We start from the raw sequence: 133547 nt of genomic DNA, 5'->3' as shown, positions 1-133547 counted from the left end.
AAATGGCTTCGTTGTGTGGACGGGTGCAGGGTTAAATCGATCTAATGCTGCTAAATTTGATCTAAACACGTAGTGTAGACCAGGGCTAAGTATTATTGATGATCAACGGATCACTTAAAGTTTCAAATTGGCTTCGTGGCCTATTAAAATATTTTGTCACACATCTGATATTCAAAGTGAAATGAGAAGTCATCCTGTTTCCCACTCAATCCTTGGCCTTTCTCCTCCTGTGAGCAATGTTACCACTTACAAAAACCCACTACCCCAAACAGTAACGTGTATGCTTGTTCAATAGGAAATAGACTAAAACCAAAAAAATCACTTTGTAGTCATCAGAATATCTACATTTAGGTGCCATTACTCTGGGCTGAATTTGAACTTCCTATTTGCAGATGAAATGTTTTAAAACTCCAGTAATGAATATTTAGACCACAACCAATTTTTTGTAGCTAGGACATACAGAGGATTTAGATCATTAATTTATTCCCTGTATTTATGGTGAAAATGGTTACAATTACTTAGTTGTCTGAGTAGAATCAGTTTTTCTTTCCAAAGGAAATTTTAAGAATTAAATCATTATCCTTCCTTGCCTTCAAAATCAATGTTGGTCATCTTAAATGTTACCGTTTTGGTCACCAGGTTTAAAGTGCTGCTTTTTCAAATGTCCTCCATTTCTGGCAGTTTGTATTAGGTTTACTGGGCTTATTGATTATTGACTTCACTGCAGATTTATCTGAGCTAAGAGTGGTGTCCCAGCAACACAAAGGAGCTCTGGACACTGACAGAGAAACTCAGATGGGGAACCTTGCTGATTTTGATGAGTGTATGTATTAGTGTAGTATATTTTGATGTGTATGTTGTAGACACTAATAAGGGCTTGTCTGTCTTCACTACTGGGGAGATTGATGCTGCTGCAATCAATGCAGTGGGTGTCGATTTAATGGGTCTAGTGAAGACCTGCTAAATCGATGGCAGCGTGCGCTCCGGTCAACCCCGCTACTCCAGCTCCCCAAGAAGAGTAAGGGAAGTCGACTGGAGAGTGTCTTCCGTCGACGCAGTGACGACACCGGGGTAAGTCGACCGACCTAAGCTACATCGACTCCAGCTACGTTATTCACGTAGTTGGAGTAGCGTAACTTAGGTCGAGTTACCCCGATAGTGAAGACAAGCCTTACAGATGTGTTCATCCCGCCATGATACTATTTACACGGTATCCAGTTGCGTCCAATATGCCACTAAAGGGTCATTCAGATATTCATGATTTTGAAATTGTTTTCAGCTTTAAAAGTAGAGCAGGCAGTTGAGCAAGATAGAGCGGAAAAATAGAGAAAGAATCACTGTTGAAGAATAAATTATAACCTCTATAAATATCCCTTGTTAATAGATTTTTATAAAAGAATTTTAATAGCTATCTAGCTGGCCAGTGCAGTAGGTGGATAGACTGATTGACTTTACAAACTCATCTGTAACAGAAGTTTAAATTCATGACTCTATCCAAATTTAATCTACAAAACCATCTTTAATGCTGTCTTCCAAAATGGAGGGCAGTGCTACCTGTCTGACACTAAGGAGCAACCCCCAAAGAAACTGGTATGAATGCATCAAAAAGAAGGAACAATTCTGGTCAGGGGGAAAAATTAGGTGTAAATTTACCTGGGGTGACTATAATCCACAGAGTGAGGGAAGAAGCTTTTATAATGATGGACAAAGATCTGGACTCTGTCCATTAATCATCTTAATTCCTTTGTGTATTTAAAATATTCAGCCATTGAGAGAATGCTTCTGTTTTGTGTGTACTCGGTTTCATTCATGCAGTTCTATTTACATTTATTTATATTAATGTGGTGTATTTATGCCATGTTTGTCTGTCTGATTGTTCTTCCTCCACCAATACTTTTGGTTTTATATTACATCCAACATACCTTTTTTTCCCCCTGTGTTAAATAGTAAATAAATGTAATCCTGTTTATCAGCTTTCAATTTAGCCTGTTGTTTACCTCTTCATTATTGGCTGAGTGGGCCAGACCTTCCTGAACCTGCCTCCTACCTATCATTTTTGTTAATTGTGATTAGATACAGTCCCTTAATCCAAGATAGGCATTGTTCAGGACCTGAGATTTATAGCATCACAGTCCTCTAACACCAAATAAAAATGTAGACTCTCTTTAAGAGGGAAAATTCTATTCAGCTATGCCTCTGCAGCTGCTAAGCTATACGGATCCCTCTAGCCTTGCTGTTATACACAATAGGGAAGCTGTGTCTGAAACTCTGTCTTACTCAATAGAGAGATGATGGTGTTCAAGGTGATTGCATTGGTGTCAGGAACCAGGGCCTGCGGCGGACCCAGTTAGGGTGACCAGATGTCCCGATTTTATAGGGACAGTCCCGATTTTGGGGTCTTTTTCTTATATAGGCTCCTATTACCCCCACCCCCTGTCCCAATTTTTCACATTTGCTGTCTGGTCACCCTCGGCCCAGTCTCTGGGCAACCTTCAACCACAGCTAGCCTGTAGTTGGCCGCCTGATTGGCGATACCACCTGATAGTTTGGAAGGGTCAGCACAACAGCTTTTAAGCCCAGCAGCAGCAGAAGTTCAGTGGCTGTGCAAGGCATTAGCACACGACTTTGATAGCTCCTGCATCGACTTGGACCTAGCCCTGTTCCTGCCTGGTTCTGGCCCATGGCCCCAGTTCCTGACCTCTGACTTCAGCTCTGGTCCGTGGCTCTGGCATCTGGTCTCTCAGTGTAATTCTGAGCCTGGGCTTCTGATCCCTGGCTTTTGGTGCCTGCTCTAACCACTAGGCCTGAGTGCCCACATCCTGGTCCCTGAGGACTGGTCCCTAACCATTTTTATTATGTCATTCCCACCTATCATTCAGTGTGAAGAGTAGTGGGGTGTGAACCCTCTCTGAAGGACTGTATGTTTTTTGTTAAGCTAATAGCCTGCTATTGTTGATCATACACTGCAGGTGAAATGGGCCATGCAAACAGGCGCACCTAACAGTTAAAGGAAAGCAGCAGTAATGAACAGTTGTTATAATAATTTAGATAAATATGCATGTGTGAAAGTAGAATGAATTATATTGAAATTATAATTCATTAAAGCAATGCTACTTGAAGGGTTTGTTGAAATACAGTTGTCAGGAAGAGAAACATTAAGGAGTGTGAGACAATGGGTCCTCAAACTAATTAACTAAGAGCTCCTACTGAGCTAGGAGATTGGTAAACGTTAGTATGCAAATAAGATATGTATGTATATTTGTCAGTTTCTGCTTTCTTTTGTCTCTTATGTTAAATTGGCTTTGGCTTAGCTGTATAAATAAGTTATCTTGAGCCTCAGAGAGGGGCTCACATCTGGGTGCATTAGCAAAGCGCTTTGCTAATAAACAGAGTGGTCTGACAAATTATGTGAGTCCTGAATCTGACTTTGACAATTTGGAGGTTCCACCGAGATGGCAACCGTCTTCTCTGGGGCTGTGTGACTCCTGACTGGTCTTAGGACGGCCGTGGCAAGCCGGCACCTGGGCATTTGGCCCGAGCGGTCCTCCGCCAGAACGGAAGGGTGCATGACCACAGTGAAGTCTACGCCATCGAACCTGTTGGTTCCCACCCTGTTCTGGTAGGGATCCTGGGATCTGACATCAGGAATCTGGTCAGGTAATTATTTCTGTGTTTTGTCCGGACTGAGGACTGTCTTGTCTCTGTGTCTATCCGTCCTCCCTGTGGTGTGTTTGAGTCTGGGCGCCGTCTCCGTCCGGGGATCGGCTGACCAAAGGGTTCCTGTCCCCACGGTCTGAGTGAGTGAAATCTGCACAATCGCAGCCGCACCGCGCCTTGGGTAAAACCCTTGGTGTGAAAGCAAGGGCGATTGAGGCAGTAGCCTGTGGGCTCCTTTTGTGTGTTGCACCGGGCATCGCTCTGACGAACCCGACTTTCCTTCTTGTGTGATTGGTGTGTGAAGTCCTCCTGTATGGGTAACCAGACGTCTAAGTCGGGACAGTTCCCTAAAGGAACGCCGGCTCAGTTTATGTATTTTAGGAAGAGTCCGGACTCCTGTAAATTTCTGGAAAAATGGTCTAGGCTAAGGGGGTCAGGTAGAGTGGCTACTACCACTACTACGCTTCTGTCCCCAGAAGCCTTTACAGCTATTCTGAGGGAAAATGGGCCCTTTTCCCACAGAAATGGTCTATAAGGAACTGCTGCAGGCAGAGAGAGAATCTGATCAAAATTGTTTGACTATTGGGTAATGTAATCAAAATCACTAAAGGATGTAAGGGGTTTCTATTGGAACTTAACTTGGCTGCTCCTGGTTGTGTCTAGTTGTACAAGATGGAAGTGTAATCGGGGTACAGTTGTGTAAAAGAGTAATCACAGTGCAAGGTATGTTAGGCAAAAGAGAATTTTGTGTGTGTGTATAGTGCTAAAATCTGAAGCTGTGTCTCAGCTATTACCTGAGAATAAACTTATAGCTTGGTACAGCAGAGAAACTATTGCAAACATGGTCTGTTGCACAAGAGGGGAAACTGAGGTACACCACCTCATGAATTTCATAAATGACCAGTGAGTGGGGTAATTCACTAGCCTGACTATAGAACAAAATAAGTACAGCCTGGAGGTAATTCTTCTGTTTTTCCTGCAATTAGCAAGGAAATTTGTAAAAGAAAGTGGTATTATTATGAAGCAATAATCTGTCCCCACCAGGGGGGTGGAAATTGTTTCTTTTGTTTTTAGACTCTACAAGCAAGCTGGCGCCAGTGGAAGAATAACTCAGAATACCATGGATCTATGTTTTGTGTTGTTTGTGGTGTTTGTCTTGTTGCTAGCATTGTTGTGTTTAATGAACAGAAAACCTCATGACATGGGTGGGGGATGGCTTCAAAAGGCTGACCTTGGCGGGGGGAAGGGGGGAAGATGTGTATGGGAATGCAAAAGGCTAACTCAGGAGAATCCCAAACAGTGGCTACTGTTAGGATCTTGGGACAAAGACCGAGTAGACGTCTTAAAAGACAAACTCGGCCAACCTAAAACTAAATTGGCAAAAGGAGAGATTGATTGTTTCATGCAGTGGTGGGAAGAGGCAAATCATAGGTGAAGAGAATCAAAACTTGCCTCTCTCAAAGATTCTGGCTTCTATCCCACCAGATGCAACTCATTTTACTGTTGTTGATTTGTGCTCTGCTTTCTTTTCTGTCCCGGTTCACCCTGACTCCCAGTTCCTGTTTGCCTTTTCTTACAAGGGGCAACAGTACACATGGACCACACTGCCCCAGGGGTATACTGAAAGCCCGTCATATTTTTCCCAAGCATTAGCCTAAGACCTTGCTGACCTTGTTTTCCCATCCAGGTCCACACTAGTCTAATATGCAGATGATCTACTCCTCTGTTCCCCTTCATTGTCTGCCTCTGAAACTGACTCCTTAGTGCTCCTTACTGCCCTAGCAAATAAGGGTCACAAAGCTTCTCGCTCTAAACTACAACTCTGTCAAGCTTCTGTCACATACCTTGGCTTTCTCCTCTCCCAGGGTTCCTGTGCACTTTCTCCCACCCGTGTCCAAGCTATCCTTAGCTTTCCCCGACCCCGCTCCCCACGCCAGGTCCGGAAGTTTTTAGGCATGGCTGGATTTTGCAGACAATGGATTCCCCAATATGCCTCCCTTGTAAAACCTCTCCAGGAACTCACTCAATTCTCTGTGCCTGACCCCATGCCGTGGCCCCCTGAGGCCAATTCTGCCTTTGTTTCCCTCAAACGGGGTTTGGCTTCTGCCCCTGCCTTAGGGCTGCTTGACTATTCTAAGCCTTTTACCCTTTTCTGCCACTAACAATCTGGGTGTGCACTTGGAGTTCTCATTCAGATGTACGGAGAAAAGAACCGCCCAGTGGCTTATTTCTCTGCCACTTTAGACCCTGTTGCCCAAGGCTTACCCCCCTGCCTGCGTGCTGTGGCTGCTGCAGCGCACCTACTCGAAATGTCTGATTCCCTTGTTCTCCGCTCTCCTCTTACCCTCCTGGTCCCTCACTGACCTCACCCTGCTCCAAGACTCTGCCCCAGAAACCGAGAGAGAATCCTAGGTTGCCCAGGGTTGCTCTCTACATCCCGATTCCTTTTGGCGCTTGCCTACTGGCACCTTTGTAGCCCCCTTTTCACTCTACCCATCTCTGACCGCCCTGCTACACGGTGTTTCGCATGTCGGAAAGGAGGGGATGGTCTCTGCTGTAACAAAGACATGATGGCGGGCCCCCCCATTTTAGCTCTTTTGCAGCCCGCCACTGTGCAGCTGTACCATTTGCCAAAGCCATAATATTTACAGGTAAACCTGTAAAAGTGGCCCAGGGGTTCCGGGGCCTGCCTCAAGCACCGTTCTTGCACAAATGCCTAAGTGTCAACAATATGAATTTATATTGGTTATGGTATGTTTATTCTCCGGTTGGATTGAAGCCTTTCCTTGTCACAAGGCTGACTCACTGTCTGTTGCCAAATGTTTGCTAATAAACAGAGTGGTCTGACAAATTATGTGAGTCCTGAATCTGACTTTGACACATGAAAGAAGGAAATATGTGATAATCTGTGAGATAATTCATTTTTATAGTTGTAAAGGTGGTAGTGACTGCAAGCCCTCACGCTTTTCTGATATAGCATGCTGGAAGGATGGTAGGAATAGGGTCCAGTGCATGCTATCGATAATTTAGTGCCCCTTTTAATAAAATAATTATAATCCATAGAGTATACTAGGCCTAAGTGTCTGGGTACTTCAGTTAAAGCCTTGGACAGAGAACCTAGATAGTTTAATGCTTTTAAGTTATAGAATAGACACATTTTCACCCTGTATTAGACTGTCTAGATTTATCTTTGACAACTATTGTTTGAGGTGTTAGCTGGCATCCCATCAGTACTGGGGTTAGAGTGAAAATGAAGCTGGAACAGCCAAAATCTCCACTCATTTTGAGTTGAAAGCACAAAGTGCTATGTGGTTTCCAACTGAAATAGAAACATTTTAAGATTCAGACAAAATTATGTCCATTGTTCCTTCTATCCAGCGTTAAATTTTAGGTTAACCTTCCAAAAGTGAGTTGTCTAATGGCAATGTGAATCACATCATAGGCAGGTGAAGTGACTTGTTTGTTCATGAGTTCTCCATTGGCTGTGTACATTTTTAAACTAATACAACCAGCTGGGAGCCCAGCCCAGGATTGGTACGTAAGTGCCGCTCTGCCATTCTCTTCTTGTCTCATACGCTCTGCTCTGCTGATGGGGAATATGGTATCTTCTCTAGCTGAACTGTAATGTCACAAATCAGCCAATCAACTTCCTTTCTGTCTTTGTTGAATACATTTGCATACTGCCAGAGGATTGATTAAAATACACGACATATTCATTATAAAAGCACTTCTCTTTAAAAACAACTCAAATGACATCTCAGCCAGCAAAATCAGAACTGTCCAGTAATTTTCAATAATCAGATATGTTAGGCCACTGAACACAAGATACTGCGTGTGAGACTGTTACTTGAATATTATGTCCAGTTCTGGTGTCAACACTTCAAAAAGGCTGCTGATAAAGTATAAAGGGTTCAGAAAAGAGCTACAAGAATGATTTGAAGTCTGGAAAATCAGCCTTAGTTTCTCACTGTAAAGAAGCTCAGTGTAATAAAATTGAGTTGACTTGATTGTGGGCTATAACTACCTGCCTGAGGAAAAGACTAAAGGCTCTTTGTTAAAAAATCTCCAGCTTTTAGGCTGAAGTTATCTAGCTTCTAGCTATTGGATATTGTCATGTCTTTGCCTTTTTGATTAGTGAGGGTAATTAGCCATTGGAACAACGTAACAAGGGAAGTGGGGGATTCTCCTCTACTTGAAGAAATTAAATCAAGACTTGGACGTCTCTGTAAAAGAGATGCTCTAGTTGAACCTGAAGTTACTGGCTTGATGCTGTGAAATTGCTAAACTGTATAATTCCTGGTCTGAGATCAGACTAGATGATCCTAATGGTCTCCTTGTAAATCCTATGAATATAACACTGCCGTGATGGTGATAAACTATGTTTATTATGTACCTGGGAATGCTCTGTTTGCTAATCCATTGACCAGGGACCTCACGTAAAACTGAAGACCCACAGGCAGCCTCAAACAGCTGTTTTGTAAATCACCTTGCCATCTTTCCTTCCCCACAAATATGGAATTCCCCTTCTTCCTGCTCTCACCCTCAAATCATTCATCTCTAAAGCTAAAGGTGGGAAGTGTTCAGTCCTAGACAAACGAGAAGTTTAAACCCTGCTATCGCGCTACCCTTAGAACGAAAGAGGAGCACTTTATACCAATGTAAAGGGGACATCTCTCAGATGTACAGTTCTTTCTTTTCACTCTTGTATATGCCTAGATATTGGACTTTAAATCTGTGGAATACAGAAAAAATAGAGTTCAAATTTAGAAGTGCTTTTAAAAAAATTATCTTTAATGTTTTTCCCCCTCACCTTCAGAAATCTGTACAAGCTAACTGAGGATAAATAAAGCAGTTGCTTGTAGGTAAGATGGAAAAATATTCCTAATAACTTTTTAAAAACAAACTTAGAATGATTTTCATAAAAAGAAAAGGAGTACTTGTGGCATCTTAGAGACTAACCAATTTATTAGAGCATAAGCTTTCGTGAGCTACAGCTCACTTCATCGGATGCATACAGTGGAAAATACAGTGGGGAGATTTTATATACACAGAGAACATGAAACAATGGGTGTTACCATACATACTGTAACGAGAGTGATCAGGTAAGGTGAGCTATTACCAGCAGGAGAGAAAAAAACCCTTTTGTAGTGATAATCAAGGTGGGCCATTTCCAGCAGTTGACAAGAACGTGTGAGGAACAGTGGGGGGGGGGGGGGGGGGGGGGGGAGAGGGGGGAGAATAAACATGGGGGAATAGTTTTACTTTGTGTAATGACCCATTCATTCCCAGTCTTTATTCAAGCCTAATGTAATGGTGTCCAGTTTGCAAATTAATTCCAATTCAGCAGTCTTTCATTGGAGTCTGTTTTTTGTTGAAGAATTGCAACTTTTAGGTCTGTAATCAAGTGACCAGAGAGACTGAAGTGTTCTCCGACTAGTTTTTGAATGTTTTAATTCTTGACGTCTCCTGCTGGTAATAGCTCACCTTTCCGGGTCACTCTTGTTACAGTCTGTATGCTAACACCCATTGTTTCATGTTCTCTGAGTATATAAAATCTCCCCACTATATTTTCCACTGTATGCATCCGATGAAGTGAGCTGTAGCTGATGAAAGCTTATGCTCTAATAAATTTGTTAGTCTCTAAGGTGCCACAGGTACTCCTTTTCTTTTTATGGATACAGACTAACGCGGCTGCTACTCTGAAACCAATGATTTTCTTGTAATCTCTGCAATATAGTCAGAACACATGTTAATATGCTGTAGAACAAAGCAAGAGCATGAATAAAACCCATATGCTGAATATCTTACTTGTGCCTTCACAGCTCATGACTAATGTGTCCATCTCATAGTCATGATGACAAACCTTGCTACTGCACTGTACCATCAGCTGTGCATTTCTAGACTACCTTTCAACAGATAATTTGCACGCGGTTCATCCACTAACACCCTTGCAACAATCTTTATGAGGTTCAGCAGATAAGTACTGTACCCATTTTACAGCTCGGGAAAAGGGAAAGATTTATTTTTTTTAATAACTTGTGCAAGGTCCTACAGTCAGCCACTGGCAGGATTCAGCTTTTCCTTCTAACTGCTAGATGAATTCCACATGTGATGATCTTACACAATGTGACTTAAATTAGCCATTTCTTATATTTTCCACATTTTGAATCATTTAGATTTGTATCATTCTTTCTGTGGATAAAGGGAGGCATGAAAGTGGTGAATCTGAACTGGGATTAGGACTGTATATGTGGCAGTGATGAAAGGTTACTATTCTGCCCTCAGTATCGTCCTCCTTTGTGGAGATTCGATACCGTCCAGTCACCCCAGACCTACCCAAAGTCAATGGGTAAATTAATGCTGATTTTTGTCAGCATTCATTTATCCATTTTCATAGATTAAGGCCAGAAGGGACCATTCTGATCGGCTAGTCTGACTGCCTGCACTACACAGACTCTGAAACTTCCCTGAATTGATTCCTACTTCAAGTCCAATAGCTGTGGTTGAACTAGAGAAGGAAAGGGCAACCTGAGCCTGAGAAGGAGCCAGAATTTACCAGTGTACATTGCCAAAGAGCCACAGTAATACGTCAGCAGCCCCCCATTAGCTCCCCCACCCCGCTCCCTGTGCCTCCCACCCACCAGCAGCCCTGCCAATCAGCGCCGCCTCCTCCCTCCCCGCACCTCCTGATCAGCTGTTTTGTGGCATGCAGGAGGCTTCGGGGGGAGAGGGAGAGGAGCGAGGGCACGGCAGGCTCAGGGGAGGGGGCGGGAAGGGGTGGAGTGGGGGCAGGGCCTGTGGCAGAGCCTGGGAGTTGAGCAGTGAGCACCCCCCCAGCACATTGGAAAGCTGGCGCCTGTAGCTCCAGCCCCGGAGTCGGTGCCTGTACAAGGAGCCGCATGTTAACTTCTGAAGAGCCGCACGTGGCTCCGGAGCCACAGGTTGGCCACCCCTGAATTAGAGCACGTCTTTTAGAAAAGACATCCCATGTTGATTTAAAGATGTCCAGTGATAGAGAATCTACCACAACCGCTAGTAAGTTGTTCCAATGGTTAATTACCCTCGCTATTTAAAATAAAATTGTGCCTTATATCTAGTCTGAATTTGTCTAGCATCAACTTCCAACCATTGGATCTTGTTATACCATTGTCTGCTAGATTTACGAGCCCTCTGTGATCAAATTTCTGTTCCTCATGCAGGTGCTTGTTCACTGCTCAAATCACCCCTTAGCCTTCTTTTTGTTAAGCTAAATATATTGAGCGCTATAAGTCTATCACTATAAGGCCTGTTTTTCAATCCTTTATTCATTCTTGTGGCTCTTCTTTGAATTGTCTCCAACTTGTCAACATCCTTCTTGAATTCTGGACACCAGCACCAGACACAGTATTCCAACACAGTGGAACCGGTGCCAAATGCAGAGGTAACATACCCTCCTTCCTACTCGAGATTCCCCTGTCTGTGCACCCAAGGTTCACAGTGGCCCTTTTGACCACAGTGTCATACTGGGAGCTCATGTTGAGCTGATTATCCATCGGGACCCCCAAGTCCTTTTCAGCTTCTGCTTCCCAGGATAGAGTCCCCCAAACTACACTTTACACTTGGTTGTAATAAAATCCCATTTTAACCAAACAATCCAAATCACTTTGTATCAGAGACCCGTCCTCTTTATTGTTCATAGACAATATGAAGATTGGGGAAGTGGTAAACTTTATCATAGTGATTTCTTTCTTCTTCCAGGTCATCGAATAACACAGGGCCAAGAAAGTCCACACTATAAAGAAGTGCTTGATGATGATTCCCTGCTTACAGTTACATTTTGAGACCTATCAATTAGCCACTTTTTAATCCGCAACATGTGCTGTGCTGATTTTGTATCATTCTAGTTTCTTAATCAAAATGTTGTGTGATACCAAGTCAAATGTCTTACAAAAGTCTATTACATCAACACTCCTACCTTTATCGACCAAACTTGTAATCTCATTTTTAAAAAATCTGATTAGTTTGACAAAATGTGTTTGTCCCATAAATCCGTGTTGATTAATATCACCGATATTGTCCTCTAATTCTTTATTAAGCAAGTCTCCTCTTAGCCATTATTTTGCCTGAGCTCACTGGCTGGTTGACAGGACGATAATTACTTGTGTTGTCCCATGTACAACACAAGTAATTATTTTTAATTACCACCACAATATTTGCTTTCTTCCAGTCCTCTGAAACTTCCCCTTTGGCCCAAGACTTATTAACAATCAACATTAATGCTCCGGCGCACTCCTCCTCTTCTACAGTGTGGACCACCCCTTTGAGAGCCGGCTTGGGGAGGCAGGGTTGCGGGTGGGAGGGAATATGTTGGTGCGCAGCCTGTGAGCGTTGTGCTTCCTCAAAGACAAAAGGAGCTGTGGCCAGCTTGGCATTGGTGCATTGGCACACAGCTTCTGTGGAGCCCACAGGTAGCGGGTACTGAGCCTCCTGCTACTGCCACCGAGATCCCAGTGATATATGCACATCTTTTAATGGAAGGATTCCAAGCAAGTTCAAGCCCTGAGTTTCCTGTCCCTTAAGCAGGAGTAGGCTAAACAGTGAATGATACGGCCCATAACCATTGCCTTTATGTAAAGGCAACCAGATTCACATTCTGCTCTTCCTTTTTCTGTGCTACTGCTGCAGTTTCTTTTCCCCACCTTCTTAAGGCTTGGTTTGAGGTCTTTGTTCTTGTTTTCTGTAGCTGATCGCTTCTGTGCACCTGAGGCAGCATGAAACGGAAAAGACCTGAATAATAGCCTTGTCACGTAACGCATTCTCTGGAACAGCTGAATTATGTAAGAATATATTTCATTGGTTTTAAATTTACCACTGCACAAAACAGAAAGCACTAAATGCAATGCTTATGGAGAAGAATGAATGAGGTCATCTATTAAATTTTTCATCTACTGCAGCTGGTTAAGCCTGAGGGTGTCCTGAGCAATATAAATCTGAGAGCTCAGAGCTTCAGAATCTGAAGGAAATGGAAGAGGAGAGAATCATGTGCTAGATATACAAGGAGCTGTAAAAAGAAATAATATACAGTTTTACTGGAAAAGACTTGATGATGCTGAATCCACATCGGGGCTTTACAAACCACTTGCATTCAGAGTTCATGTGTCTAAAAGAGCCCATATTACAGCGGGATGGATTCAGAGCAAGGACAAAAAGATGTGTGATGAAATTTGGTGTAATTAGAGAAAGGATCAAAAGAATTTTGGTTTATAAACCCTAAAACCATACCAGTTAGACCAAAAAACACCCTATCTCGGGTTATCTAGTGCTCCCGCCCTGCTACTGCAGTGTTAGGGTCAGGTCCTAAGTTAGTGTAAATTGGCATAGATCTCTTAGAGCTCAACAGAGCCATGCTGACTCACACACGCTGAGGATATGGTCCTTGTTCTCTACAGCACATTTGCTCATTTTTAGTCCAGTCATGTTTTTAATGTCACAAGTGATGGGGCTTCTAGCTTTTTCCTTGGAAGACTATTTGACAGCTTAATACATCTTGCTGCTAGGAAGACTTGCTTTAGTCTGCCTAATCAATTTCTCTTTTGTTTAATTTTATTCACCACCCCTAATTATGCCCTTGTTAGTACTTTAAATCAGTACTCTCCAGCCTGGGTTTTGGTTTTGTTCTTTCACTCTCCAATGATGCTAGCACACAGGATGCAGAGCAGGGAGAAAAATACTTTCCACATTTTCCAATATCTATTGGTTCCTGTTACATTTGGATAATGAAATGATACCAAACAAGTCCTCCTATAAGTATTTTTAACTCTAGGGAGCTCAGTTAGTCTGATGCTGGGTTTAGTGGACTAACCGAAGTAAAATAGAACTGGACCAGGAAAGTGAACAAAACCGAGCAGGGGAAGTTGGCACTTAAGCAGACTGCAGATTAGATACCTCCTTGGCTATGCTGAGTAGGCAGGCCTTTCAATGGCTCTTAGCAACGCCCCTGCTTTGACCCTCCTCATACGTGAGGAAAATCAGATCAATACACTGTTCTTCAAATCACGATGCTGCAACAGCAGGGTATCGCAGCAGTCTTCATCTCTTCTTAAATTTCTCAGTGATTTTCCATTCGATGGTCTCTGGATTTCTAAACCTCACACCCCGATTGCATCTCTGAAAGGATCCCTTGAGTTCCCATGTATAGTCTTCTTGTTATTAGCAAGTATTATGTAGGCAATTTTAAAGTACTTCTGGATTTGCTGGCAGTGATGATACTGATCTGAAACTCTATTAGAATCTCTTTGTTGCTATAGCAGAAATCTCACTGGCAATCTATTTTAATTTAAACTGTAATTTGATTTTTGCTGCTGTTTGACTGTGGAAAAATGATTTATTTTTTTTTAAATTTTTGCCCCTGCAAAACAATTAAAGCCAATGCCTGCTTTTGTTTTGATTTTTGGTAGTCGACCTGCATTGACGTATAGATTTGGGCTGGTGTATATACTTAAATCAGTGTTATCAGAACCCTATAGATAAACAATTGGTATTTTTGTTCCAGAGATGGCTAACAGAGGACCGAGCTATGGTTTAAGCCGAGAAGTGCAGGAAAAGATTGAACAGAAATATGACCTGGAATTAGAGAACAAGCTAGTGGATTGGATTATTATACAGAGTGGTGAAAAGATAGAGCATCCACCTCCTGGAAGGCAAAATTTTCAGAAATGGCTAATGGATGGAACGGTAAGTGTTGATCTAATTTCATATAAGCATTATTTATATGTGTACAATGCATCTTAGTCTATTAACATCTATACCCTAACTGTGTATTTTCATCTGACTGCATAGGACTGAGGACATGGGTTATTTTCGACTATATTACTCGTATTGACTGTACTATTACTGGTTTCCTTCTGATCAGGACGTTTTTGCTATTTCAGAATAATTTTTCTGCCAGTGTATCGGGATATGTATGTTAGGCTTGACTCATTCCTTCGCTATAATTTCTCATAGAGGAACAAGAGACTTGCTTTTACAATCAGGTTTGTACTTTTTTGCGAAGAAAATAAAAGTGTTGCTGTTTGTGTGTGTAATACACACAGACTGGTGCGTTTGATGATGTCTTTCTCCTTGGGAATAATTCTAGAGCTATTATGCTGTATTCCATTGGTTTATCAAATAAACACACAAATGCTGCTGTTTGCACAGGGCAGTAAGACTTGGCTGCTGGCTAATTATTGAATCTCTGCCAATGGTACTTTAACAATATTTCAATTGATAGTGCTGAGTTTTCCTTTTTTCTCCCACTACTGTCAATTGTTACATAACCCCTAGTAAATAATTGTTTTATTTCTTGCAGTAGATCAATGCATATTTGATCAGGTTATCGGTGTCATTTAATAAAACCTTTAATGGCACTTTAATACTCAGATTGATACCAGTGGTGGTTTTCTATCTTTTTTTTTTTTTTTTTTTTTTTAAAGAAATGATTTCTCTGAGAGATTCTACCCATGTCAGAGCTTCACACAGCATAATCCAACACACAGAAATTACCTTCTGCTTTAGTGATCTGGAACTAATCGATTTTTTTTAAACTTCTGTTTCTATTTTTATCTCTTAGCTGTTGTGCAAGTTAATAAACAGTTTACATCCAAAGGGAAAAGAACCTATTCCAAAGATCTCTGAATCAAAAATGGCTTTCAAGCAGATGGAACAAATTTCTCAATTCTTAAAAGCTGCTGAAATCTATGGAGTAAGAACAACAGATATTTTCCAGACAGTGGATTTATGGGAAGGTAAAAAAAAATAATGATATTGCAAATGAGCTCACAGTCTTTATTCTACTCTGCTTCGATCTCCACTAACGGTGCATTTTGGCTAAGGAAAAAAATCTCTAATGTAATTATCTTTTGCTTCTGTTTGCTTTACCTCATTACCATTCTCTTTTGGTGGTGCATTATCTCCTCCCAGGGATTTATATTACCCTAAGGACATAATGGAATCTTTGCAAGTTAATGTGTTACCCAAAAGCCATCACTGTGACAGGCATAAAGGTAATAAAACAAACTGTTCCCCCATGCCACTTATTTCCAAGCAAACAGCTCCTAATAACAAATATGAAAAACTCTATTTTCCTGTGACAAGCCTTTATTGAATGTTTCAAATTAAAAGTGAGGCTTAAATTTTAGCTGTAAAATTGGGTCACAAAAATCACTACCCCAAAAAGGGAAAGAGACATTTGATTTTTTCAGTTTGTGTGAAGTCTTTTATCTTAATAATGACTAGCTAAAACCAAAAATCACCACTGACATATAGGAGGGTTAGGTTTCCAGAGTTGTCAGCCCAACGTTTTTTACCAGAATTAAAGTCTCTTTAAAAAGATCACCATGGAAACATTCAGCTAAAACCTGAGAACGCCCCCGTGAGTTTGCAATAGCTCAGGTCTGTGAAGATTTATGCCATTCCACATAGGAACGAGAAGGGGTCTATATTATTTCCCCATGAACCTAGGATTCTTTCTGAAAGGCTATTTGTATTTTCTGCCTTTTACCTCCTATGTGGTGATCCATCACTTTCTAGTGCTCCTGCCATGTGCTCTGGGGCATCGCTAAGGCCACATGGTAGAGCGCAGTGCAAGGGCTCGACGTAGAGATGGCCTTAGCGTCGTTGAAGACAGGAGTTGAGATTTAGGGGGCGGGGGTGAAAGGGAGCTACAGAGGGAACAAAACAATGGATGGGGGAAATGATCGGTTGTAGATGGTCACTCACTGGAGTGAGAGGGGAGGCTGCGTGGAGGACCCTAGTGCAGGGTTGTTCCTTACCGTTTCTTCTCTGGGGTTTTGTCGAATGTAGGGTGTATCTTCATTGCACAGTTCACCTGGGCTCTTACCCACGTTTTAGCCCAATCTCTACCCTACCCACACAAAAACCTGTGCATCCCGGGACTGGAGGTGCTTTGAGGCCTGGCCACGGGTAGTGTGGGTTAGAGCCTGAGCTTGCTTTCACTCAGACTGGAACCCACCCACTTTGCAGTGAGGATGCAGACAAAATCACTTGCATGCTGATAATCCTCCACTGCCTTCCCACAATCCCCCCCACGCTCCCAAACGACAGATAAGTTCTCATGCAATTGACTGGGAAAGAATCCTAGAGCATCTCAGCGCAACAAACTATGGGCTATGCCCCACAACACGCACCGGCGAGAGTGGACACAGTGGCGACACAGAACTGTAGGTATGGCTTTGCTGTGGGAATGCTCTCCCCCAGGCAAAGCTAAGCCAGGAGCTCAGACTCGAGTGCCGGTCACCTGGGTTAACTGTGCATTGAGGAGCTACTCATTTTAAATGACTGAAGTAAATGACCTTCGTCTTGCCCTGGAAAAAGATTCCACCGTCTAGTAAGCTATTGCAAGGGAAGTTTATTGTGTGTGTTTTTGCTCAATCTGTTTTCAGTATTAGCCCACTTCAGATGTTGTTTTGGCAGCATTCCGTGTCCAGTAGTGATTTAACTCTATGCACGTAAAATTGCATCAGCTTGGTTCTTACTAAGAAAAGGACTTCAGTTGTAGGGAATAGTTCATAAAGATAATCAATCTCCCCCCACTTTGCTTTTCTTTTGCACTAATTACTTTCTCCCAAGATTTTGGTTTTTTATTTATTTATTTTATTTAATGTATGAAAGTATGGATTTAGCTGTGTTGGATGAAGCCAAACCTAGTGTGGGCAGGCACAATCTTTCCTCATGCAGCAATTGCAGTGCATCTCAACCCTCTTCTGCAGCCTCTATTTTCCTGTCCTGGCACCCCCACAGTTCTTCCAATGCATCTCAGTCCTGAAATGAAACACCCCTTGTTATCCCAGTCTTGGGCCCTACATAATGTCTCCCCCTTCGCCATACATGGGACTTCAGGCACCCCTGTTATTTCACTGTTGAGGCTCTTGATTGGGAAGAATTAGAAAATTGAAATGTTGCAGCAGTTCAGAGGACGGAGGAGATGAGTGTGTGTAAGTCCAACATTCACTTCCTATTTGTATCACCTCACATACCAGAAAAGATTGCCAGGTTGTCCTCTGCAGTAGGAGCGTGAACCCTATTTTCTGTTGGGAGGGAGCTATGCTCTGAGTTGTCTAAACCAAAAACAAAGGTGGACGGCCAGATAAACAGCCCCTTTTACCACTAACATTTTTCCAACAGCTTTTGCTGCAAGGTTCATGAAAACCGAGAGCCAAAAATACACCCCCCCCGACCCACACTGCTTGGCAGGCTGTTTCAAACACAGTAGACCAGCCTGTACCCATCTTCACCTCTGTGGCTCCTTCACTAGGGCTGCTGCTTCAAGCAAGGTGAAGCCTTGCTTTCCCTCTAGTACTTTTCTTACTTGCATGTGTTGGTCCAGGAAGCTTTTCTGCACTATGTTCCCAAACATCCTGATTACCCTATGTGTTCCCTTTCAGTGCATTCCCCTAGTATATTTCTGGGTAGCTTAAATCAGTAATAAGCCAACCCAAAAGAGTTCAGAGATGCAGCTTTGGATCTTTATCTACATTTTTGAGGACTCTGGTTCAGTGATCCCCTCCAAAATAGTCCCTCTGTCCCCCTGAAGCTGATCCCACAGGTCCCATAGAAATACTTGGCGTGAAGGCCCAGGGACTTCTGGATAGGTTTGTCTCAAGGAGAAGGGACTCCTTCCAACAGCTCTTCTTCAGGACAAGTTAGAGGCCCTCCTCCAGCACTGGTAGTGCCCAGCTTTTCTGCTAGGCCAGGCTGTCCCATAGGTATCAGTGTGCATTGCACAAGCGCATTTCAGGTTGAGAAGAAATGGCAGCAGGGAGCGAGAAAAGATGCTGCCAGTGGTATTGTCATGATTCAGGAGAGGCAAAAGAAGGTCGGGGAGACAGGTAAGACCCTGTTGTGGAGTCTCAAGTGTGGTGTGGGGCCGAAGAGAGATTTTTAATGAAACTTTTCTGCATCTTAAAGTCTTGAGTTGTTGAGTTTGGCTTGAGGGGAGGCTGAGAATGCAGAATGACTTGCATTTTGGGTCTGATCAGGTCTTATTTTGACTTGTTCTTCCATCCCAAATATACATCTTCCCACATCTTTCTTCACGATGATGCTCCAGTCTGACTGTCAGACAGCAAGAGATGCCCATCATTCCTCTGTGGTGTGGCCTCCTGCTTTCATCCTTCTCCTTCTCAGCCTTTCCTAAACTACTTGTATCCTTTTGTATTTGCCCTCTTTCCACAGCCATATTCGGTCTCCACACACAATTACTGTCTGTGCTTGCATCACCTGTGTTCTCCATCAGGCTTCACACGCTTGTCGGGGAGGTAGCTCAGATTCCAGTCTTGACGGCTGCTTTGTTTCATTATGTGACAATCATCCCCTACCCCATCTGTTTCTCCAGTGTCGCTTCTCCCACTCCCCACTGCTAGTTAAAGCACGGCTTTGGTGGCAGCCTGCTGAAGCGGAATGCTAGATGCAGGGGAGGCTACAGATGGCTCAGGCAGGCTCATCATGACGTTTTGCTACCGGCCTTTTGTTTTCCAAATTGCCAGCATCATCCAGCTCATTCAATTTCAACTTTTCTTCCCATCCCTGCTTCTCTGCTCCAACCACGGTGGTGCTTGCTCCAGGGGAGGTGTCACATGGGCAACATTATACTTAGCATCTGCTACAGCATATGGTACATCTGCTACCTTAGGGGGCACATAATGCTAAAACCTCATGTCATGCTCTGTGTGTGCATACGTTATAGCAGCCTCTTAGACTGCTCCTTGCTTAATATAGGGCAAAGCTGCTTCAGTTTGTGGTAAGGGTGGTCACTGGCTGGCCATTATTTTCTGAGAAAATTAGCCCTTGTGAATAAAATTCCTGGAACCCTGCGCGGATGCAAAAACTTGGATCCGCATCCGATCTGCATCCCCAATAATTAACTTGGATCCGACCCACAATCTGCGCTCCACCTTTTATATATATATATATAAATATATATATATATATCTGCATCTGCACCTGCCCCAGCATCCTATCTTACTGTTAGAGTCCTGTACGGATACAAACATTTGGATCCACATAAGAATGGCCATACTTGGTCAGACCAATGGTCCATCTATCTCAGTATCCTATCTCCTGACAGTGGCCAATGCCAGGTGCTTCAGAGGAAATGAACAGAACAGGCAATCCTTGAATGATCCATCCCCTGTTGCCCACTCCCAGCTTCTGGTATCCCATCCTTGATCTGCAAAAATGGTAAAAATACAACCTCATCTGCAAATGTAGATATCTGTGGATTTGCAAGACTCTAAAATAAACTTAAATGGGCAATATCATGGGCAATTTCGACACCGTTGGAAGCTGCTACATATGTTGAGCTTAGGGACCTTACTCATCACAAACAGTCCAAATGCTTTGTGTCTGAAGGTTTGCGTACGTCATATCCCTTAATTTAATCTGTATGTTGCCAGGGAAATGTAGAATATAAATGTGTAAAACAGGAGGCTTGACTTCCCAGACACACACTCTGCCTTGCAATGGCTTCTTTAGCAGTGGTTGGTTGGAAATTGGTATAGTTTAGCAATCTTTTTTTTCCATTATATCTACTACAAAAATCATGTATCTAGCATCATAAATTTTCAGGTGTAGATTAAACCATACATTCCCCATTCTGAAGCGTTTACAGTCAAACAAGACAGACGAGGCCTAACGTTATTCAGGAAAGAGGCTGTAGGGAAGAAATGGGGTGGAGAAGAAGGTAGGAAGGAATCGTAGTAGAAATGGGATGTGAGGAGGAGAAAAGACAGGGCACATGGGGAAAGCTTTTTCAAGTGCCCAGCACCCAATGTGGGTAAATCTGCTATATGATTTCTGTGACTTTTTAAAAATGAAATGGAAAAAAGGTTTTTTGTTTTATTTTTTTCACAGCATTTTTGATTTTTTTTGACTAAATGGAAAGTAAAAGATAGTTTGGTTTTTCCCTCTCTCTTCCTTTTTCCTTTCTCTCTCTGGGACACACACACACACACACATGAAAGATTGGGGAGATGGGGGAGAGAAAGACTAAAGGTGGAAGGGGCAAACTTTAAGGGTGGGGGGCAGAACTGTAAAATGCTGACTAACAGGGAAAACTGTTGTTGAAGAGCCATTTTTTTGTTAGAAAATGTGTTGATGAAAAAACATCAAGCAGCTGGAATGCTGAGCTCTGTTGAAAAAACTGGCCTTTGATTTGGTGCCTATGTAGGTGCCTGAGTTCTCTTGAAAATCTGACCCTTGGTGGACAGGGAGTGGGAGGCTGTTCCAGGTGCAGGGGCGGCGTGGGAGAAAGTGGGAACGTGACAGAGATGAAGGGGGAGAACTAAGTCAAGAATAACACTGGGAGTAGGACAGAGAGGAAGATGAAGGAAGGAAGATAGACATGAGGTGACACAGAGTCATGAAAGTAAAGACAAGGAGCTTGAATTTGATATAGCACAATATAGGGGAGCTGCTACAGGGATTCGCAGCAGTAGTGGATGGGTACTTGGGCAAAAATTGGTGAGAATGAAGAGCATAGTAGTTCCTAAGGGATGGGAATATGCTCTCTTAACAGAGGGTTCTTGCCCAGGAATCTCCAGGCTTTTCAGAAAGCTGAGTAAGCATCATTATCCCCATTTTACAGAGGGGGAAACTGAGGCTTTTTTACACAGTGCATTAGTCTGCACCAGAAGGGGGTGAACTATAGTGCGTACTAATGTGTCATGTGCTAACTGGTGCTATGATAATAAAAATCATAATAATAGAGCACAATGCAGTTATCAATGCCATTGCTGTCTGCTAGGCACACATCTATTACTGAATGGTTCTTGATTTCTTACTCCCAACTTTTTGTATTAAGTGATATCTCTAAAGCAGAAGTTCCTGCACCCAGCTAATGTTTCTGTGCTTGAGCAATCTCCCTTGAAGCAGGGATGGGTTTTTATAATGGAACCTGCCTCTTAAAGGCACACAGGATTTTAAACTCTTATCTGTTACTCTGCAAGCTCCCTCTCTCTACATGCTCCCTCCTGAACTACAGTATCAAAATAAATATGGGACTGGGAAGCAGGAACTCCTGAATGCTAATCGTTGCTTTCTACTCCTCTCATGGTCTTCAACAAATCAGTCAACATCTCTGCGTCAGTTTCACCATCTGCAAAACTGGGATAAATTATGCTCACCAGTGGCATTGAAGGGTTTAATTAAGATGTTGGGTGGAAACCTCTGTGAAGATGCTAAATGACGGTGGGAACACAGTGTTGCTATCCTGAGATCATCTACTTCAGAAGCAGATTTTTTTAATGATTTTCAATGTCTGGCTTTTTAGGGAAGGACATGGCTGCCGTGCAGAGAACCCTAATGTCTTTAGGCAGCTTGGCTGTCACCAAGGATGATGGATGTTACAGAGGGGATCCCTCCTGGTTTCACAGGTGAAGTGCCAAGCAAAACCTCTCACAGCTAAGTGCCATTGGATGGTGGGAATACTGTCTGCCTTTAAGCACCAAATGGATTTAGGAAATTAACTGAGGACCGATCAGTCTTCCCAAAATGTCCTGGAAATTTTTCACAGTCCTGAGTGAGGTACCTAGGTCCTCTTAAGTTTTAGCTGTAGACCAGGTTTCAGACTAGTTCTTAATTGAATTAAACTGAAGTGAATAAAGCCTGGTTTAACTTGAAATAAGAGTGTCCACACAGGGATTTGCACAGATTTAAAAACTCATTTAATTTAAACTGGTTGAACTTTCATATGTGGACAAAGCCATAGATATTCAAGGTCTGATTTTCTCTCACTCGCCTGCGCTGATAATTCCTTAGAAGTCAGTGGGCCTGATGCTTTATTGCCTTGCACTTTGTATCATCATTTGTGTCAGTGCAAAGTAGGAGTAAAATGCCACCAGGTCAGCATGGTGGCTTTTTACACTCAGTTTGCACTGGAATGAAGTGCGAGGTAATGGAGAATCAGGCCTAATGGAGCTGAACAAAAGTAAAACCTTGGTGACAACAGAAGTATATATATATTCCTCATATTTCAATCAAGCACCCTGAATGAAAAGCAGCAGTAGATCTTGCTATCCATCTGACCACTTAATGCCAAACGCAGCACACCTAGCCCACGGAAGTGCATATGATGGTAGGAATAATGCTAAGTAATATAAACTGTAGCTGTACTCAGCTGTTATTAACATGCCTGGATTCCCTTTGATGTCTTCTATCTCATTCACAGTTTTGCCTGTCTTCATTAATAATCACATTTCAACTTTCTGTAGCCAATGAACAAATTATCCAGAGATACCTGCCTGACATGATTAATAAAAGAGGAATCAAAATAAAAGGTGGAATTGGTTCCCAAGGTTTTAATTAAAATAAAACAAAGAGCAAATGAATCCCTGTTAGAATTAAGTGCTGGGAAAATTTATAAAAATAGGGAGGGGAGAAATCCTCTCTAGATGGCATTGTAGATAGTAAGCTTGCTTTTCAGGTTCTGGAAAAGAAATCGAGAGAAAATGAAAATATGGCTGGTTTTTCAATAGGTCTAGGCTAGGCTTGCATCCCTCCTAGAAGAGCAATGTTTTGTGGGAAGAGAGTCCATTATCTGATTTCTGTTAATTGTTAACTAAGTGATAGAAGGATTCCCAGAGTCTAGGGTAGGAACTCATGAGCCCTTTTATAATTGTAAATAAGTGAAAATGAGCAATGGCCATCCATTCTGAAAAACCACAGGACATGGCTGATTTTTCCTAGATCTTTTCCATGTTTCTGCAAGGTTCTGTGGCCTGCAATGTGTAGGAGGTCAGAAAGGCTAGATGACCTTCTGACCTTAGTCTATGAGTCTCATGAGAAATTTGGGCTGCCTCCTGCAATCTGCCTAGCACCGTGAGCCAAATCCAGCCAAACAGTTGACCATGTACTTACAAGCATTGCAGGCCATAGTGTGCAGCCCCTTCAAGGATCCAGCCCTTGGAGAGCCCTGAATTGATTCCAAACACTGCAGCTTCCTGGTGGAGGATTTTGATGTGACAGTATGCTGGTGGTTGTGATCATACATGAAAACAGGATAATGCAACATTGCAGGGTTACCTGACCTGCAGGATGAATAGAAGCAGGTGGGTTCCCTGCCTGGGTGAGATCATAGTTTTGCTTGTGAAGGCTAGCCTCAATTTGTGACACTGGTCTGTCTTGTGGCCTATATGGCTGTGTGTCAGCTAGTATCATTTCAAGCCCTTATACCGGTTTCTCTCCCTTTTTTAAAAGACTTTTCCCGCCCAGGTACATAAGCAAGAAACCCCATCTAAGCGGAATGCATATTTAAATTACCCACAACCTGAGATCTAACAGCAGAGCCCAAAGCCTTAGTGGCTTTGCCATAACTACCGCTGCGTACTCCTGGCTGTATTGGAAGAGACAGACATCTTTGGGTTCTACTGAAATACGGTCACCTAAAGCGCTTCGGGGGCAGGGGAAGGCAGCAGTGGTACATAGATTTTGCTAAAAGACAGGGACTGTCATTACCGCAAGGGTTTGTTTAGTGGTAATGGGGAATCAGGACTCCTGGGTTCCAGTCCTTAGTGCTGCCATTAACTCATCCTGTGAACTTCAGCCAATCACTTAATTTCTCTGTCACAGTTGCTCTATCTCTAAAATAGGTATAATTGCTGCATTCGAAGTAATGGAGCCAAATTTTGCTGTCATTTACATGGGTATAACTCAGGAATAGGTCCATTGACTTACATGGAATGACTCCCAATTTACACTGGTGCTCTAGTTGGATACCAAATTGTGTTCCATCACAGACACCGTCTCATTGATCATACCCTGTGGCCAGGACACTGTTGCTAGCTGCTTCTGGATGCCATAACCTTACACAACTTAACCTTCTCATGACTGTGTTATATGTCATCATACAAGTATTTTACCTCCCAGGGTGTTGTGGGAGTCAGCATATTTGTACGCACTTGGGGAGTCTATCATGAATGGCACAATACAGGTGCAAAGTGTTGGTATGGCCTTGGCTGGCATGTACATCACGGTGTGCAGTGCAGAAAAGCAGTTAGGCTGCCAGTGTTGTGTAGCCAATGGGATGCTGAAATAAAGAATAAAGTATTGCAGTGCAGAGAGAACACATGTGAAGGGTCAATTTCAGAGCCCTGAAGCCTTTTAAAATCATGTAGGCATAATCAGGTTGATCCGATATTGCTTTTGTGTCTGGACAGGAAAGCACAGCAGAATCGGCGAGGGTTTTCGGAAGAGCAGCTTCGTCGGGGACAGAATGTCATAGGCCTTCAGATGGGGAGCAACAAAGGCGCATCGCAGTCCGGCATGACAGGCTATGGGATGCCGAGGCAGATTATGTAAATGGCTGTCTGTCGAGAACACGCATTCTATGGCATGATCTGATTACAAACACATAGCTAGCTCCCTTTCAGCCTAAAACATGTTTTTTTAATAGTTTGCCCTTTTTAGGATTTTTTTTTCAGCTGCAACTTTTTGACTAAGAACATGGATGTGTGTGTTGTGTGCCAATTCACCCTGCGCACTGCTGCCCCCTACTGTTCACTTCTGAACTATGCAAAGACTCTGGTTTTCTGTATTTATTTATTTGCGAATTGTTACCTTCGGCATTTGTGTCTTACAAAACTCAATCTTGTATCTCAACAAATAACCTCATCCTTCAGATCAGTGACAATATTGTTTGATCTTCTAAAAATAAAGACATTTAAAAAATCCATTTAGACTGAATCTTTAAAGCCCACAACTCCCAACACAAGTTGCCTGTGGAGTGAGGTTACATGAACCCCTCTGCCACGTGTAGCACTTTGGTGCCAGGAACCCCCAGGAGTGAGCTGGGTAGTTGACCAGCTCCTCTATCTCTTTCCTGTGCAACATGCAGAAAGTGCTTGCTGGAAACTGCATGTGCACAGAATGGCATTCCCCACCATACTGCTGCTGCATCTGTGACCCTGCTTCCCCATGGCCAAGTTACTTCTGAAGCTTCAACCGGGGGCGTACTCAAAGCTAGAGCCAAATTCAGCTCCTGAAGTAAGGTGGTGGGATTGCAATGGAGCTGCACCAGGGCTGAATTTTGGCTTACAATGTCAATGGTCTGACAAATGCTAGAAGTCTGTTGTGAACGGAATTCTTTCCCACACCTCTCGAGTGACAAAACCAATTAGTTCCAATTAATGGACTGCACTGAGGGTCCAAGATAGGTGTACCTTAGAGTAGTAAGTAACGAATGCATTGCTTTTATAGAGAAGGAAACAGAAGGAGGGGACTTGCTTGTGGCCACATGTGAGTTGATGATGAGTTAGTGCGGGGGTGGCCAACCTGAGCCTGAGAAGGAGCCAGAATTTACCAATGTACATTGCCAAAGAACCACAGTAATACATCAGCAGTCCCCGATTCGCTCCCCCTGCCTCCAGCGCCTCCCGCTCACCGGCAGCCCCACGCATCAGTACCTCCCCCTCCCTCCCCACATCTCCAGATCAGCTGTTTCATGGCATGTAGGAGGTTCTGGGGGAGGAGGGAGAGGAGCGAGGGCACGGCAGGCTCGGGGGAGGGGGCGGGAAGGAGTGGAGTGGGCACAGGGCCAGTGGCAGAGCTGGGGGTTGAGCAGTGAGCACCCCCCAGCACACTGGAAAGTTGGCGCCTGTAGCTCCAGCCCCGGAGTTGGTGCCTGTACAAGGAGCCGCATATTAACTTCTGAAGAGCCGCGTACGGCTCCGGAGCCACAGGTTGGCCACCCCTGATTTAGTGGATTAGCCATGGTACTGGTCTCTAATCTTGAGGGAGACTGGCTTCCTCAGGGACACAGGGCAAGTCTCTCAACCTCTCTGTACTTCAGTTTCCTCCTCCATAAAATGAGCGAATGAGATTTCCCGCTCTCCATAAGGGTGCCGCAACTAAGGTCTAACCAACTAATGCTGATAAAGTGCTTTATTATTGATTTGAATATTACAGCAGCAGCAGCGATGAGGGCTCTGTTGTGCTGGATGGGGTGTGTGTGTTTGTTGTGTGGATTGTGACAAAATTCCTCCTCTTCCTTGGTGTATCCTGCGCTTATTGGGGGATTTGCTCGCCTCAGAGGTTCACGGCAGCCTTCAGTTTGGCCACTTTCGTGGCTCAAATCTGCCATTCACTCAGTTAGCCTCATCACTGGCCAGCATGGGGAAAAGGAAGAAGAACAATTCCCACAATCTCTGCTGATCCACCGAGTGGATCGGGGAACAGGCCAGAGACCTTCCCCTCTGGTGGAACCCACAATCTAGGTCAAATCCTCTGGTATCAAGTAGGGAGTTGGGGGGATGGCGGGAACCCAGGCCCACCCTTTACTCTGGGTTCCAGCCCAGGGCCCTGTGGATTGCAGCTGTGTACAGTGGCTCCTGGAACAGTGGTGTGACAGCTCCAACTCTCTGGGCTACTTCCCCATGGCCTCCTCCCAACACTTTCTTTATTCTCACCACAAGACCTTCCTCTTGATGTCTGATAATGCTTGTACTTCTCAGTCTTCCAGTACTATGCCTTCTCACTCTCAGCTTCTTGTCCTTCTTGCTCCCAGTTCCCCACATGCACACCACAAACTGAAGTGAGCTCCTTTTTAAATTCCGGTGCCCTGATTCACCAGCCTGTCTTAATTGATTCTGGCAGCTTCTTGATTGGCTGCAGGTGTTTTAATCAGCCTGTCCGCCTTAATTGTTTCCAGAAAGTTCCTGATTGTTCTGGAAGCTTCCCTGTTACCTTACCCAGGGAAAAGGGACCTACTTAACCTGGGGCTAATATATCTGCCTTCTAGGACCTCCTCCGGACCTGGAAACTGTTCTCAGCGACCAGGTCCATGGCGGCCACCATGGGGGCAGATCTCCTCGCGGACCCCCTGCTACACAACACCCAGCTCCGTGTGCAGGTGGCAGAGTCCCCCTAGGTGTGCCAGAGGTTGGTCCTGGCAGAAGTCACAAGAGTCAGAGACCTCCTGGACTATGACCAGGGAGACTGGCTGGACCCCCTGACACTCGCTCGGCACATGGGGCTCTCCAGCCTTCGTACTCCCCGGCGCGTACTTCAGGAGGTGAAGGCCGCCTTGACCCCCGCTGCTCGGGCTTATGTCAGCCGAGCCTTGCACGAGGGCGCACCCCACCCATCCTCTACCCCAGGCCCGCCGGACCTTTCCATTGGGCCCTTACCTTGCCGATCCCGACAAACCCCTCACCCTTTCACTGCGAGCCGGCTGCATGAACTGCAGCCGGTCAGTTTTCAACTTGCATCACGGAAATATCTGTATACACTCACGCTTCACACCCTTCACGCCCACACCCTGGTGTCCCGCCCCGACACAAAGTGGCGGGACCTCCTGCCACCTTTGGAGGGTGAGCAACCTCGGTGGGCCAGCCTGTACTCCACCTTGGTCCCGAGGCCCGTCGGGGACATCAGTTGGCGGCTCCTTCACGGAGCTGTGAGCACGGGCGTGTTTTTGACACGGTTTACTTCCATCCCAGATACTTGCCCTTTTTGTAATGTGAGGGAAACCCTGGCGCATGTCTATTTAGAGTGTGCCAGATTGCAGCCCCTTTTTCGGCTCCTCACAAATATTCTATTGCGCTTCTGGCTTCATTTTTCTCCCCACCTCTTTATCTATACACTCCCCATCCATGGCCCCACAAGATCGTGGGATCTCCTGGTTAACCTCCTCCTAGCTTTGGCAAAAACAGCCATTTATAAAACCAGAGAGAGGAGGTTGGCCTATGAAACGTCCTGCGATTGTAGGGCCTTTTTCCGATCCTCAGTACATTCACGTATCCGGGCGGAGTTCCTCTGGGCGGCGTCCACCGACTCTCTTGACACCTTCGAAGAGCGGTGGGCGCTGTCCGGGGTTCTCTGCTCGGTGACCCCATCCGGTTCCCTCCGTCTAACCCTTTGATTGAGGGGAAGAGCGAGAGACACCAGCCCCAGCCATTGCCGCTGGGGATACCATCGTCACTGTCATCTAGGAGGGGTCCTATAATACGTGGGTGTCTACCCCCCCCACCCCCAAACCGCCCACCCCGCAGCCGTGCCCATCTTGCCGGGCACTCTCAGGGGGGGGATAATCGGTGACACTGGGCGCGGCACTAGGTAACTCGAGGGGGTGGAAGACCACGAGTGTCGAGGAAGCCCCCCCGCTCTAGACCACCAGGTAACTCAGGAGGGTGGAAGACCACGAGTGTCGAGGAAGCCCCCCCGCTCTGGGCCCAGGCTAGCCTGAACACTTCTCCCTCCTGAAAGCTGCTGTGTTGTACCTTCTGTTTGTGTTGTTTTGTTGCATACTTTGATTTGGTTCTTTGGTAATTCTTGTAATTGTCACAATAAAATTTTTTTTCTGTTTAAAAAAAAAAAAAAGCTTCCCTGTTACCTTACCCAGGGAAAAGGGACCTACTTAACCTGGGGCTAATATATCTGCCTTCTAGGACCTCCTCCGGACCTGGAAACTGTTCTCAGCGACCAGGTCCATGGCGGCCACCGTGGGGGCAGATCTCCTCGCGGACCCCCTGCTACACAACACCCAGCTCCGTGTGCAGGTGGCAGAGTCCCCCTAGGTGTGCCAGAGGTTGGTCCTGGCAGAAGTCACAAGAGTCAGAGACCTCCTGGACTATGACCAGGGAGACTGGCTGGATCCCCTGACGCTCGCTCAGCGCATGGGGCTCTCCAGGCCTCGTACTCCCTGGCATGTACTTCAGGAGGTGAGGGCCACTTTGCTGCCCGCTGCTCGGGTTTACCTCAACTGGGTCCTGCACGAGGGCGCACCCCGCCCACCCTCCACCCGAGGCCCTCCGGACCTTTTCATCGGGCCCCTGCCCCGTAGACCCAACTGACCCCCCCCCCCCCGCCCCTTCACTGTGAGCCAGCTGCACAATCTGCAGCCGGTCCGCTTCCAGACCACGCCAAGGAAACATCTATACACACTTGTGCTCCACACCCTTCATGTCCTCACTCTGGCGGGTGAGGTGCCCCAGTGGGCCAGCCTATACTCCACCCTGGTCCTGAGGCCCACCGGGGATATCAGTTGGCGGCTCCTTCATGGGGCCATGAGCATGGGGGTGTACTTGGCGCGGTTCACCCCTATCCCAGACACCAGCCCCTTTTGCGGCATGAGGGAAACCGTGGCACACATATACTTGGAGTGTGCCAGGCTGAAGCCCCTACTTCGGCTTCTCACAAATATTTTGTTACGTTTTTGGTTGCACTTTTCCCCTCACCTCCTTATCTATGCACTCCCTATCCGTGGCCCAACAAAGTCACGGGACCTCCTGCTCAAACTCCTCTTGGCCCTGGCTAAAATGGCCATCTATAAAACCAGAGTGAGGAGGTTGGCCGATGGAGTCTCCTGTGACTGTGGGGCCTATTTCCGATCCTCCGTCCATTCACGTATCCTGGCAGAATTCCTCTGGACGGCATCCACTGACTCTCTTGATGCCTTCGAGGAGCAGTGGGCGCTGTCAGGGTTCTCTGATTGGTGTCCCCATCTGGTTCCCTTTGTTTGACCCTTTGACCGCACTCCTGTCCCTGTTATTTCATTAGTTGTCCCCTGTATGCATTTGGTTTCCAGGTCCTGTGGATGCCCCTCTTAGGCTGGCGGGGGGGGGGATCCTTTAGCAGGATGTTTTCATTCCAGTAGGCAATATTATCTGGAGTTTGATAGCAAGCAATTGAAAGTTTCAGCAGCTCTAGTCTTGCTTTTAATCTAATACAGACTTAGAAATACATGTGTTGACCTATGGGCTTCCTCTTCATTCAACCACGAAGCAGCCAATAGGATCACTCTCCTGTAACCATCTGGCCTGACCCTGTGACATATCCCCACCTCTGCTCAACACCACGGGGGTTGGGCAACTTGGGACGTCAGGCAGTGTACCCGTGACAAACCACAGTATATATAATGAGAATGTGAGCAACACACATGAGAACTGAGTCCAGGCTCGACCTATTTATAATGACAATGGAAAGGAAACGTACTCAACAGAAATTCAATATAAAATTCAGTCAGCTCAATTAAAGAGAAGTCAAAGGGCAATTAAGAAAACATAAACTTGCTTTAAATAACAAATAATGAAGGTGACCCACATGACAGATTTTGCTCGTTAGTGTTGCCTGCAGCCTCCCAGTCGGACATTTCTATGGATAACACCACCTACTCTTTGTAAGGACATGAGGAAAATAGAGTGTTAACAATAAGACAGTCCTGCTCACTACCTTTGTGTTCGTTGCTCACTGGGTATTCTCGTCATTTTCAAAAGCTTAGTACTTAATCATGAGTCAATGACAATAGCAAATGTCTTGTACTGCAATGGAGATGGCATCAAGGGAGGAAGGGTGCCCAGAGCCCACAAAGGGACTTAGGCATTGCAATGCCTAACTTTTAGATGCCTAGAAAATCAGTGGAACAACACAGTGATCCACAAAGCCTGAGTGTGGGTGCCTGGACTCCCTATACAATGCAGGGGGCGAGAGAGGTGCCTAAGAATGTGATCTGCTAGACAGGGTGATGCAGACAAGAAGGGTATGTCGTCGGCTCCACCCCTCTCAGAGAGCTGGGTACCTAAATCCAGGCTCCAGGAAGGTGTTTATCTTTGCTTGAGATCCACAGCTAGGAACCTCTTTCCTGCAGTCATGCAGCTTAGATGCCTAAGCCAGGGGACGGGGCTTTAAACCCATGGCCTCCCATCTCATAGGTGGGTGCAATAACAACCAGGCTACAGAATTATTCTCACTAATACTCCCCGGCCCAGTTTCTATTTAAATATTTGTATACATTGGGACAGCTTCAACAGGAGAGGAAATCCACATCAGCCTAGCCCGCAGCCTAGTGGTTAGCGTACTTTTCTGGGATAGGGAAGACCCTTGTTCAAATCTCTTCTCCCCATTGGATGGGGCGGGGGAAGGAGGCGAATGGAACCTGGGTCTCCCACATCCCAGGTTAGTGCTCTCACCACTGAGCTAAAAGTTATAGGGTGTGTACCACCATGTCTGCCAACCAGACCATGAATGGTACATGACCTGGTGGGCATGTTCTGAGCATGCCTACCTGATTGGACCCCACAGGAAAGATAGATGGGTGAACACTTACCAAATTTGTGGCTCACATGGGGGCTTCTTTGTGATATAGCTGTCTGGGTGCCTAGGGTGAAGCGTTGTATGCATGCCCAGAGGCAGAAACTGAGGCACCTAGGGAATTTTACAGTGAAAATTTAAGTGCTGAGTGAGTTTAGGCTCCTATAGAGTTAGATGGTAGGTGTGTGTGTGTGTGTGTGTGTGAATAAGGGAGAGGGTTGTGGATTGCAGGGGTGCTTAAAACTGGGATTTATGTACCTAAATACAGGTTTTAGTTGCCTCAGTGCCTTTGTGGATCTGAGGCAATGATTTTGTTAAGGACCAGATTGGAAAGCTGGTAGATCAGGATTTTATTCCCATCTGTGCAATCGATTCTCTTTGACCTTGACCACATTGTTTTCTTTCTCTGCCTCATATGTACAATAATACTTCCCCATATGTACAGTAATACGTATCACACTGAGGTGGCATTAACTCATTAATGTTTGAGTAGCTTCAATACTACAATGACAAAACATGCCAGAAATACCTAATGACCGGTAGGTACATTTAGCATTTAGAATTTGAGAGGGGAAGTACTGAAGGCTGCCAGAAATGCTGTCATATGTCCTGAGTCCCTTCTGCTACTCTGTAAAGTGAAAGAGGACCCAGGTACATCTTATTCAAAGGATTGCATGCTAGACTAAGGGAAGTGTCCAGAGGACTCAAGAGCTGTTTACAAATATGGAAACATAGGCACGTACGTGCGTGCATGCGTGCGTGTACAGTTACACACACGTTCTGTCAGTCAGTGACAGGCTAGCTGGCCTTTTAAGGGAGTTAAGGCCCAATGTACCCATTTTGGGCTTCTTGAAGGGGAACAATCTATTTTGGCCCACCTGTAAGCAATTAACTGTCAACCAGCTGCTTAGGCAGTTAACTGGCTAATGAGCACCGGGGATTGATGCAAGGTTACCAGAGTTCAATTGGAGGGTGAGGCTTCTAGAAAGACTTGCTCCCAGTGATTGAGAAAATAGGGTCTAGCTGCAGAGAAGCTGGGTGAGGCCTACTGAGTCCTAAAGCATCACTAAACTCCAGGAGTAGAGCTGTGGACTCTCTATGTGTGGCGTGTGAGTATGTTTTGCATGCTAACTCAGCTCTGAGAGGACAGCCAGCATCTTTTGAAAGGGGGAGAAGATGCCTGATGGTATTAACCTCAAGGCCAGAAGAAGGTTTGGAGTTGGGGGTCTAGCAAGGAGGGGTTTTTTACTCTGTAAAAGGAGTTAATAAAAGAGACCCTCACAAAAAAAAGGATTCTATTCTCAGTCCCCAGGTGTGAATAAATCATTGCAAAAATGAAAGAGGGTAGCTGGCCTGTAAGGTCATACTGTGCCCCAAGGAGATGTGCTCAAGCATGCTATCCTGCCCCAGTAAATGCAAACACTAGCACTCACTGCCCAACTAAACTGTTAAGGAAAATTAATCTTTTGTATCTGCACCATCAAGACTGGCCTGAGTTGGGATCTGTGTTTGAGACTGAAGGTCACCAAATTTAGAGAGCGAGGGTGCAGAGTGTTGGTATGGCACATGTCTTGTGCACCGTATGCTTTTAACCAATGCTTTCCAACCTAACAAAGCTCACAAAGTTACATAAATAACACCTTGCATGGTTTAAAACCAAGTTAGAAAAGCAAAAAAGAGAACACAATGCCTGTCTCAACTTCTGGGGAAATGCCATCTATTGATCACCCTCAGGCGAGACAAAAAACAACTATCTGATTTTCTTTACATTTCCCTACATCCATCCCTCGAAAAAATCACTGATCAGCTGTTACTAAGCCTGAGAAATAGCAGACCAAGAGGTAATGTGGGGAGGGGGAGTTAATAACCATTGAACGGGGGATGTATAGGGAGGAATGGACTCAGCCAGAAAGAGATTTCTAGCTCTCACTTTGCGGTGTTTCAGTGATGCATGCAGTTGTGACCTTAAAATAAAGATATAATGCTCTTCAGAGCAGCAGAAATAAATGAGTCTGTAGTCCTAATGGATTTATAAATGGTGCTAGAGAGGTGACCTTTATCTCTAATGAAATCTATATAGAATGACTCTCTTTAGGAGAAATGTTACTCATCTATTCTGCCCCTGTAAATCCTATCAACAAGGATCCATAACAGGGATAAAGCTCACTGCAGGCTAAGGGCTTGAGTCTATAGTGTGCTCTGTGCCACAATGGGGCCCTGAGACTGAGTGTGGCCTCTGAGAGCTACTGTAATACAAGCAAATAATAATATGAGTTATCAGGTCAGTGGCAGGGGGGAGGCCTTTTCACAGAGCAGAGAATGTGAGGTTCCTTCCCATTGGGTAGTGGTATTCAGTCAAGATTGTGTAGCAGAGAGAAGTTCTCTCTTCGTAGGGTGCAGATGCATCCCTGTGTTTTGATACTAAAATCCCTCATACCAGGCCTACCCGAGGGGAGAGATTGTGGGGAAGTGAAGGCTCAGAAGCTGTTATACTGACATGAGACTAAAATGGAAAGGAGTGTTTGGAGAAAGACCTGTGACCATTCACTGATGGAGAGCCCAGGCCCAGCTGCTCAAACCTTGGAAGAAGTCAGACCTTTGACGTTACAGGCAGTGTCTTCTGTCTTTATTCTGTGCTTTCACGTCTTACCAAGGTCTAAGAAGAGAGGAACACGTATCCCAGTGACTCGCTTTAGTGGCATGTTTTCAAATAGGTGTCACTGGTAACCAACATTTCTTACTTCACCCCTTGATGTTTAATGCCCAGGATGATGATATGATCAGTGGCTGAATGAGAGGAAGAGTGGCTCAAGGGTTTGCCTGCTAGCTTGGCTCATGACAGACCCATGTTCAATTCCCTGCTCTGCTACAGAATTCTGCTGTGCTGCTAAGCAAGCCAGTCCAGCCCCGCACAGATATTTAGGCACCTAACTCCCAGTGACTTTGGTGGAAATTAGGAGCCTCACTGCCTTTGAGGAGCTGGGCCTTAGCCTTGCTGTACCTCAGCTCCACACCTTTACAATGAGGATAAGTGTACTTCGCAATGGGGAACTGTGAGCTTAAATGTGTTAATGATGGTGAGGCGCACACGTAGTGTGGTGATGGGGCCATGAAAGTATCTCAGAGAGAGGGCAATGCATCTGGACCAAGGAAAAATAAATGTGTTTGGTACTAGTTTAGAAGAGAGTTAGGGGGAAATCAAGAAAACTGATAGTAATGTATGGTGCCTCTGTGTCGTATGTCTACATGGCAAACCAGCCCCTGTGCCAGTGAGTTTCAGAGCCCAGGCTACAGTGCTAAGGATAGCTGTACAGACATTTGGGTGTGGGCTCTAAAACCCACCCACTCCCTGGGCTTCAGATTCCAAGCCTACTTGTCTATGTGGCTCTTTGTAGCACCACAGCATGAGACTCATGAGCCCAAGTCTCTTGACCCAGGCTCTGAGACTTGCTGCTGTAGGGGTTGACTTCCCATATTGTCCTACCCTTGTTGCTCCCTGAAGGGGAGACACCCCTGCCCCTGACCTGCCTGTCCAGGGGTGTCCTTAGAAAGAGACTATGCTGAACCAGCCGGTGGCGTGGTGGTGGTTGTGGTACTAAATCTAGGGTTTTCAGTGCCTTGCCTGGGAGGGTCTCCTGTGCTGCGGCAGTTGGGTGCAGCTGAAGCTAATTAGGCATATCCCTGTACACCTTGAAATGCTAGAGGGGGTCAGTATGTACAGATTGTTTTGCAAGCAGTAGGCATTTGCTAGTTATTGAGCTGTGAGAGTAGAATGTGGCCAGAGACTTGCTTCTACTTTTAGTTGAACAAAAATTTCATTTAGAAGCATGAGGGAGAATTCATTTTGTGGAACGGGTGGTTAACCTGGGTCTTCTGTGGACTTTCTGTTATGGGCATATTTGGAACTGCACCTTTAAGTGGCTTAATTTCCCAGGTAGGAAGACTGGGGCTAAGGGGTGCTGCAGAAGCCCATATTCTGCTAGTCAGAGGTAGTTGGGGATCTGCATCACTGAGTATGGAGGATTGCTGGGCCCGTAGTGATTACTGACCACCACAGTGTGGAACACGGCTGTGTCAAGCCGTGTATCTGTAGATCCCATGAAATACAGTACATCTATTCAGTGGCAAGGACTTGTTTCCCTTAACAGGCATTGTATTGTGTTGAAATTAATCAGCCAGATGCTCTGGGAGATGACAGTGAGTAACTTAATGCCTGCTCAGAGAGTGTGTCTGCATGCTATTGTAAGCAGTTAATTGCTTCATGTTTCTTATATTAAATAGGGGGTTTGGAATTGGAACCCATTTTTCACTTTGCCTGGCTTGCATGATGTGTGTCTAGTGGGGTATGAAATGCATTGGGCTAGCAGTGCAATAGTCCTGAGTGTGTTGACACCTGGATGTCTGTTTTCAGTGGGAAAGAGGGTGCAGAGAATACTTCAAAGTAGCCATAGGCATTACTTCTTTTGGCATTTCTTGGTGCAGTCCCTACCACTGAGGAGCTTGCTTGATGGTGATGGGCGGCTCCAACTCGGAACAATGGTGGTATTGCTCATGGTAAAACTCTTAAGAGCTGAAATTTATGAAATAAAAGGATGCAGAGACTCTGCAGGTCTCTCAGGAGTCACTGGGAGTCTGAGGAGTTTAGCACTTGGTAAGGTTAGGGCCTGAAATGATAGATTTAAATGGTATCGCAGCTATCAGAAGAGCATTTGATCAGAGAGGATAGTTTTAGTGGTTTTAAGGAACAAGTTCGCAGGACCTATGCTCTTCGGAATCATAGTGTCAGACCCCAATAAATTTAACTCTACTTTCCTCTATGATGAATTCAAATGATGAAAGGCACTTTTCTCTGTGGGATTTTCAGAAAGACTTTGAAACGAAGGGTTTGTCTGTTTTGCCTCACCAAAAATAAAAAAATTCCTGTTGCACGTTTTGCAAAAGTGATACGTAGTCCTAAGTGTCTGTGACCAAAAAAATTATGTTCTCCTCCAACTCTGTGACCTGGGCTGGCTTGTAGCTGTTCCATCAGATGTAGCTGCGTTGCAGTGTGGAATGGAAAATATAGAGTATATGAAATGCTTTGGGCTAAGAGATGCCCCATGAATGTAAAATACACCGTGCTTTAGACTAGGTGTTTGTGGAATCATAAATGTAACTACTATCAACTTCCTGTGAATAAACAGCAGTCAAATGAATTAAGGAAATCATTGAAGTAGGTTTTTATGCTAACTGGATTCTGAGCCATTATTGTTACCAAATGATTCCCAATAAGTGGAATGATTACATCCTTTATTGTAACGTACAGTATTTTGACTATTTTCCTGGAATGTGAGGACTGAAAACAAAATGATCAGCTCCGGCTGAACATGTTCATTACTAATGCTTTCCAAAGAGCGATCATCAAACGAGTCATACTGGAAATCAGCTCTTTAGAACTATAATGAATTTCATTTTGAGATGCATGATGTATTTTTTAAGCATGAATTCTTTAATGGGGGGAGGGATAGCTCAGTGGTTTGAGCATTGGCCTGCTAAACCCAGGGTTGTGAGTTCAATCCTTGAGGGGGCCATTTAGGGATTTGGGGCAAAAATTGGGGATTGGTCCTGCTTTGAGCAGGGAGTTAGACTAGATGACCTCCTGAGGTCCCTTCCAATCCTGATATTCTATGATTCTAATTATGGCCATCCCACGGATGTAAAATCACTGTTGTGGACAGCATGTGTATATCTCATTTAATGGTAGAACATGTTCTGTATTTGAAATGGCATTCTCTATGATGAGTCCCTTAAGAATTGTATTCTGCAGTTGCTCTCCATCGAGCTCCTGTTGCAGTCAAGTAGATTCAGACAAATTAGATTGTTAGATGCAGATAAATGGGCCTAGGGTGTATTTAATTGAAGAAGTGATGGTCCTGGGGTCCTTCTGCCAAGTATAAAGGCAGCCTCCCTTTGTTTCAAAGTATGGAAGAATGAGATTTCATTGCTCTGAGTATTGTTTGGTTTCAGTAAGACTGTGTACTGGCTCTATGAAATGAAGTGCAAAGCCAATCAGATCTGCAAAGCTGAATTTTTATTTCTAAATGTAGTTAATATTTTCTGGAAGTAACAGCTTTATTTTCAGTAGGTCTGCACTAAGAAAATGATGCAATTCCCTGTTTGATATGACATCTGTTTAAAGGGACACAGCTCAATCTGGGCTTCAGACATAAATAGTGTATCTTAATCTTAAAAACAGAAATGTTCTAAAACATATTTTAAAAATTAATACAATTCCTTGACGTGTTAGTTTGCATTGCTTCTGGGTTCTCAGCTATGGCAATCTATAAACATAAGTGAAACTGCTTAGGTTACTTTTACTGACAGGGCTAAATGAAATGCACAAGATAAACACTTTGTGTAGGTAATGGTAAATCAACTGGATTATCTGTCCACAGCTAACAGTTCATGATGTACAGAAAGCTCGAAAATGATGTCTAAGCTACAGTTCCTAGATTTATTGTTCAGTTTCTGAACAAAATTGGGCACAAGATCCATACGAAAAGTGGAAAACCACAAATTTTCCAATAACTAAAACCAGCTATTTTAAGTAGTTAAATAATCGCTTTAGGTTAGCTTTACCCTAAAACTATGAAGGGCTAGGTGGATATGTCTACACTACAGCAGCACAGCTAGGTAGCTGTAGAGTAGATGCTTCCTATGTCAGAAGGCGCCTCCTTGAGCCAGTAGTTAGGCCGAATTCTTCCATCGACCTGGTTGCATATACAGTTTGAGCAGGGAAGAATATCCTGCAAAATACAGTGAGGACCATGTGTCTGTATGTAAGTGTGTGCCCCAGAGAGAATTGTCAGAAGCAGCATTCAGTACGCAGCATGATTGTTGGAAATGCTGACAAAATAAAGTTTCTTATAATGTGGCTTGTAAATATCTTTGTTAGTTCAACTTGCTTCCTGACTGATTATTGCCAGGATAAGAACTTGGTAAAGGGGGGGAGGGGGAGGAGTGAGCTGTGTAAATTAACTATGACTAGAAAGAACCAGCCCTGCAAGGTACAGCTTTAGCATGCAGCCTAGGTAGTGCCTGGAAATGCAAACCACTGTTGTGTACTGTTCAATATTTTCTTAGCCAAAGTCATAATTTTGCATGGTGCTGGGCACCCTCCTCTTCTAGATTCTGAGCCTGCCAAGACTTAGGTATATGCTTAGTTTTATGCACACGAGTAGCCCCGTAGACTTCAATGACAGTATTCAAGTGCTTCATTTTACACATATATGGAAGTTGTTGCAGGATTGGGGCCCTACTGACTATCCTGGCATTCCACGGTAGGCGTGGGTTCATCAATAGCTCTTGCGTAAAATGAAGAATTTATTGGTATATATTGGTCTCATCTGGTCTAGCTAACAAAAATCAACATAATTACAGCTTTATTCAGCTTGACACACATGCCGAAAACCCCCAGGGGTGAGCAATGGGTTTACTAGTGTTCTATTAGAAGAGGGAGGGTCCAGCTGCATTTATGGAGGGGAAAAAACCAAACTCTAGTAATGGAAACTTAAAATGGTCAGATATTATATAGGTAAGCCTCTTCTGCTATCCTAGAATATTTGAAGGGTTTCCAACCATTTCCAGTCTCATTTGTGGCTTTGATCAAAACTCACATTTCCAACAAACATTTTCAGTGTAAACATGTAGTATGTCATCTAGTGAGGATGAAAATACTGAGATACAGACTGTTTGGGATGTATGTGTCTCTCTATGACAGAAGCATTATAGGCCCGTGCATAGAACCCCAGCTCCTGGAGGAAGATGAGTTGCCTTTGCTTTTTTGGACATTTTCTAGCCCTCATAGTGTGGAAGCAAAGCTTGAAATGGTGATCTAATGGTAACTGACATCTGCCTGAATGTACAGAGAGCATGCTTCCCTGAGGGGGCACCAACAATGCATCTACTCCAGCAGAAGACAGTGTGTGTGGTGGAGGTCCTTGGTGCTCCCAGTCCATAATAGTTCTCTTGGGGTGGGGGGATGAGATCATGTGAGTGAGAGATTAAGACTTTCCTTGTGGGGGATCTCTTCCATGCTACCTGATTTCCCCAATCTGGAAAGTGTCTGATTAAATCACTGTCTCTTGGTGGTCTCTTCTTGTTTGGCTAGCTAAAGGAAAAATAGAACACCATATACGACACCCAGGTTCTGAAGGAGGGTAAAATCCTGTGCAGATCAGAAGGATGTGTTAGGAAACAGAAAACTTGCCCTGCTGATGAGAAATGCACCATCTTCTGCCGAGAACAAAATGATCCCATTCCCAGTTGGTGTTTCTGTGACACTGCAATGGCTTTGCCAGCGGAGAAGCAAACAAATGGTTCTGTTGAAAAAAGCCGTTTGTAGAGTTGGATAAAGAACCACTGTTGCTGGAAACGGAATACTTGAGGGATCTGAACTTGTCGGTGAGCAGGAACAGTGGATTCGCCTATAGAGACTGTGTGGAAGGGGGGAAAGGGACATTTTCCATCCATGAACTATAGCTTCTACAGAAGGTAACAGACATGAACTTTAACACCCATTACCTGGTTTCCAGATCAACTGTCAAGCAACTGAGGCCATATTGTGGGTCACTGCTTAAATGTTTCACAAAGTATAATACAAATAGCAATGTTGGCATGAACTTTGATAAAACTGTAACAAAGTTAATACAAATGGAAATATGATTCTTAAGGTCTAGAACTTCAAACACAATAGCACTGGGTAACAGCATGAGAACTACTATATTTCTACTATGGTAGCCTAGCCTTTAGGCACCAACTGGGTCTCAGCCCCAGCCTGCTTTGTCCTGTACAAACACATTTTAAGATGGTCCACGTGTTGCAGAGCTCATTATATAAGCAGACCAGAGAGAAATAGGAATAGACTGACAAGAGGTAAACGTACATAACATGTGAAAAGTACAGAACTGGCTACTTTCCCTCCCACTCTTTTTACACTTCCCCAGCCCTAGGTCCTGTATGTCAGTGTTTTACATCCAGCCAAAAATAGCCTCTGATCACCCTGCTTACCTCACAAGAAGGTGTTGTTGGAGGTTGGGGGAAGGGTGGCTACCATATGTAATTTAGCCAAAACTCTATCTAGGCCTTCTCCCTATCTACTTCTTTTCAGGTGGGGTTCATATCTTTATGGATTACAAAGCCAGAAGGGACTGCTGTGATCATCGAGTCTGACCTCCTGCATAACACAGGCCATAAGATTTACCTGGATTAATTACTCTATGAACTAGAGTATACACAGAGTTGTTTGTTTGGATGGGTTGTTTGTTTAAGAAAAATCTTGATTTTAAGGATTCCCAGTAATGGAGTATCCACCGCAGCCCTTGCAAAGTTGTTAAAAATGTGTGCCTTATTTCTAGTCTGAATTTGTCTAGCTTCAGCGTCCAGCCATTGGGTCTTGTTACATCTTTCTCTGCCAGACTCACTTTTCCTGTATTAGCTGATTTCTGTTCTCCATGTAGATACATAGGCTTACATGGACTATCCACCAAGGAATTTAGGCTCCAACCTTCCACTGACTTGAAGCTCACTTGTGGATTTGGGCTTTAAAGGCTGATCAAGTCCCCAATAACCTTTTCTCTGATTAAGCTCCTTGAGTCTATCTGTTTAGCTTTATCGGTATAAGGCATATTTTCCAATCCTTTAGTCATTCTCAAAGGTCTTCTCTGACCTTCTCCAATTTATCAACCTCCTTCTTGAACTGTGGACACTGACTCTGGTGTAATATATATGTGGCTCACAGCATTCCTGAGGGAAGCTGATGGCAGGCTGTGTGGCCTCTCCCTCGCACCCTGACAGCAGAAAACGAAAGTGAAGAGTTCTTCCCTGCTGTGGAAGCTGAGGGAAATAACTGTAGAGCACTTGGATGGTAACATCAGGAGGCTGAAACCTGTGTGGGGGAGGAGAAAGTTTGGGGCGTTCTGTATAAAATCTCAGTCTATTCCTGGATTTCAAGCTGGCAGAGCTGTTGCTTTGGTTTATCCTTATGTGGTTTTCACCATTCATTCAGGGAAGTCTTATGGCTGGTGTTGTCCTATGGCAGATGGTCAGACTAGATCACTGTGGTCCCTTCTGGCCTTGATACCTATGGGTAAGTGCTCCCAGGATCTTGTCAAATTCTTTAAGCTTGAAACAATGAAGCAAGGACCTGATATTCTAAAGTGGAAACAAGCTCCCTTCTATATAGGATTTTATACTGTGCCCATCACTCTAATAGGAGTACACAAATAAAACAAAAAGAAGGTGGGGTTGAAGGAAAAGGCAATTCAGAGTTTACTGGGGGCCTGTTGGTCAGCAGAGTTAGACAGGGATTTGATCAAGGCAGAACTTGCAATGGAATGGTTTCCTTCCAGGCATATTAAAGCCATTTCACATTCACTTTGGTGAAAAAGTCAAATTTCAGAGACAACTGCAGGGGGGCACAAAGGTATTTACAGTTTGCTCAGGACACTAATGTTGTGCATGCTCTGATACCTATGGGAAATGCCCTGGGATCTTTTATAAGTAAGGCCCTACTTGAATTGCAGGATAATTGTCAAATAATTGCAGCTGAGTTGTGGACAAAGCATGGAAAAGTAACAATGGACAATTACTATTTGTGGTAATTTGGAAAAGCTGATAACAGGAGCCCCACCATCTGCAGCGCTCTCCCACTGTCAAAAGTGTGGTGGAAACTTAGTATTGCAGGATCTGCAATATCACACATTTATTAGGGCCTTATTTGCAATCTCATTTCTGACAAGTGATGGATGCGTGAGCAGAATAGTGCCTCCCTACACCAGTCTGGGGTACTGATTTACCAAGAGGGAGTCCCCTACAATAAGTCACTGATATCCACACCCTGTAGCTTATGGATGTTCTTGGCATGTCTCCTATTGAAGTTCCAAGCAGGCCTGACCTTTCTAAACTTGTGCAATTGAGTAGAAAGAGCTTGAGCTTGTATGTCAGCACATCTTCACTAGATGAAAGAACAGAAAGGCTTTGCTAGGCAGTATGAATAGCACCTTATAGGGGACTTCTCAAAAGCACTCACATTCTTCTTGTGAAGTGAGTGGGAATTTTATCATTGACTTCACTGAGCTGGTGTCATGGCAATGCTGAGCTCCTTGGAAAATCCCACTCTTATGTTTTGGAAAATGCAGCAAATCCTGTAGCAAGGTGTGATGGAGCGTGACTCACCACTGCGGAGCCTCCTGCTGGCTGTTTGGGGAATTAGCACTGCGCCCTCTTCCAGTGGTGTCTCACCTGCTGTCCCCTCTGCTCCTGGACTCACATCACTCCCCGGACAGCAGCATCCTCTTCAGTGACACTGCCCTCTGGCTGTGCCACACTCTGTTTCCCCCCTTTCAGGGGAAACTGCAATCTACTGTCTAGCCACTTCCTTCAGTGGCAAACTGCAGCCCACAGTCTAGCCACTTCCTTCAATGGCTCCAGCACACTTTTTGCCCTTGTATTAGGGTCTCAGTCTGCAGATCCCAGTAGCCTGCCAGGAGCTGCCTTTAGGTCTCTGGGTCTCTGCCTGCCGCACTGCTTGGTCCAGGGTGCTTGCTGTCCTTCGCCTGCAAGGCAGCCAGTCCTCCTCCCTTTTCAAGCTCCAGGAAGTGACTGAAACTACTCTGTTCTGCAGCCCTTCTTTTATGGGCCAGCCTGGCCCTGATTGGCTGCTCCTATAAGCCCTTCTGTGACTGGCTGCCTCCTGCGCAGCCTCCCTAGGGCTGCTTTTAACCCCTTTTCTGGCAGTGTGGGGAAGACGCCCCATCACACACAGGTGTAATGTTGTGACTACACCAGGGTTCAGATGAGCTCTCAGACCCTGTACAGGACAGAATTTTGCTTTCTTTATGTCCAATCATTTCGCTCAAGTTATTGCTCGCTTTGCTGCACCTAGTCAGTTGAAAATATGTAACTTCATATGCGTAACAGAGAAATCAAGAATAAAATCAGCTGGTGGGTGCAATACGAGGTAAGTGATGCAAAAATATTAACTGATTACGTCTGTCCTTAGAATGTCACAAAGAGATGAATGGGCACTTCGTTAGGAGATGTGCTCGCTTACCCTTTCTACATTAATTGAAAATGATGGTGGGATACAAATAACCAAACTGAGTTTTAAGTCTGTGCAAGCGGAGTTAATTGCTCTATTAGCACTCAGGGAAACTGCAGTGCAAGCCGGCTGCTTTATTTCAGACTGTGCATTCTGTCAACTGTTGGCATAGGGTCTGGATCTCTTTGACAAGGGATCGATAGCTTTTCATTGCAGATGCCAGTTGTCAAGATGGTGTTGTCTATCAGAATATATTTCGTTTCATCAACGGTCTTTGGGGAGAAGTCATGCATCTTCTTAAGTAAGAAAAGTGACAAGTTAACTTAGAGCTTAAGTGGAAGAGAAGGAGATTCTATTATTTTGAGGCTCCCATACAACTACTGGATTCAACAGTAAAATTGAAAATAAGCTGTATGGTTTTCATACAAGGTGTAGAATGTAATTAGAATACTTCACAATATTTCCAAGAGGTAGGGGAGATTGGAAGTCAGAAACAAACCAATATTGGTACACTTCTTGACCTGGCCTCATTTAGTTTCACTTGCAACTTTAGTTGGCTGTCTTTGCCTCAAATATAAAACAAGTGGTTCTTTTGTCACGGTTCTTGACGCTTGTAAAATACACACAGGGACAGGTGTGTCCAAAATACTGAAAACATTGACAGTGTATCATTGATCTGTGGGACTCACTCTTCAATATATTGTTTATATTCTAGTAGCTCCTGGAGGTGTGGATCAGGAGTTAAACAGGCTAGGAGTTGTACAACCACGTTGTAAGAGATGGCTTCTTCCCTGGAGGACTTAAAATATCTAAATAGCCGGGCGTGAAAGTAACTTAAATGACTTACTGGTACACAGGATGGCTGGGGTCCTGGGCAAGGCAGAAAGGGCAGGGCTGGGGCCAAAATCCCTCAGCCAGCCTTTCAGCGCTGCCTGGCCTGCGTCGCCCGGGGCTCTGGCTCCAGGTGCGGTAGCAGCAGCGATGGCTGGGAGCCCCAGGCCCTTTAAATCGCTGCCAGAGTCCCAGGGCAGCTTCCCCTTTTGCACCCGACCCGCCCATCAGCAGCCCAGCCGGTATGGTTGACACTTTCTTACCATATCGGCTTACTTTCACCTCTGAAAACAGTCTTAATTGGGTTTTATCTTCATCCTTCCTGTTTGCAGTAATAAGCCATAAGGTTTTTCTAGGTTACCTAGGCATAACTGAGGCCAAGATTTTACATTTTCAATTTACATGGGTGAAAGCAACTATGGGTACGTTAAGCCGAAAATGAATAGAAAGCAAACACAATATTTCTGCTTCAGGGCATAAGCCAATTCCTATCAGACAGATGTGGGAAGAAACTTACTTTTAGGGACATTGTACACTTTCTTCTGAATCATCTAGTACTGGTTACTGCCTGAAACAGTGTACTGGACTAGACAGATTGTTCGTCTGATCCATTGTCCCTGCCTAGGGAACTCTTTTCTGCAAGACTGTTGTTAGAAGTCTGTCAAATTCTTAGCTCTTCCTTACCCATCCACTGCTGGGGTACTAGTCTTTTTAATAGAGCTTAATGAATAATTGCTCCTTTTTTGTATGTGTTGGTTTTTGGGGAGGCTGAACTGAAGAATCAGGGGCAAAAAAATCAGTTTGCTTCAAACCAAAACTACTTTTCTTTTCTTTTCTTTTTTCTTTTCTTACTGTAACCATGTTTTATCAGCTTTTCATTTCAGGTTTGTGTCATCCCCCCTCACGCCCCCCCTCATTTTTTACTTTCTTGAAAAAATTAGGGTGTTGTTTTTTTTAAGTGAGCAGCTGTTTTAAAAAGGACTGAAATGAATAGTTAATTTTTTTTGAAAAAAATTTAATTATTATCATCATTTTTTGGCTGAAGCCGTTCACCCAATTTAATATATAAAATATATATTAAAAAAATTATCCCTGAAGAGACTTTTAAAAATCCCAATTCTTAGGATGCTTTATTTAACAATATAAGATACTTGAGGCTTACTTGGATCAACTTATTTGTATATCACAGTACAAAACAAAATGCATGTTAAAAAAAACCAACCCAAAGTACTTATTTATTTGACTTGCTTTTAGAAACTATAGTCAAATTTTTGTCAATAAAAATCCTTACCTGTTACTAATAGCCCTTCATACTTTTGAAAGAATTTCTTTATCTTAAGTGATGTAACTTACCCATCTGTTCATTTCTTGCTCTCTCCATTGCAGCTAGTTAAGTCTGTTTGTTTCTAATTCTTATTCAGTTAATGTCAATAGTGTGATTTTGGTGCATTAACATGCTGCAGGAGTCTGTTAAAACTCTATAAAAAAAAAACACCAAAAAACAACAGACACCACCCTCCCCCACCTCCGGTCCCAAACATTTGGGGGCTAAAGTTACTTGATAGTGTCCTTTTAATGATCACAACAGAGCAACAAGGCAGATGAAATTACAATTGGAAATTCATGAATGTAAATTGATGCCTTCCTTAGCAAGTTGTCCTGAATACGAGTACCAGTTCTCCTTGGAACGGAGCTGGGAATAAGGCCTAGGAATAGTGCAGCGTCTCTTTTAAACCTGGTGTGAACTTGACAAGTAAGTCTCCAGAATGGATGAACAAAACAGTCACACGTCCGCCAAACCTGAAGATGACCTAAGTGTAAGTAGGTGATTTAAGTGCCCTCCACTATTGTACCAGACCTGTGCACTGTGCATAGAGGGTTAAACCTATTCATAAATTGACAACCTCTAAATTTTTATTGTTAATTTTGTTTTATCGCTTTGAGTTAAAAATTCAGTCTATTCGTGTGTCTTCTGATGCACTGCAAAGAGCATTTACTGACAGAATTGAAATGTCAAATGTCAGTGTGACAAAATGGAAGGGATAGACTGGTTTCATGACAAGGAGTAGATTTCTGCTAAGAAATCTATTTCCAGGAAAGAAATCCAACCTTAAACTAAGTATAGCTACCTTTCAAATGTATAACTAAGGCTATCACTGCATTGGAGATTACATGTGGCAGAAGGAATGAGGAGTCATTAAATAATTTAGTGTATTGTGATACTTAAATTGCTTTATTAGCTGAACTGCATTATATAGTGCAAAAATTGACCAGAAGCAGGAGAAAGATGCATGGTTTGAATAAAATAGAAAACCTAATCCATGATGTTTTAAACTCTTAATGCTTCTATTACTATGAAACGTTTTGGGTTAAACTAAATACCTCTTCTCAGTAAATCATGTTGTAAATATACAGCTTAGCCATTAGCGCTGCTATCATCAACTCGGTGCTCCGGCATTATGCACAAAAGCTTGCCATGCACAAAAGGCTTGATACATTAAGTTCTTTTTTTTTTCTCCCAGATAAAAGATGGTAGCTAACAGACTGATCAAATCTGAAGTATGAATTTACACATGCACTCATTAACAATGCAAGTACTAGGCAGCCATCATGCATTCCTATAGTTTGAGGGAGTATGTGCATCTCCTTCCTACACTAAAATTCTTTTAAACCTGCCCGTCTTTGCAGTTAGGCCCGAAAGAAATGAATAGGAACAAGATGGCTCAGCTTCTATAGAAATCAACCTTGACCTGTACGTGCAATTAGTGACTTTTGGGTGTCCTATTTGATATCTTGAAAGAGCCTGACTCTTTTATTAAAAAGAGGATGGGTCCTAAGTGTTTTCTGAAGATAGGGTCCTTCAGCTGTCGTGTTGGACACCCACATTTACTAGTTCCTTGAAAACTTTTGACTGCAGCTGTCAAATAGACAACAATATCCTTTTTCTATTTTTAAGCTTTCTCGATTACTGTATTCAAAAGGATACCTTAAAGAAAGAGATGATGCCTGTTAAGTCTGTAGTGCTTTTCCATAAGGGTATAGAAAATTGCTAATTATTTAGAAACTGACATGACATAGACTGGTTTGATGCTAGATGTTTAATGGTTAAATACAGGCATTTCATACCTTCCTATTTTGCTACGTCTGTGGTAAACAAAGTTAAAGATGGCCTAAGAGGCTAGGGGGCATGTGAGAACTGCACGTCCTATCTGACTGTTGTCGATTTTCTGGATCTTGTATTGTATTATATCTGTTCCTTCTGTAATGATGTCAAGAGCCCTTCTCTTAAAAGGAGTACTATATTAGGGAAGTTAATATACAGCTGCTTTTGTAACTGAAAAGCCAATTAAGTCGGGCTTAGGCTAGTGGTTAAGCTACAGATGTGCATGCTGCTCTTAACTAGAGCTGCACAGAAAAACAAACCTCTGTTGATGATAGAACCAGTGTGAATTTTTCTGGATTTGCAACAAGGAAAACACATAGTATTTCTTCCCAAAATGGTTTTTTCTGATGAAAGGCAGTTTCTGGAGGGGAAAAATTTAGTTTGTACTCCAACCTCCTTCTCTGCCCCAATTTGCGCTAATGCCTCCTAACTGAGCTTCCACTCTGCCTTCTCCCGCTGCTCTTTGTATTCTGTTGCTTGTCTGCTGAAATATACAAAAAGGTAAGGACATAACCAATACTCCGAGGGACTGGAAAGGATTTCCTGATACCTATTTGCTAAGCTCCACCCCAAAATAGAATTGGTCAGCAAAGAATTCTCAAAGCAAAACTTGCTTTCTCACAGCTCTATCCACCATTGCACTGTGATAGGCGACATTGTTCATGATGCTTTTTTATTACTACTACCCTAAGCTGCAGTAGCTGCTGCTTCTTTACTTTTCTGTTCCTGCCAAAATGATACTTCCCCCACCACCCCCATGTGGGGGCTGGTCATGCACAAATGCAGAGTGGGTTGCATACATACAGTTTAGATTGTAAATTGTTTGGAACCATCTTTTTTGTTGTGTTTGTATGTGCTTAGCACAACTGGGCTCCACACCATGTGGGAGGTGGGGGGTGAGGGGAGGTTCCTAGATATAGTGCTGACTTAATAATAAATTGGGTTTGTATAGTAACTTCGGGGGGAAATGTAAAAAGAAAAATTTCCTCTCTTCTGGGTGCAGGTTCGCTGAAGCGCTGTTTGAAATGTTCCCCGTGGCTCACTGTACATTGATTTTATTTGTTTGTTAGGTATCAAATATTTCAATCCAAATAGTAAATGCAGAAGAGAAGTTGGCAAAGAAGATACCTCCAAGGAAAAACCATGGCAAATCCAAATCTAAGAGGAAAGTAAAGAGAACAATATGGAATTTCCAAAATAAAATAATTCTTTTTACGCTGGTGCTGTTTGTGATAGGTGTTATAACTTGGACCTTACTGTGGCTCTTCATTGGTGAGTTACTGAAAGCTCATGCATATTTCACACATCAGTATGTTATTGAAGGCACTCAGTTAATTGCTTTTAGGGCCTCAGTTGATCCGATGTCTCTTCCTGCATTGCACATGAATTGATTCACGACGGTCTTTTAGGATGCTTTCCTTTGTCCCTTATGGTATGTCTGCACTGAGTTGGGCTTGCCAGGCTTGAACAAAGGGGCATTTAATTGTGTGTAGATGTTCTGGCTCAGGCTGGAGCCCAGGTTGTAGGACCCTGCGAGGTGGAAGGCTCCCAGAGCTTGGGCTGCAGCCCAAGCCTGAACTTACACCACAATGAAATGCCTCTTTGTGCGAGCCCAAGTCAGCTGGCATGGGCCAGCTGCAGGTGTCTAATTGCAGTGTAGATGTACCCTTGGAACCTGCATCACAGTGACTTTTGCTTTAGCTCAATGTTGAACATGACTGTTGCTGGAATAACTCATTGCAGCTCCAAGCATCAGCCACTTCAAGTGATCACTTTATAGAGATGCAAAGCATTCTCTCCTCATGGTGGCTAACCATGCTAACTTGAATGCTCGTATAACACCGACAGACCCCGGTCATCGGCGGGCAGGATTGAACCGGGGACCTCTGAAGCTTAGTGCATGAGCTAAAAGCAACTGCCTGTTAGCTAAGGCTGTAGAGCAGACTCATTTTATCTCTCTTTAAGTGGTCTTGGTGCCACTAGATGGGACAGAACACTATATCCAGAAGGTGTGTGGGTTACATACTTCCCCCAGCTGAGTTGCTATTAAAAAAGGATTTTAAAAAAAGAAATTAACCTTCCTCTAACTATTTTGCAGTTGAAGCAGAAAACAAAGATGCCTTGTATTTTGTTGGATTATTTCGTGTCGCCAACATAGACTTTCTCCCGGAATATAGGCAGAAGGAGTCAAGAGAATTTCTCTCAGTGGCACAGAATGTGCAGCAAGTGGTAAGAACATAGATCATGTTACAGTGTTAGCAAACAGTTCAGAGCCATGAATGATATTAGAAAAAGCTTCAGTTTTGGCCGTGACACTGGCTGTGTAAAGGGTTTGCCGCCTGGAGTAATCCTAGAAATGTAGGGCTGGAAGGGACCTTCAGAAGTCATCATGTCAAGCCTGCTGCTCTGAGGCAGGACCAAGTAAACCTAGATCATTCCAGACAGGTGTTTTGTCTAATCTGTTTTTTAAAAACCGCAGATGACCGGGATTCCACAACCTCCCTTGGAAGCCTATTCCAGTGTTTAACTCTTTTCTAATATCCAACCTAAATCTCCCAAACTGCGGATTGCGCCCATTACTACGTGTCCTACCTTCAGTGGACATGGAGAACAATTGATCACTGTCTTCTTTATAACAGCCCTTGAACATATTTTGAACACTGTTATCAAGTCTCCCCCTGCTCCCACCGCAGTTGTCTTTTCTCAAACGAGAAACAAGTCCAGTTTTTTAACCTTTCCTCATAGGTCAGGTTTTCTAAACCTTTTACCCTCTGTTGTTGTTGTTGCTCTCCTTGACTCTCTGCAGTTTGTCCACATCTTTCCACCCAGAATTGCACACAGTAGTCCATCAGAGGCCTTACCAATGCTGAGTAGAGCGGGATAATTACCCCCTGTTCCCCATGTCTTACATCCAATATTCCTGTTAATACACCTTACAATACAAAAATTTGCCTTTTTTTGCAATTGCATCACATTGTTGACTCATTGAAGTTGTGATCATCATTACCCCCAGATACTCTTCAGCAGTTCTGCTATCTAGCCAGTTATTTCTCCTTGTGTAGTTGTGCATTTGATTTTTTTTTTTCCCCCTTGGTTTTTATTGAATTTAATCTTGTTGAATTCAGACCAATTCTCCAATTTGTGAAGATCAATACTTCTGCGCTCCCAAGTGCTTGCAACCCTTCCCGGCTTGGTGTCATCTGCAAGTTTTATAAGCATACTCTCCACTCCGATATCCAAGTCACTTAATGAAATTATTGAATAGTACCAGACCCAGGACTGACCCCCTACTACAGATGTCGTCCTCCCAGTTTGATAGCAAACCATTGATAATAGCTCTTTTAGTATGGTCTTTCAGCCAGTTGTACACCCACCTTTATAGTATTTTCATCTAGACCGCTTTTCCATACTTAGCTTATGAGATGTGAGACTGTGTCAAAAGCCTTACTAAAATCAAAACATATCTACTGCTTCCCCCATCCACTAGGCCAGTAAGCCTGCCAAAGAAAGAAATTAGGTTAGTTTGGCATGGTTTGTTCTTGACAAATCCATGATGTCTATTCATTAAAACCTTGTTATCCTTTAGGTGCTTACAAATTATTGTTTAATAATTTGTTCCAGTATCTTTCTGGGTACTGAAGTTAAGCTCACTACTGTATACATTTCCAGGTCCTCTTTGTTCCCCTTTTAACGAAAGGCACTATGTCTGCCTGTCTTCAGTTATCTGGGATCTCACCCGTCCTCTGAGAGTTCTCAAAGATAACTGCTATCAATTCCAAGATGGCATCAGCTAGTTCCTTAAGTACTCCAGGATGAATTTCTTCAGGCCCTGCTGACTGAATGTATCTAACTTTAACCTGTTCATTCTCTATTTTGGCTTAAACTTCTTCCTTCCTTGTTACTTCACACAGTTAATATTAGCATCGGGTCAACATTTACTTTTTTTTTTTTTAAGACTGAAGCAAAATAGGCATTAAACATCTTTTGCCTTCTTGATAGCATCAGTTATTAGCGCTTCTTCCTCACTAAGTAGAGGAGCTACTCTTTCCTGCATCTTTCTCTTGCTCCTAATGTATTTAAAGAAACTCTCTTATTGCCTTTTATGTCCCTTGCTAGGTTTAACTCGTTGCGTGCCTTAGTTTTTCTGATTTTATCCCTAATTGCTCGAGCTATTCTTCTGCATTTCTCCTTAGCAATTTATCCATGTTTCAACTTTTTGATGGAGCCATATTGGTCTGTTCTTATTCTTCCTATCTTTTCTTCGTATCCGTATAGCTTGCAGTTGTGCCTGTAATAGCATCTCCTTGAGAAACTGCCACCTCACCTGAACTCTTTTTTTCCCCCTTACCTTTTGTTCCTGTGGCAACTTATTTACCAATTCTGTGTCTGTCTGCGTTTTAGACATGTGGTGCTCTTATTTTGCTTAATCTACTTAATTACAACTTAATCCGTAGTTTGCCCACCCCTGGCCTAGGGTGGAAGCCTCTAGGGTCAAGATGCCTGTCTGGTGGGGGATCCCACAGGCAGACGAAGAGCTAGCAGTGGTGTTGGTGACATGCCATTTTCCTCCCATAATAAGTGCTTCTGTGCAGAATATCCGCTGGCTAACTCCCTTAGTCTCCTATCTGCCTTTGTCTCACCAGCCATGTGGAAGGAAGAAAAAACCTGGTTGCTTTTGAGTCTTGTTTGTTACAAATTGAACTCAGGATGGGTCTATTTAAGTTTACAAACCTTTCACACAGTCCTGCATCCATTAATGGATGTACTTGATATGGGAGACACTGAAAAGAAACCAACATGGAATCCCATAAACCCCTTTTTTAGGGTCACTCTGCAGAAATGAACTGCCATTTAATATTAAGCTCGAGATATTGAATGTGAAGACTTTTTATTAACTTGATATCTGTTGACTGTTTCCTGGCCTGCAGCATCAGTAATGTCCTTAGAGCTCTTGAATGCATTTAATTTCCTCCTAATGCTTGCCTGTTTTGAAGAAGCGTATTCTTCCCAAAATGCTTTGCTCCAGTCAGACACAGCAGGGGCAGCTCACAGAGCATTCCGTAGTATGGTGGAACTGCTGAACTCAGGGAAAATGGTCAAACACAAGAGTTTGTGCCGAAGAGGAAAATGGAGACATGAAGGCAGTTGTTCTAGGAAAATAGTGAAGATTTAGAGAGGGAGAAGTCTGGTGTTCAGAGATGGCAGTGTTGTCAGCCACAAGCATTCAGCAATCATGAATCAGGCTGCAACAAATCAGGAGATTTTGAAGAGTAACGCTAGGTCTTTTTTATTTGCTTTCTGATGTTTCAGCCTTTTTGTTAACATATTGCAGTTTTTCCTGCAGCCAGGAGGACCAGAAACTTTTAAAAATGAAACCGTTACATGTTCATATAAGAGCTATGTATTGTCAACTAAATATAGTGAGAGACTAATGATAAAATGTTGCGAGTTTGCAACGCTGACAAGAGCAGTCATTGGAAGCCATTTGCAGTGCATCACTAGTATTCTTGTTCCTGCAAAACCCATCATCTGTTACATGCTCTGGAGCTCTATCTACTGGCAACTTATTTCCATATATATATATATGGATGTACTGCACTTCTGTAATAAATAGCAGCATGATGGGGAGGAGGGTAACTATAGGATCTGGCTCACAAAATACTTGCAAGTGGGTAAGTTAAACTTACTTGTTCTGTTTCACATGTTTTTGGTGGGGTATTTGAGTGTAGACATGCCTGGAAAAAAAAGTGACAAATCTGCTTGATTATTGGAGGTTCTAAATCCAGGTGTGAGCTCTGTGTCTCACTCTCATAAGTGGCCTTCATCCCCTTGTCACACCCAGTTCTGATCTTTACCGTTCCACAGAATTTAATTTTGGGGAGGGTAGGAGAAATAGGGTTTTTTAAAAGGAAAAGAATGTGTTTTAGAGGCCATGTGGTGACTGCTTCTTTTTCACCTGAATCTTATCTGCTTGAGAAGGGAATTGTTCATGTAACCATAGAGAAAATTAAATGGAGTAGTCTAATGTGACACACCGAGTAAGGAGGGGAAGTTCTTTTGCCCCTGTATTCTGTAACATGTTTTTGAAATGATGCCCCTTTGTCCTTCCATTCTGGCTCAAAGGTCACTGCAGTATATGGCTTTCACATGAGAGGCAGTGAAATAGGGGAAACTCATCTAGTAACCTTCCTTCCCCTCACTGAAAAGACCTAATTGTTAATAAATCACTTCAAGCCTAATCTGGAGAAGTATTGAACATTCACAACTCCCTTTGATTTACAGGTTTTTAATTAGTGTTTCCTGACATTATTATTTAGTTCCTTACATTTAACGTTATAAATTGGGCACAAACAAAATATCAGTCCCTCCTTGATTTTGTAGCTCATGCCTTCCTCCAAAAGAGATGGCCACAGTGTCTAGCCATTCATGTCCATGCTGAATTAAATGCTGTCTACAGGAAGGAAAGTGGCTCAAAACTACTTCAGGCATATGCCATCTAGTGGCAAAGTGTAGTATGCTTCTTCCAACAATACGGTAGGAAAACCAAGTTATAACTCTATTTTGGAACTTTCTAAGGCAGTGGCGTCTCAAGCTTTCCAGGCTACTGTACCCCTTTCAGGAGTCTGATTTGTCTTGCATACCCCCAAGTTTCACCTCACTTAATCTACTTGCTTACAAAATCAGACATAAAAATACACAGGTGTCACAGTGCACTGTTACTGAAAAATGGCTTACGTTCTCATTTTTACCATATAAAATAAATTGATTGGAATATAACTATTGCTCTGTATACTATACACTGAAATTTAAATACAATATAAACAAGTCATTGCACGGAAGGTGCAGTTAAGTCATGGCTACACATAGTTAAATACATGTTTAGCATATTGAGCACGTGCCCATTCTCCTTAAGACCTGTCTGGAAGTTACAAGCTGTAGCTGACTTGTAAAAACACTAACTTTTTCATCCACATAACATTTTTTTTTTTCTCTTCCAGATGAACTTGGTTTACACAACCTCTGCCTTCTCCAAATTTTATAAACAGTCCATTGTTTCCGATGTCAGGTAAAACTCAATGCAGTGTGTGTGCATGTCTTTGTCAGGTGTGATGATGATGCTTGAACGCCGTAATTCTGGGGAGTGTAGTTCACCGTACAAACTAAATTTTGTGTGAGACTCACTCGGAGTTATTTTGGGTCTGCCTGGTCCATGCACGCATTTGCACTGATAAAACTAAATCTGTTTAAACTCAGTTAAACCAGTGCCGCTTCATGTGTGGTAACACTTAAACCTGGCTAGGGGTTAGCTAATGCTGTACAATCAGTCTTAAGCTCATAAAGGTGTTTAAACAGGTTTAATTACACCAGTGCAAATTTATGTGTAGACAAAGGTCGAAGGTTTGAAACTTGTGGGCGGGCTTGGGGGGAGGCAAAACAATCATGAACTGAAATCTTGGTTGCCACTTGAAACTAAAGAGGTGAATTTACCCTACTGATTTAGTTAACCGATGCAAAAGGGTGCGTATACACTGTTTTATATCCATTCGAACTAGGCTTACTTTAGTTTAGTTTGTCTGTTAGAAATTGGTTTAAGCTAACTTGAAATAAGCGTCTGTTAAACTGAACTGGTGTCTACCTGGGGATTTGCACCAGTTGAACGAAATAAACTAATAGTTTGTCTTTTGGTGTAGTTTAAAGCAGTACAACCCCTTAGCTCTGGTCTGCACTACAGAGTTAAGTCATCGCAAGGCAGCTTACATTGACCTAAATCTGTAAGCGTCCACGCTAAAATGTTGCACCCACTATGTCAACTTAACTCCAGCTCTGCGAGAGATGTAGCGCTTGGGTTGACCTGGTTAGGTCAATGCAGTGTCTGTGTAGACACTTCGTTGCTTACATCGACTTGATGGCTTTCAGAAGCCTTCCCACACCCCATGCTGACAATTAAATTGGTAAAGTGCTCCTGCTGATACCAGGAGCATAGCGTGGACATGCAAAAGCCATTTAATTACTGTGGTGGTTGTACATCGATGTAACTTAGGTTGACATGATTTTGTAGTGTAGACATACCCTTAGTGTGGATGCAGTTACACTGCTATAAAGATGTTTTATATTGATGTAGCTATTTCTGTAGGGGAAAGAGAATGAACCTTGCCTGCACTGAAAAAAGTCTGCCAGTATAGCTGTAGGAGAAAACTCTCTAGTGCAGGTTCAGCTTATTCCAGCAAAAGAGTTGTTTTACCAACTTAGAATTATACCAGTTCCCTGAAAAAACCATTCTACACTGACAAAATGACACTTTTTGCCAGAATATCTCCATCTACACTAGGGCTTTTGCTGGAATAGCTTTAGCTGTTTGGGGTGTGATAAAAATAAATAAATAATTTTTCTTTTTTATTTATTTTAACACGCTCTTAACTGACACAGTTGTGTCAGAAAAACTTTTTAATATATAGACCAGATTTAACTATCCCAGTAAGGTACCTTTCTACCAGTATAACTCTGCCCAGGCTTGGGCTTGTATCAGTTTAACTAAGTTGGTGGTAAAACCACACCCCAGCCACGTAGTTATACTGATATAACTTTAAAATGTAGACCAGTCTTCAGCCAGGGGAGCAGACAGAAGATAGATAGAGGGTCAGTGCTCTTATGAAACCTAAAGATAGGATTAAATAGTAGTAGAAACTGTTTTAGGATACCACAAAGTGGTTGTTCAAGGATAACATTATGGGAGAGATGATCTTTCCTTCATTCCTACTTCATTCCTTAGGGAATCAAGCCGACTCCAAATCAGGTGGAAAGATTTCCATTTGCCTCAGTAGAAGGTGGGGGCCCTCTGAAAGTTACTCAAATTGTTTATGATCGTAAACTGTGTCTTCTGAAGAGAGAGTGAGACTGCCCAGTGTGTCAAAACAATGAACCCAGATATAAAGTGGGAACCGTACTCTTCTAAATCACTATCCAGAAGCCCATGAAAATGTCCAATTTGAGGAACATTGCAATATGACAGAATCTATATGTACATTTAATTTCAGTAACAACAACAATGGAGGCCTTCTTATTCATTTTTGGATCGTATTTGTGGTGCCACAGGCTAAAGGCCAAGTGTTCTGCGAGGACTGTGTGGCTGCCATTTTAAAGGACTCTGTTCAGACAAGTATCATCAACCGGACCTCAGTGGGGAGCCTTCAAGGGCTTGCAGTCGACATGGACTCCATTGTGTTGAGTGGTCAGTATTTGTACATGTCTGCATCCTTAATGAATTACTTCATGTATTAGAAGTCTGTTATCCTAGAATAGCAACTGCTATAAAACTACCAGGTCTCCTATCCTCAGCCCCACTATTAATTTATGACAAAAGCAAAAAGCTACATCGAGGCCCCATTTCAGGTGGAAGATGAACCGAAGCACTGAATCCCAAGGCTCCTCAACTTTGGGAAGGTTTGAATTCAGTTTAATTTGTTGGCACCATAAGAGTGAACTTCCTGATTTTGTAAGACACAAATCCCAGTCCTCTCACTAACATTAGTTCAACCTGTTTGCCTTTAATCTAAGGGTTGTTGTTTTTTTAAGAACAAAGGCAAAGGACCATGCTTTTTTGGTGAGGACCTTTCTCATCTATGTTTGCCTAGAAAGGGGACTGTGCCCTGATTGTGAAAGGCAGTGAGAGACTTCTTATGTGACTGATGACCAGGAAGTTCCTATCCTGTATTAAGGGCCGAATCTTGAAGGTGCTGAGCATGCTCAACTCCTTCTGCCTTCAGTGGCAGTTGAGTGCTCAGCAGCTCATGCAGTTGGGGGCCTTTAGATTTTAGTGAGGACGAGGACACAGGTGATGCATCATTCAGTGCATTCACTGATGACATGGCCCTAAATCAGATTACAACATGTGCAAGTTGAGCAGTGTGGGCCCCTAAGATCTAACACAAAACTGTGTGTTCTGCCTCCATGGTGGCCAGATAGCACACTCTGCAGGTGTGTAGCCTGAGAAACAAATAGGGTTTCTGATGATCAGCAATTGAACAGGTTCTAGGATGGATGGGATTTTCTCAGTGTTGAATCTCCCTTAAAAGTGTGAGAGCTGGAATTACTAAAATTATATGAATTTATTCCACAGAATTCTCACTGCTCTTTCTCTGCTCAGCCTATTCAGGTGTCAGACACTCTTCGCAGAGTATTATGAAACTGATAGCTGAAATATGTAAAGTGTAGTCATTACTAAGTTTATATAGATTTGTCTAGATTTAAATATTAGATTTTTTGAATTTCATGTAAAATATGAGCAGGTTCACTTTAATTTCTTTTCCAGTGCAGCTGGGCTTCGATCAGATTATTCTTCAACAACTGGAACAGGTAATTTTGGTGGTGGTGGTTGTTTGTTTTGTTTCAATATTCACTATGTTTTATTCCCTTGTAATGAGATGTGCATTTGCTCAGTTTTGTTCTACAAGGGTAAAATTCAGCCATGGCATGTATGTGTGGAGCTGCCATTGCAGTCAATGGGGAGTCCTGCTTGTGCCCAAGCACAGAATCTCTCTCTGAAAATATTGTTTGGTGGTATTTTGATAGACATAACAAACCACTATCGATATATGCTTTATAATTATAGCTGTGTGAAACTCCAGAGGCTTAGGTTTTCGGGGTGTATTGTTGTCCTCCACTTTGTTCCCTCTGAAATTACATAATGAGTTTAGTGTCTGAATGAATCCCATAACTTAAAGCAAAAGTTGCTCAAAACGGCTTAGTTTTTCTTGACCTTAGGGGTTGACACCATGCAGATCCTCACTTGGTTTCACACTCTTGCCATAAATCGGAGTTGCTTGAAACTCAGATCTCATTTGCTAAAATGTTCATGTACTTGATTGTTTCTTGGATTCATTCTAGGCCGTAGCAGCAGTTGGCACGGGGTCTACAGGGTTCTTTCTACATGCTTTTTTAAGTATTTAAAGGAGCCACTTATGGGACTGAAATAGTACAAGATGTGTGTTCCAACTCCATGGTAATGGCAATAACATGAAGATCAGATCTTGCATTAATTTAGTCCGGTATGTGGCTCCTCTAGATGGGAAAAGAGGGAGGGGAGAAGGAAAAAGAGGACCATTTGATACAAACAGATGTTTGAGATTCTCTCTCCTAAACATGAATGGAAAAGATGACATCATGTTCTAGTCCTCCTTTGTCCACATGATACACTCACTGTGTATGTGAGAGCAGTTGGTAATTGGTATCTAAAAGAAGCTTGATACTGGAATACCATGGGGCTGCAGGTGAACATTGAAATTAATTTGCCAGAGTGGTCTAGGAAAACTTGCATTGGTGCTATCTTGTTTCATGCCTGACTTCAGTTAGTTATTGAAATGATTTACTTTCACAATTACTAAAATAACCCACAAAATTATTGTAGTCAAATGAAATTAATAAAAATTAGTTGTCAGCAAAGCTGATCTTGTACTGGGGGCAGTGGTGGAATGAACATCTGTTATGAATCAAAAACTGATTTTTGGTGACTAATAACTGCACTAATTCTGAAAAAAAAAAGAACTATGTGAGAGAGAAATTGAGTTTATGTTGAAGGTATGTGACATTTATGCTGTTCAGTCATTGATGTGAATAAATATTTCAAGAATATTAAGGGACATTTGAAAGCCTCAGAAATATCTGCTTTTTCCTGCATTGACTCACCACTGATTAGCCTCTCAGCTCTAATAATTTACACCTCTGCAAAGAAGACTTGTTGGCAACATTGCTAGGAGCTTGCTGCTACTCGTCATGTTAAGAGAAATATTTAATTTGGTTTACCAGTTGCAACATAGTAATACAGCTGCTTTTGGGTTCACCCACAGATGCATTTACAAATATTCCAGTAATCTTTTCATTGATGTTTCAAGGGGGTAACTATCTGAGCTAAGGAAAATGTACCCTTTTCATTTGTAAAGATTGAGGTAATTACCTTGTGTGGGCCCAATTCTTTTGTATTCACACCTTCCCCCTCTTTCCTTCTAAAGAATTGTGCTAAGAGTTTCAGGTATGAATAAATTGAAAATCCCAAAGCTTTTTGAATTGAAACTAAGGGCTTGACAGTTACATAAACTGGCTCATCTTAACTTAAATTAAAGTTTGCAAACTTCAGTGGTGCTTTCCAATGAGCTTTGTTCAAATTTCGATTTTTGTCATAAACTGAAACCAGGCAAGTTATATGTGGTTTGGGGCTTTCTTGGGAATGTTGCACCAAACCCTAATAATTGGTACTATTTGCGCTGTAGACTTCCTGGCAGAATTGTTAGCCTGTTTCTTTTGACAAGTAAAAGAGCAATATCTAAGCAGGTGGACACTTCAGTTGAGAAACCTTAATGACAGCAATACAACAGTGCACTTTGGATGTTCTGAAGCTTAGAAATCAATGGTGCACAGTGGAGACCAGCAATCTCACAGATTTCTGCCATGTGGCTGGACAAACTTTTCACAGTGAACAATTAGAATTTACCTCTTCTTTCTGTTGACCCGTGAACCCTTGTGTATGTCAAATGTATTGTGCAAATAGCAGCTTTTCAAAATGACAGTACTTCTAGTGCAAATGCTTCTTCAAATATTTATTCATGCTGGCATGCATCCTGCTTTTATTCTCTCCCAATTTTCTTGTGGCTATAACTGTCTTTAATCATAGACTTGTGGATAAATGAGGCTGTAAAAGCCAGTGGGATATATTGGCATATTCTGTTCACAAGAAACTTTATGAATACATTTGTTACATTTGTCCATCTTGTTTCACTCTTCTTCTCCCGCACCCAACCCCGACTTGACTAGGTGCAGTGAGTCAATATTAATGTTGAAAATGTGGTATTTCTACAGGAACAAATTGCATATATGATCTATACGCAGATCGTCTGCATCGGCACTTTCCACTGGACATCACTGCTACCTCAGGGAGAATTATTTGTTATTTCAAATTGATTGCATTAGTAGGCCATCTAATTCGTCTCTCTATAGCATCTATTCACATTGAAGCAGATAACTGCATCACTGACTCACTGACCATTTATGACTCCTTGATGCCAATCGAAAGTAAGATACTCTACCGGTATGTATATATTTAAATGAGAATTCTTTGGTTCTGCAAGCTTTTCATGAGGTTTTTTTGTGTTTTTACTTTTTAGTTTAAGTACTCACTAAATTTTTGGTTTTGTACAAATGATGATAATGAACTTCATTATCTTACATGAAGAAATGAGTGGAAAAACTGGTCTTGCTAATGAAAAGGCATTTGGAAAATGGTAAATTATTAACTTAGATGCAAAAGTGTGAAAATATGCAGCTTGTTATTGGGCAGAATTTCCATTTCCTTTCAGGAAGCATGGGTAGACTGGAGGAAATTTCAAAATTTCATCCTTTGAATAAATTAGGAGATGACAAGAAACTTTGCTTTCTTGTGTGAAAACTGATTACCTTGCACTGCTCTAAAAACTGCTGTCTTGGTTCTGCTGACACTACTCCAGTTCCACTGCATGATCTTTTCTCAGCTGTCCTATGGCTTTCAAGTGCAAGTAATATTTGTATTTGAAGGATTGTACAGTTTATACCTTATTTAAAAGTTTGAGTACTGTGAATTTTTGTAGCTGGAGAGAGTTGGTGATCAGGGCTTTTTTTGGAGGGTCAGACAGATATTTTTGTTCTGTGTTTGTGTGGTACTTAGCACAATGGGTTCTTGTGCCCTGATTGGGTCCACTGGATACTATTGGAATAATAATATAGAGTACAGGAGTAATATGGGCAGTGACCACTTCTTCCACTCTGCTCTGCTCAAGTGATTCAACTCTGACCTGGAGGGAACGCCATGTACAGATGGAAAGCTTAGTTTTGTAGCCCTTTAAATCCCTTTTTCCTGCCCAGTAAGAGGGTGGAGGATTTTGTATTCTGAACACCCATCCTCTGGACACTTTACTGAGATCACTGGCTCAGTTCACACAGGTTACCAGACCACTCGTAGTGGCAACATCCTTGTTACACTTTTCCGTAAGTGAACTGTGAAAGGCCAATACAATTTCCCCAAGCCAGCCAGACTGTGATTGGCTTCAGAATGTAAATGTTTTGATTCTTAGAAAGGTAATATGACCATTTGTTTTTCTTACTGGTTTTGTCATCTGTACTCTTGTGTGTCTCACTAACCAATGTAAGAGTTCAGGGAAATGGTGTCAAGCTGCCTGGAGTCAGGGGGGTGAAAGCATCCTAAAAGTGTAAGTGTGTGTGTGGGGGAGGGGGAGAGAGACCACCAGAGCCTGAACCTTGGCCCCACCCCTGTCATGCTGCCCCTTTCCCCTCAGGCCCCACCCTCCCGCTCGTTTGTCTCCACCCCCACACCCCCAGCGCTCGACCTTACAGCTGGTACCCTGTCTGGAGTGGCTCATGACCGAGAGTGCCTACCTCAGGGCATACTCTCAGAAAAGAGGGCAGACCCTCCAAACTCGATGAGTTCTATAATTAGATTTCACCAAGCCAGTAACAAATGTGAGCGTCTGGATCACTATAGCAGTCTTACTATGGAGTCACAGACAGATTGGAGAAGTCTAACGGGACTATCTTGCCACCCAGACAAACTGGACTTAGTGGTAAATGGCCACTTAAACAAAAAGTCACACCATATTCAGGTTGCTTCCAGTCCCAAGAGACCAATCACTTACCCCAGATCAGTTGATACTCTAGAAGATCCTACACCAAAGACAATACCTGTAGCCAGTCCTGTAATAAATTTATTTAAAGGTTTATTCACTAGAAAAAAGGACTGACTTATTTACAGGTTAAAGCAAGCGTACACACACACACTAGTGAGTTACCATCTAAATCCTAAGAGTGACAGAGTTGTAGTGATCTGTCTATTCAAAGTGTCTTTCAGCGCACACCCAGGAAGCAGCCCCTGGGGATCTCTGAGTTCAGTTTAGAATCTCTGGCCCTTCAGCGTTCAAACAACCAAAAAGATGCAGTTTCCTCTTGTCCGAGATTTTTATTCTCTTCCCCCAGAATTTATGATGATGGGTTGAGTTCATGTGCACTTCTCCTCTTCGTGGGTTGCGGAGGGGAACAATCAACAGTCCTTTGGTCCACAATGGTTTGTCTGGTGTCTATGCGCCTTCTTTTGTTGGGCAGGAGATAACCGCTCCTGTGGCAAACTAGTATTTCACACTTTGGTAAAATGCTTCTCTCCTGATTGTGGGGGTTTACAATTTCAGAGCAAACACTTAAATACTACCTTATAATCTTTATATTATAAGTGAGATTGATACATGCAGCAACATACAAGCATTTCCTAGAGTCTAAACACTAAATACATTCTTTAGAGACTAATACCTATTTTGAGCAAAACTCACATACAGGTGACCTGGCCTGGTCTCCAGCTACGAGGTTGTCAGTTCTGAGCTAATGCCTGTAGCCTGGGCAAGAGTTGGCATTTGGCCTGCCAGCATCACAAATGGTACCTGTCCTCTCCCCCCTGTCCATGGGCCTGCTAGGGCACCCACTCTAGGCTTCAGGTCAGTGGGGTTTAACTTAATTCAGCAAATTTTTATCTTTGTTTCATAAGGCGAGTCCAAGATACTGGCTTCTGTCATACCCAGTTCTTAAAATATTATTATCTTGGCAAACATTTCAATAGTGTCAATATGAATAAAAAAAATCTTATTTCTGTGGCAGAAAATCTAACCTACCTAGATAGATAAGAACTTAATTTGAGCCATTCTGCTCTTTGTGTCTTTAAAAATCCAGAGGGAATCAAAAATGTCAACACTGCCTGAGGGAGGAAAAGGAAGAGACCTTAAGGGATTAAGTGACATGTCCCCAACCTCTCAGTCAGTCAGGGAGTGAGGAAGAAGGGGGAGGAACTGTTATGGAGAATGTCTGGTGATCGCATAAATGACTGAGACATTTGGTGGCAAAAGGGGCAAGGAGCTGAACAGGAGAGATGGGGAGCTGAGTCAAATGATGACGAGAGAGGAAGGAGAGCTGGGATGTTTAACGGATAAGAAAAGGAAAAGGTATTTAGGAAACTTTCCCACCACCAGCTTTGTTTATGGCTGCAGCTGAGATGAGTCCTGTGAAGTCTCTGAATGACTCATTCAGTTTTGAGTTCCATAGAGCAGCAGACTTTGGCAATTATATTTAGTATGGAAGCAAGATTTGAGGGCTGGAAATGTGAATAAGACTAGAATATGGAAGGGCATATGCATCACTAGAAGTTGTGGGGATCAAATGTGTGTGTTGCTCTTTGAAATACCACAGAGCTGACAGGGCCAGATTTCTTTCTCTGAGGAGTGTCCTTTTATAACTAAAAAGAATAATATGGTGCAGCTGATCAGAAGTACTTGTGCATTGTCTGGTTTATTTTCAGTATTAAAATGGAAAACCCCCAAATACCTCCCTACCCCCGCTAAAAGCAATAGTAGCAAACCATGAGCTAGCTTCACTGTTTGCTGACCAGAAAATAGTATGAAAGCACATGTCTTTCTAGAGCAGGGGTGGGCAAACGTTTTGGCCTGAGGGCCACATCAGGTTTCCAAAATTGTATGGAGGGCTGGTTAGGGGAGGCTGTGTCTCTCCAAACAGCCAGGCGTGGCCCAACACCCCACACACCCTGCTTCTCACCCCCTGATGGCCCCCCTGGGGCTCCTACCCTATCCACCATTCCCTGTCCCCTGACCACCCCTGGACCCCCTGCTGCCCCTCCAACCCCCCCCATCTCATTCCTGACTTGCCCCCCGGGACCCCTGCCCCATCCAACCCCCCCTTCTCCCTGTCCCCTGACTGCCGCCCGATCCAACCCCTCCTCTCCTTCCTGACTGCCCCCCCAGGACCCCTGCCCCATCCAACCCCCCTGTTCCCCGCCCTCTGACCACCCCAACCCCTATCCCCCCCCCCCCCAACTCCCCTGCCCTCTATCCAACCCCCCCTGCCCCTTTACCGCACTGCCTGGAGCACCGGTGGCTGGCGGCGCTACAGCCGTGCCTGCCAGAGCACCGGGTCAGGCCGCGGCTCTGCAACTGTGCTTCCCGGCCGCCCAGAGCATTGCGCCGGCGGCACGGCGCGCTGAGGCTGCAGGGGAGGAGGGGCCGGGGGCTAGCCTCCTGGGCCAGGAGCTCAGGGGCCGGGCAGGAGGGTCCCGCAGGCTGGATGTGGCCCGCGGGCTGTAGTTTGCCCACCTCTGTTCTAGAAGGACAGGTCAGTGATTTTAAAGTAGAGTTTGGACGGAAGATGGTTTTACAAACTTGGTTGTCCATGGAAACTTTGCACATTTAATAACAAGATTGATGTGCTTTTAATACAGTACTATTCATGTGTGTGCTGTCACTGTTTTCCCCTTTAGAATTTGTGAACCAACCATCTCATTAATGTCATTTGTTTCCACAAATAACCTGATGCTGGTAACGTTTAAGTCAACACAAATACAGCAACTGAAGGAAGTTCACGGGTACTTTGAGGTCATTACACAAGAAAGTAAGTTATTATTTAAATGAATTTGTATTTTTCATGGAGATGCCACTCAAACCCCATAGGCTGACTTAATGAATTTGGATAACTCCTGGTCAGCTTCCTTTAGTCCTTCTTTCTCTTCTACCTCCTATATCATCTCAATCTCTCTCTCATGTGCTTCAGCACCCATGTCTCTCTCTTCTGAATTGTTTTTTTATCATGCTGACTCCCAGCATGATAAAATTTCCCTATTTTTTTTTTCCCTTCCTGTGGTCATGCTTGTTTGGATTATCTATTGTTAAGTGAAGCAGTCATGGAAGTACATTTAAAAACAACTTGACTGAACTTGTATTTCAAACTAATCACAAGTCCTGTACTCCAATATGCCAGTAGATGGAGTTGTTGTGTTAACTGAGTGACTGTCTATAAATAAGGCACACAAGTGTAAACTATTCCTCCCACTCACAGCTTCCTGTTAAGAAGTCGTTATTTACTGCAGGCAGCTTTTCGGGATCACAGTGTAGTACTATGGGTGAGACAAGAAGTTGCTGCAGATTTTTGACCAACTGAAGGGCTATTGTCCATTTATAAACATAAACAAATCTTGTGTTTGGACATGTTATTTTAATTAATCATGTTTATAAGAGGAATGCTTAAGAGGCAACCAGGAATGGGGCCCCATTGTGCTAGGTGCTGTACAAATACAGTGCACTAGACAGTCTCTGCCCCCCAAAGAGCTCATAGTCTAAATGAGACAGACACAGGGTAGGGGAAATGGGTATAATGGACAAGTAAAGTGAATGATATGATGGTGGCAAACATGTTGGTGCCACAATTTTATTCTTGGCTTGTGGGGTATGAGTTGGGGGGAGTAAGGAGGGGAAAAGTTACATGGAAAGGAAACTGAAAGGAGAAGGGATGTTGCAGGGGCAGGTGTGGCGTGAAGCTGAGGAGAAGAGATGGTGAGGGAGGGGTTGGAGCAAACAGCCAATCAGCACAGGGCAGAGCAAGTCCAGTCTCTGAGATCATTAGCGTTCCTGGGTCCCTGCTTTAGCTACTTATGCAGCTGCTCCTACAGGCTGGAGTCTGACTGGCAGTACTAAGGCTGAAGGTGTTGAGTACTCAAGTATTCAGCATTCAAGCTGAATTTTGTTGTTTAACTCTTCATATCTTGTTTACATTTTAAATTTCTCTGTTTGGGCAATAAATATAGACAAGCAGGTTTTAGACCTTTGTAAGTAATCCATTTCTTTTCAATTTCTCTTTGAGATTAAGAGGTGACTTCATCAGGCTAAAAGTACTTGCTTGGGGAACAGAAATTTGATGAAAAAGGGCTCTACGATCTAGCAGATGAAGGTATAACTTAGTCCAATGGCTGGAAGCTGAAGCTAGACAAACATAGAGTGGAAATAAGTGCAAATTTTTAATATTGAGGATGTTTAACCATTGGAACAACTTACTGAAGGTCCTGGTGGATTCTCCTGCCACAGCAGTTTTGGAAATCAAGATATGCTTTAGTTCAAACAGGAATTATTTTGAGAAGTTCCTAACGCCTGTGTTATATAGGCGATCAGACAATACAATTGCAATGGTCCTTCTGGGCTTTATAAAACAGAGATTCTCATGCACTACTACAATGCAGATGTGTTTTGGTTGCAAATATACTACTTGGTAATATTTTAGATCCATATAACTGAGTGTGGTTAAACTTTTAATAAGTAAACTTTCAGACATAAACTCACTGTGTGGGTTTTTTTTTTTTTTTTTACAAACACGAAATACAGCTCATCAGTCTGACAAGGTCTTGTAAAATGCCTTCTGTGAGCCACCTCTACTTTTGAGCTGCAGTGTGTTGGCTTGAGGTTGTTAGTTGGCAGCTGTTGAAGACTGAACAGTTAATGTGATCTGGTGACTTTCTTGTTTTGGGAGAGACATGGAGTGGATTTTCTGAGGCAGCATTCTTGGAGCTTGCCAGTTTGGTGTCTGCATTTTCAGTGCCACTCTGCTGCTGCTATTTTTGTACCGCTCTGACCTCTGAACTTTTGTGGGTGGGCCAGAACAGAACATTTAAGTTGTCCTGTTGTGTAGCCAAAGGACAGCAACTAACTTAGACACTTATCCAACGGGCTCCGAAACTGGGATATTTAAAATAATGTGAAACCTCACCAAAATATTTCTGTTTTTAGAATGTGGAAAAACTATATTGACAAAACAGAAAACTGACTTTGAGGGGCGAATTGTGAGTCCATATTATCCAAGCTACTATCCTCCAAAATGCATTTGTACGTGGAATTTTCAGGTAATGTCTATTCTTCTTTAGGCATTTTGCACAATTTAGGCAACAGAATCCTTAGAGTAGGCCAAAGGGAGGCTTTTGCTAGGTAGTGACGTGCTTTCTGAGAAATGGGGTAGTCATCTTGTAGAATGGTTATTGCTGAATACATGCAATGCACTGGCACCTCTAGAAAGTAACCACTGAAAGGCCCAACAGAAAGTAGCATCTTGAAATAGACAAGCGGGTCTGCAATAACAGTGGCTGTGAATTTTACTTGAAAAGCCAGGAGATTAAATCAGATTTATTTGTTAACAAGAATTATTCATTAAATGCTTAAACATAAATAATTTAAAATGTGCATGTGTGAAGTCACTTGTGTAACAGAAAGTGTGTTCTGTCTGCTGCCATTCACCTGGGATGTGGGGCCAGATTGTAAGTGCTCAGCAGTCACGCAGCTGGTATCACATTTTCCACCAGAGCAGGGGTGAAAGTAAAATACAGCTCTTACCGGTACGGGTCCCACTCTTCCCCTCCCCCCGGAAGGGGTGGGGCCTCAGGCAGAAGAGGCGGGGCCAGAGGTGGAAGTAAGTTACATTTCTCACCGGTACAGTCCAAATACAAGCAACCCACACTTTTATGTGCCTGGGAGGGAGATTAACCAATCCTTGATCTCTGACTTTTTAGATCTAAATCTACTCTTGTTCCAGGTATGTTCTAAATGTATATGTCCAGTATGGATGGATCTCTCAGAAAAGATAGCTCTTCAGTGTAGGAATCGGACCAACAGCCCCCCGCCGAGGGGCAAGGTGCCATTAAGCAGCACACATTAAGCAGAAGTTCCTGAGGTGTTAGCTGCAAGGGTGCAGGGGACACACAAATGGGTGGCTATTAGTAGGGGAAGACCAGGGTGAATGAAGGACAACTAGAATAACTGCCATGAAATATACAAGATACTTAGAGAAAGTTTTGTCAATTTCAGCCTCCGCACTCAGCAGGACACAGACACCCACAAAACAAAAAGAGATCTGAGCCCCTATGTCCTCAGGACATTTCAGGTGTTTAATTCAATATATAAAGAGGGTGGAATGAAAACTACTATTTCTTTCAAAGGAGGCACAATAATTTCCCTGAATATCCAGTTTTCCCCTCCAGTCCTTTGTGGTTTTGTCTATGGGGCTATTTGCTTTCCCTGTGAATCTTTAGTTGTTTTACCAAAATTGCTTTGCCCAAAATAAACCCCAATCATCAGAACACATCTTCCCACCATGTTCTCCATGTTTTTGTTTTTCTTTAAACAGTAACATTTCAAAGAGGATCTGCAAGCAGTTTGGACATCACAACCATAATCCTCTGCTGGGGAGGGAATGGGATAGATTTGAACTTGGAAATGGTTCCTGATTTTGATTGTATTTTTGGTGTATTATATTATTGAAGATCGCCTCATCCAGGGGCAGAAAAGAACTGCCCAGGCTTTGGTACAACAACCTTGAGTGAAATTAACAAGGAAGCCAGAAATAGCCCCTAATTCCAGGGTTCAGACCAGGGAGTGAACAGCTAAATTTAAGCTGTTCTTATGCAGACAGCAGGCATCCTGGGGAGGCTTCTCCCTCAGCCAGTCCCCCTGCTCCAAGCTAGAGGGGAGCCACTGCAGCCCTTGCTGAGGGGGTGAGGGGAACAGGGAGCCTAGGCTGTCCTGCAGCCTGGCTGGAGGAGGAGGGAGGAGAGAAACCAATGTGACAGTGAGTTTTCCCGTTCCACTGGCTTTTATTAGCTCTGGATTTAAGCTGTGCAGTAAAATGCATATTATATTCTGCCCCTGCCTTGGGCTCCCCCCCCCCCCCCAACAACTGTGAATGAAATTAACAAGGATGCCAGAAAGAGCCCCGAATCCCAGTCTGAACCAGGGAGGGAGCAGCAAGTTTAAACTGTTCTTATGCAGACAGCACGCATCCTGGGGAGGCTTCTCCCTCAGCCAGTCCCCCTGCTCCAAGCTAGAGGGGAGCCGCTGCAGCCCCTGCTGAGTGCCGGGGTTCGGGGAAGCACTGAGCCTAGCCCTGTCGGCAGCCTGGCTGGAGGAGGTGGGAGGAGAGAAACCAATGTGACAGTGAGTTTTCCCCTTCCACTGGCTTTTATTACCTCTGGATTTAGGCTGTGCAGCCAAATGGCTATTGTATGTCTGCCCCTGCCTTGGTCTCACACAACCCCCTCTACCCCGCTCCCAGCAACAACCCTGAGTGAAATTAACAAGGAAGCCAGAAATAGCCCCGAATCCGCGGTTCAGACAGCGGAGTGAACAGCTAAATTTAAACTGTTCTTATGCAGGCAGCAGGCTACCTGGGGAGGCTTCTCCCTCAGCCAGTCCTCCTGCTTCCTGCTACGAGCTAGAGGGGAGCCCCTGCAGCCCCTGCTGAGTGCGGGGGTTGGGGGGAACCGTGGGCTGGAGGAGGAGAGGGAGAGAAACAACAACACAGATGTGACAGTGAGTTTTCCCTTTCCAAGCTTTTATTAGCTTTTAGTTTGAATTTTTTGTTCTGCAGCCAAAAGAGGTGAAAGTGAGCCGGTACTGAATGCTCCACTTATTTGCCAGTACACTACTGGGTCTTTTTTTACAGGTATTCCGGACCTGACCGTACCGGCTTACTTTCACCTCTGCGCCAGAATTAAGCGCCTCTCATTTTAACGCGTAAGGCAAGATTTGTCAACACCTTAGCACCCAACAGTCACTTTGCTGCCTAAAGGGAAGCTCAGCTCTTCTGGAAAATCTGGCCCCTGGTGCTAATGTATACAAATGTAAAGCAATGCAAAACAGCGTGAAGTGCAGTGACACCTGTCCCCAGGCTGTGTGTAGACAGTGTTTGCCTTCTGATCATCTCAACTCCAAACAGTTCAGCCAGTCTTCTAAAACATCTCAGACTGATTCTGCACAGACTTTACTTGTGTTGAAGAGGTGGCTGATAAATGCAGGTAACTAATGTTGCAAAATACTTGGTACCTTTTTGGATGGTCATTTAATAAAAGTGGGGTCTTGTGTACACCTTGAACTGTAGTAATATTACTTTGAACACCTCTGTGTTCTCCTCTCATATCCATGGATCTGCAGGCATTCTTCGTGCATTGTACGTTTCAGGATTCATAGTGACAAGTCCTAGTTATTTGTGATGTCAGTGAACAGTCACTTCACCAGGAAAAGAGACTGAGTCTGTAGCTTGAGGATTACAGCAGTCATGGGGGTGGGGGGGACCCATGTTCAAGTCCCTGCTCCAGTCATATTAATTATTTATACAAATTGGAACTGCTTCAACAGGAGAGTGTGGGAATGTCTACTCTTTGAGGTGGGGTGTAATTCCCAGCTTGAGGAGACATACCTGCATTAGCTCCATCAGAGCTAGTGCACTGAAAAGAGTATAGCTGTGGCAGTATGAGGGGCCACCACCCTGAGTACTTGCTGTCTGAGACACGTACTCAGGGCAGCATGTCACCGTGGCTATGCTCCATTTTTAGTGCATTAGTTCTGTCAGAACTAGCCTGGGTATCTTTCCTCAAGCTGGGAATTATGCCCATAGCTCAAAGTGTAGACAGCCTGCGGGAACAAACCCTACATGATAGATGTACAGTCTCCTGGTTTAACTCACAATTGGAAGGTGCTCAAATACTACCATCATGAGCACGATATAAAAACCTGTGTAGAATAGAATAGACAGACCCATGCCAGAATCTCTCGTAGCTCAGTGACTAAGGCACTCTTCTCAAATGTGGGAAACACAAGTTAAAATCCCTTCTCCACCTCAGCTAGAGGGGGCAATTGAATCCAGGTCTCCCACATCCTCAGTTAGTGCCCTATCCCCTGGGCTAAACATTATGAGGAGGCCAGTGGAACCACCACCTCCTCTTCCTCCCCCTCCCCCACTTTGTGACTCCGGCCTGAAAAATTGAAATGTTTTGGTAATACTGAAATGTAACTGTACATTTCAACATTACTGGTACATTTTGATTTTTTTGGTTTGGTTGAAACTATTCAGTAAATTCACTAATAGTTTTGCTGCTACTGAAATTGCATTTTTTGGTCATTAAAATATTGGCAATTTTTTTTTCACCCAGTTCTGGTTGTCAGTTTTTTAACATGGGCAAAGCCCTAGTTTTTGTTCTCAGAAACCGCTGAAATAGTTTGCCAGAAATATTTAGCCTGTATCAGACTTCCAGCACAGAAAGCTTCAGCCCACACACAGTTTAGGTTTGAAGTTGTAAGCAACTGAAAACAGGATCTTATTATAGGAAGTATTGGGCTCAGGTTATTACAAAGAAAACAGCTGGTTTAAAAACAAAACAACCAAAAAAAAAAAAAACAGATTCAAAATGTTGCCCTTGTTTCACTGTGGAGACAAACCAATTTCCACAATTTTTTGGGAAAACTTTGGTCACTTTTCTAAGTATTTTAGAACTTTTTTTTCATTTTAACTGTCATTATTTGTATTGTGGTAGTGCCTAGCAGTCCCCGTCATAGACCGGGGCCCCATTGTGCTATGCACTGCACAAACACAACTACAAAATGGCCCTTGCCCCGAAGAGTTTACAATCTAAGGATCAGCCAGCAGATGGATACAGACAAACTGGGGAGCAAAAGGAATCAATGAGACAATATTGGTCAGCATGTTAGCTAGTGTTCTCGGTACACCAGCAGCCTAACTATTATCAAGCATGAATGTGGGGAGGAGTTTATCTAGAGGACAAAAGAGAGTTCTATCATGAGAGCTGCAGGGACACTAGACTCTGTGCTTTACCAGAGAACTAAAGAATGATCTCCCGCTTGGAAGTCCCTCCCTTTGCATTCTGCAATGTATCCTGGTCCCTTCTGGAAAATGGAAGCGCAACAACTCTGTTTAACTTACCTGCTACCCTTGGAACTTGTTAAGGTATTAGGGAACAAACAAAGAGCGAGTCAGTGTAGATAGCAGGAGGGCATCAAAGGAAATAACTAAGAGCAGTGATCTACACAGCAATAGTATATTAAAAGTGGTGAAAAATTTTGAATTGGATGAGGTAGGAGGTGAAGAGATTCAGAATGGGGAGTAGCTGCTCTTTTTTTGGTGGTAGGATTTTGAGTAGCTTGGGAGCAGGGTTCATGTGGAAGAGCCAAAATATAGATATACCTTAAATTTGTTAGTCTCTAAGCTGCCAAAAGTACTCCTTTTCTTTTTGCGAATACAGACTAACACGGCTGCTACTCTGAAACCGGAGATAAGTTGGACTCTCTAGAGACAGAGTGGAGGAAATCCATCGGGACTTAATAGTTTTGATGTGGGAGGAAAGAATCAAAACCAAACAAAAGCTTTCAAACATGAGTATTGAGGAGGACAATGGTGTTTTTTCACGGTGATGGGAGGGAGTTAAGATTTCTCCACATTGGTCTTGAGCTGTTAGGATATTTAAGCAGAGGAGAGATGTGAGCCTCAATAGAAAGCATGGAAACGACTGGGAACTTTGATAAATGCAGTATTGGTAGATTGGAAATGGATGGAAACCTAAAGTGAGTTAAAGGAGAGGAAATGAAAGCATCAGAAAGAGCCGTCAATCACACTCAAGGAGTTGGGGGGGAGGGAAGGAGTAACTCACTGAAGAGGCAGGAGTTAGTGTTGTTCTTATGTGCATGTTAGAATGTTCAAACTGAAGTCAGCAAAAAGTGAGAAAGCAAATAAAATGAAGTACTGCATGGTGAATAGTGAAAAAGAACTGCATATATAGATAACGAGGAGGGGATGAGTAAGGGAGCTAGAGAACCAGGCAAGGAATAAGAGATATAAAGGGAACAGATTGAGTGGCTGTTGTATTGTTGGAAACTAGATAAGAAAATTTGGAATGACCGAGTATGAAGGGAGAAGAACTGGGGCTATAGTGAACTTGCTCCAGACTGCTGAGAGGATATTCTAAAAAGCTTTTACCTTGTCCCCTACTATTCTTAACTCAAAAGGCCCTTCACAACATACACAGGAATTGCTTTTTGGTATGTAGGAACTAACTCTAGCCAAGCTGTCAGTGCTGTACTGTGCAAATGCTGTGCGTGTGGCCAAATTATACTTCTCTCATCATTAAAAGGTAGGGATGAGATCATGACTACTAGCTTCTAGTCACGTGCCTTCTGTTCCTGTAAAGTGGAACCTCTGTTGATTACATACGTCTGTGATATCCTTAGGCTTACTCTGGGTTTTAAAATGCTTTGAAATCCTCTGGATGCAATGCGCTACCAAAAAGCATGATGTTATGGAGAACTCAGTATGTACCTCAGAGTCTTAGCTGTCAGTCAGCCATGGCTGTCTGCCCCTGCACTAATGAAGTTGGAATAGCCAGAGGCCTTTGATCTCAGTTTGAAAGCCGCATTCCATATATGGTCAGAAGATGAAAGGATTGTTTGCTTAAGAGGGATGGAAAGCCTGCAGCTGCACTTGGCCTCTGCCAACCTGAGCTTTTGCTGGCAGCTGAAAAACTATCAGGCCTGCTCAGGTGCTCTCTGTTGAGCTGTGCAAGCCAGTGCTCCCCTGTAGCTTGGTATCCCGAGAGCATAATAATTGTTAAGACAAATCTAAAGATTTTAATTCCCTGTGTGCACAAAATGTTTTTACCAGCTTTCCTGCTTGTTTGCTACAGACTCCTCAAAAGAGCCTGGGTATAGCACTGAAGTTTCATAACTACACTATCAGTGAGAAGAGCATCAAGGGCTGTGAGCGGGGATGGTGGAGAATTAATGAACACATGTAAGTACTTCCACATAGTTATTAAACTAGGAATTGTCGGTAAACTCATTCATGCTACTGAGGCATCTGGGTTAAGTAATTCTTAGAAAAAGGGGGAAGAAGAGAGATTCAGCAACAAGCATAGCATCTGTAACATGCCCCTTTGTTTGGAATGATTTGTATAACTATAAACCTAAAATCAGATATTTTTCTAATTAAAAGAACAGCTAGGCTGAAGAGAAGGGCTCTCTCTCTCTCTCTCCTCATGCAAGAGATATGAATGGGAGAATGTTATGAAGACGGATGTCCTGTGAACCATGCAAAATAGCTTTGGGTTCACCGGGTTAATCAAACTGAATTTTTTGTACAACTTTTTAACCTGTAACTTAATTTCATGATTGCTCAAAAGAGATATTGAATCTTATTGGAGTCTAGTGAAAGCATATCAGGTATCATGAGGACTTTATTAGGGAAGGCATGGTTCTTCTGTCCCTATCCCCATCCCCTACCCAAAGTGCTAAGCTGGCATAGTTGGGTGCCCTGTGTGTGGTACATTTACCTGTCATTAGAATATTGCTGATTCTTTAGTTTCCGCCCCACAGGCTCTTTGCATCCATTTTTCACTCTGTTGCAGGTTTGTTTGTTTTTTTTTAACCCTTCCCTTCACTCTTTACTTGTTGGGTTCCCCGCTCTCCCCTGCCCCCACAATCTTGCTTTACTGGAACATCAAATCCAGTTAGCTGTTAACTCAAACTTTAACTTCTGAACCTGCTTTGGAAACTAGTCCAAGTTTGGGCCTACTTGAGGATATGAAAAGCTCACTAGCTAGAAAAAATGCCTTCCCATTGTTATAATCCTATACAGTTAAGTATTTAAATGAGGCTCAACCTCCTTCTGAAGTTTCTGGCATTGACTTTTTATGGAAGCTGGTCACTGTACTACATGGACACTAAGTACCTCCCATATCAAATAGACATCTGGAGGACTTCATTTTTTCCTGAACTAGTTATAGAGTACCTGTGAAATTCCTCAGGGTACAATCTGGACTGTTGAACAGCTGTGTCCCCTCAATTCTGCAGGCTGGGGTGTCTCTTACACTGCTTTGCTGTGAGTAACCACTCCTGGTCTGCTCACACGCAGCCTCCATCATGTAAATTACTTCCAGCTATACAGTATGAGTGCTATGGCCAACCACTCTTGAATTACACTGCGGAGTAACACCAGCAAATTCCCAGTCCCAGACTTTCCCCCAGAAATGTGCGTCTTGTACGGCCAAGCTCTCTCCTGAACAACACAACCTCACAGAAAGTCCATCATTTTATTAATAGAAAATGATATATGCACAAATCCTGTTATTTCAAATATTTCAAATGGAGTTTCCCAAACACTTCAGTCTGATCACACTGGTTTAGATAAAAAAATAAAACAAGTTTATTAACTATAGAAAGAGAGATTTTTAAATGATTACAAGTAATGAGGTGCAAAAGTCAGAATTGGTTACAAGAAAATAAAAAGTAAATCACAAACTAATATCAAAGAAAAGGTCTCTCTCACCACATGCTTCAGCAGTCTTACTGGCTGGATTCCTTTCAGCCAGGATCCCTCCTCCAGTTCAGTGTTACTTGCCTTGTCTTTTAGAAGGTGTTGATGCTTTGAGCAGAGAGAAAGGGGGGAGTATATTTGGGGCATCTGTTCCCCTTTCTTATAGTTCTCTTTTTCTTTGAAAATCTCCTCCAGCTGAGGTTCAGGAGACCAAGACTGTGGGGACAGGAACCTCTCGCTATTTTCTTGCCAAAATGTAGATATCTTGCCCACATCCTTTTTTCCTGCCAAAGAATGGTCTCTTAACCAGGTGATAGTCGATTTGATTTTGTTGACACCTGTCTGAGGCATCAGTTTGCCTTTCGTCTCTGAGGAACTGGTTTGTGCCTGCTTTTCTAAACTTGGAACATGTCTCAGCAATGTCATAGAATAGAATCTTATAACTTTACATACCATGTTGTCAGACATATTTTACAGGACAGTAATGATCAGCAAAGTATGAGTTTTCAAATGATACCTCACAAGGCATACTTTGTGCAAAACTGTAAAAAGGGTCAACATAAGGATACATATTGTCACAGTACCTTGAAGGATTTAGGATGTAAGAAGACTTCTGGGACGATTTCATATCCAATGTGATATCTGAAAATGACGCTGGGGTGGGGCATTATTAGTGGGAATCTCTCCATGAAGAGCCTCTTTTAAAATAATTATGGTCCAGCTGCTTGCCTGCTGATTCATAGGATTTTTTTTTCTTTTTTTTTTTTAAAGTGTGGCCCATGGTAACTTTATTTTAGTGGTTTAATTTTCGAATGTGAGGACTGGGACCATATTCCTGATCTTGGTAACCTGGTGATATTACAGCTAGGGCTGGGTCAAATTTTCCATTCAAACTGCTTTTCAAAGGAAAACCAGGTGTTTAACTAAACAAACTTTTGCAGCAAGTGTCTGGAAAATAAATGCACTTCTGACCAGTTCTAACGACAGCGTTAACTATGTTGGGTGAACCTGGTTAAAACGCTGCTGGAGACTGGTGTGGTTTTGAGGATTGGAGAAAGGCCTTGGAATATACTGTAGCTGTGATGACTGGGACCCCCGCCCCCAAAATTACTACAGCTGTCTGTTCTGATTACATGGGGACAGGTTTAGCCAGTGAGGGACCCACTAGTCCTACTGTATGACTTTCACTGTCTATTCAGTGAGCCCAAAAAACTTCTGCCTACCCAGAGAGCACACACATTCTGAGAACTGATTTTGCGAAAGTTTTCACAGGCCTCTAAAAATAGATGTCATATTGTTAATGTTTCTGTGTGTGAAAACGCCACCAGAAGAATTCCACATACTGTGATAAGCTGTAAACATTTCCACAAGGGACTGTTTTAAAAACTACTCTGCTTCAGCACCTCATTGTGCATCCCATCAGAAGTCACTGCCAGGTCATCTTGTGGGGGTGAGAGGAGGCAGTCTCTCCTGGCTTTGGGAGCAGGTGGTTAAGTATGGTAGCTGGTTTCTTCACTATGGAGGTGTTGGGTGCAGAGTGGGGCCCCCTTGTATTGAAGGAAGCTGAGGTATGGAGCAGGTCTCTGCTAGCTAGTAGGGAGGAATCAGACGTCTAATAAGCCTCCTGCTGTGTGCGCATTCTGGCAGGTCCTATCTTGCTATGGGGGTGTTAGCAAGCATGTGGCAAATGAACCACACGCACTCCTATTGGCCCTGACAAAATGCAGTAAGTCCCTGCTCCTAGTAGTAGGGCAACAGAACTGGGGGGGGTGAGGGGGGGGCTTGGTCAACAACGCACTTGCATGAGCTCCCTTCTGCTCAGCTGTGTGAACATGGTTTGGGGTTTTACAGCTCACACTTTGCATAGCTGTTCTTGTGCCATTTAAAAAGCCATACACCTCTTTCCATTTACTGCTGGAGCAAAATCTCCTTCATACTTAATTTTGCTTTGCATGGGAGCTTTATTGCACCAAAACCCCTCACAGCAACAACTTTTCCCATTCTATACAGTAGACGGTTGTGGTGCACACAGACGCCGGTTAATGTCCATTAGTTCCTTGAATCCTCATGAGAAGTGGACTGATTAACTTCTCTGCTATCTTCTGTATTGAATATACTCTTATCTGTTTATACAGCATCTAGCACAATGGGGTTCAGGTCCTGTTGCGATAACTGGGCCTAGAAATTTACCCTAATTGTAAGCTCAAATGTAAAAATTGAGGTGTAAGTTCATAAGATGTCACAATAACTTGTAATGATAAATGGTGATGTGGAGGAAAAGGTACGAAACAGAGACTGACTGAATTGTGCCAAACAAAAAGTTATAGTTATACTGATATAACTCAAGGCCAGTGTTAAGATTATACCTGGTAAACAAGAGGAGTTGGGGACTGGAGATCAGTGAATGAAAATTGGTGTGTCAGAACCTAGGCCTAATTGCTGGGCAAAATAATGAGGATGGGGAATTCTACCCATCACTCCCTTTTGAGGTTCTGAAAGAGACTTTGGGGGAATAATTGGCTACTAGAGCAAGCTTCACCATTATGGCTGCCATCCCACCATCTCTTGAGACCCCCCCTGGGCCTTCGTCATCCTGAGAAATATCCTGGCCAGAGGGGGACTCTCATGACATCCCCATCAATGCTGGCTTCAGCTAAATCCTAAACACCACCTGAGATGTGAGACTTTGCCCCCTTTTCTCCGCCTGTGCACCTAAATATGTCCTTTTCCTTCCCTACCTTCTTTTTTCTCTTGCCTATCTCTCTCCCTTTTCCTTCTGTTTAATAAGTGTCTGGCTTAGCTGGCCAACCTATGTATTCTGTAACACTGCTGTAAGCCTGTGATTAGAGAGTGACAACTAAAAGTAGTGTCCTAAAAGGCCCGATGCTGTTAGAAGTTTGCCAGGTCTCAAAGTAAGACTCTGTGCTGTCCTGGTGTTTTTCAAGCAGTGAGGTTGCAAGTGAATGTCAACACCAGTCTTACTTTTTTCTGTATCTTTAATAAAAGGTTAAAATTATTAACGATGTGTATGACATGGTATTAAGCTGGTTGAGGTCTCTGTATACCAAACCTTGTTTAAAAGTGTTTACATAACCCAGTCACAGTCCAACATTAAACAGATATTTGGCCCAGATATTGAGCCTAAATTAATACAACAGAAGTACCATAATAAACAGAATGAATAAAATGTAACTTCTAGTTCCAGCCTACAAATCAGTCCTTCTCAAACAGTGCCTCAAATCCAATAATTCCTACGATCCTTTCTTGAGTTTAGTAGGTGTTAACCAAAGTTGTTTTTGAAACAGTTCTGCTCTTGGCTACGCTTGCAAATTAAAGGTGTTCAGCATCAATTCAACTGCTTCCATTGCTATCACCTCTTGATAATGATGGGTATTTTGCTAGTGTAGGTAAGGCCTTAAAGCTGACAGATTATTCCTCATGATAAACTGTTAGTTTGGGGAACTTTTCCTTTATTACTGTCAAATTCTAGACAAGCCTCAGTGCTTAAATGTTGCTCAGAATTTTTTCCACTTTCAAAAGCTTACTCTATTTTTAAAATGAGTCTAAAAGGCTCATGGATGGCATTCTTTTTATATATATTTTTATTGTGTGTGTGTGTATACACATGCTAAATATAAATATTGTTTTATGGCAGTGTCTACAGATCATGTGCAGCCTCTGTGGCATCTTTTGATTAAAGGTGCCATAGAAATGCACCTGGACGGGCTGGCTTAAGTGTTTCTTGGCATCTATGGGCAATTTAGCTTTCTCAGATTCAGTAAGTGGCATCTAGGCAGAAATCCAGAGAAGCTGTTTGCCAAGATGGCAGCTTAAACGAGATGTGCACCCAAGGCAGTTCTCCATCTTTCATTCAGTCCACTTGTTTAAAGACTTTGCTTTCAAAGGGAAAAGCCCTTGAATATTAATAATAGATGTGGGCTTGGTGGTTGCTTGCCAGGTAACTTATTTTTTCCCTGGTACCCTTTCTCTCAAAACATCCAGGTCCTCCTTTATCCTTCTGACTGTTTCCTGCCCTCTCCTTAGGAATAAGAGGGCAGCTGGAATGCTACATTTTTATGAGGACATGGGGACCACTTAGGCTGGTCACTAGAAGACCATTTGGAGAACTTCTTTCCACCAGTTCGTTTGTCATATCTATACCAAACGTACTTTCAATGTAACATTTTCTTAATGTTTTCAAAACATTCACTTTTCATGGTGAAGTTTTTGGGTTCCAGTATTTATTTAGCCCTGAACAGAACTATAATCTAGTTCCATTTTGAATTATTTCACACTAACTGAAAGAACAAAACAGAATAAGTCTCCAAGAGACAGCACGTGTGTTCTCTTCTGCACTTCTCATCAGCTCTACCTCTCAGAATAGCATCTGCCCTTGGCAGGAAGACTGCTAGAAAGTTAAAGATGCAGTACAAACAAGTCACCTCTCATAGCTACCTGCACTACACCCAGCTCATAAGAAAGCTCCCTAAGTTGTTAGATTCTGTTTCAGATTTTGGTCCTGTTATATTTTCCAAACCCTTCTACTGTACATGCAGTGGAATGTTTCAGATGCTACCACGAGGGAGAAGAATTGTTGTTCTTAACCTCTGAGGATAGGACATGAAGCAATGGGCTTAAATTGCAGCAAGGGCGGTTTAGGTTGGATGTTAGGAAAAACTTCCTAACTGTCAGAGTGGTTAAGCACTGGATAAATTGCCTAGGGAGGTTGTGGAATCTCCTTCATTGGAGATTTTTTAAGAGCAGGTTAGACAAACACCTGTCAGTGTCTAGATCAGTGGTTCTCAACTCTGGTCCACTGCTTGTTCAGGGAAAGCCCCTGGCGGGCCGGGCTGGGCCAGTTTGTTTACCTGTTGCGTCCGCAGGTTCGGCTGATCACAGCTCCCACTGGCCGCAGTTCGCTGCTCTAGGCCAATGGGGGGCTGTAGAAAGTGGTGCGGGCTGAGGGACATGCTGGCTGCCCTTCCTGCAGCCCCCATTGGCATAGAGCAGCAAACCGTGGCCAGTTGGGAGCCGTGATCAGCCAAACTTGCAGACGCGGTAGGTAAACAAACCAGCCCGGTGCACCAGGGGCTTTCCCTGAACAAGCGGTGGACCAGAGCTGAGAACCACTCATCTAGATAATACTTAGCCCTGCCATGAGTGCAGGGGACTGGACTAGATGTCCTCTTGAGGTCCCTTCCAGTCCTGTGATTCTATGATCAATACACTGGGGACTTAAGGAGCCACCTGTTGCTATTACGTTTTCTCTTGCAAATGGCACTAGTCACACTGACAAGGAGAAGGCTAGCCATAGTAAAATTGTACTAAGATTTAAGAAAGCAGCCTTCTCTCCCTACCCCAGTCAATCCACAATGCTGAGCTTCTCCTTTTCCCCCAGCACAGTTTCAATAAGAAAAAAAATATTTCTGGAACTTAAAAACCTAATTGCCAGGTGCCGGTGCTTCTGGACATAGCAACGAATGCAGTTAGAGCACTGTATTCCATGTTAAGAGTTATGTTCCAATGAAGATGAATACTTCCATGTGCCTTCTGGGTCAGCAGTTTAACACAGTTGCCATAGTTTCCTCATTTCTACCTTAAATCTGGAGTGTTAACATTTTTAGTTCACTTTATCCATTAAAGCCTGTTCCTGCAGTGATGGGAACTTTGTGTAGATGGCTTATGATGATTTCCCTTCCCCCCCGCCCCCACCGATGGTGCCCGAGCACTTTGGCTGCACAGCGAATCACCGTACCTTATCTAAAATCACGGGCTTACTGAAATCTTAGGTTCAAATCGCAGTAGCAGTGTTGCCAACTCTCATGATTTTATCACAGGTCTTGGGATTTTTGGTGTATATGTTCAAGCCCCAGCTCCTGGAGTCAAGAGGCTACATGCAAAATCTCAGTATTCATTAAAGAAAGTTAAGTTTCTCCCTCACTCCTGCAGGGAACAGCTTGAAGGCATGCAGTGAGAGCCTCAGGGCTCAGAACCTACAAGGCAAAAATCCTGAATGTGGTGTTTAAATAAAGTCTCTCAATTTTTAAGTCAGTCCCATGATTACTTTTTTTTTTTGAATGCTTGAGGTTGGCAATCGTGCAGTAGGTTCGATTTCCCCCTCTGTAGTTCAGTGAGAAGTGCATTGAGCTATGTAACTTACTGTGCATGTGTCTTTCAGATGAGACCTCTTCTCCCCCATCCCCTCCAAAAAGAAAACAGTCTCATCTGCTCTGTGAGGGATAACGTCACACTTCTCATTTTCCCTTGTCTCCTAGGCTAAAATCTGTTAGGCAGCTATACTGTGTACTAGGTGGCCGCACTTTGGCGATGTTGTACTTAAATAGTATGTGAAGCACTTTAGTGCAAAAGTGGCTTTTTAACTAACGTTATCATCACTCACTTTTAGGTACTGTGGCTACTACATTGATCACCAAACAGTTTTCCGTGTCGCAAGCTCTGTAGTGAACGTTGAGCTTCAGTGTAGTTCCAAGCTTTCAGAGCAGCCGCTTCTGGTGGAATATGGGAGCTACAACATCAGCCAACGTAAGATGGATTTCACTTTTTTTCCATGCATGTTTATAAAATCCCTTTTTGAATTAAAATATTTATCACAAGTTTAGTTTTATTAAGATTCATGACAAATGGGTTTTGGATTTCCCGAGAAACTGAATTAACTTGAGAATAAATATTCCAAGTAAATCCTGTTTTCTTCACTAACCTTAAGTAAAAGACTTTAAACCTAAAATAAGTCAATGACCTACCCTGAGATTTATCAACTGGTTCACAGTGTTCTAAAATGTCAGCTAAATTTGCCATTCTGTCACCCCCCCACACACACACACCAAAGCCATTGTTAATGCCTGTCTTTGCTGTTGCTGCTCCAGAGAGCTCCCTCAATTAAACAGTGCACCAATTAACAAACTCTGACCATACAGTTTTTTCTATGGGTTTGCGTACTCTACCATGCAGCAATCATAACTAAAGAGCCAGCTATGAACAGCAGAAGTTGTAGGTAGTTGGTGTAAAACCATAGGGAATCTTTATTGGGCAACATAACACAGAAAAGATGTATGTGAGGGAGGGGGAAATACATGAGGCTATAGTAGGAAAAAATCCCAACTGAGATCTGTTTAATTGAGGGGGACTGTGTGTATAAATCTTATACTCTAAACTTTCTTATGCCCATCTTCTACACTGGAACTGGACTGGTCCATACTGCAGTGACATTTGCATTTGACATGCATAAACAGAAATGGACATCAGAAAGGAATCTGAATATTAAAAAAAGAACCAGACCATTCTTGTTTCTGTGGTGAAAGTTGAGTGAAGAGTCGGGCTAACATTAAATGCTTTCCAGGAAGTTAAGGGGGCAGTAATAACACAGCTAAAAATATTTTTTAACAGGTTTCAGAGTAGAAGCCGTGTTAGCCTGTATCCGCAAAAAGAACAGGAGTACTTGTGGCACCTTAGAAACTAACAAAAGCTACCATACAAACTGTGAGAGGCTAATTAGTTAAGATGAGCTATTTTACTTTGTTTTCTTACAATATTTTAATGGCGTTACTTTCCTGTTGTGAATTACAAATATTTGGAAGCAGAGAATTGATAGATTATGCATTTTGCCTTCAGCATGTCCAGCCGAGTACTTCAAATGTTCCACCGGCTTATGCATTGAGCAGGCTCAGCGCTGTGATGGAGTAAATGACTGCTTTGATGAAAGCGATGAACTCTTTTGTGGTTAGTATTTGCTTATTATTTGCAAACGGAAACCCAAAGTATGTGTTAGCATTTTTTCTGTTGGAATTTAAAGAAGATAGTACTAGAAAACTTGAGATTTCCAGCCTGTTTTTGCAGGCCTAAGATTAATTCAGTTTTGGTTGCTTAAACAATTGTGAAAAAATTTTGAGCCTTGTTTATTTGCTATAGCCACGGTGGTGATATTAAAGAGCAAGGGGATATAGGTCAATCAGTTATCCAAAAATAACTGAAAGAAGTCATGTTTGTTTTCCTCTGGAGGGTGACGTTGTTAAATTAAAACATTCTATGTCCCACCCGCTTCCTCATCCTCTTCATCTTAGCAATGCGACTTTATTCGAAATGCACATTAATGGGTGCTGTTGGGGACAGGCTATATAGCGGGTTAGTGCACTAGCCTTCAGTCATTAAGGATGCATTATCTGAAGACTATAATGGAAAGGATGGCTGAACATCAGATTGGAGATAACCAGTTACAGTTAAAATCAATAGGGTGTACTGTATTAATTGAGATGGAATATACGGGCCCAAAGAGTTGAAGTTGTTACCATGATCCTGAAACCGTGCAGCTTTAAACAGTGTTAAACAAGGGTTGGGGTTTGGTATATTGAGACCTCAGCCTGCTTAGTACCATGGTAAACACTTTAAACTTTTTTATTAAAGAGAAAGGAAAGAAGGAAAAATAGTTAAAGCATTTGAAATGTAAAGTATTAAGACTTTAATTTTAATAATATTGCTTGTTCCCTTTCTCTCTAGCTAGAGAGAGGTTTCAGAAGGAAAATGCCCTTATTTGACAGTCTCTTAGATGGTATTAAAGATGTTAATATTTGTCCTTTGTGGGGAAAGAGAAGAAATTAGTTGTGATTGGCTGGAGCTGTTTGTTCTTGTTAAAATCCAATCCCTTTTCATCCCAGGTGGTGGTTGGGATTCAGCTGGAGCCAGGGGAGGTGGCGATGTTATTTGGGTTTCTCTCTCTGGCCCAGTCTGGTCAGGACATTTTTCAGATTAGGATGATGAAGTTCCGGTGTCCCAGGAGATGGTGGGGTGGCAACCAGGATGACTTCTCTCCAAGTCTCCTTCTTTAAGAAGCCCAAAAGCAGCAATGGATGGAATAGCCTGTCCTCTCGTTGTTTTGGCCACCAACTAGGCTTAGTATCCAACACACCAATATTGGTTCCCTAATATCCTGTTCCACACTTTCCTTGTTTACCAGTCATGATCATAGCACAGTCCTGGAGTTATATCAGTAGGCCTTTTTAGTTGGACTAATTCAGTCTTTGTTTCCCTTTTGTATCTTTTCGTATCATCATTTGTTGTTACAGGTTATTGTGAAATCTTATGAACTTACACTCAATTTTTACAGCTGACATCACAATTAGGATAAATCTGTAGGCTCAATAATTACAACCGATGTGGGTTTAATTTCTGAATCTGCCACTGACTAGTTTTGTGACCTTGGGTGATTTACTTAGTGTTCTTCTCTTTGGTTTCCTCATGCATAAGACAGTAATAATACTTACCTTTGTAAAGCACCTGGTGATAGAGGAAGATGTATAAATCTTTTAGATGGTGGCAGAGGTGGTATTAATAAAACTCTACACAGACCTCCAAACTTAGCCATGATATTTGCGTTGCTGATCTCTTGCTTTCTTCCTACTCCAGCTGTGCCCAAAGAGAATTGTAATGCCAGCTTCTTGATGCAGTATACTTCACTTGCCTGCAATGGAATACGTGACTGTGAGGATGGCAGAGATGAGCAGAACTGCACCAAAAGTATGGTTACTGTTTTGGTCATGTATGTTTCCTCTCCATCACTTACCCAACTCTAGTTGGAATATCTGGCCCAAACGAGTTACTCTAAAGGGCATAGACAAGCTCTAACATGAAAATCCTTAGACAATTGTTTTTGTGTAGGCATGAAATGATGCTTAGCTTCCTGAGATGCTTGTAAAAAAGCCCAACAAACCTCTGAGGCTGCTCTTAGGATTCAGTGCCTGTAAAGAGCTATGTGAGAGGTAAGTCTTATTAGGAGTCAGCATAGTTTTGTTTGAAGCACAGATATTTCTCAGATCAGCAAGCGACCAAAAGATCAAAATTGGGGAAATGCAACAAAAATATTTTTTTCAGGCTAGCCATGTTTTAGGCCTATTTAACTTTTATTCTAGCCATGTGAAATTTCATAGGATATTTCTGAGTTGGCAAGAAATGAGTGTTTCATTTATTTAATGTGACCCAAGAAGGAATAGAAAAAGATATGAAGGACTCAGAGGTTGGAATACACCTTACCTAAAATATGATTATTAAAGCTTCCCTCATTGAGTTGCTATGGTTAACTTATGCTGTTGTAATAAAAGCATTGACGTCTTTGCTAATGACTTTCATTGTTTTCCAGTCTACACTTAGGCCTTGCCTACACTTAAATTTTTACAGCATAACTTTGCTGGTTAGGAGCATGAAAAAAAATCACACCTCCCAGCATAGCTATGCCACCAAAAGCCTTACTGGAGATGCTGCTTATACGAGGAAAATTTTCTTTTGCTGGTATAGCTTACTCTGTTCAGTTTTTGCCAGTATAAGCTGAATATCTAATAGGGGGTTTTTGTAGTGGGGGTTTGGCCCACCAGTGGAGACCATTTCTTAGTCCACGTTGCTGGATTGACATTCCAGAAGCATATGGTTCCTTTTTGTTTCCTGTTTCAGGTATTCCTTGCACCAACCAAACTTTCAAGTGCAGAGATAATATTTGCATTAGAAAGCAAAATGCAAAGTGTGATGGAACAGCAGACTGTCTTGATGGAAGTGATGAAAGCAACTGCAGTAAGAGGCTCTCTCAACTATTAATCTTCAAATTTTAGCTTTTTATATTTAAATTACATTTTTTCCTATTTAAAGTACATACACTTTCTACTCATGGTAAGTATGTTCAGAATGTGTTAAGTACATTGTTAATAAGTTGAAGTTTGGAAATCAAGTGATATTAGGTCTGATTTGTGTTGTTACGAAACTTCCATCGTTTTTTAGTGTTTGTATTGTGAGGAGCCTTAACTCAAACTTGTGTATGTGGTTTTAATCTTCAGGTTTAAAATAGATTCTTGTCTGGGGAGCTAGAGAGCATGGCGAGTTGCAGAGTGAAGTTGGGTAGCCAGTCAAAGAATCAGATCTATTCGAGTTAAAAATTTGCCAACACTGCAGAGAGTTTTTTAATTGAAGCACCAGCTTCCTCAGTCACTTAATTTAGAGGATATTGTTCCCATTACATGATGATAAAATCCCGTCATGGATGCCTCAGCAAACCATCGGTGATTTCAATTTTCTGAGGATCATGGTAAATTTGGAGGGAGAAGGGAGAGCTGCCAAAGATAAAGAGTTATCTTGAAAAGTTACATAAAATCTAACTTTTTTACTGTGAGCTGTGTGCTAATGAAAGGTGCATGGCTGACATCACAGGATAGTAGTCCTCTGTGCACGGGAAAAAGTACAGCATGGAATACAGTGATTAAACCAATGCAATAATATCTGCCTGAATTTGCAGGTGGTCTTAGACAAATCGCTCTGAGAAGTGTAACCTGCCTCTTTCAAGGTCAAGTGTTAATTGGCACCATTTGGAACTTGAATGGCAACATGAACTATTTTAATGCAGATCAAAGCATGAAAAAGAGATGCTCTATAATGAAGATCTGTGCTATCTAAGTGGCATGTGTTTATTTCATTTATTGTAGTATTCTTCCATTACTTAGTGTAGGCTCACGCCTTTTGGCAGGGAATGTTCCATGTTAGGTTAGGACTGTGCCTACAACGGTTCTGTGATTGGGATCCGAGGTGCTACTGCAATACATGTAATCAATAATAATAAAAATCTTACGTTGGCATGATGAGAAGGTAGAATCTTGGTTTGTTTTCCAATCTGTTAGCTACAAATGTAAGTCAGAGAATATTCGTATCTCTTTATACCCGCAAGTCGTTCACATACACATCCCAGTATTGCCAATCCCAAAACATAAGCTGGACACCAAAAAATCATGACACTTAACATTTAAATCATGGTGTTTGTCTGTCATCTGACTTTTGAACTCCACTTGCCCACCCCAATGCACGTGCCAAATTAATGTTGCCAGCTCCTGCTAATTTATACTGAGACTATTTTTTGTCCCCTTTTTAAATGAGTTCTAGCCAGGGGACTCAAATAAGGTCAGAACCTCATTGTTACACACTGTCCAAACACAAAAGCATCTGTCACCTGAAGAGCTTACCTTCTCATGCAAAGCATGGCAATGAGTTTGTGATATGGGAGCTGGGAATGGGACTAGCCAAGATCCTTTTGTATAGGGCTGCCCACCAAACAACCTTTGAAAAGGAGGCATTGCTTTGTGGAAAGGGTAAGTTTGCTAACTCAGTTCTGACCTTTTTGGAGGCAGGTACGGTCCTCCACTCCTCTCGGGGGACTTCAGGCAGAATGTTCCACGCGTTGCTGTGTCTCAAATACGCTATTGGCCATATCCCGTTCTTAAAGTGATGGCTCCCATTAACGAAAACACACACACTGAAAATGCAGGCTATGAAAGGACAACAGGAAAACAAATGTTAATACAACAAATTCATTTCTAAATCCAGTGTTCTGCTACATAAAATATCCTGGGCTCCTTATGTTAACTTGGATACAGAAATATGTTTTCTTACCCCTGCATACACCATAAGTGCACAACCTTCAGATCCCTCCCACAGACCTCTTCCAGTTATAGGAATAACTGGTGAGAGGGAAGGCATGCTGTTATCTTTGCTGTAAACCAGTCTATAGAGGGAGACATGTAATAAGACTCCTGTTTGAGTCACCCTTGGGGGCTGAACCAAGGACTGATGGATCTAAAAGCATGAGCCTCTAGCACTTGAGCTTAAACCCCGCCCCCCGCAGAACTCTTAGCATGGAAGTAGTGGCAGTGTCATAAAGGTCTGAGTGATCCAACTGCTAGTGAGTGAGACAGAGCCATATGGTTCATGTAGCTAATGGAAGCACCTAATTTGCCATTTTCCTTCTGAATGCCCTGTGGCAAAATGGGTGAGACTAAGCTCTCTTACACTGGAGACTTGTGTTCTAGTCCCCAGTCTTTCTGAAGTGACCTTGTGCAATCTCTTAATTACCTCATCTGTGAGATGGGTGAGTGATAGTTAACCCCTGAAGGGTATGAAACTCCTAAAAAGAGTGGCTCATAAGAGAGGTGGTGAAATGCCTAGAAACATAAACACTCATCAGTGGAGAGCTGGGATAAGAGCTCATGGTATAGAGGCTTGTAGTTTAGTGCATCATCTTCTAGGTAACAGGGACGTGCGGGGTAGGGCGGGGAGGGGGAAATCTTTCTCCCTTGTGTTGTAAGTCACATGATGTGTGGAGCTTTTCATGTCATTGTGAGACTGCCAGTAGCAGGGGCCAAAATTGTTGTATTCATAAGTTTACAGGAGCTGGCAACAGTGATTTCTACGCCAAGTTATTGACCACTGCAAGTGTAGTCTGTGTGAAATAAACTTTTTTGGCCCCAATCCATTCCTGAGTGGACAGGTATCCAAGTCATAAACCCCTCACTGTGCCTGCCACTCAACTGCCGCTTTCTTCACAGTTTCAAGAGAAGGGCAACAATTAGAGTAGTTCAGTAATGCTGTGTAACTCCTCCAAAAGTATCTGGTCTCCTCCCCCCCACCCCCGTATCTAGTTTATATATTGAAACCCATCTACAGTAAATTTATTCTCCCAACATCTCTGCGAGGTAGGGAAGGGTTATCTCTGCTTTGCAGATGGTGAATTGAGGCACAGAGCGTGAGTGACTGGCTCACAATTGCTCCGGAAGTCTGTGGCAAAGCTAGGAGGAGAACCCAGAACTCCCCAGTCCGGTGCAGTAACCACAAGACCATCTTTTCTTTCCATGAATAGGTAAGATAAATCTAGGACCCCCTGTCTCCAGGCTTTTTGGTTCAGGGCCTTTCAGTGAAATGCATTTCAAAATGCCTTTGTTGAAGATGATGGTGGGAAGAAGGATCTTTCTTCCTCCGTTTGGGAAGCATCCTCGCACATGATGGGTGTTAGTGTCATAGAAATAATAAACTTATCAATCTTCTTTTAAAGGCTGTGGCAGTAGTAAAATCAGCGATATCTATCATCGAATCATAGGAGGCTCTGATGCACAGGAAGGTGAATGGCCCTGGCAAGTCAGCCTCCATTTTGTTGGAGTTGCTTATTGTGGGGCATCGGTGATCTCTAGGGAATGGCTTCTGTCTGCAGCTCATTGTTTTCAAGGAAACAGGTAAACAATGACATCCACTTAATGGACCTGAAGCATTTTCAGTACCTCTGAATGTGGTGGTTTCTGGTAGATATGGCACAGGGTGACTTAACTGAACACTGTCACTTGATTTCAGTTCATTTAATACTATGAATTAAATAACGAGGGGGTTTAACCAGTATCATCTTACAAAAATAATTCCCCTGCACTTCACATGTACAGAAATCCTAATGATGTCGGGGGGGTCCAGTTTTTAAATTTACCTTTCATTTCACATAGTCTAAATTAAGTTTTGGTGGCATGTTGAGTACGTACACTGTAGTCCCTCACAGCATGAGTATAAATAACAGTGTAGCCAGTGAGGATCTGCTTCGGCAGGTAAAGACATGCCAGAACCTTACGGTACATACCCTACGCACCTTTCTACATGCCCAAGCAGGGCCTCTCATGTCTACCATGCGAACTTTAGCAGACTAGTGTCTTGCTGCATTCCCACTGTCAGAGCCACATGTAGCTACCTACACACCACAGTGTGGACACAGCCTGCTTTTCACTGTAGCGTGTAACTACACATACCCTATATGCTGCCACCAGTGTAGAAAAGGCCTTCGATGCAGGTATCTACCAGGTGGTGTTACTAACAGTGTGCTGCTAACAGCAAGTTAGACGCCTTTACAGGGAGGTGTGAGGACAAGGTCCTTGTCCCAAAGAATTACTATGTAGGTAAGGCAACAAGGAAGCTTAAAAAGGGAATAGGAAGCTGCAGTAAAAGCATTTTGGGTAAAACGTGATACCAGCACGTATTCTGTTAGTTCCATATTTTGTGGTTTTGGTTTTCTTCTTTTGGGTTTAAAAATTGCCATTTTATAATTCAACACCAGGGTTTTCCTGGGCATTGTGTCATGAAGATGTTTCCAAGAATTTGTCTTGAAGATTGATTGTACATTAATCCATTGTCCATTAGGCTATCCGATCCTCGAACTTGGACTGCGCACTTAGGCATGCGCACTCAAGGGAAGGCCAGGTTTGTGTCTGCGGTGAGAAGAATCATTGTTCACGAATACTATAACAGCAGAAACTATGACTATGATATTGCACTGCTAGAGCTAAGCCTGCCATGGCCTGACACAATGCAACACGCCATTCAACCGATCTGCATACCTCCACTTTCACATAAAACACACAGCGGCGAGAAGTGCTGGATAACAGGCTGGGGTCAAAGGCAAGAAGCAGGTGAGCTCTTACTTTCGTTCACTCATAGGTCCAAACTGAGTTCCGTTGTAAGCAAATGCATCTCCATTGACTCAAGTGAGGTTGTACTGGCTCACTCCAAGGTTGAATTTGACTTGTGGCTGGTTAGTCTTCACTCTTTGCGGCATTAAGCAAGACTACGCTCAAATGGAAGGACGGGGCAGGATTCCTTATTTCCTACTGCCCTGTAGTGTGTGTGTTCTGTTCTTCCTGTCTGAAGGAGTTAAGCTTCTAGAAGTGTCTTAGGGAGGTTAACTCCAGACACTAAGACTGTTCGTTCTGATGGTAACTTGACATCCTGATTGGAGAACTCAACTGGCTAGAGTTTCTGTAGAACCAGGTAGAACTAAACATCTCATGTGTTTATGTAGTTTGGATTAAAGTTGCATGGAACTAATCTTTGTATGGTGTTAGGTGTTGTGGAATATTATTGTTGAACTATTTGTGTAGGGCCTGATCTTTGCTCCTCAGATGCATTCATGCAGCTGCTGCTATGTTAGAAGACAATGAGATGTAAGTTTTAAAAGAAAGGAACTTAATTGTTTAACACAAGTTTTGTATTGAACTTACATTTGTATTGAACAATACATTACCTTCATGGGTTGTATTGAGATAATTGCCTAGATCTGGAGCAACAAGAGTTAAACTGTTGGGCAGGGAGTCTCCAGAAGCTAACACACTAACTGTCAAATACATGAGCAGTATTTTTGAAGTCTATTAAATCAGGTTGGCTTTCTTTCAATGTGTTTTCCAGATGACCAGGGTTCAGCAATTCTGCAGAAAGCTGAGGTAGAAATTGTTGACCAAACATTGTGTCATTCCACATATGGGATTATCACAGCCCGGATGCTATGTGCGGGGATGATGTCTGGGACAAAAGATGGCTGCAAAGTAGGTTTTTTAAATACAGCTCAAATTAAATCAGTCTCTTTGATCTTTCATTGTTGCTTTATAAGTGGTAAAGAATTATTGGCTAACTGTCTTGATGTATGTATAGTACTGCTCTGAAAAACAGCTGTGCAAAAGACCTTTTTATCAGTAAATCTGCCACCTGTGTGCTGACTTCACTAGCATTAAATGTGTTGGCAGTGGTGGGAAAGGAAATATTATTACTCTGGTTCGTACTACAAAACCAACACAGCAAAGAAGAAGCTGAGACCTACTTCTTTGTGTGCATCAATAGCACTGTTTGCTAAGTTTCAGTTACAGGGCCAATGGGTCACACAAATGCAAGTCAGGATCACAAGGTCTCAGGATAAATACTGCCTTCAAACAGATGAAGACTTAAAAGAAAGCCTGAACCTAGCCTGACTCTTGGATGCCAGGTTGGGATTACAAGGTTGACAGCTGAAGTGCAAACAAGGAAGCAAGCAAGCATAATTTCACAAGTGAATAGCATACTTGATGTGGAGTCACTGAAAGACAATAAACATGGAATTCTGTAATGTCATGTGTACAGTCACTTTGCTCAGTCACTAAGATGAGTATATCTGCTCTTTTAAAACTTGAGGGGCAGAATCTGAGTGTTTTTAAATCCTGTCCTGGCCAGGATGGAAGTGGGATTGACCTATAAACCTGTCCTGTCCTTTTGCTAGTGTTGGAAAGTGATAGTAAAAAAATAAGTATCTAAGGCCTTGCCTACATAAGGAATTTGCCCCAATCCACCGATCAGGAGTTAACACTACTACAGCTATGTGGGTGGGTGTCATACATAGTCAAGGAAAGCCACAATTTGCAGCATTGATGCCTTGTCCCATTGAAAGCTGGAGTAAGCACCACTGGTGCAAATTGTAGCTGTCTGGTTTTTGTGATTCTTAGAGCTAATCAAAACTTGGAATTTCCAAATTGGGACAAAAACACTGAAATTTCTGAACTTTTGTTTTGGTAACATTGAAATGACCTGATTAAAATCTTTGATTTTGACTTATGTTTTATTAGTGTATTGTATAAGATAAAATTCAAAACAGTGAAGTTGAAACACAACATTTAAATTGTTTCCTTCAAAATATTGGATGAAATCAGTACATGTCTCTGAAAGCTTACTCCAGCTTTCAAATCAGCTTTTCTCTCGGGCAATTTTTGACCAGTTCTAGTAACCACCCTGATGGCTCCCAATTGCCAGATGTGGGGTAAAATCTCAAAGTAGAGTAGACTTGAATCATCATGTCGAGTTTAGATTTGTATCATGAATGTGGAGGAACTCTACCATGGATCATCTATTTCTATGAAATTTTGCAAATAGTACTGTTACCAGAGTACCCTAGTGATAAAGAGAATACTGCTACTAGGTTGTCTTTTATAGCATTGTAGTTGCCTTGTGTTTTTATAAGGGTTAGTATCGTTCAGAGCAGATTTCTTTATCATACTCCCCTATTTTCAAATGCTTTTATTATTTTTTCATACATATTTTCTTCATTCTGAAGCCTGTTTAAACTGTATAGTGTCATAGAAAGGAAGAAACACAATTTAAAACAAATATGCTTGGCTATCTCTCACTCATGAGTTCCACATTGTTTCTATTTGTATTTGACTTAAAGGTCCAGTCCTGTTCCCACTTAAATGTTATTTCATATTTTATTTTGGAGTTAAAAAAGCTATTTGTGGAATATTATTGTTGAACTATTTGTGTAGGGCCTGATCTTTGCTCCTCAGATGCATTCATGCAGCTGCTGGTATGTTAGAAGACAATGAGCCGTGTGCATCTATTAGAGGGCGGAATTTGGTCTTTGTTCTAAGTTGCAAGGATGATATTGAATCCTAAAATGTATTGCATTAAATCCATTAATAAAGATAATACTTTTCAATCGCAAATGAAGGTACCCCTAGTTTGGACAAAAAATAAGCGTCTATATAACTCTAAGATCATATCCAGTGCATGTTAGATGACAGCAAATGTTAGTAGAATAGGTGATACAAATGGATAAGTCTGATCTGCTTTGTATTTAATGGAATTCATTTCTTTTATTCCTAGTCAGACCTAATGGGCCAAGTTTTTCTGTCATTAAGCAAAATTTCCACTGAGCTCCATGGAGTTATTGCCCAAGTATATACTGTGGAATTTTGCCTAGGTTTTATTACTCTTTTTACCATAGAATATCTAAACTAAAATATTCTTTTCTTAGGGTGATTCTGGGGGACCCCTGTCATGTCGAAGCAATGGCGATGGAAAATGGTTTTTGACTGGCATTGTTAGCTGGGGTTATGGCTGTGGAAGACCAAATTTCCCTGGTGTATACACAAGGGTGTCAAAGTTTTCTCCGTGGATTCACAGATATGTGCCTTTGGTTTTGTAATCTGGAAATGGTCAAATGGCAACAAAGTATATTGTATCTGGATTATCTCCATTAAAATCATATTAATAAAAGTTGGTGGATGTTCTGGTTTTTTGCATGCATCACAGATCACACAAATGCCTTATCTTCAAAATGTCCACAAATTCTACTTGCTGCAATAGAAAATACAGGGCATCTGTTCAGCTGGTGGGTGAGATTGTATTTCGCATGTCTGGAAAGCCTAGTGCAAGGGATGTTTAAGGTAGACCACAGGCATGCTAGGACGAATAAGTGTCAACTTTTGAAAGCAATATGGACAGAGCAATGACTGCAATGGGAAATGACCATGCAAGTCACAACAATTGTGCAGTTTTGGCAGAAGAGTCATAGAGTTGAAGGCCAGAAGGGACCACCAGGCCATCTAACCCAGGGATCTCAAACTTAAATCACCACGCGGTCCACATGAGGACTAGTACATTGGCCCGAGGGGCACATCACTTGCACCTGCCCACCGCTGCCCCAGCCCCACCCCTTCCATGAAGCCCCGCCCCATCCGAACCCTTCCCCAAAGTCCCCACCCCAATTCCGCTCCCTCCCTGCCCCTATTCCAACCCCTTCCGCAAATCCTGGCCCTGGCCCCGCCTCTTTCCCGCCTCCTCCCCATAGCGCTCTTCCCCCCTGCCTGCTGGAAAGCCCTAAGCGCTGCCAAACAGCTGTTTGGTGGTGGGAAGCGCCTGGAGGTAGGCAGAGGAACAAGGACGCGGCTCACTGGGGGGGGGGGGAGGCAGCGGGTGAGGGGAGCTTGGCAGCCACAGGAAATAACTCCATGTGTCTGAGACCCGTGATCTAGTCTGACTTCCTGTGTATCGCAGGCCACCACCCAGCATCCAGACGCTAACTCAACAACCAAAATGAGATTACAGCTCACAGGAGACTAGACTATTATGTGCCACAGGCAGAGAATAGGAGGGACCAAGGTGCACCTGTGTTTGAGGCCCCTGCAATGGCAGAGAAATAATTAAGTGAGATATAACCAGATAATCCTGGCAAGTGACACAGGCCCACACACTGCAGAGGAAGGCAAAAAAAAAAAAAAAAAAGACAACCCGAGGTCATTTCCAGTCTGACCTGGAGGAAAACTCCTTCCTGACCCCACACATGGCAATCAGTTTCACTCTGAGCAGGTGAGCAAGAACCAGTCTTAGTGCAAACAAGAGGAAGAGTTGGGTCCCATGGCAGCAGCTGTATTTCTCTTCAAGCATGCAAAAACAAAAAGAAAAGGCAGGCCAATGAGCAGCCTAAGGAAATCAATCCAGTCTTTCTTGTGACCTGTGAGTCTTTTCCTTGTTCTTCCCATTTCTCCAAAATTACCTGGTAATAGTCTAAACAATCAGCAGTAATGGCGCCTTCTGTCAGGAAGCAGAAGATAAGATCAGTACTTATGTCACAATCAACCCATTCCCCGTAGCTGTTGATGTCCTGCATGGTGGGAGCATGAAGTAGCATCCACCTTAGTATTTGTGCCCACTAATCTTCCTTTCTTCACCTCTTCCAGCAAGAAGACAACATCAAGTGAAGGAGACCAGACTGACGTTGGAAAGCATGGCAGAAGAGTTGAGAGTAAAAGAGGGTAAATGATAGTAGACGAGTTTCATTTTCTTTTTGCTCCTCCTCAGGCACCAGCAGTCTGAATTCCAAAAGCCACTTTCCTGGGATTATCATTGGCCATCTACTGGTGACTACCTATCAATGGAACAAGTATACTAATTGACTGGGAGAAATAAGTCCTTCTGCTCTGCTGGCTGAGAACTACAGTTTCAAAACAGCTAACAACCCCACCCTGCAAGAGTGCTCGTGTGCCTGTGTTTGTACATGTATTTGACACTTTTTCTCTCTCTAAAAGCTCTTGAGAACACAATTGCTATTATAAAAAGAAAAGGAGTACTTGTGGGACCTTAGAGATTAACCAATTTATTTGAGCATAAGCTTTCGTGAGCTACAGCGATGAAGTGAGCTGTAGCTCACGAAAGCTCATGCTCAAATAAATTGGTTAGTCTCTAAGGTGCCACAAGTACTCCTTTTCTTTTTGCGAATACAGACTAACACGGCTGTTACTCTGAAAATTGCTACTACAGATATTTGTCAAGAATGAATAAAAAGTGTTATGAATACAGTCTAATGGAATCTGAGGCTTTTATTCTGAATTTACACTGAAAGTGTCGGACATCTAGATGTAGCCTGTATTAAAAAGATGTTTAAAATATTGAGGGTGAAGACACTAGTTTAGACATGCTAAAATCTACTGCTCATCATTTTGACTTTAGGTTGGATTCTGACACCAGTACTTAATTTGTCGATTGTCTACTTAGATGCTGATACTACCATCATAAGAAATAATGATTACTACTATGAGTATTACCAGTTAAGACAGTCGGAAGGTTTAGATCTCAAAATGTACCTATATCAATTTATATATGGATTGGTTACATTTGATACTAATCTATAGGCCAGTATTTTCATTAGTGATGAGTTGTTATGTAATTGTACATTGCTAAGCACTAATGAGCTCTGGCCTCTAGACACTATTGCCGTGCTTAATAATAATAATAATAATAATTAATAAATTGTATATTATTATAGTTGTGATTTATTAATAATAATAACTGTCTTTGTGAAGACAAGTTTTATATATTCTGATATGGGGCATAGTTACAAGACCTGGTTGCAGAATGAAAATTAAATTTTGTGGATGTTATGCAAATTTGAAACTGTTTATTCTGACAGGTTTCAGAGTAGCAGCCATGTTAGTCTGTATTCGCAAAAAGAAAAGGAGGACTTGTGGCACCTTAGAGACTAACCAATTTATTTGAGCATAAGCTTTCGTTAGTCTCTAAGGTGCCACAAGTACTCCTTTTCTTTTTATGTTTATTCTGTTTCCCATAAAGGTCCAAATTTCTCACAGAATATTTTTAAATGATTGGGAGGGGGAGTGGGGGAGAAGGAAGGGATTGATAAGTGGGGAAACATTCTAAAATCAAACTTGTTAGCTTTGGGGTGGGGAGAGGAAAATTTCACTAAGCTGATGGATCAAACCAGGCAATTTTGAAACAGAAGGAAAAAACCCAAACTTGAAAAAATTGGGGGGGGGGGAATATTTTTGGGACAGCTGCCAGAAAAAACATTTCACTTAAAGTTTGTTGAAAAACTGTAAAATACATAAATTAATTATTAAAAAAAAAGTTAAAAACATTTGAGTCCATTTTTGAAAAGGCCAAATTTTGAGCAATTTCATTGAGGAAAAATGGTAACTAGCTCCAGCAGTCAACTTGAAATCGAAGATTCTGGTCCTGCGAAGACATAAATACCAGGGCTGTCAAGCAATTAAAAAAGTTGTTTTGATTAATCGCACTGTTAAACAATAATAGAACACCATTTATTTACATGTTTTTTGGATGTTTACAACATTTTTCAAATATATTGATTTCAATTACAACACAGAATACAAAGTGTGCGGTGCTCACTTTATATTTAATTTTGATTACAGATACTTGCACTGTAAAAAACCCCATAAGAAATAGTATTTTTCAGTTCACCTCACACAAGGACTGTAGTCAGTCTCTTTATCATGAAAGCTGAGCTTACAAATGTAGAATTATGAACAAAAAATAACTGCATTCAAAAATAAAACAATGTAAAATTTTAGAGCGTTCAGTGTCCGTTCAGCCCTCCTTCTTGTTCAGCCTATCGCTCAGACAAATGAGTTTGTTTACATTTGCAGGAGATAATGCTGCCTGCTTCTTGTTTACAATGTCACCTGAAAGTGAGAACAGGTGTTCTCATGGCACTTTTGTAGCCGGTGTCACAAGATATTTATGTGCCAGATACGCTAAAGATTCATATGTCCCTTCATGCTTTAACCACCATTGCAGGGGACTTGCGTCCATGCTGATGACAGGTTCTGCTCGATAACCATCCAAAGCAGTGCAGACTGACACATGTTCATTTTCATCATCTGAGTCAGATGCCACCAGCAGAAGGTTGATTTTCCTTTTTGGTGGTTCAGGTTCTGTAGTTTTCACATCGGAGTGTTGCTCTTTTAATAGTTCTGAAAGCATGTGCCACACCTCGTCCCTCTCAGATTTTGGAAGGCACTTCAGATTCTTAAACCTTGGGTCGAGTGCTGTAGCTCTCTTTAAAAATCTCACATTGGTACCTTCTTTGCGTTTTGTGAAATCTGCAGTGAAAAGTGAAAAGTGTTCTTAAAATGAACAACATGTGCTGGGTCATCAGCTGAGACTGCTATAAAATGAAATATGTGGCAGAATGCGGGTAAAACAGAGCAGGGGACATACTATTCTCCCCCAAGGAGTTCAGTCACAAAATTAATTAACTCTTTTTTGATTTTTTTTTTTTAATGAGTATCATCAGCATGGAAACATGTCCTCTGGAATGGTGGCTGAAGCATGAAGGAGCATATGAATGTTTAGCATATCTTGTACATAAATTGCAATGCCGGCTACAAAAGAGCCATGCAAATGTCTTTTCTCATTTCGGGTGACATTGTAAATAAGAAGAGGACAGCATTATCTCCTGTAAATGTAAACAAACTTGTGTGTCTTAGTGATTGGCTGAACAAGAGGTAGGACTGAATGGACTTGTAGGCTCTGAAGTTTTACATTCTTTTGTTTCTGAGAGCAGTTATGTAACAAAAAAAAATCTACGTTTGTAAATTGCACTTTCACGACAAAGAGAGTGCCCTACAGTACTTGTATGAGGTGAATTGAAAAATACTATTTTTTTGTTTATCGTTTTTACAGTGCAAATATTTATACACTTTGATTTCAGTTATAACACAGAATACTATATATGAAAATGTAGAAAACCATCCAAAATATTCAATAAATTTCAATTGATATTCTATTGTTTAACAGTGGGATTAAAACTGCAATTAATTGTGATTAATTTTTTGAGTTCATTGTGTGAGTTAACTGCGATTAATCGACAGCCCTAATAAATACATATTTAAAAGTGTGCACTGAATAGTGCTGTTAAAGTCTATGAGGTTTTTCAGGATAGGGGCCTTAATATAATACATTTTCATATCATTCTTAAATGTACTCTGAAGAAGGAACCAATTCAAAACCAAAGTTTTAAAATGTGCAGTGGAATAGCAATACCTCCTCTGAGGCATTGAATAGTGGTGGTTATATCTAAATTACAAGCAGCTTTGAGGCTTGTTTTTTCACTAAATGGTATGCTAGCTCTAAGGCACTGTAGTGCCTGCGTATTATTGCCCTTCTTCTCCAAACCCTATCTTTAAACCTATTTCTTTGATGAAGCCTCCCTATGCATGTGCACATGCCTTTGTGATTTAACGCTTACCTGATGCATAAATTCCAGCAGATAAATGATCAGGGTAGAACTGAAACGTGCCCTAAAGGGGAGATTATGAGAGGACCAAACGGGATTTGGGCACTTAGTTGAGCTTTGCATCTTTGAAATCTGAATCTTAAATCTCCATGCAACTAATAAATTATGGTGTAGGGAATTATAACTTACCCCTCTCTAATCTATAGGGCCCGAACCTTTGTAGTTTACAAATTCCTAAAATGGGATAAGTTTAAGTGGCCGGAGCAAAGGATTCGAATTCAAACTACTCCCGTTTCTATTCCACCTCCCTATGTAACCGTAAGAAAGTCACCATACTTCTCAGCCTCAGTTTCCCTAAATTGAGTATAATGTTTAATAGTTTGCACATACACTAGTTTTTATGCAAGGATCTTGCTGAACTTTAGTAGGGTGGTCAAGTATTGTTTTGCATTCAACCAGCTATATGCCTGATCTGTAGACCATACTTATGCAAAAGTCATTAAAAATCCATGTAAATTTTGGCTAAGTAATGACTGCAGCAAATTGGATACTATAAACTAGAAACAAGGCTTCTCATGCATTTTTCTTTGTGAGTATTGTTTAGTTTATTTAGGGCTAACACTATTAAAAAAAAAAAGAAAATCTAAGAGGCCTTCTTCCCTAATGCATTTCTTCTATCTGAAAGTTTCTTCTAACTTAAGTCAGACAAATACCAGTCAATCAGCGAGCCATGTATAAAATGGGAGTAGGTGGAAAGGGGAGGAGGACTTGAAAGAGAAACGTTTGTGTGGTTCTTTTTTGCATTCCTGAGTCATGAGAGGGACTAGATTGCGTTCAAGCAAATTCCTTCTGCATTCTATCACTTTTGGGTTTACTTTTTCCCTGAATTGCCTTTAGTACCAGGACCTTTAATATTTTAAGCACCCTACGCTCACAGGTGCTGGAACAGTTTGTATAGTGGGGGTGCTGTGAGGCATTGAACCAAACTGTAAACCCTGTATGTGATGCAAACCACTCCAAGCCAGGGGGTGCTCCTGCACCCCCAGCACCTCCTAGTTTCAGCATCTCTGCCTACATTTTCTTTATTGACATGCGGAATTTCATTTCAGTTGTAGTAAATCAATTTACTCCAAAAAAGTAAACTTGAACACTAAGAAAAGTATTGTTAGTTCTTCTGTTCTGTGCCATAGGCACTACATTGTTGTTTAGAATTGTAGAAGTCTGTTTTCCTCAGAAATGGTGCACCACAGATTCCTGTGAATATCTCCAGGGTTTCTATCAGGTGTTCAACAGAAGCTGCTGCATTTAGATCAGCTTGGATTTAATTTGTTTTTGATCATTTATTGTACACACACTGTTTGGAAAAGTAACTGAAAGTTTCTCTAGCTCATGTATTTCTAAGGGAGAGGAATAACTGATCTGTCATTCCTTTGGAGGGATCTATTAAGCCTGTGTGGAAAACAAAGAGTTACAGCAGTGATGACTCTTCCTTCCTACCTACCTTGAACGCAGACTGGCTCTCTCTTTAAGCAGTATGCCGAAGGTGAAATGAGAGAGGCAATAGGAAAAAGTGCACCTTATTCAAGTTCCGTTCAGGATTTTGATGTTTAGAATTGTCAGAAGCAAGTCTTTTGAAGCATAATGATGCAGTCTTTCCCCTCCAAACGGATCCCTGTGGTATACAACATACCAGCTCCCAGTGATTCTGAACATGGATCTGGACAGGTAAGAGATTGCAACTAAGCTTTATTGCACAAAGCACAATAAACATGTTTTACTCTTGGGGATGTAGCTGACTGTGTTCATGTTTGGAAAACAGCTCATAAATGAAGCAAGAGTTATAAATTGGGCAAGGAAAACAGCACCTGATTTGTTGTCTGAGATATTGATATTTTCCACTTGTTTTTCTTTGACAGAGTCCGAATCTTCCTCATCTTCAGTCTCCTCAAAAAGAAATCTCATGTGTGCAACATTCTTTCCTCAAACAGATGAATCTGCATTTCTGGAGAAGATGGCTTCTAGGAATGTTACCTCTGATTTCCTTAGCAGTCACTGTACTCGTGTTGGTCCTGTACTGTTCATTATGTAAGTGCCATTCCTCAATAACCCCATTTATTTTTCAATACTCATTTAAGTGCTGAATCCACTCCGTGTTTGGACAGGCACAACTTAAAAAGTAGGCTGATGAGTTAATGTTAATTCAAAGGCAATAACTATGTGTTGATTAGCAGGAGTTCGAGACTCATGAAGGTGTGGACTGTGCTTGGACACTTGGTAGATTCCAGAATCAGTAGGGCTGCAGTTAAGGGAGTTAGCGCCCGCATGCCACTGCAATTCAGTCATCTTTGCAGTGGGATTTGGATCCTATAGAAACTCGCCCTTTTCAAATCCCAGCCTAAACTCATCCAATTTCTATCCTTGTGAGCCAGTAATGTTGGAAACTTTGATTTTTAGCAAATTGAATGTATAGCTAGAAATCCAACACCTGTGTGCAGCCTACTCCCCTACAAATACAGTGTTATTCCATATTGCGTATTATCCTCAGCCATTGAATGGCAATAGTTTGATTCATTAACATGCCTTATTTTCACATAATTCTGTTGAGTAACATCAAGGTTAAATCAATTCTTTCACAAGCATCTGGTTCTTGAATGTTTGGAGCAAGGCTAGGCTATTAACCTTGCTAATGCATGATCCTGTTTCTGTAGCTCCAGCATTCTCCTTTATCTATATTGGTGGAAGTGTAGAAATACCTAACTTGACCTATACAAGTGACCTCACTGATCCAAAGTCACAGAAATTTATAAGGCAAGCAGAAGCAATCCAGAACTATGTAAGTACTCACAGGTGACAACCTATAACTCGAAAATATTTTATCACTTGTTTCGTTGAAATCCTTTCTTCAAAATTCAAAGGTATAGTAGAAAGCTGAGGTTTGAGTATTTTTGAGTCATGGGTATTTGTTCTTTTCTTTCAAAGTAATAAAATCGAGGATTAGTCTGGGAGAGAGTCAAGTTACAAAGCTTAAGACAAGTGCCCTCTTTAAGACAGGGCAAGTGGATGGGAGACAATTAAACCTGTTACACTGCCGCAGTGCATTAGGAATGTAACTAACCAAATTCAGCCTTGCTGTCTTACACTAAATAGCAATATTTGTTGTTGTTTTTTTAAAAAAGGGTAGTTCATTCATTTTACAAAAGCATTCAGCTTTTGTAAAAGAACTATAAGTGAATTTTTTTGTTCAGCCTAGATACCCTGTATTGATTTGTTGCTGTTTGGGTGTGGGTTTTTTAATTACAATTTTAAATTATTGCACAAACTCTTTTTTGGTTCCCCACTCCTCACCAGCACAACAATGCTTGCTTTCTTGCGCTTCTCATACAAGTTTGTATTTGTGAGATCAATACTGTTTCCTGGGTCCATGCTAACAGAGGTCTTTAAGCACAAAGCCGCCCTCTGTTAGCCTGTATTTCCCAACAGAGTTAATCTTGTGTCTCAAAACTGCTTTGTGCATGGCCGACATGAGTTGTCCGTGACTGGATTATAAACCAGAAATGTCACAGAGTTTAAATAATTAAAACACGTAATCTAGTTTTGAAATTTTTTATATTTCCTTACACACACTTTTTTTTCTTGGCTAAAGAAGAGTTCATTTCAACTTTGTTCAAACTGAAATGGAAGTTGAAATGTGTACATTGCTTACCATTCTTACCTGACTCGAAACTCTTTATACTCTGTAGTCACTTTCAAATGCAATTTACTGGTGAAGTGTTTATGGCATGATACTTCAAAAAGTTTGTGATTAGCTGACAATCAAATTTAACAATTTCTTTTGTTCTTATATTTAGCTTTCTAATTATTTAACTGTCAGTTTTCAGAACTATACGAGTCTTCTACATTAGGGAGATATTACTTGAAATCTGTTGTTGCTGCGTTTAGGTAAGTCCTTTTCTAGATGTACTAAATAAAGTGTGTGTGTGTGTGTTTTGTGGTGTGTGTTGTTTTTAATGGCTTTCCTGGGAGGGATATGTAGAATTTTATAATATGGGGAATAAAGCCAAGTACTGTAGCATACTTAAAACCAAGGGGTAAATGCTATGAGATAAATACTTAAGGTTTTTGCTTTCAATACTTTGTTTGTTACTGAGGAAAACTATTAGACAAAATCCAAGTTTGTTGGTTGTGGATTGGTTTCATGCTGGTTGAAGGGATTGCTTTTAAGTATATCCACCTACTTCAGATCTTACAAAGCCGTTTTCAACAGACATTTTTCTTTCTCTTCCACTCCTTTGAATAACCCATTTATGTAAGATGCCTTCCAATGCAACACCTTTTCTGACATCCTAAAACAAAATATACAGGGGTACATTCTGGTGGGGCACTGTACATAAGTACCTGCCAGGAAAACCAGCACATAGAGTAGAATGGTCCTACAGTAATTTCCATCTGTAATTTTTTGAAAGACTAAGCTACTGGCCATTTTGGGATGGAGTCTAGCGATCAAGAGGCATGATCGTCTGCCTTTTTATGCACATAAATCAGTTGATCCAGCCATGGCTTCTTCATGTACATACGCGTACATACACATACAGACTATTTTTTCCTCTTCACACAAATAATTTGAGCAAGGGACTGTGTGGTTCTCTGGCTGGGCAGAATATGGGTATACTTTTGTGGTGGCATTTTCAAAAGGCAAATGCAACTTGACTTCATAGTATTACAGGAGTTTTACCATTGACTTCAATGGGAGCAGACAAGACAATTCAAAGTTTATCAAAAAGCCACCACATAGGTGGCCCGTAGGAAAAATTGCTCTAGAGTTTGAATACATGATGGCAAATAAAATAAAAAAGTAATTAGGAGTCTATAGAACAGTTTAAAAGGATTTCTCCTCAAGGGAATTGTTCTCAGCATTCATGCTTCACTGTTTTAGTGATGGATCTGCCTGTATCCAACTTCTGTCGGTCTAGTCTATGGGAAAAGAGGAACTTTGCAAGAAGAGGGCTTTGTACCTTTATATACAGCAGTAGCAAAACAGTTGTGCAGAAAGTTAATATTGACGTACGCTAGCTGAGACTACAGAACTAATCAAAATCAAACTGAAAATGACAACTGAAATCCATTTATAATGTACTGTTTCCCCCCACAGCGAAGGAGAAGATGGTCTCCGAGCTTACTACTGGAATACATTCTGGGCACCGCAAGAGATAGTGCACTCTTTCAAAAAACTAACCTCACTGAAACATAAGGAAATAATCAGAAAACATACACTTCAAACTACTAATTCTTCTGCTGAATCCTTTCCTGTGGAAGAGGATTTTGATCTCTTAACAATGGAGCTTTTTGGTAACAACCTAACTGTTATTTTTTTTTTTAAAAGTCTTAACTCCTTCAGGTTGTGTTTTGCTCACATAGCTGACAAATGTCCCTTTTTTAATTTAAGTTTCAGATTCTTCAGACTATGATGTGACACTGAAGTCAGGTAATTGCTATTCTTAAATACACAACTTTACTACTTGCAAAACTAAGTTTTCTTTAACAATAAAACAGTGGCAGTACCATGTTAATAATAATTATTAATTATATTTATTCTGGTAATGTTTAAGGGCCTAGTGAGAATTGGGTCCCATTACGGTAAGCTCTGTACTAAGAGAGAAGTAGACAGTCCCTGCCCTGAAGAGTTTACACATTAAATACGGTAAATTCCTGATGATCCGAATAGCATGGAAGGCGTGGATTTTATTTGGATAGTTGGGAGTTCAGATAATTGAGAGTGCAGGAGCCATTCCAGCAGCGGGGTGGCCTCCCCCACAGTAAGGGGTTCCTCCTCCTCCTCCACCTTGCAGTCCTGGACGGGGTCTCTGCTCTGCCTGCCTTATTCACTCCTGTGACAACGGGGCTGCAGAGGGCTTCCTGCACTGTCACAGGAGCTGTTCAGCAGCAGGGTGGCCTCCCCCACAACTAGGGGTGGATTTTCTTCACAGTCCTGGCCGGGGGGAGGGGAAGTGGGTGGGATGTCTCTGACCTATTATCCGGATCTCTGTGTTATCCAGATTCCTTCCTTGTGCCCCAGCATGAGATGCAGGCTGCAGAGGACAAGTATCTCATGCTGTGGGCCAACAAAGGGATTCAGGTAATGCGGAGGTACAGATAATTGGATGAACAGGAATACACTGTAATAGTCTAAGTGAGAGAGTATTTTTTATAATTGCTGGTCAAAACTTTCTCGCATGTTCAGCTTTTAAAGCCATATTTAGCAACCCGAATACAAAGGTGTAGATGAGAGCCAGCAGCTCCCAGTCACTTGTACTGGGAGTTGGAGCTGCTCAGCACCGAAAAATCCAACCACTTATATATTGCTTAAATATATACTGAAGAACTTAACTCTAGGCAGCCAGTTTAGAAAAGTTTGGCCGTTATAATTAGCGATCCTTTTGTATGTTGTTTTCTACACCGGTGGTATCCCCAAGTTCTTTATAGTGTCAAGAATAGTAGAGGGAGAGAAATGAAGGGGCATAGACAAGGTTTTTACAGCGGAGAGTTCAAATGATACGGCAAGAGCTGAAGAAATGACTTGTCAGGCTAATGGAATGTGAGATGAATGGGGAGCTGGTGGACTTCTGGGAAGAATGTGAAATGAATGGGCAGCCAGTATTTGTGAGAAGGCAGGTTGCAGCAGCCTCTGTATATGTTGGGTTGATGGCAGGGATAGTGGGGACACAGACTTGCAATAATCAAACACTGCAGATGTCGGTGTGGATAGAGTTTCCGCCTTGGTGGAGTCAAGGTAATGCCATAAACGAACAATGCACCAGCAGTAGTCTGAAGATTTGCAAAAGAAAGAGAAGAGTGCAGGCAGAGTCAAATAAAAGGTGAGAGACCAGAGGGAGCTATTGGATGCGGATCTGTAACTGAAGGGTCTCTTGTCTTGGAGAAGCACTTCTGTGTCTGGAGACTTGTACCTGAAAGATATTTAGATGATGGCAGAGTATCTCTTCGAAACAATTAACCCCATGCTGCAACATAAGCCCCAACTGACTGAAGGAAACGACTAAAACAATCCACTGGGGGCTAAACCTAAGGCACATGTGCTTTCAGCCTTACAGTGAGATCAGTTATGTTGTGTTAGGTTTCGTGTGGTGAGTTTTGGAGGGTCACAGACAAAGTTATTGAGTTATGGAAAAAAGCCCTAATTTGGGGGGTTTCATCTTTTGTGTGCACTTTGGTTGCCATGATAATTGTTTAGTTGGTTAGAACGGATTGTGGCCTAATTGCACTTGCTAATGCTAAAAGCAATGAGTGCTGCTTTGGTCTGAATTAACTCTAGCACTGCAGTTAGCATTCGTGAAAGATGTCGGATTAACAGAAGTAGAAATTAGGCTTTACATTCACAGGCCAGGTACACAGAGCTCCCCTTACCATACCACTGTGCTTCAGCTTTGTCCCAAAGGGGGCCGCCTCTGGGTATGAGAATGAATCACAGCATAGCTTCAATGTATATTCAGTCCTTGTCCTCTCTGCTGAGACTGACAAGAATGCCAGCTGGGGTGGTCTTTGAGTGATGTGGACAACTGCTCACGAGGATCTGGACAGAGATTTCCCCAATTAATTTCTTATTTACCCTTTTGTCTACAATTTTCAGGCACTGATCTAGTTTGTCTTTTGTATAGCGGTATCCTTCGACTTGTATGCAAAGCCAGGTAACAACAGGACTTTAACTTTGATGAATCCCAAGAAATCTTTTTATCAGTGGAGGCTGCGTGTTCCTTCTAACTATATTGTGAGACTTGTAGTCCTTACTCTGCATGGTGTCACTCCAGGGAGTTGTGCATCACACAGATTATCTGCATATGATTTTCTTCTTCCTCTTCAGAACAAGATCATTACAAGGTATGATCATAAAGGAAAGCTACTTTTTTCTCTGGCAAAACACACACCAAATCTTATCTGTATGTATCACCTACCTGACCTTTCATGAACACATTTTTATTTTTTCTAAAAAGGAGGCTTGCATGGCTCAAGGGATTGGTAATGAAACATACAAGCGTTAGAAGGCTAGGTCAAGATCCAGCCTGGTTTAGCAGTGACCAGAACTCAGTACCATGTGAGGTCTCTTTGGTAACCTACCTGAAATAAGTAGGTAGTCTTGTTGCAGTTCCTATCAAAGAGATATCTGGACTCATAAGTATCTGCTAATATTTGGCGTTCACGTTCACCTTTGTTTATGCACTCAGCAAGGAGGCCAGAGGTTGAAAAGGGCACAGACTGGTTGACTCATTGCCTAGTAGTAGTCCCTCATTCCCTCCAAATCAGCACTGAGACACACAGGGTGAGCACTGTGGAGAACTCTGTGTCTCTACTGTCCATGCTGTATCCGTTCTGTGGGTAGAGATCAATTTCAAGGGCTGTCAACCCATCCTGTTTTACAAGCAGTAATTCAACCATTTAGAAAGCAATGAAGAAATGTATTGACTTGAATTCAGTTGATGTTAGTATCAAGAGGCTTGTGATATTGTCAGTTAAAGCTTCACGTCAGAGAAGACATTTTAATTTCAATTACATGTATTTATCTCGTACAAAGTACCTTGAACTCACCTGGGCACTCATGTTTGCCAACAGGAGTCTCAAAAATAGGAGCTGATACATGGGGAGAAATTAAGTACATACAGAGGAAAGAGAGACTCTCTCCAATCCCACTATCTGCAATGTACAATTCAAGTGCGGGAAATACTTTTTTTCACTTGTTTTGCTGTTTCTATTGGGTACTAATAATCTGTCACACTTGTTCACTGACCAAATGTGTGTTTCTGTCTACCCCCCAAAATTCAGGGGACTGTCACTTACTCTGTTTGTACAGCACCTAACACAATGGAGTCCCAGCCTAGTTGTCTTCTAGGTACTATCACTATGTACAGGCTTAACTAACTTAACAGGCTATATCTGATGGCTTTGTAAAACTGCAAATCTGTATGTACCTATTAGCAGCATCCTTCTGGCAGTGAGACCGCATCTCTTAAAACTACCCCAGACCCTCGGTTTGAGTAAATGAAATCTGAGATTGGGAAACTACAGGTCAGTGTATTGGGAGCTCAAATGACAAACAGTTCACTGATGGGATAAAAGAAAAACAAGTGTCTAGGGGAGTTATGTCAAAGTTCAGCTGAATGTACTGGAAGAATTGCAGTCTAATTTTAGAGAAGGACAGGAATACAGAATGTTATCTAATTTAGTTTGTGTATATTTCAGATGGTGTGGAGTACCAGGGGCCTGGAGTCCTCCTGTCATACGGTTAACTTCATCGAGTAATGTTATGCTGGTCACCTTCTCACTGGACAGAAGAAAAGAGAGTAACATGCTAAAAGCATACTTCCAAGCTATTCCTAAAGTTGGTATGTACTCAAAACAATTGTGTATTTGAGGTAGGCAAGGTCATACTTTTAGCCACTACTAATTTAGGACATTACTTCTTGGAGGTTATTGTTTCTGGAAAAAAGAAATTTCCATTCTGATCTCCCTGAAGATGATTTCAGGTAGCTGAGCAGAGGATGAGATTTGAGATCCTTCCATTTGGTAGGATTAATCTTCCTCTCTGGTTACTACTAGACCATGTCTCCAAATGGTTGCATTTGCCCCTGGCTCAAGCTCACTAAATGTCATGTTTACTCTTCACATATACTACTCCCAAGAGAACACATTGGCAATCTCAGTAAAGAGGCACAAGGCTCCTATACAATCTTGCCTCTCGTGGTACTCCTGCCAGCTCCAGTATGAGGCACACTGGTAGAGTGTGGATGGGGTAAGCTTGCAATTCTGTCTGGTTAGTGTGGAATACTTTGAGTTGCCATGGCTTGAATCACCTGCATTTTGCTGCAGACACTTCTAAAGTTAAACTAATACCAATAATTATTTACTCACTTGCCATTACTGAATCTTTCCCCCTTCTTCTGATAAATAAGGGATCATAGATATTAATGGACAGGATTAATGTCCAACGTCTTTTGTCCCTATGGAGTAAATTATGGGGAATAGCCCTACGAAGCTAAATTTTCAAAGGTAACAGGTAATTTTGAGCACATCAGTTTTTGCATGCCCAACTTCATACCCTCAATGGTCTTACTTTACGTAAATGCTCAGCAGCACCTGTCTTTTGAAAATCGGACCCCTTCAAGATTGCCCAAGGTGGGCACCCAACATTACTAGACACTCAAATTTTGCCATGGAAGTGAATGCAATTTTAAATGTAATACATAAATGCAATTACTCATGGTTTCTTAATTCTCACACTGCTATACTGCCTCAAGAAAACAGTCAATAGGAATTGGGGGGCAGGGACTGGATGATTACAAGTATTGTCAGTAGGAAGTGGAGCTTTGCAGTCACCAGTTCAAGTGCAGCACAAGTCTTAAAGATACACAAACTGTTTGGCTTACATGAAATTAATTGAAGATCTCCATCTACTTTTTAATGATTCAGCATTAACATCATAAAAATGCCATCTTCATTCTATGGCAAGCTCCTCAGAGAGGTCAATGACCATTTGGAGAGGTCGTTTCTGCGTATCAATGTTGAGGTACATTCACAGGTGTGGTGTGTGTATGTGAATGCCTCCTTTCAGGCCACTGTGTTTACAAAGAGTGCACTGGGGGATTTTCCATTCTTGTATCCTCTTCGTGTAGAATGTTTGCTCTTTCCTCCCACAGTGAAGTTGCAAATGAGAGTGTTAGGTCGAACAGCTTCTCTTTTTATTTGACTACAATTGTTCTTTGCTGATGGGTGGGTTGATCTTTCCTTGTTACTCCTTCTATACATAGCCCACAGATGGAACCAGAAAGGAATAAAACCTGTGAATGTAGTCTGCTATAGTAGTAGTGAAAAATTTCATGCAAGAGTATTTCCCATTACTACTAAAATATACCTTCTGTTTAATTTGTCAAAAAAACTCTATTATCTTCATGAAGTAAATCAATAGGTGGCCTCCCTACTGAAATGAACAAAGCGTGTGTTGGGGTATAACTGCAGAAATATTATTCTTGGAAAGAAGGAGGAAGCAGTACCAATATTTGCTATGCACAACCATATTGTATTCAACCATATTGACACTTAGCAAAGCCAGGGGCCTGAGTCTACTTTTACTTAAACCAGTTTGACACCAGTGTCAGTCATTGACTTCAGTGATATGATTGCAGACTTACGTTTGTTGTACTGAGTGAGGAATTTTGCCTTGTCTTAATAATACATTAGTATAATCTCTCATTTGTGTTGCACCTCTGGTTCTTAGGGCCTCCCAAAGCATGTAAGTCTATATAATATTCTGACTTCTGTTCAGCACTTGTGTAACCCTGCTGAAGACAAGAGAGAGCAAAACTTTGAACCACTATACATACCAGGAGAATGGGGGGGATGAGGCAGTGTGGTAGATACAAGAGGGAGGAAATGTTCACTTCACCTGCCACTGAAAGACTTCTGCTGCTGGGGTAGATGCACATACACAACAGTTGAAGACACAAGACTATCGTATCCAATATGAAACAACAAAATGGATGTTCAACAAGTACTTTGTAATAGGAAGCAAAGTATATTTGGTTACTCTTATCATGGATATCTAATATACCCTTACTTAGCTAATACTGGAGAACAGCGCTTGGATTCACCTACTGCTCTCATTTGAAAGTTAATTGTTGTAATTATGCCTAGAAATAGGAGATGTGGTAGGAAATCCCAGAATGATGACAACGTAGGATAGTTATTCTCTGGGAACATAGGATGAAGTGAGATGGCAAGTGTCATGGCCCATTCTCCTATCTCTAGTCTATACTTAGAGAAGGAACAGAGAGTGAATTAAATACTCCTCTTAAGTGCCATTTATGTAACAGTGTAGATTTATTGGTATTTTTCTCTTCCAGTCTGTGGTGGGCGTTACATCTCTTGGAATGGGACAGTGAGCTCCCCTTATTATCCAAGCTACTATCCGCCAAACATTGACTGCAGCTGGCTAATCAGAGTAAGTGTGTGCAAATAGTAGTGATTTCATTAAGTTTTCATTTTACATATCAGAAGTAAAAATGGGAGAACGTGTCTTCCATTATGGAAGAAACAAGGGAATCCATGCCAAGAACCCTGCCAGCAACCATTGTGCATAAATATGGCGGCTGATTGCATGTTTTCATCTGTGCTGCAGACTAGGCTTTAGGTACCTCTGCAAGTGGGGCAAGAGATGACAAATTAGCCTGTGGTAGCGACAAAATACTGGACTAGAAGGCCTATTAGTTTGTTCTAACTTGGCAGATTCTATTATTACCCTCTTGGCCTAAGCAGTGAGTGTTTATTTGGGGCCTTGCTGGATCATTTCCACTAGGAAGAGAAATGGATGATACAAGACACATATTACTTTGGTACAATCCTTTCCAAAGGATGCACACAGTCCTGTTTGCTTGAACACAGTAGAAACAAACAGGAAGAAGCTTTCTTGTTCAGAAATCTAAGTCTGCTTTTCCTAAAGATGTGCGCAAAAGAAGCTCTGCGTCTCGGCTTCCTCACAGGGCCATGTAAACTTCTGCTTCTCCCACTACCTGCAGGCTTTCTCAGAGCTTTCTGCCTGTGGTTACAGCAATGCATGGCTTTCTATGTCAATCAATGCCTTTGCTCCTATGTTTGCAATCAGTCTCTGGGAAACTTTGCAGTCCACTGGCCTTAGCTTCTAATAGGCTTTGCCATGCAGCCCCATTGCCTTGGGCAGTGGCTTACTATTATTTCCGGCTATCATTACATAAAGGCCTGAAACTGTCTGTAGATCAGACTTCTGCTTGATGGCAGCCATTAACACTTGACAGTATAACACTATAATCTATGCATAGGGCCCTACCAAATTCTTGGCTGTGAAAAACACATGACGGACTGTGAAATCTGGTCTCCCCTGTGAAATCTGCCAGGGAGGGGCAGGGCTGGGGGTGCCTCAGCTGGGGATCCTACCAGGCTCCAGCTGCTAGTCCTGGCAGGGCTGGGGAGGGATGGGACTTCCTTTTGTCCTGCGGAGGCTGCTCCTGGGGCAGGGTTAGACCCATCTCCAGAAACCTCCCCACAACTGCGGGAAGCTCCGCACCTCCACCCCACTTCCTGCCCCCATCACTCCCCAGCCAGGTCACTGTACAGGTTGCTCCCCAGGGGTCATTACAGGGAGCAGCTCCCAGGGGTGGGTCTGACTCGGCTGGGATTAGCAGCTGGAGCCCAGCACATAGTAGGAGCCCCCCGGCTGGAGCACCCCTAGCCAACAGTGCCAGAACTGGGGGACTGAGGGCCATGCCCCCCCCTTTTTAACATGGGCATAGTTTTGGGAGGAAGGGGCAATGTTGCCTCCCCAAACTGCAAGCCTCGGGCTGGCACGCAGCCCCTGCCAGTGCCTCTCTGAGCCTGCCCAAGGCTTGCAGTTTAGAGGGGGGAGGCATGGCTCCTGGCCCCCCCTGGAACTGGCACTTGTGTCTCCCCACTTCTACAAAGGTTCCGGCACCCTTGCCCCATACTTGCTCCTCCCTGGCTCCAGACCCAGGGCTTCGTGGTTAAAGGGGCCTTGGGCTGGCAGTGTTTGGCTGGGGGAACCACAGCGCCCCCCGACAACAGGGCCCTGGACTGTCACCCCACCCAGAAGGCTGGCCCTGCCCCCCCAATACCATGTGACCCTCGTTCTGCACTGCCTGCTGCCCAGCTCTGAAGGCAGCACCTCGATCAGCAGCAGCACAGAAGTAAGGGTGGCGATACCACGACCCTCCTACAATAGCCTTGCAATACCCCCACAACCCTCTCTTGGGACGGGACTCCCATGGTTAGAACACTGTGACATTTCAGATGTGAAATTGACTTTTTTTTAAAAGCCTATAGCTGTGAAATTGACCAAAATGGACCACTAATTTGGTAGGGCCCTATCTGTACACCAATATTGTTAACTGTAAAGGTTTAGGAGGAAAATTTCAAAGACACAAATGGCAGTTGGGCTTCCAGCTCCCTAACAGACCAAAGCAGTTGGGTGCCTAACTGCAATTTGTGCCTTAGGAAATCTCCTTTTTATTACATACCTTTCTTGCCTATTGCTGGGAGCAGGTGGTGGTGGAGGTATTTTCTTTTATAATCTGATGACGGGAATGTGATTAATGAATGGCTGTCCACTTGATTGTGAGGTAATAGAACAGAATGTATTAACCATATGTAAACTCCTTAGTTTGGTTTGGTTTTTGTTTATTTTATTTAACACTTTGCTTGTAGGCACCCCTGCCTGGGTATAAGTTGTCGCTAAAAGTCCTTGTCATACAAATTCAAGAGAAGTCTCCAGGGTCCAATAAATGTGATAAGGACTGGTTAGAAATTGATGGAGTTAGGTGAGTTAAAACACTGCTCACTATTTTATTTGACATTGACATTCATTGGTGATACTCAGCGAGGACACAATTTGTCATTCTACAAAACATTCAGTACTCTAATCTTGGATTTCTCCAGCTACTTCCAGTGCAGAAACGTACAACTTTGCAGACATTGTGACATCTTTATTCAGGCTTTCAATGGATGTATTTTTCCTAATTATGCCATGCAGCAAACAGGTCAAATAGTTGTCACCAATGGTAATAAAAGCCTCATGCCCATTTCACATCAATAAAAAAATACTTAATCTATACATTTCATGACAAAGGTTGGTGGTTCAAGAGATGTTGAGTGCAGGATCTTGCATTGTTTTACTGGAGATGTGGATTCCTGGCTACCATCTTGAACTAGCTTCTTTTCTAGGGAGTGGTTTCAGAGTAACAGCCGTATTAGTCTGTATTTGCAAAAAGAAAAGGAGTACTTGTGGCACCTTAGAGACTAACCAATTTATTTGAGCATGAGCTTTCGTGAGCTACAGCTCACTTCATCTGATGAAGTGAGCTGTAGCTCACGAAAGCTCATGCTCAAATAAATTGGTTAGTCTCTAAGGTGCCACAAGTACTCCTTTTCTTTCTAGGGAGTGAGATCCTTTGCCATTTTAAAGCTTTGCTTTCAGTTTCCAATGTCTCTTTAATGATTGCTCTTTGCCTTGGTTATTGAAAACAAAATTAGAAGTGGCCAGTCATTCATCCTTCAGAAGGGGAAAAGCCAAGGTGGCAGTACAATGTTTGGAACCATGTCTAGGAAGTGAAAATGCTGGGTTTGCAAAACGGAGCTGAAAACCTTTAAACAAGCTTTCTTAGTTTTCCAAAGGCAGAGGATGTGGTTGCAATATTGACCTTCTTGCTATATTTTTAGAACTTTAGGCTTCCAGTCTCAGTGAGAACCAGGAAATTCATTACATGCAAAATAGTTTGGGGGGGGGGGGAAGTTACACACGCCGTATTTTCAACCTCCAAAGATAAGTTTTGGGAGCACATGTTTAATGTAAAGGTTTATCAGAACCTTATTACCCTCTTTACATGTTAGTAGTTTTGTACCTGTAATAATAGTAAGGGTAGCTGAGTTGGCAAGATACAGTAAAGTAACACATACAAAAAGTGTTAAGACTTGGTGAAGGTGAATTGTAGTTGTAATTATTTTGTTCTACACTTGACAGATATTGTAAAGCTATTGCTGAAAGCAACAGAAACAAGGAATATGGCTATTCAGTTGCGATTAATTTCCATTCAGATGAACTGGTCACACAGAGAGGGTTTTATATTGAATATAAAGCTTTCAGTCACGTGGACCGTAAGTGAATACAAGCGCACTTTAATTTTTAAGGGGTCCATGTTATAGCTTTGGGGGAAACCTTGCTTCATAGACCTACGTTCCACACTCCAACTCATAGTAATTGTGGAATGAACAGGAGTTGTCCTTCAACCTGATTGGTTGCTGATCCTGCCTGTCTGGTCCAGAGGTGAGGGGAAAAGAGTCTCTGCTGACTTGATCTAGGCATAGAGAGCAAATTTTCAGGTAAACAGTATTAAACCTTGTCCCTAAGAATCTAGAGGCTGGCGTGCTCCAGTTATTATGCTAGGGCACTCGTGTTACTAACAAATTTTTCTAGTAATGATAACCTACAGGTTTCAGTCTTAATGTTGCTGTCCAGCTGGAGATTCTTGGTCTATTTAAATCATTAAACATCTGCATAATTAGTGCTCACAGCAAACAGAACTGTGTGGCCTCCACCTCTTTAATGACAATGATAAGAAGTTTAATACTGATTTAAATTCTCCATTCTATCCATTCATTTAAATTCACGTAAATCAGAGTGCCTGTTAAAATCACTGACCTTTTAAAAAAACAAAAGAAGAAGAAGAAGAAAGATGGCATTCGCCTTAGTTGAATTTTATAGAACAAAAATAAATGAGGTACTACTGCCCTCAATGCATATTTGGTCCCTAACACCATTTTCATTACTTCTGTTCTTTATTTCTTCTAGCATGTCCTCGACAATTTAAATGTACAGACAGAACATGCATTCCTTTAAACAATCAGTGTGATGGCTGGAAAGACTGCTCAGATGGCAGTGATGAATTAGACTGTGGTAAGTTTATTCAATTTCTATTTTTAAAAACAGTCCTTCAGCAAGGCACTTGGAGGGCTGTAAAACGCTTTTTTTTAAAATGTGCAATCAGAGGGAATAATACTTGAAATAATACCCTTCAATAATACCATATAACCCTGCACCTACCAAAAATAAAATACATATTGCATAAGAACCAGACCTTCAAAGAAACAGTCAATAATATTTAACATATTTATTCCAGAGCTTCCTGTGACAGGACTAAAACCATGGGAAGGATAATCTTAGCCTACTTCAGAATATTGTGTTCTTGAGTGTTTTCAGATCCTTGGATGAATGATGCTGTGACTGGGAAGTGCCACCAAATTTATAGATCTCTCTTCTTCAGGCTGTAGTCCAGAGGAGTCTAACTGTGGTGATGGGAAGTGTAAACACCGTTCAAAGACATGCAAAGGGGACGACAGTTGCGGAGAGGATAGTGATGAAAATGATTGCCGTAAGTGTGTTGAAAAATAGTTTAGAATATCGGTGGGGAGTCGGGGGATAGGGATATGTTCATTTTCTTACTGTCTAAAGTTTTTGTGAATCATCTGATAAATATATGGAATAGCCTGCATTGTTATATGTGTGGTGTGAGGATAATTAGAACTTTCATACGCATGCATCATGTTATGCTTTTTAGACTATTAGCATGTGTTGATCACACTACGTGCTCTCCATTATGTTACATAACAACTGAACCTTAGATTGACTGGGTGAACCGGATGGTTTTGGATACCGACGAGGGTAGAGATGAACTTGCTGGAGGAACAGAAAAGAGTGATGGTATTTATACATGTGGGAATAAAGACTGTTGGAGAATCAAAGGTGTCAGCGATGGAAGAGAGTGATTTACCATCATATCCATGGCTCTGTCAGTGCCAGAATGTTTCTTGCAAAAGTGCAGGAGAGTTTGAGGTTCCGAAGATGAAACTGAAACTAAGTCAATGTCTTTGCTGCAAAAAACAAAATGTTTCTTGCTTGAGTGTTTTCCCCTGTCCCAAGCCCCTGGGAAAAAAATAGTATTTGCATAATCTGGGAGGTTGTCCTTCACAGAATGTAGCCATCACAAGGATGCATGCTCTGTGACTAGGGAAAAGGAACTACCAGCAGGTCAGGTAATACCTCAGGGAATCCACAGTCCACTTGATAGCCAGAGCTTTCTTCTCAATAATAGAAGATGTTCTCATCATGGGGAACAACTTTCTGCTTAAATATCGGATTGGGTGCTCTTTGCCTTCAAAGTCCTCGGAGAGCACCACTTCCAGGCTGGCCTCTGGCGAATGAATTACTGCTGGGAGAAGTCTGCATTGGCGAGGATAGGCACCTAGACCAGCCATGCCTTCAGACTGTTAAAAGCTTCATCTCATCAATCGTCTCACCAGACCTTTTTGGTGTCTCTGCCTTTTAGTAGATCATTCAGGGGAGCCGCAATCAATGCAAAGGTGGAGATGAACCAGTAATAATATCCTTCCAGACTGAGGAAGCAGCGTATCTGTCTTCTGAGCCAACATGTGGGGCATGAATTTAATATGTGGACTTTAGCTAGCACCAGTGTCTCAAGGCCTCCTCTCAACTGATACCCTGAGTAAGACACTTCTGTCACGGCCAACTTACATTTGGCAGGATTAGCTCTGAGGCTGGCCTCCTGTAGGAAACCAGAACCCCTCTTAGGGTGGTCATCCCACATACGGCTATGGCTACAGTGTTGTCAAGGTAAGCCCCAGTGTATTGGTGGTGGTGTCCAAGGATTCAATTCATAAAGTGCTGGAAAGTTGTTGCCACCCCCCTTGGAGGCCAAATGGCATGGTTTTAAAATGGAAATGGCCAAAGGGGGTTGAGAACACATTCTCTTCCTGGGAGAATGGAGACCAGGGGATCTGCCAATAGCTTTTTGTAAGCTCATCCATGCTGAGGTATCACGCCAGGCCCAACCACTCTAACAGCTCAGCCACCTTTGCCATTGGGTAAGTGTAAAACTTTGTGATGGAATTGACTATAGAAAAGCTTGCCCCCGTGTATTGTCGAGGTCTTCCCCTCTCCGTGCAGGTAGCTTGGGTCACTGGGCTGGTATTTGTACACGTTTTCTGTCATGCCTGTGGTCCAGTATCTGCTGGCAGGCATCCAGCACCATGAATGGCCCTAGTTGGCTAGCAGACAGAGGTTGCATAGTCCCATATCTAATGACCCATCAGCTGCACCATGTGTGAAAATTACTTGGGGTGATGCTGGAGCACCCAGTCCAGGCCCCTTGCTGGAAGTCTGGATACAAACTCTGCATCCTGGACTGGCTCAGAGCTCTCGCCTGGGCGCACCTACCACCAGCAATGCTCTGTAATCAGTGCACCACCACCAGGCACCTGCCTCTTTGTGGTACATCTCTGCTTTAAAGTGCTGCCAATGGGCATCTTCACAGATAGCCGGGTAATCTAAAATAGTGGTCTTCACCCAACTGTAGTCTCTGTCCGGTTCTGGGTCAAGGTTGCAGAAGGCCAGCTGTGCCTGTCCCATCCTGTAGGGAGCTAAAACTAAGTCCCAAAGTTCCAGAGACCATTGAGAGACCAGCGCCACCCTCTCAACAGTGGTTCGGAATGCCTCAGGATTGTTGTTAGGACCCATCTTAGTTAACGTCACAGTTGACAGAGCTCCCTCTAGGGCGCTGCGGGGCCTCCCTGTGCAGGAGTTGTGGGGCGGGTCTTAACTGTTGCAGAAAGTCCCTCTGGAATTTGTGCTGCTGGACACAACCTCCTGCAACAACTGCTGCTGGGACATCCAATGCTGCAACGTTGGCTGCTGGAATTGCTGTTGCTAGTTGGCTTGCTGCTATTGCCATTCCGCTATCCATTTACACCAGTGCTCAGGGTCTATAACAGCTGAAGTCCCCTCTCAAAGGGCTGGTGTGGAACCTGTTTCTGTCTCAGGGTCTTGTATCAGGAGCAAGGCTTCATGCCTGCCTTCTCCCTCGGTTGTGGTCAGCCGACCCTCAGCCTGGGCTTGGTTTTAGTGTCATTGAGTCTCTTGCCCCTGGGTCCCCTATGGGAGCCCCACTGCTGGGGAATCTCACTCCTCCCACTGGGAGTTTAGCTTACTCCTGGGGTATTCTCAGCATCTAGTTACAGTTCACTTACCCAGGTCCCTGGGTCCTGCCACAGGTAGTAGGCAGGAAGCAGCCTTCTAGGGCTCCTTGCCTGCATCACGCTCATATTGTCAGTCTGCCCCAACCAAAAGGGGGTAAAGGGAAGGCGGAAAGGCTAGCCAGAGCCATGGGCTGGGTTCCCCTTGATACTGGCAGTCCCTAGCAGTGTGAGCAAACTCCTCCTGCCCCCATTCTGTGGTCACTTTACCCATTTTGAGCTCCCCTTCTCCAGGTGGAGCATGTCCTTCAGGCATGCCTAACTGGCACTAGCCTTTCTACCAGTGGGATAGGGGTGTATTTCATCACAGGAGCCACCGTAAAGAGATACAGATCATTAGAAGAGAGTCACTTGTTTCTGTTGTAAATTAAAGATCACAGACTCTCTGCAGGCAGGATGTTTATTTAGAGGGAAATGCTAGAGGCCTCAATTATGGTTGGGTAAATTTCTTTTTGTTTGTTTTTTTTTAGGTATCTGAATTGCAATCTCTGTATAAGACTATTAATCTGAAGTAAATTGTTAGTTTAAAACTGCCTTGTGAGAAACTAGCTATAAAATATAGCTTTTTTTTTTTTTTAACTTACCAAAGTAAGCCCTAGTCTCAGAATCCAAGTGTGTCTCTGGTGTCCTTCAGTAATGTGGAGGAAGCTTTAGAATATGAAATGAGTACATTAACAGTATACCGTTTTGGCTTATAAGAATGTGTGAGAGTAACATCTTCGATGCAAGTAGTGCTTTCTGGAATGGGATTCCACAGTGTAATCAAATGAAATCACATGTCTCCAGACAACTCACTGTTTCATTGATGTGAAACTTATTACTTTACCCTCTCTCTCTCTCACTCTCTCTCTCCCTATCCATCCGAGTTGCTAGATGTGCACAAAAATATGTGTATCCATTATTTGAAAAAGTTTCCCTAGAGAACTCGTAGAAATCCTATTTTTAATGCATTAAAATCTGGACTAGACAAAGCACTCAAGTATAGTAGAGGGAACAATGCTATTCTGACTTAAGGCCAGAATGAGCAAGATGATGAAATCAGGTATTTTCCATCTCCAACTTCTGTGGTTTTTTTGTTTTTGTTTTTTGACTGGAAGAGCTGTGTAGTATGAAGGCAGATGGACAGTTAAATATCTAATGAATGACAGACAGTGGCTGATTTTAAATATCTACTTTGTTCTCTTACTTGCCATAGGTTTTCTGTTAGTTTTCCCGGACAGTTGAATACCCACAATATGACATACTACCCTTTCCGTTGATACATAATGTAAAAGGAATGTCTAGGAACTTGGCTCCATGCAGCAATGCAAAGCAGTACAGCGACAAGCTTTTTGGACAGCAAAACAGGAAGAGGCATTGACTACTTTAATTGTCATTGCCACACAAATACAATACCTACAAAAATGCCATAATCTGGGGCATAGGAATGGATAAGAACTTGTAAACAAATGTCATTTAGTATACTGATCAATAAAGTTTAGGATATTTATAAACACTAACAATCTGATGGTGTAGAAATAGCTCTACTTACGTGTTATATTCCTTCCTCCTAATCTCTGTTTTCCTGTAGGTTGTGAATTGCTTGGGGCAGAGGCTGTACTCTCTTGTCTGTCTGCAAATAGCTCAGTATACTTGGGATGTTACCATAAAACAATAATAATAATAAATAAACGCATGATGCTGAGGTTTCTGGAAGGATTTTCAAGTAATAAATTGTAATGGATTTCTAAAAATGTACCTGGAAAAGGATGTGGTACCATAAAAGGAAGTCATTTACTCAAATTTGAAACCCCCAAAGCCCCTTTTATGGTGATGAACTGCCACGTAATTGGACAACAGGCTGATCAGATGTTGGAAGTATTCGGAATGCTGAAAGTATTGGTGATGCAATAAAAGTAATAGAGTGCCTTAAAGCTACACAATTTAGAGGTAAAGCAGGATGGCTTTATTTTGGCAACATAGGCCAATGACAGCAGCCACATGGGACTAATGCACTTTGACTTATGCACTTTGTCTTTTGCACATTAACTTCATATGGTGACTTAAATGTCTTGAGTGTCCCCATACAGACATGACCTTAGAGGTCATGACCTTCAATGCCCTTGTCCAAATCATATTTATAAATAATGTGACAAAGCTTCCTCTCCGCCTCGGTGGGTCCCGTGCTTCCGTTTAGCAGCGGGCTGGGGTATTCCTCTTTTCCCTCAGAATTTTCCCCCATGCCCCTGGGTTTACTGTCCACACTCTGTCAGAGCAGGGTTCCTCCCAGCCTTGCTGACTGGGGGGTTGCAGGGGGTGTGTGTGTGTGAAGGGGAGCCTCTCGGTCTCTGGTAGCCCCTCCAGGCGTGGTGGCAACAGACCAGACACCTGGTTCAGTCTCTCCCCTATGGCAGGGTCTCTTCCCTCAGACCTCTGGGGCCCAGAAGGGCTGTCCACCCTGTTGGGCAGGGATTCTCCTGCCCTTCGCCTCTATACCTGCATGGCTTCTCTCGTAATGCTTGTCAGCATCTGCACTGCACTGCACTGCCCAGCTCTCCAGTAGCTTGCCTTCCTCCCTCCGCTCCTATGCTCCATTTTTTCACCTCAGTTATGTTTTCTTTCAGCCTATAAAAGTTGTTCCTCATATGCATATAAATGCCTGAATGGAAAATGCCCCACAAAAGCAAACCCAGAATGTGATGGAATAAGAGACTGTGGAGATGGATCTGATGAAATGAACTGTGGTATGTGAAGTTTAATTCATTTGAAATACATTTTAAATGAAAGTTAATTCATGAGTGAATTATTGCAGCAAACTTAAATATATATTTATGTATTTGGCTCAAAAATTGGGTCAAATTTAGTATACATTTAAAAAGAAAAGATAGGATTTATAAAACTACATATGAATAAAAATAATTCCTTGATAATATTTGTATGAAAACATTTCCTTTACATGTTTCTCTGCTTTATCATCAACCCAAACACAATAATCTTGGGCCAGTTGAGGATGCCCAGAAAGTGACAATTAGTTAAAATACTGCACTAAGTGAAACTGACGTGTCCAAGCCAAGTGAAGTTAAAAAAAAAAAAATTAAGAAGTCACATATGCGGTGAAAAGTAAATTTAATATTTAAACTTCGTTTTAAGTTAGATCCTACCTGTAATACCTGAAAAATAGTGTGTTTAGTATTATCAAGAGCATCCACTTTGTACCTTAGCTTGGATAGAACACTGGAGCAGGATCAGTAGACATGAGTTCAATGAGACCTCAGGAGGTCATCTGGTCCAACCCCCTGCTCAAAGCAGGACCAACCCCAACTAAATCATCCTAGCCAGGGCTTTGTCAAGCCGGGCCTTAAAAACCTCTAAGGATGGAGATTCCACCACCTCTCCAGGTAACCCATTCAGGTGCTTCACCACCCTCCTAGTGAAATAGTTTTCCCTAATATCCAACCTAGATCTCCCCTGCTGCAACTTGAGACCATTGCTTCTTGTTCTGTCATCTGCCACCACCAAGAACAGCTGAGCTCCATCCTCTTTGGAACCCCCCTTCAAGTAGTTGAAGGCTGATATCAAATCCCCCCTCACTCTTCTCTTCGGCAGACTAAATAAGCCCATTTCCCTCTGCCTCTCCTCGTAAGTCATGTGCCTCAGAACCTTAATAATTTTTGTTGTCCTCCGCTGGACTCTCTCCAATTCGTCCACATCCTTGCTGTAGTGGGGGGCCCAAAATTGGACGCAATACTCCAGATGTGGCCTCACCAGTGCCGAATAGAGGGGAATAATCACTTCCCTCAATCTGCTGGCAATGCTCCTACTAATGCAGCCCAATATGCCATTAGCCTTCTTAGCAACAAGGGCACACTGTAGCACTTGACCTTGTTGAAACTCATCAGATTTCTTTTGGCCCAATCCTCCAATTTGTCTAGGGCCCTCTGTATCCTATCCCTACCCTCCAGCGTATCTACCTCTCCCCCCAGCTTAGTGTCACCCGTGAACTTGCTGAGGGTGCAATCCATCCCATCATCCAGATCATTAATGAAGATGTTGAACAAAACTGGCTCCAGGATTGACACCTGGGGCACTCCGCTTGATACCGGCTGCCAACTACACATTGAGCCATTGATAGCTACACGTTGAGCCCGACAATTTAGCCAGCTTTCTATCCACCTTATAGTCCATTCATCCAATCCATACTTTTTTAACTTGCTGGCAAGAATACTGTGGGAGACCATATCAAAAGCTTTGCTAAAGTCGAGATATATCACGTCCACCACTTTCCCCATATCCACAGAGCCAGTTATTTCATCATAGAAGGCAATCAGATTGGTCAGGCATGATTTGCCCTTGGTGAATCCATGTTGACTGTTCCTGATCACCGTCCTCTCCTCCAAGTGCTTCAAAATGGATTCCTTGAGGACCTGTCCCTGCCTTGCAGTCACTTCATCTCATGTGTAACATGGGAATGATGATACTTAACATTCCTTTGTGAAGCACTTTGGGATCGGCAGCTAGAAGAACAAAGTATAAGAGCCAAGTATTAATAAACCTAAGTAAAATGACCCAATGCCTTATGTGTATTAAATTCTTAATCCTCCCGTTCAAAACTTTCTTTATTAGCTTGTGGAAGAATCCTGTTAAAAAAATCTAGAATTGTTGGAGGTGAAGATGCAAGATCTGGAAAGTGGCCTTGGCAAGCAAGCTTGCAGATGGGAATGTATGGCCATATTTGTGGTGCATCTGTTGTTTCAAATAGGTGGCTGTTATCTGCTGCCCATTGTTTTCTGGACTCTGATTCTATAAGGTAAGTACAGGTTGTACAATCCAGAGTACACACAGTTTAGTTTAACAGTTTTAGTTTCATTAATTTATGTATCCATGATGCTGGCATAGTGGCTTTGAATGCATAGTTCTGTGCATATGGTCTAATTGGTATGTTTTGTAGACCCAGAGCACACTTCATCCAATAATCAAAAGTATAAAGTATCCAGAATAATTATTGTTAGTCTCTAAAGTACTCCTTTTCTGTTTGCGAATACAGACTAACATGGCTGCTACTCTGAAACCTATACCACCACTGTAACCAGAAAGTAAATCCTGCTTTTGAACCATGGAGTTAATTGTGAACACAGCTTAAAAAAATGTTTCCAAAATAATACTCCTAACCATTAAAATTAGAGCACCACTAACAGTGGAAAAGTATGGAAACTGGCTGGTGCTAGGGGCTGGTGGTGTAGTGAAGACAGGCATGGTGATGCATAATATCCTGCAAAGTGTCATCAGGATTACCCATGTGCTGTATCCTTGAGGGATTTGGAAGGCTGGACTTCCTGAACTGTAGATGGATCCCAAGTACCCATTCTATGTTTAAAATGCCATCCTCCTATCAAGCTAATGAGTGAGTGGTAGCCCATCAGTGCAATGTTAGGAGCAAGCTGTAGTGCCTCCTGGTTTTAACTGGATGGCTAGGTGAAATACCTGAAGTCTAGGACTCAGAACTCCTGGGTTCTGTTCACAACAAGAGTCATAGTGAGGGATAAAAATGGCAATATTCCATTCAGACTCCATCTGCATTATCTGAGCAGCTGGAAGTTCTGCCAAAATAAGTAGTGAAACAGTTGGCAATGTTGATGTTTAGGAACCTTGATTTTTCAGATTCGTACAGTGTAATTACTGCAATTATGTTCAGAAAAAGGGTAGCTATACATCTAACTGGCCACTTGGAAGCACAATTACCCACTTTGCATAAAAAAAATCAGACAAAATAGGCATAGATTATCAGCTGCAATTATGAATAACGTGCCTTTAAAGTATTATTAGGTTTCAGAGTCGACACTTCATTGAGATGGATATGAGCAATTGTTGCTTATGTGTTTGAGTTATTGTTCCTGTTGGTTTGCTGGCTGGTGCAGCAGTGACAATGGTGGTATTAGTTCTCAATCAGAAGGAACAGAAACTTTATTTCTTAAGAAAGCTTAAAGGATGGGGCTCACCATATAATTGGAACTGTAGCAATCATTACTGGCTCAATCTGACCGGGAATCCCAGCCCTGCCACTAACTCGGTGAGACCCGGGTAAGTCACTTAACATATCTGTGCCTCAGTTCTCCACATCAGTCACATGGGGATAACTCGCCTATCCTGTAAAGTCCTTCAAGATACTTAGATGAAAAGTGCAAAGTATTAGTCATATTACTCCCAGAAAGCATCCCTTTGGAAACCATGAACAAAAACACAAACTAATATTCTACTTAAAATAAAAATGAGATGTATCTGTCCTACTGATTTCATATTGTGCCCCTTGGGCCCCCCTCTCCTCCCAACTTTGGTATTTCTCACAAAATATTGTAAATACCTCTTAAACAAACAACCTGGCATGATGATGTTTATCTGATGGGCATTTTATAAATATTGTCTGTTTTGCAGATACTCTGTGCCTTCTGGCTGGAAAGCGTATATGGGCATAAGGATCATTAACAAAAACAGCAATCATGTAGCTATGAGATCAATCAAAAGGATTATTGTCCATCCACGGTATGACCAATATATCTCAGACTATGACATTGCCCTGTTGGAAATGGAGACACCAGTATTCTTCAGTGAGCTGGTACAGCCCATTTGTTTACCCAGCAGTCCTAGAGTATTTTTTTATGGAACTGTCTGCTATGTAACTGGCTGGGGAGCCCTAAAAGAAAATAGTATGTTCATTTCCTGGATATGTTTCTTGCAAGTTTGACTCTAATTTTAAACTGTAAGAGTGATGTGATTATGCTAAAAACAAATATAATCACGGTTTACTTAGCACAGTGGTTTTCAAACTTTTTGTGTTGGTGATCCCTTTAACGCAGCAAGCTGCTGACTGTGAAGCCCCTTAGAAATTAAAAACGGGGGTGTGTCTAATTTAATGGCGGTGGGTCGGGGGGTCAGGGCCGTCAACCCCAAGGAGTTGACAGCTCACGACTGCCATGGAACCATCTTGCGACCCGCTGAGAACCCCTGACTTGGTTGGTCTTTTAAAAACTAGAATATTCCTTCTTTGTCAAAGCAACTTCAGTGGTTTGGCTCAGGTGCAGCTGAACATCTGTGGAGTTTCTTAATGTGGGCAGGTAGAAATAGTTTAGGTCAATTAGGAGCCCTACCATTAGGCATTGAAGACTGTCATAGGCCATTAGAAAGATAATTACCCTGGATTAGCACTTGTTTCTCACATGTACAACTCATTTAATTTCTGCAGTACTTCACAAACAATTCTATAGATAGAGAAATAGGAAAGAAGTTGAGACTAGCACAAACTAGGAAGTAGTCTATGTCTGATCCAGAATTAGAACTCAAGTGCTTCAAGCTGGCAGTTTTTTTAGTTAATCTCTTAAATTGCATTATGATCTAAGACAGTGGTGGGCAACCTGCAGCCTGTCAGGGTATTCCGCTGACAGTCCTTAGGCATGGCCACCCGCAGCTCCCAGTGGCCACGGTTCGCTGTTCCTGGCTAATGGGAGCTGCGGGAAGCGGTGCGGGCCGCAGGGACATGCTGGTCACTGCTTCCCATACCTCACATTGGCCGGGAATGGTGAACCGCAGCCACTGGGAGCTGCGGGCAGCCGTGCCTGCGGATGGTCAATGTAAACAAACTGTCTCACGGCCTGCCAGCAGATTACCCTGATGGGCTGTAGGCTGCCCACCACTAATCTAAGGTTTTACATTGGACCCGAACTTATCTACCAGGGTATCTTTGGCTTTCTTAACATACCTTTCATCTAACATCTGAACCCAAGACTGGTTATTTATACCTAAATATACTTTAAGTGAAGTTATAATATAAAAAGAGCTATTATACAGTGTCCATTTTTCAATAAAAATTGATATATATATATAATTTCAACTTAATTTGAAACTGTGAAATTAAAATATTTGAACACCTTCCCTTCTGATAATTTCAGTTACCCCCCCCCCCCCCCAAAGCCCTAAAAAGATTCTAAAGACCAGGTTGGTAGTACAAATTGTGGCACAGATGAAAGATATTGATGGTGAAACAGTTGACGCTCACACCAGTTTGGTATTCTGCAGGGTGCCAAATTTGGCCCATGATGCAATTTAGCAATCAGCTACTATCATTGGGAATTATAACTAATCAAAGCAGGTTTGTTTTTATCCACATCTTCCTTCCCGATTCCCTCTCTGCTAGGAGCAGCAGCGGGTTGCCAAATACTAGGACCTGAATGGAGCCTTTGGGTACAATTTCAATACAAATAATACAGAAATATTAAAAAAGCCCAAGTGAGGGCAAAGCATGTAACATAACCAAAAACTTGTTAAATTGTGGAATGGGTGTCACATGTTGTACTGATAATTCCTGCAGATCTCCATGCCATCCCCTGCTTCAAGGTTTGGCTAATCATTATCAAAGGAAGGACTAAGGAAAAGCAAGAAGGCAACAATGGCAGAGGGTTGTAAACTTTCCTGCCCTCCTTATATGAAAGCAGCATTAGTGACAGACATTCAAAAGCTGTGGGGAAGGGCAATTTAAACTACAGTACATAGTAATCCTTCGGCTCGGTAGATTCTAAACACATTCCTCCCTTCTGATGTATCTGCTTTTTCCTCAGAACTGTAAAACCGGCATATGTTACATTTATATTGTTCTAGGTTACCTTGCCAAAACACTGCAAGAAGCTAAAGTGAAAATAATTAATCAAAGTATTTGCAACAAGCTATATGATGATCTGATTACATCTCGAATGCTGTGTGCTGGAAATCTTAATGGTGGCATTGATGCATGCCAGGTAAAAGTGAAAACTGTAGGAAAACTACCACGATGTATTTCCTTTGTATATCAGGATTGTTTGGTTTTAATGCAGTAATGGAGCACAGTGTTTTGAGAATGTGGTTAATTAATAACATGACATAAGGATCTCAGAAGCAGGGAGGTAAGTTTGACAGGCAATACTTGCATCCTTTGAAACATGGACGGCAGATGAACCCCAGGCTCGCGGAGGCTAGCCCCTGGCCCGGCCTGCTCCTTCTGCCCGAGTCCCGCCCCTCCTGCCAAAGCCCAGAGGCCACCCCCAGCCCTGGAGCACCAGGCAGGTGAGCGGGCGGTGTGCCCTGGAGCACCGGGTGGGTGGGCGGCGCAGCCCCCTCCCCCAGCCCCAGAGTGCAGGCTGGTCCCCATTAACTGCAGCCCCAGTCTGGGGCGCTGGCCACTAGGAGAAGAGTCCCCTGCAGCACAGCACGGGGAAGCAGGAACGGGCCTGGGGATGGAGCATGGGTGGGGCCACGCAAGGCTATCTGGGGAGGCTCAGCCTTCCCCTGCCTTTGATACCCGCCGCCCATGCTTTGAAACAAATGCTGCCTTTCAAAACAATAGGTAAGATCCAGTCTGTTGAGATTGTTCTGCCATAAGAGGGCTTCTGTTGGTTTTGGCTGAACAGGGATATAGCGATGAAGGAGTTCGAGTTAGGGTTCTTTGTGGAATCTTAATGATGAATTTCTTATTCTTGAACTCATGGGCTAGTCAAGGTGGAATTCCCTCTTTTCATCTCTTTCTACTGTCCATGTACTGCCCTATGGCCAGCTGCTTGTTCAATGGGATGATTCGGAGAAGAGAGGTAAGTCACCATTCATCTTCTTCTCTTCTCCTTTGCATCCCCTTGTTGTTGCCATTGTGTTCCATTTGGGTTTTGCAGAATTAGATTTTCATTTTTTTAAATAATTTTGATGGGTTATATTGATGTTTGTTTTAAGCATTTTTTATTTTTATCAATTTTAAATGTTCAGACTTAGGGACATTATGGGGGGAGGGTGTTGGACAACAATTGTGTAATGACAGTAGATCCTGAGATTCAAAAAGTTAAAACTTTCTAGTAGTTAAAAAACAAATTGTCAACATCACACATCAAAACACACAAAGTAAATATTCTTAAATCAAACTCTCTAATAAATTCTCAAGCAGCATTTTTCTTTCTTTGCCCAGCTGTAAATTTTAATTATTATTGTTGGAAATATTTTTTGTCAGTTTGTGGTGTATATGGTAAAACTAACATTTACCAGCCTTCACTAATAAAAATCTAATACTCCCTAGCAGAGTTCTATTATTTTGCATTCTTTGGTCGTCTTGGTTGTAATGAAATGTTACAACGTGAATTGGATGCATAAACAAATGTACAGCCACTGTCCAGAAATAGAAAATATAATAATTTGGGGAGAGTGTCTTTTGTCCATATGTTACCTAATCTTCTTATTACAGTGCAATGTGTTTTGTTCTAATGACTGAACTGTATCCTTTGCTTTAGGGTGATTCTGGAGGTCCATTGGCCTGCGTAGGAAAGGGAAATAGATGGTATCTTGCCGGCATTGTCAGCTGGGGTGAAGGATGTGCTCGGCGTAACCGCCCTGGTGTATATACAAAGGTGACAGAGCTTTATGACTGGATTCGTCAGTACGCAAACTGATCCGCTTAGAAGAAAACAAAAGTCACTATTTTTACCGGAGTAATCCATGAAATATGTTGTTCTGATATCATAAGGAAACACTGTAGATGTTTGTGCTGAAGTTCATAAATATAAATATAAATATTTAAAAATTGTAATTAACTTCTCTGCGCATTTCAGGAACAGTCTGAACTGAAAGTAACTGTTTCTCCATCTTCATTGTCTTCATCACCAGAAATGGACAAACAGGGCTGAATGAAATAAGAATGGAGTGGAACCTTGGGCCAAATTCTAACCAAACCTTATTGGATATTTGGATCATTCCTTTCCTCTCCCCTCCTCTCCAGCCCCAGCACATATAAATATATACATGCACTCTCTATATGCAATGTATTGGGGTTTCAGACAGGATCAAGGGCCCACTTCTCACATCTGGTCAAAATACACAAACTGCAAGTCAGGGTGGTATGCAAAGGTGGGTTAAAGCTCTCCTTTGCTCATGGTGCTGCTATGCAGGACTGCTCCCTCCTGTGCTGTGTTTAGAGGAGCTCTCAGACTGTTCTACCTTAATACGGTTTTTAATAGCCGAAAGAAGCCAAAAACATAGCTCAGGTTTGTTGTGATGTAGGGGCACCCCAAACTCTCTCCCGCTTTGGTAGCCACGCTCCCTTTCCTTGTTAAGTTAGCAGCAGGGAGGGTGTTTGGCATTCAAGACCAAAGATAACACTAATCTCTATGCCAATGTTGGGGGGAGGGATAGCTCAGTGGTTTGAGCATTGGCCTGCTAAATCCTTGAGGGGGCCATTTAGGGATCTGGGGCAAAAATTGGGGATTGGTCCTGCTTTGAGCAGGGGGTTGGAATAGGTGACCTCCTGAGGTCCCTTCCAACCCTGAGATTCTATGATTCTCGTGATGCTCCCTGGGGTGGTTAAGACAAGCATACAGGGGCGCTGGAACAATTTTTATAGTGGGGGTGCTGAGAGTTCTTGAACCAAACTGTAAACCCTGTATAGAATGGAAACCACTTCAAGCCAGGGGTTGTGGCAGCACCCCCAGGTATCCCTAGGGCCAGCGCCTGTGCAAACGTGATCAAATTCCATCAGCAGGTAGCATAAATCAGTCATATTAAACCTGAAGGTCTGGCCCTAAACTTGCAAGGACTTAAATACCATTATTGGTGTCTTTGGAGTGACGGTATTTTAGAACAGGTGAAAATGCTGTTAAAGGATTTAACATGCTATTAAAAGGAGCTCAGTTCAGTTAATCTAAAGGGAACTGCACCTATTAGATGGAGAGAGAATTCTTTTTCAGTCTGGTACAAACAAGACTTCACACGCACAAGCTCCCTAGCTGCTATCAAATGTTAAACTATATAATCACAACACAGTCTCATAAGCTGATTATACTTTGTGAGAACAAACCTATTGCTAGCTACTTATGGTAATAGCCTTATTCAAATTAACTCTTTCGTGGGTGTCAGACTGCAGTAAGAGGCTCATCTTGAATTATCTCCTATACAAAGAAAGCCAGGAGCTTGACCTTAGGATATTCCAAACTAAAACGATTGGAGTACATTTTAATAGGAATCTACACTTTTTTGGATGATTATCTGGTATCCAAAACAGCTTGAGGTTCACCTGGATCTATAGCAGTTGTTAGGCTGCAATTATTCTATCTGCTTAGGGCTTTAGTACACCCAGCCTCTAAGGTACTAGTAGTGTGTCAGGGATACTGCAACTGGGAGGTAAGGGATGAGGTGCTTCAGTTGCCAGGCCTTGTCATGCTAGCCCTGGTGTGTCCCTAGAACCCCCCAGACACTTAGAGAAAGGAAAGGGGCATTTTACTAGGGCTGGCAGGAGAGGGAAAGGTTGCAAATACCCTAGGTATAGTGGCTTAAACAGAGCTCAAAGTGAAACTATAGTGGTTCTTATTTGGGCCCACTAAACAGCTTTTCAGGCCTAGTGCCCAGGGTGCTTTCTCCAGTCCAGTTTTCTATTAAAAGCTAATAAGACTGTGCAGAGTTCCAGGCCTGGATCAGTTAGTGGTGTGGCTCTTTAGAACCCCTTTATGCTGGCTCCCAGCCCAGCCTCTGCTGCATCCACACGTACCTGAACCTGGCTGCAATGTCCATCAGTCACTGTTCCATATGTGGTTTCCCAGCTCCTGCTGCAGCCTGCTCTGAACACAGTTACCTGGCAGTTTCCCTCTGACATCAGCTTCTCTGCTGCTCCACTTCCCCAAGTGCCAGCTTACTTCCTGGGTCAGGGTTTCTCATAGTTTCTGCCCCTTTTCCCTACTGGCCCGCAGAAGGGGATGAGCCTCCCTGAATGTCCATCCCAGGGGGTCATAGATCAGTGGGGAGGGGATTCCTTCTTAGCAGACTGATCACAAGTTTTTCTCCTGGCTTGGTATCAGTAGATAGATCCTGACTGAGACTTCCAAAGCTGTCTAGGGGATTTAAAGCACCTGTATAATTAAAATGAATGGAAGATATGTCTAACCCCGCTAGACAGTTTTAACTGTCTCCCCTTCTAGATCTTGTAGTTTTAGGTTTTCAGACCTGAGGTAACATGATGATGGCGGCAGTTGGCGACGTGGCTGCCGCTCCCTGCCACGCTCACAAACGCACAGCTTGCTTATGTTCTATGAACGTGCCCCTCATAGTGTGGCCAGCTCTTGTGATTTGTTTTTTCTTTGTCATGAGTGATGGGATTTTGGCTGGGCTGGAGCTAGTCTCACAATGATGCAAGTAGCTCAAGCCCTCTAGTGTATTTGAGCCCTCTGCTTGGTTATTTTTCCTCAAGAGGTGGGCAAATGGGGCAGGCAGCCAACCAGAGCTGCCACAGGAAGAGCGCTGTCTCCTCCTCCTCCCCTCTGCAGCAACCCAAAGCCGTCCTCATAAGAGGGGCATGGGGAGGAGGTAGCAGAAAGAGCCCAGCAGCTCAGGGCAACTCTACTGCTCTTCCCTCCTCCCCTCTGCAGCACCTGGCCTTGGGGGATGGAAAGGAGCAGCGGGGGTGGGGAGACTGAAGAACCCTGGATCTGTCCCTTCAGCCTGAAAGTGGGAAAGAGGACCCCTTTGGAGCCCCCCCACACCTGGGAGAGGGGGATGAAGAACCCTGGAGGAGAAGAGGGGAGGCCGGGTTGCACTTGGGATTTAGGGGTGGGGGCTACCAGGGACTGAAGTGATACCGGGATTGAGGGGACAGGAGTGATTCAGAGGCTAGGGGCAGAATGAATTGCTGGGCAGGGGGCGGGCTGGTGTGGGGATGAGCGCTCCTGCAGCAGCAGCCAAAATCTACTTATCTAATAAATTTGGGAGAGTGGGCCCCGGTAATTGTGGCTCTCTCTCTTGGGGGTGGAGATGGGAGAGCATTCAAAAATCAAGACTGAAACCACTATGTAATCTTTTCTCTTTTTTTTAACGCTCATACTTTGCGTCTAACTCATGATTTGTAATCTCTCTTGAGGTTGGCAATACTACCCTCACTTATTTTTAGCTCATTTTCGCAGTCTGACTCATTGTACAGTACATCGGGGAAGGCGTTCTGTAAATTGCACTTAGGTACAGGAATGAATTTTATTGTTGTCTGCATGTTACATAATTCATGTATTTAAGATTCATTTTTTTAATATAATTCTCTCATTAAAATGTGTGTTACTTTCTCCAGGTTTTTTAATTGAATGTAAAAGCACTGTCTATTCTAAACTCGAAAGACATTAACATTCTAAAAGTATTTTATTAATGTACAGGTTTTTCTTGAATCGTCATTCACTTCCTCCTTT

At 42.6% G+C, this 133547-nt stretch overlaps 3 protein-coding genes across 6 annotated transcripts; all 3 read left to right on the top strand.

Moving 5' to 3' along the window:
- Positions 1-13588: 13588 nt before the first annotated feature.
- On the top strand, positions 13589-25363 carry TAGLN3 (transgelin 3). Of its 3 annotated transcripts, none has more exons than XM_037907279.2 (5): positions 13589-13710; positions 14189-14370; positions 15248-15422; positions 21965-22067; positions 24849-25363. In XM_037907279.2, the coding sequence occupies exons 1-5, from the start codon at positions 13695-13697 to the stop codon at positions 24988-24990; spliced, it is 618 nt and encodes a 205-aa protein (XP_037763207.1). In that variant the 5' UTR covers positions 13589-13694; the 3' UTR covers positions 24991-25363. The 3 variants fall into 3 exon arrangements, with proteins under 3 accessions (XP_037763207.1, XP_037763216.1, XP_037763224.1); XM_037907288.2 differs by having other exon boundaries at positions 13653-13828; XM_037907296.2 differs by having other exon boundaries at positions 13653-13859.
- A 7385-nt stretch (positions 25364-32748) lies between these two features.
- On the top strand, positions 32749-94395 carry TMPRSS7 (transmembrane serine protease 7). Of its 2 annotated transcripts, XM_007057543.3 has the most exons (18): positions 45941-46443; positions 48860-49061; positions 49888-50018; positions 54788-54855; positions 56825-57018; positions 58104-58142; positions 60639-60867; positions 65137-65267; positions 67430-67542; positions 74158-74264; positions 82192-82328; positions 83415-83522; positions 85203-85313; positions 86241-86357; positions 89653-89830; positions 90774-91042; positions 91815-91951; positions 94183-94395. In XM_007057543.3, exons 1-18 carry the CDS (start codon positions 46393-46395, stop codon positions 94351-94353), a joined length of 2493 nt encoding a protein of 830 aa, XP_007057605.2. In that variant the 5' UTR covers positions 45941-46392; the 3' UTR covers positions 94354-94395. The 2 variants fall into 2 exon arrangements, with proteins under 2 accessions (XP_043394419.1, XP_007057605.2); XM_043538484.1 differs by lacking the exons at positions 45941-46443; positions 48860-49061; positions 49888-50018 and adding an exon at positions 32749-32825.
- Positions 94396-101343: 6948 nt separating this feature from the next.
- On the top strand, positions 101344-128065 carry LOC102933252 (suppressor of tumorigenicity 14 protein-like). Its single transcript, XM_043524590.1, has 17 exons — positions 101344-101427; positions 101619-101787; positions 102411-102535; positions 103574-103641; positions 104852-105048; positions 105146-105184; positions 107373-107592; positions 108949-109091; positions 111606-111703; positions 113956-114068; positions 115268-115401; positions 116096-116200; positions 116568-116675; positions 121956-122075; positions 123955-124138; positions 125761-125868; positions 127978-128065. Exons 1-17 carry the CDS (start codon positions 101344-101346, stop codon positions 128006-128008), a joined length of 2046 nt encoding a protein of 681 aa, XP_043380525.1. The 3' UTR covers positions 128009-128065.
- Positions 128066-133547: the final 5482 nt, after the last annotated feature.

The sequence above is a fragment of the Chelonia mydas genome, chromosome 1 (genome assembly GCF_015237465.2).
Source record: "Chelonia mydas isolate rCheMyd1 chromosome 1, rCheMyd1.pri.v2, whole genome shotgun sequence".
Taxonomy (NCBI): domain Eukaryota; kingdom Metazoa; phylum Chordata; order Testudines; family Cheloniidae; genus Chelonia; species Chelonia mydas.
Note: the sequence above shows the minus strand (reverse complement) of the source record. Positions and strands in the feature narration are given on the sequence as shown.

Coding starts and splice junctions, on each gene's coding strand:
- TMPRSS7 (XM_007057543.3), top strand. CDS start 46,393: ATGGATGAACAAAACAGTCACACGTCCGCCAAACCTGAAGATGACCTA. Junction 74,265..82,191: donor TGGAGAATTAATGAACACAT/GTAAGTACTTCC, acceptor ACTCACTTTTAG/GTACTGTGGCTACTACATTG. Junction 85,314..86,240: donor TGAGCAGAACTGCACCAAAA/GTATGGTTACTG, acceptor TTCCTGTTTCAG/GTATTCCTTGCACCAACCAA.
- LOC102933252 (XM_043524590.1), top strand. CDS start 101,344: ATGATGCAGTCTTTCCCCTCCAAACGGATCCCTGTGGTATACAACATA. Junction 111,704..113,955: donor ACTGCAGCTGGCTAATCAGA/GTAAGTGTGTGC, acceptor CTTTGCTTGTAG/GCACCCCTGCCTGGGTATAA. Junction 116,201..116,567: donor CAGTGATGAATTAGACTGTG/GTAAGTTTATTC, acceptor TCTCTTCTTCAG/GCTGTAGTCCAGAGGAGTCT.
- TAGLN3 (XM_037907279.2), top strand. Junction 14,371..15,247: donor AATGGCTAATGGATGGAACG/GTAAGTGTTGAT, acceptor TTTATCTCTTAG/CTGTTGTGCAAGTTAATAAA. Junction 22,068..24,848: donor GATCCCTCCTGGTTTCACAG/GTGAAGTGCCAA, acceptor GTGTCTGGACAG/GAAAGCACAGCAGAATCGGC.